The 138037-nt window shown below is 41.3% G+C and overlaps 1 protein-coding gene across 1 annotated transcript; it reads left to right on the top strand.

The window, feature by feature from the left end:
• The first annotated feature begins 19158 nt into the window (after positions 1-19158).
• On the top strand, positions 19159-106631 carry Hormad2 (HORMA domain containing 2). The gene is made up of 10 exons (XM_021652512.2): positions 19159-19209; positions 26187-26328; positions 30073-30136; positions 30594-30630; positions 33725-33745; positions 34596-34622; positions 41858-41925; positions 45058-45209; positions 45372-45625; positions 106527-106631. The coding sequence occupies exons 1-10, from the start codon at positions 19159-19161 to the stop codon at positions 106623-106625; spliced, it is 915 nt and encodes a 304-aa protein (XP_021508187.1). The 3' UTR covers positions 106626-106631.
• The last annotated feature ends 31406 nt before the right edge of the window (positions 106632-138037 follow it).

Below are 138037 nucleotides of genomic sequence, written 5' to 3'. Positions count from 1 at the left end.
AAATGCGGAGTTGTTTGTGACAGAGAGCACTCACCATCGGGAAGGTGGAAGGTGGAAACCAGCTCCATCTTTCAGGCGCGGCATTACGCAGCTCTCTACAGTTCCCCCTTTTTGTTTTGGACGCATCAGGCAAGAGTAGAGGTCTGATCTCTGATATTAGAAATAAATTGGGACTTTGTACTGATGTTCATTTAGGTGTCATCCACCCAAAGAGCATCAGACCCGTCCGATACCTTTTTCTCAGAGGCGGGACCTGGGGCATCAACCCGCATGCCTGTGGTATATATGCAAGATTAGAGTCTCACAACAGCGTAATGCAGTCATGACCATTCAGGCCTTTATAGCCATTGAAGCAGGACAGTCTCCCCAAGCATGGTTGGCTACCATAAAAAGCCAAAATGTTACGCTCAGGATGCGAGGCTAAGCACTGCACTCAGGGTCAGCCGCTTTGGACCCAGAGAAGAGCATAAAGACAGATTTGACAGAACTGCACAGAGGCCAAAAGCGACTCACACTTTCAGAGGCAATTAGTTTTCTACAAAGGTGCCATATATACTAGTGGGAGGAAGGAAACTCTTGAATAGATGGTGCTAGAAAACAGGACATCCATTTGTAGAAGCTACATCAGGCTCTGGCCTTGGAACAATGTGACCAAAATGAGACCTGGCAGTGTAAACTGTTCTTACTCAAAACTATAAGTTGTTCAGCAGAAGGCACTGTCAGAAAAATGAAAACAAGCCACAAACTGGGAAGAAGCAACTGTGAGGAGCAGGGCAAGGTGGCCCTGTGATCCTAGAATGTGACAGGCTAAGTCAGGCAAGAGGACTGCTGGGAATTTGAGTCTGGGCTACACATAGTGAGTCCCAAGACATGCTGGGCTATAGAGTTAAGACCCTGTCTCAGAAGGCTAAGCATGTTTAGGATAAAGGGCTTGTGTTCAGACAAGGTAACAGCCAGCAAGCAAGTGGTGTGCACCTCTAATCCCTCCACTAATGAGGCAAAGCAGGAGAACTGCCATCAGTTTGAAGTACCCCAAGACCCTCTTCAAAACACCACTACACCTACAGGCATGCATGTGTGTACATAAGGAGCTCGTATAATTTTGTAAGAAGATGAACTGCTCAAATTAAAATAGATAACAATTTGAACACAGACTTCACCAAGGAAAACATAAGAATGACAAAACAACACAAAATTTGCTCAGAGGGTCAGTGAGGTGGTGCTTGCTGCCAGGCCTGAGGACCTGAGTTCAATCCCTGGAACCTACATGGTTGGAGGAGAGAACCAGTACCCAAAACCCTCCGATCTCCACAGAATGCTGCGGTGCACCTCTGCTTCCCACGCACACACACAAATAAATAAATGTAATCTTTAAGTTATTTATTTTATGATGTGTATGAGTAAATTTGTGTAAATTTGTGTACCACATGTGTGCCTGCTGCCTGCAGAGGCCAGAAATGGGTGTCAGATCCATTGAAACTGGAGTTAAAAACAGTTGTGACCCATCAATTGAACCTGGATCCTCATAAACTTGGAATCATTTCTCCAGCCCCCAAATAAATGTTATTTATTTATTTACTCATTTGGTTTTTTGAAACAAGGTTTCTCTGTGTAGCCTTGGCTGTCCTGGACTCTGTAGACCAGGCTGGCCTTGAACTCACAGAGATCCATCTGCCTCTGCCTCCCTGAGTGCTGGGATTACAGGCCTGTGCCACGGCTCCCAGCCAAATGCAACTTTAAAAGAAGCTTAGCATGATTAGTCACCAGACGAATGTCAGTTAGAACCATGTTAGCACTATATGCTCAGTAAGCAGCTAAAGTCAGAAAAGCATCACCTGGTGGTGAAGCTGTGAGGCTCTTTTCCGTATTAGTTAGAATGCAGAATCAGAACGCCATTTGAACAACACGAGGCACTTCTTTTAAACACTCATCCATATGACGCAAAAATCATCTTTTTCAGTGTTTACTCAAAAGGAATACAATATATACACATACACACACAAAATACGCACGTGTTCACAGTAGCCCCAAACCGGAAATGGCTACAACAAACTGTGACACGTCCATTCAACAGAATACTTCTCAGCAATGAGAGGGACAGATTAACACAGGTAACACAGATGAACCTCACAAAAAGCAACAGTAGCTACAAGGACACTGAGTTAAGCTAAAGAAACAATGCAGACACAAAAGCGCTTGCACTGTATAATTCCAAAACCACAGTGGCTGACACAAGACAGTGGTGTCCAGGGCTACTGATTCTGTTGAGAAGGGTCTGGAGAGAGAAGCTGAGGGACAGAAATTGAGAAAGAGAGAGAGGAAAAGTGGTGTGTGTGTGTGTGTGTGTGTAAACAACTTCCTAAAGGTGAAAGGTGAAGGCTTTTCAGGTAGTAAGTAAAAAAAAAAAAAAAAAAAAAAAAAAAATCATATGCTCAATAGGGAGAAGCTGCTAAAACTTATGGTGAGAGCAGATTTCCTTGTGAAATTGCAAAGAAGTGAAAAGAAGCCCGTGCTAGTTTTGCTGTTCTGCTTCCAAATGCAAAAGTAATGAGCGCAGCCTGTGTGGCATTTAGTTGTCACAAAAATTGTTGGTGCAATTTCAGCACTGGCCTCTCTGCCTCAGGTATCCCCTGGTGGCCTTGGAGTATACCCCCCCAAGTAAAGGGGGCTATAGTAAAATGATGTGCTGAGTGAGAAAAACTGGAAGCGACAAGAAGGCTAAGAATACAGAATACGACAGATTTGGAGAGCTGCGAAGGTCGATACCAAATGTCCGAACCTATTCACCTTGGAATCCTTGGACTTCTGTAGTGCACGGACAGTAACATTCCGTTGGAATCAACTTATAGATGCTGAGTGACACGAGGGTTACACACTGCAGTGAGCCTGGCAGGTTGGCCGCCTCAGCATATATGGTTTAGAGGGTAAATGGTCCCCAAGATAAGGCGATTTGCTAATGGGGCTCAGAAGATGTTGTTATGCTCACAGTTGAAGTCTATTACAATGGAAGGATAGAGATTAGGATCACAAAGGAGAAAAGCACATGGGGAAGAAGAAACCAGACACAGCATCCAGATGTCCTTGGCTGGTCCCAGAGAGAATATTTAATTCTCTCAGCAATGAGGTGCGGTGTCACTAAGTAGGAAGCTGTCTTGAGCTCAGAATCCAGGGCTTTTATTGTAGTTCACAGTCAGGCAGACTGTATTAGATGGCCACTGTAGGTCTCAACGCCTGCCACGATCCCTGGGGCCAAATGCATATCATGGCGCTCCAGGCAGAAAAAGGGCCTGGGAGGATGTTCACGGCGCCAGGGCCAGCTCTCAACTCCTCACTGCACAACCTATGGAGGCTTTAAAATTAGGGTTCATGCATGGCAATATATTCATGTATATACACTATCAAAATGTCTGTCTGCCTGCCTCCTCTCTCTTTCTCTGTCTCTAACTCCCTCAGTCCCTTCCCTCTGTCTCTCTCTCTTCTATATCCCAAGCTGACCTCCACTATGTAGTTGAGGCTAGCCTTGCAATCCTGACCCTCCTGCCTGTATCTTCTAAGTGCTAGGGAGGAATCAGCATGTGCCACCATGCCTGGCTTAGATCTCACATTTTATGTAGGTGTACTTTTATTCTAGGTAGGATTTGCACAGCTTGCATCATATTATCAGTATAGCACAATTCCGAGAGTGAGAGTGGCAAGAATGTGGAATTGAAAACCACAGACCAGACACACTGACTTTATCACAATACATGATCCATAAAACTTTAACAAAGACTCCACAACCTAACTGAATGTCACCAAACCCCGCAAGGTACATAGGCAAGAAGGGCTGCACTGAGACAGGTAAATCTCCATTGTTCCCATGAGCCAGACAGTTCTGTGCGACCAGGAAAGGTGCCCAGTTCTTGTTCCTTCTTTTGGAAGGAGAGAATGGAACATATGCCCAACGTTCTGGCTTTCTGGGAGCCTTTCCAAGGACTGATTTTTACCTTGTCTGAGCCCCTGAAAACAAGACTCTGGTGGCTTTGTGCTCATCAGGGAACTACACAGCTAGCTGTAGCACTGCGCACAGACGCCAGGGGGAGCAAGAAGCTTGGATTTGGAGAACCTTCAATAATAGGGATGCTTAAGCAAAGAGGGATGCAGGCAGCTTCCTGGGAGTTGACAGGCGCTAAGAGTCTCTAGCTGGGCCGACTGTGGAGGTCTGTAAAGACATGGCAAGACGTTTCTTCAAATGCTCATGCTCCAGCAAAATAACGTATACAGAAAAGCAGGGACACATGGCCCAAAGGACCAAGACAAATCTTCAGAGAGCTATTTTACCTGACAAACCATTGAAAAGACATGTTTGAAAAGCCCTGGATGAGCTGTAGGAGAACTGAGGCAACTAAAGGAAATAAGGATAACAACGGAGAATATCAAAAGGTAGAGACCACAGAAAGGAATCGAACAGACATCCCAGAGCTGAAGAATGCAATAACTGAAGTGAGGACTCCTCTAGAGGGATTCAACAGCAGAGGCCAGCAGGCTGGGATCTCCAGGCAAGTCACTGGAGATGGTCAAGGAGAGAAGCGTATCACTTCTCACTGCTGTGACCAAAGCACCCAACTTGCAGAAGACCTAGTCTATCGTGGCTGGGGAAGGCATGGTAGACCACAGCAGTTCAGATGGAGAGAAAGGACTCCAGAAAGAGAACCCTGGCACTTCACTAACTCTCTCATCTTCCCTGAGGGATGGCATCTCCTACTTTGAGGGCGTTCTCGATCAGTTAATCTTCTCTGGAAATTCCCTCAGACACACCCATTAATGTGCTGCACTATCTTCTAGGCTTTTTTTTTTTTTAAGTTTTACCTTGCAGCCCTGGCTAGCCTAAAACTTGCTATATAGACTAGCCAGGCCTTAGAGTGGGAATCTAACTCCCACCTCCTCTGAGCGCTGGGATTACAAGCATGTATCCCCACACCCTGGTTTTCTTGGTGATTCTAAATCTAGGCAAGTAGATAGTGCAGACTAACCATCAAAGGAGCAAAGAGAAAAGTGAACCAAAGCAAAGACAGCTTAGGAGGATTACAGAGCATGAGCAAATAAAGCAATAGATGCATCTTGGAAACTCTAGACGAGAGAGAAAGGGCCAGACAAGTCATCTAGCATATAAGGCTTATGACCTGTAACGTTTCATCTGAGAAGGGAACTTATTCAAATTCAAGAAAATTCACAGGGTTCTGGCTAGGACAAACCTACATGGTTCATATAAGGCTGGACACAGTAAAACTATCCGAAGTCAAAGACAACTAGAGAATCTTGAAAGCAGCAAGAGAAAAGCAGCTCATTAGACTTACAGAGGATCCCATACGGATGTCAGTGGCATTCTGAGCACACACCACAAGTATCAGAAGAGGGGGGAGGATATGAAGGCCTCATCAGAAGAGCACCCTTTCAGACTAGGGGTGCACTCAGTCCTAGAGTTCTGGCCTCAGGTGGGAGCCCCAGGCTCGGTTAGTGCAGAAAAAGTAAAGCTTTTTGAACATCAAAGGATGCCATAAAGATAGTAAAGACAGGCCAAAGAGTGGACTATTTAAAAAGCATATGATAATAGGCTTGCACCCAGAAGACATAAGTAACTCTTACAATGCAGCAATTAAAAAAATAACTCAATTTAGAAGTGGGCACAGGACTTCAATACCCTTTTTTTTTTCAAAGATATACACATAGACAATAAACAAATTAAAAGACACTTGACATCATGTCCCACGAGAAAAGCACATCAGAACCACCACAGAGCATCGTTTTGTAACAAAGAAGAAGCAATAGAGAAACCCACAGGTCAGTATGCATAAGTGGAGTTTCTAGTGTCAGTGTGCAAAAAGCTGGTGCTTTCCGGGGTGGCAGCTCCTCAGAAAGTTAGAAAGTTCCCATGGCACCCAGGGCTCCGCTCTTAGGAAGTACCTGCCTACACAAAAAACCACACATTTCTGTTCACAGCAGGATTATTCTGGATTACAAAAAGATGATGCCAACCAAAATGACCATCAATTAGATACACAAACAGAATGTTGCATGTACCTGAATATTAGTTACAAAAGGAACATATGTTAACAAGGATAAATATTTTAATTATTGTGCTACATGGAAGAAGCCAAACGCAAGAAACCATGTTGTGATTCCTTCCTAACAAGGGTACAGAGGAGGCCTCTCTGAGGACGAGGGAGTAAGTGCTCATGAGCTGGTTTTTCTCTGGCAGACAATGAGATTAATACAGAATTGCACAGTGGTGATGGTTGCAGTTTTGTGACTAAACATCATTGATTTGTACACCTCAAAGCAATGAATTTTATAAATGTGTTGCTTAAAATAACCAGCCCTTGGGAGGCAGAGGTAGGTGGATCTCTATGAGTTTGAGGCCAGCCTGGTGTACAGAGTGAGTTCCAGGACAGCCAGAGTTACATAGAAAAACCCTGTCTCAAAAAAACAAAAACCAAAAAATAAAAAAAATTTAAAAGATGGGTTTATGTATGTATACTGTACTTAAATAAAAAACTTACACACAAAAAGATAATGGTTTTCATTTAGTATGAATGAAAAAAATAACAAAACTGTTTTATTAGTTTACCACTAAGCCTGGTGGTACAAGCCTGTAATCCTACCTACTGGGGAGGCTGAGCCAGGACAAGGGCAGGTTCAAAGCCTGCCTGGGCTGCAGAGTGAGTTCAAGGACAGCTTAAGTACCTCAGTGAAACTCAGTCTCAAAATTAACAGTCAGAGCTGGAAAATGGCTTAGTTGGTAAAACATTTCTGCACAAGCATGAGGCCCTGAGTTCAGATCCCCAACATCACATAAAAAGCTGGGTATGGTGGTATGTGCCCTTAATCCCAGTACAACAGCTGGAGGCAGAAGGACCCGTCCCAGCAGCCTACTAGCAAGCCAATCTGCATCAAAAAAATAAGGGGAGGAACAGCTGAGAAAGGCATATGACTTCAACCTCTGGTTCCACATGCATGCACAGACATGCACACACACAGGTACGCACAAACACACACACGAAAAACGAAAAGAAAAGTATAAAAGGCCGGGGGGTGGAACTGTGAAAAACTAGTTGCCTTGAATGTGCAAGGCAGTAGGTTTACGCTTCAGAGCTGTAAAAACAAACAACTACCTACAAAATGATAACAAACAGCCAAAATAGGACATTTACAATATTTCTAGGGTTTATTTCTTTTTATTTTATGTGCACTGGTGTTTTGACTGCATGCATGTCTGTGTGAGGGTGTGAGGGCGTCAGAGCCCCTGGAACTGGAGCTACAGACAGGTGTGAGCTGCCATGTGGAGGCTGGAAATTGAACTTGGGTACTCTGGAAGAGCAACTGGTGCTCCTAACCACTGAGCCATCTCTCCGGCCCTACATTATTTCCTTTTAAAGATAAATCTTATTATGCCTAATTTGAATATGTCCCTGAAAATCACTCGGATTTAGGTTCTCCCAACAACAGAATGTGTCAGTTCAACGTGTCTCATGTCTAGGCACTCTTCCATAAAAAGGGTGGTATCAACAAGTTATTAGAGAGTAGAGGTCTACTCCCCATTCACCCCTTCTTGCCACAGCACAGCCTCCCATGCTAGGTACTCATGTAACTGAAGTTAACACAGTCCTTGGCACATTTGAAAGCATGGCTCCTGGAGGTGGGAAGGTAGCTCAGTCAGGAAGGTGACTGTCACACAAGCACTTGAGTTCCATTTCCAGAAGCCACATAAAAAATTCGAGTGTGATGGTGCCTGTAACCCCAATGCTGGAGAGGCAGAGACAGGTAGGTCCCTGGGGCTTGCTGGTCAACCAGTCTGGCCTAACCAGAGAGTCCCAGACCAATGAGAGACCTTGTCTTAAAAACAAAACAAACAAACAAACAAACAAACAAAACAACAAATAGATGGCTCCTGAGGAGCGAATGACACCCGAGACAGACCACTGGTCTCCGTACACATAGGCGCATAAGTGCACCGCCATGATCACATGCATGTACACATTCATGCAGCAAACAGGGCACCCGTGGAACTCTGCCATTCCAGGAAGAAGATGGTCTATCTAGAAAACACTGAATAATGTCTTTGTCACTGTCTTTTTGTCCCACTCTGAAGTGATGTAGGTAATTTTCCTGTGGTGGCTCCATTTCTAACTGTTTAGCCATTTTCTTGTCAGGAAAGAACTGATGCTTGTTTCTTTCATCAGAAAGGATCTTTAAAGAGCCTGCTCCGTGTTCCTTACACTATTACGATCATTCTGTGCTAAGATCTTAAGAATTCTAAGTCTTAAATTACAGACCCTCTCAATCAGAGACTACAAATGTAATCATCACTTGTTAAGTGAGAATTCAAGACAGAAAAAAATCTCCCAGGGCTGAGGCTGCAATACAGCCTCACTGGAGTTCTAAATCCCTTTTTGCTAACTGTCATTTTCTATCACCAGTGCAGACATTCTCAGCACCAATCATGGAAAGCCAGTTTCAAAACTTTTTTTTTAATTTGAAACTTTCCATATTAACTGATGATAATCATTAAGAAGAATAATGCTGTTCTACATGTCACCAAGAGTTGATAATCAGTAGAAAGCAGAACCAAGTAGCCAAACATATCTATGATGCTGGAGGATTGGGTCTTCCTTGACACCATCTCTTAGTCTGGGCACTCAAGCAGACAGGAAGCAGCCTGTCACTCACAGCCCCTGTCACTCCCTGTTCTAGCTCATTAAACCCTGGCTTTCCTAGAAGCCTTCGATCCACATGGAGATTCTTTGCCAGTCAGAAACTCAGCCCCGAGGGGGTCGGGTTGATTACACAACTCTAAGTGGGCGTGAAGGCTGCAATGAATTCCACTTACACAGGAAGCCGTATTTTGTAGGTTGACAGGGTGGGGGCAGAAGAAGCCCGGGTTTGTGTTTAGACCTTAGAGTTGGGAGTTTGTTTCATAGCGATTGGCTTCTCTTTAGCTGCCAAAGGATGTAGAAAGTTCAGAAATTCAGCCAAGCTGGCAATCATAAAAATATATATGTAAACACACACACACATTTTTCTCTCTCTAAAGAAAAAAAAAAATCAATGTTAACAATGTAAACAATGTGGTCAGTTTACACACAGGCTTCATTCAGAACTTTAGTTCTCTCAATGCTTTGGCTTTTCTTTTCTATGATGTTAAAACTCCTACGACTCCAGAACTGCTTCATAATACACCCTGAGCACCAAGAATTCTTGCCCCTTATAGAGGACATGGCCACTTACTTTAGTTTTCCATTGCCATGGCTACAGCACTGAAAAGAAACAACTTAGAAATATATTTTGGCTCATGCTTCAGTTGTTGGTTGAAACAACATTGTGTCTGGGCCCTAGGAGAGGAAGCACACCACAGCCAGGACCTCTGTCACTGTTACTGGGAAGGGAAGAGAAGCTGAAGAGGAGCTAAGGCCCAGTCTACCCCACAGTGACCTTCTTTCTCTCCACCTGCCCTTGCCTGCTAAAAGTTTTACCACCTCCTAACGGTATGATAGGCTGGTGACCAAGCCTTTAGTATATGAAGAACATTTAAGACCCAAAATGTAACACTAGTGAGTGCTTCCATGGAAACCAAAATAAAATAGCATCCTAACACAGAAATGAGAGAGCTTGAAGTAATTTGGCTGGCACAAAAGGGCCATGTTCAATGTAACCTTATTGAGGAAGAAAACAAAGATGAAAGCAGACTTGGTCCACTCAGCTCTGCTCTTAATGGTGAGGGCCACAGGCAACATTTAGCGGTTAGGAGTATGCTGCTCTCGGCACTGGTAAGGAAGGAACTCACACCATCTTCTCCCTCCTGGTTCTAACTTGGTGGGTAGGATGTCAGCTGTTATTGATCTGAAGTGATCTAGTCACTGCCAAAGAGCAGATAAAGGGAACTGCATACACACTCTTTCCTTCTAAAATGCACTTTCTTTGCAAAGCCATTTCGATTGGCTAGCTGGGACATTTTTTTCTTCTTTACCCTCTGCTACAAGCTTCTGCCTCATCACTATTCGCAAACTATTTTCTGTGTTTCTAATGGGGTCGCAGCTCCCCTTTTCTCAGGAAACTTTCAACTTCCCCAGCCCAGGGTCTGAGTCACTCTCTCCCAGATCCCCACAGATAAGCAGAGTGCTGCGGAGGAAGGCCAGCAGCAGGACTGGAGGCCGTGGGGATTTCAGTGTTCTGATGAAGGCTGGAGGCAAGTGTGGCAAAGCACTCACCCCTCCCACCTGGCGGCTGACCTTTGCCCTCTGTATTTGTTATCATTTGCGTACACGGAAGAGGGAGGCATGCTTTATTTTCAGTGTGACGCCTATTCTGATGCCCCTCCAATCATGTCCAAGATTAAACTAGATGTAATGTGTGAGCTCCGGTCAGTCTAGGTAGCTACTTCTTGGTAGCTAGCTGCTCCTCTTGTGGCGCCGTTTGCCATCCTGTGCCTCGGAGAAAGATTCTAAGACTCCATGCGATTCTGCTAACCAGACACTGCTGTGGACAAAAAGACAAAGATGAACAGCGATACATCAAATTCCTTTTATGAGGGAAGGAAAAACCCTCCTCAGCACACAAGGGGCCAGGCTCTAAGGAGAGGCTGACAGACAGCCATGCCAACGCCTCAAAATAAAGGTTGAGCCTGTGAACTCCTCTCAAGCAGGAGTCCTCCCCATTCCTCTTCTCATTCGTTCCACGTGCCATTTCACAACTGCCCATTTCTGACAGAGATCAAAATTCCGAGAATGTGGATGTTTCCAAAGGATGGTCAACCGCTAAAGCAATGTACGCTACCCTCCCAAAACGAACAAGAAACTTGGCTTTGCTAAAGACAACTTGCAGCTTTTCTTACTGAAAGGAAATAAAAAGGAAGAGGAAGAAGCAGAACAGGAAAAAGAGGAGGAAGAGGAAGAAGAGGAGAAAGAGGAAGAAGAGGAAGAGGAGGAGGAGAAGGAAGGGCAGGTGGCAGCGGTGGCCACAAAATAATGGCTCTCATACTGTCCCTTTGCATGCCCTGGGTCATTATCCAGTGTGGACTTGATCTAAGAGCATGAGCTCAAGCCTTTAGGAGACAAAAAGCAAGTCTTTGGTGGGGATTTCTGTGTTTGAGCTGTAAGTTGGGCTCACAGAAAAGTAATTAGAAACCAGCTCAGCTAGGGACCAAAAAAGCCTTGAAATGAGAGATGCCAAGTCTAAGGATTGTCCTTTCAATTTGCTCTCCTGACAAGCTCAGAAGCCATAAGCAAATACTTAAACTCTCATCTGTGAAGCAAAGGAGGAGACTGATGATTTCTGAGGCTTCCTCAAGCGCCATCAATTTTAATTGGCTTAACATTCTCCCTTAAGTTGGTGATCAGTTCATTCAATTATCTACTTGTATACATTCAGTGAACATAAAACAAGAACTAGAATTAACCTCTCATCTCCTACCCTCAAGACGTTGATAAGCCAGTGGGAAAGAGGTAGCCTTTACTCATGGCTCTAGGGACAGGTGCTTAGTCATCCATTCACGTTCTAAACAAGAAGTGCAAGGAGCCAGCAATGGGAGAGATGAGAAACATTGAAAATACAATTAGGAGGAAGAGAGGGCAAGCTGCTGCTTCGTCTCGATGATGTTTAGTATTTATTTTTGATATCGAGGATTTACCTGAGGACTGCATGCTGAGTAGGTAGGTGGTCTACTGAGCTATATACCCTTGACACCTCTCCTCACTTTTTCTTCTATCTATCTATCTATCTATCTATCTATCTATCTATCTATCTATCTTATTGACAGGGTCTTCCTAACCTACTCAGAATGGTCCTCCTGTCTCAACCTTCCAAATGGCTGAGAATTACAGGCACTTACCACCACATCTGACCCACCAATGTTTGCCAAGTGCCTACCATTTGCCAGGTACTATACCAAATAGAGGAAGATCCTCTAACGAATCTTGTTTAGCTCATGTACGTTCTAGATAGAAAGAAGAAAGAAATGAACCTGTATTAAGTACTGTGAAGAAAATAGCATAATAAAAAGTAAGAGAAAGTAACTGTGAACGCAATAGATGGCCATTAGTGTAAAGGCAAGGAAGAAGGCCTTTGAACATGGTGGTGATTGGCAGAGCTCAGACTGGAAGGCAGGGGTGTGGTTTTATACACACACACACAGGCATGAAAGTACTCACTGATCAAACTGACAGAAGCCAGGGTCATCTGGGAAGAGGTAACTTAAGTTAGAGATGGCCTCCAGTAGACTGGCATGGGGGAGGGCTTATACGGGAGGGCTCAGCCCACTGTGGGTGGTGTCACTCCTGGATATGCTGACCTGGGCTGTGTAAGAAAGCAAGCTGAGCAGGCCTGAGGGAGCAAGCCAGTGAGCAGCACCCCTCTGTGGTCACCACCGCAGATCCTACCTCTAGCTAGGTTTCTGCTTGAGTTCCTTTTCAAGATGGAGTATAAACTGTATGGTAGAATACACCCTTTCTTCCTCTAGGTTGCTTTCAGTTATGGTGTTTTTATTATAGCAACAGAGAACAAAGTCAGACAGACAGCACAGAGGGGAGTCTATCAGTCCAACCAGGAAGCAAGTTAATTTTGAGACTGGAAAAAAAATTAAAAACAAAATAAAAAGTTATTTCTGAAAAGTATGGGACACAACCTGTACTGCTTGGGTTGAAGGTGATTTTGCTTCCGAGAGGGCCGCTGGCAGTCTAGAAACCATTTTGGTTGTCAAGATTGGAACAAGAGGTATGGACCTTATTACTGTGGAAGCTGAGGGAATCCAGACTATTTTAACCTGGATTGTGGTTTATGTTAGGTCTCAACCCCCCACACAAATGGCTGAGGTGCCTGTATAATACAGCAAATTGGTCCTGGCCACCAGGTTCTCCCAGCACCCCTCAGTCCAATGGGGCCTCTCCTAGCTGTCCTATCCTGTCCCCTACCCTGAACTCCCCAGCCCGGGGGTCTGGGCTGCTCTTCTCTATATAATCTAACCATTTTGGTTAGGCCCTCTTCTCTGAGCCTCTGGGCTGTTGCACTGGTTCCCCTTTCTCCCTTCTCTCTCTTACCCTTCCCCATCTCCTCACATGGCCACTCTGGACCACTCTGGACTCTCCCAGATGTCTCTCTGCCTCTGGCTATGTCTTCCTTTTATCTATAATAAGCTTTCTCCATCATAACCAGGACCAGTCATACGCTTTTCTTTTTTTCTGATTTTCATTGTTTGTTCATGATGTTTTAAACTCATGTTCTCAATAACCTAACTTCCCCCTCTTTTTTCCTTTCCCATGGAGATAAAATATCAAGTATTTCACTGTTTTAGGGCCTTTGGAAATCCCACTGCAGAGGCTTAAGGAACTTTGGATAGCTCTGGAAAGCTCCATAGCAGATACACAGGAAAGGATCTGGGGAGTTGCAGGCTAAGATAAGGGCAAAGTAAGGTTAATATAGCCATGTTGTGAAGAAGTGGGGTCCGAGCCTGGAAAAGAGGTACAAAGTGGCCCTCAGGACCGCAAAGCTCCCCTCTCTGGTTGAGTCTAGGCTCTAGGCAGGGCACCAGCTCTGCCTCAGGCCTCAGGGAACTTCCACTAGGGGTCCTGAGCCCCGTCAGCACCACTCCGGCTCACCTCAGTCAGCTCTGGGCCCCGGGCAGAGGACGCTCTTCTCACATAGTCCCTCGAAGGCTCTGGGAGCTCTGCACGTGTTTTTCAGGTCAAGAGCCTACAGGCCCCGCCCAGAAGGCGTGTTTGTCTGTTATGCCCCGCCCACAGCCCGGGCGGGTTGGCTGCCTCTCGCTCTATTTTGCATATTCATGAGGTGGAGCGAGGCTGGCTAAGAGGCAAACCTTGGAGAGTCAGGGTTACTCATGAGGAGACGCCGCTGGCCCTGGCCGGAAGTGGCCTTGCTTATTCTCAAGCCCAAGGGGCGGGCTCTTGCCAGGAGAAGCCGTTGGCCTCGGTGAGGTGAAGGCTGAGGCCGAAGCCTCCCCTGTCCGCCCCCGGGTTCTCAGGAGGAAGGCGTTCGGGTGGGGTTCTGTGGTCTTCGCGTCCAAACTTCTCTGTTCTTTTTGCTTGGGAGGTTTGATTTGGAAGTTTGGAAGTCGAAAGCCCTCTGAGGAGCAGTGTAATCGCGGCGGAGAGCCGAGGAGGGCCCGAGGCTTCAGGTAACGTGGTTTCCTACCCTGCTTGATGAAACATTTCACACATTAGAAAAAAAGAGGTGGTGGTGTGGTGGCGAGAAATGCGCTGGTAGGCCCTGAGTTTCCACCGTCTTAGTAGCCGTCAGAGTTCGGTCTTTTTTGAACCGGAACTGGAGATCACTCTGTTAAGTGAAATAAGCCAGACGCAAGCGACAAATACCACGTTTTTTCTCATCTGTGAAATCTACACATACATGACACGAGCGTTAAATGGGCCGTCCAGTATGTCCTCTGCTCACCTGCTAAAATTAAAGTGCGAGTGTAATTAGATTTCGTTAGAATGATGGCCTAATTTCTCCTTCATTAAACTATGAATTTTTGGAGGCAAGGACTGTATTTTACTTTTCGTAATCCAGTGTTTTGCTTGGAACATTGCAATTACACAGTAAATGTTGAATGAATGGATTAATGGAAGTAGAATGAAAAATATATTTAAAAAAAAGCAAAGAACATGAACAAATACCCAATTAATATACTGGGAGCCACTTATTCTGAGTAAGCAAGAAGTAGCAGAATTATCAGGGACAAATGGAATTTGCTAAAATGGTGGCTAACAATTTATTGAAGTAAGCTCAGCAAAATGTTTAACAGGAAGAACTTTGACAAACCAAATTCTCCTGCTGATCTTAAATGTCCTTTATTATTTTATGCTTTTACTTTTTTCTTCTCTCTCTCTTTTTTTTTTTTTTTGGCTTTTGACTCAGACTTTTGTATAGCCCTGGCTGTTCTAGAACTTGTTCTGTAGAGTAGGCTGGCCTTGAACTCACTGAGATCTGCCTTGCCTCTGCCTCCCAAGTGCTGGGTTTAAAGTGTGTGCCACTATAGCTCAGCACATTTTACTGTCTCCTTGTGCACATATGTGCTTTCACCCGGAAAGGCATGTGCAGTGGAGGTCAAATGTTCTTGTCTGCTGTCTTCCTCACTTGCTCTCCACCTTTTTAAAAAGTATCTTTATTTGTATTATTATTATTTTTGACTTGTGTAGGTGTTTTACTTTCATGTATATATGCGGGTGCCTAGTACCTAACAGAGGCCAGACGAGAGCATTATTCCCTGGGTCTGGAGTTACAGATGTTTGTGAGCTGCCATGTTGGAGCTGGGAACTATTCCCGGGTCTTCTGGAAAAACAGTCAGTGTGGTGATACACACTAGCAATCCCAGCACTTGAGAAGTGGAGGCAGGAGAATCACCTCAAGCTTAAGGCTGCCTGGGTTATATATAGCAAGGTCCAAGAAGTTGGGGCCATGTAGTGAGACCCTGTCAGACAACAGTAGCAACATCAACAGTAGCAAAAAGAAGACCACCTCCAAATAAAAGTAGACAGCAATGTAGGGAAAGTGAGCAGTTGACACATTTGAGAAACACAAAGTTGACAGAGAAATAAGAGGGCAGAGTTGAGTCAGACATTTTCAGATTGAGTGATTTACGCATTCGATGATGTCCTTCGCTACGAAACAAAGTTTGAGGAAAAAGAATTCATATTTGGACGTGCTAAGAACATCAAAGTGGGAATTGACTAATGGAATTATAGGTCAGTAACTCCTGATAGTGACCGGAGCTGGGAATATACATATAAAAATCATTAGACTAGGAATAGTAATTGAAATAATGGGAGTATATTTATTTGTTCAGAGAGTATGTTTAGAAGTTTGAAAAAAGCTGGGAAGTGGTGGTACAGGCCTTTAATCCCAGCACTCAAAAGGCAGAGGCAGGCAGATCGCTGTGAGTTCGAGGCCAGCTGGTCAACAGAGTGAGTACAGGACAGCCAGAGCTACACAGAGAAACCCTGTCTCAAAAAACCAAAAACTAAAACAAACAAACAAAAAACAGAAAAAGAAGACTGCTGGGACAGAAACTTGAGGAATACCAAAATGGCAGGAGGAAAATAGGTGAGAAGATTGGAGTGGCAGAAAACTGCTGAGTCTGGGAAACACCGGGAGAAGGAAGACTAACATACAGCAAAGCAAACATGCCTTCTTACATCTAATAAGATGCACATCAAAAAGTGTTCCAAGTACCTTATTTAATAAATTTAATCTTGAAATAACTATGAAGTAGCCACTGTTACATTTTTTAATTGTACAGATGGAGAAATTGAGGCACACATTTTGTCCAAGGTTATGCAGTGAATTGCACACTGACATGCACTCATGGGCAGTTTTGTTTCAGAAAGGCCACATGTGTAAGCCGTGTCCTATGTTACTGCTCCAGATGTACACCAAGACCTGAAAGCTGTATGTGTACTTACATTTACAAAACAAAACCAAATCTCAGTGGAATTCATTTTGCCAGTTACACATCTGCTAGGTAGTAGACCCCAAATTTGATTCCAAAGTCTATTTTTGCTAGAATCTATTGTTTGTTACTTCTTCTTACATATCCATTTGTGTTGCATAAAACTTAATTTTACTTGCTTATAAATATTTTAATCATTTCTCAGATGCAACAGCACTGGAGATACTGGTTTTTAGTAATTTTAATTTAATCTGCGTCATCCATATATTCTAAAAAATACAGGTGCCTAACAATACATGGTGGTCTAATTGGCTGATGCTGTTTTCAGGTCTTTTTTTTTTTTTTTTTTTTTTTAAGACAGAGTTTCTCTGTGTAGCTTTGACTGTTGCTTTGCAGACCAGGCTGGCCTCGAACCCGCAGCTATCCACCTGCCTCTGCCTCTCCAAGTGCTAGGATTACAGACGTGTGCCACCACACCCAGCTTGTTTTTAGGTCTTGATTCTCTAGACATGCCATCAGAAGTATCTTATGATTAGAGAGAAATTGTTTAAAATCCTATGAACATAGAAGGTGATTTTAAAACCATTATTCCTTATATTTATTGCGTCCCCTGTAGGAGGTTAGGTTCTAATGGGTTAGAGCTAGAACTTAAACCCTTATACCTACCTTTCTCTTTCTTTTTTAAAATGTAAGGGAGACAGCAGATGTTCTGAGTCAGATTTGATGGTTATATTCTGAAGACAACAAAAGAAAACAGTGTTTAAGGACTATTCAACGACCTTTATGTAGATTTCAATGTCTCATATAGAAATATTCTGATAGTGTCCCCTAGTGCTGCTTTGAAGAAATAAGAGAAATTAAATAGTATCTGTTTATAGTCTCTATCACCACCTTGTGGTACTGTCTCCAAATAATTCTAACCTTTTATTTGCAAAAATCTCCAGAATCTTGCCTTAATTGCTAATATAATAGGTAACATTGCCCTGAGTGAGCCAGAATGGACTTTCTTTAAGTGGGTTATTGCAAGTAAGGCCCCAAGATTAAGGCCTTTGGAAAGAAAATGGAAGATTTACTTTTAAAAAATTTCACTGAGGCAAAAAGGGTGAAAAGTTTACTTTTCATTCCTACCTTTTAAAACTTTTTAAAATAGCGACTTAGTCTTTGAGTATAAATTTGGGTTTTTAACCCCCACCTCCATTACACTTTTTAATTGTGATCTACTGTGTGTAATTGAAACTAGTCATGGCAGCCATTCTCAGTGTCTGATCTAGTACTGCTCAGGGCCATGTGACAGTTGCCAGCCATTTACCATTTCCAAACATTTCACCACCATGAATAAAAACACTCCTATTAAACCGCCATTTCTTCTGTCCCCACCCTCATAACCTCTACTTTTTGTCCATATATGCTTGCTTAATTTATTGTAGGTACTCATATTTGAGAACATATATTTGTCTTTCTGTAGCTGGCTTTGTCTTATTTTAACGTAGCATTGCTTACAAGGTTCATTTACGTTGTGCATATTACCACAATTTCATCCTTTTTTAAGATTGAGTAGTCCTTATATATACTATAAATCTCATTTTGTTTATTCATTCATCTGCTCTGTTTGTGTGCTTGTTTGTTTTGGAGACATGATTTCTCTGTGTTACCTTGGCTGTTCTGGACTCACTTTGTAGACCAGGCTGCCTCTGCCTCCCTGAGTGCTGGGATTACAGGCATGCCCCAGCTCCTTTTTTTTTTTTTTTTATGAGCTATGGTTTTTGCTCTGTGGCCCAGGCTGGGTCTACCTCAGTTCCCAGTACAGGTGGGCCTCCAGATGCACCCGGAGTGTTGTCCGTTTGTCTACTGATAGACAGTGGGATTGTTTCCACCTTTTGACTGTGAGGAAGAAGGCTGCTCTGGGAGTGGATGTACAAGTATGTGATGTGTTGATGATGCTCCTTCCTTCCCTTGTTTATTTCTCTTGGCTATGTACTTAGAAGTGGAAATGCTGGGTAATTTTGTTTTTAATATGAGGAACTGTATACTGTTTTCCACAGTGGCTGGGCTATTTTACATTCTAGCCAGCAGTGAGTGAGGGTTTTAATTCTCTACCTCTTCACTGACACTTATTATTTTTTGAGTAGGTTTTGAGTTTGTAAAAAACCCAGAAGTTAATCTAAGAAATGTTTTGATCCCTGCTATACACAGGAAGACAGTTACTCTCTGAGGGAGCAACAAAGATGAATGAGATACATTGTTGAGTCTTTAGGTGACTTATAACTTATTTTTCCTCTGAGAATGTGTTTATGAATGAGTACATTTTTATTGGGTCATTGAAAAATTAACTAAGAGACTTCATGCCAGATTTAGAAAAGACTTTTAGTAAAGCTTTAAGTGGTTATTAAAATTGCTTGATAGAATTACTACAGTTAACTTATATAACTTTCATTTGAAAAATTCAAAATAAGAATTTTTTCTAATTAAGATTCATTTTTATAATTTTTGATAAGGCCCTGTAGAACTGTTTTAGCTTCATTCTCCTTTTTGGGCTTGGTAAATTTCTCTTGAAACAGGATAGTCTGGGAAGTAGTCTATACTTAACTGTACTTGATTTTAAGTTTTGGTTTTAGAATTCAGTTCCATCTTTGGAAAGACAAGATAGTAAGTATTTATGTTAGCCCAAATCTCTAATTTTGTTTTACAGGTTAGAATTGTTGAAAGAGTCCTGATTCACCCTCACAATGACTACTGCTCAGCTCTCTCACAAGACCAGAACACTGCAGGAATCTAAGGTATTTGTTAAGAATTAAAAGAAAATCAGTGGCTGTTTAGTGTATTACTTAATTTAAAATCTCCTTAGCAACAGTTTTATCAGCTAATTGGCACGTAATACTCTGGGAAAGTGCGTCTACATTCTAATGTCTAATGGACTGAGATTCTTCAGGAGACGAAGACCAATTATAGGGTTACTTTCTGGGCACTTGTTTCGTGTTTACCAGAGTTAAAGACATCAGAAACAAAAAGATGTTTAAAGAAAAGGTTCTTTGTCAGACATCTACTTCCTACAGCAATTAGGAAACTTGTGCTGCAATTTTCAGAAACAAATAGGAGTTCACTGAAAGGAGCGTTGATGCTGACAATCTGGGGGAGAATGTATTAGTCACTTCCTGTGGTGGTGACAGAGCATGTGAGATAATAAACTTAAAAGAAGAAGGATTTATTTTGGCTCACAGTTTCAGAAGTTGATTCTATTGTTTTTGACTCAGTGTCAAGGCAGAACATCATAGAGATGTGCAGGGAAAATAGAGAAAGTGGCACACCCACAATATCCAGGAACTGAAGTGGGGGTGGGGAGGAGGCACCCTTGATAATCACGTCATTCCAGTAGATTCTGTCTCATAAAGGTTCTACCATCTCCCAGTAGCACAACAGGTTGATGACCATGCCTTCAACTTTGGGGAACATTTAAGATTCAAACATAACAAGCTACAGTCTGTGAGGCCAGGAAACCTTGCTGGATTTACCCAGGCTAGTTCAGTATATCCCAGAATAGTCATTAATGCATCACTTACTTATTTATTTAGGTTCAATGTATAATACAAATGTAATGTGTTGATTTGTGAGAAAATACAAAAAATGATCTTTATTTTCTTTGTAATCAGATTAAGAAAAATAAGATTTATAGTAACTAAATCAACAGACTTCTATTTACATATATATGAAAAAGATCAGGGCCAGAATTATTACAGGCTTGAGATGAGCTGGGCTCCATAGTGAGTCTCAGGTCCCCCTAAACTACACTGAGAAACTGTCTCTACCTTTCCACCCACAAAAGAATATAGTAGCTCAAACTGTAGCAATTTAGGAATCTTTGTATACTCCGAAATAATGAAAAGGCTCATAGAGGAGAGAGAATTTCATAAGGATACCCAGCCTATGCCTTGGTTCAGAATAAGAAATAAGCATGGTATGTTTTAGGAAAAGTTGCTTTTTCTATAGCAATGCCCTCATGTTGGCCAGGAGGAGGGGACAAAATGGAATAGGAAATTGGGGAACAGGTCAATTTGGATCTTAGAAGCTAATGCTAAAGAATTGATGCTTTATTTTGTAGCCAGTGCCAGGTCAGAAAGTTTATTTGTTTAGAAAAGTGAGAACAGTACTTGTTTTAGGAATATTAGATTGTAGCAGAGAGACAAACGTTTGAAGTTGAAGGAGAAGTTGGGCATAAAGCAAGCAGTCATCTTTCTGGCTTTGTTTCAGTGAACTCTGAAAGCCAACACTTAATCATCTAGTTTCCCAAGGGTGTGCTCCTTCCCGGGGGAAACGTTGAGCTAGGTGTGTGACCTGCAATCTGCATGGCAGGCATTTTTCTCCCTCTAAATGAACAAATTGACTTTTTGGCTCAACTAAAGCTTTGTTGTTTGGGTTACGTGAACTGCTTTTCCCAGTAAATTTCAAGTGACAGTGCAGTTGTGTTATCTAATAGTGAAAATAATGATGAGAACTATAGAAGTCAATATTTATTCACCACTGAACTGTGTGCCAGGCATTGTGCCAAGGGCATTATGTTACTGTTTCAGTTAAACCTCTCAGTAAGGAAGAAACTGAGCAGGGTGGTGGGGCACACCTTTAATCCTAGTACTCGGGAGGAAGAGGCAGGCAGGTCTCTGACTTTGAGGCCAGCCTGGTCTACTGAGAGAGTTCCAGGTCAGCCAGGAAACTCACAGAGAAACCCTGTCTCAAAAAACAAAAATAAAAAAAGAAAGTAAAGTTTGGAGATGTATCCATCTCAAGGCTACACAATAGCTAACTTCCGAGCAGCAGCATGCTTTACTACCAAAACATGACAATGCCTTTTCAAGCTATGAAATTTTCATATACTAGCTATTTACAAAACATCACCAGTAACACTTAAGCTATTAGACTAGCCTAGCTAAGGAGAAAGCCCCTGGAGTAACAAAACTGCAGAGCCTTTCCAGCCAATGATTTTTGTTACTACAAATGGCTGTTTAGTGCCTGGACTTAATGTCTTTATACTTCCAGTTTCTTTAGCTTTAAAAATAAGTATTCATGTATTACCTCATCATTTTGCAATGTTTTAGTGAGTCATTTCATGCATTCCATGTCAGCCATTACCCAAAGTTATTCAAACCGTAACTTCTCAGGAGCTGTAGGTTCAAAACCCCAAATTTCCAGTTTACTTATTAGATGTACACTGCATAGCCCAAGCTCACTGTGTAGTTCAGGCTGGCTATGAGCCTGAACTTCTGCTTCCACCCCTCTGAGCCAATAGTAGGATCACAGGCGTAAGTAACCATGCCAGGCCTCAAAAAGAAAAATTTAATACCTTTGAAATAACTGGATATAATGTAATTTTACAAAGACACAGTGGTAACTCATAGTCATTATATAGAATACTGAAGAACATACATTCTTACATAGAATGACCAGAAGATGTTCTAGGACTATGTGTATGTGCGTGCGTGCGTGCGTGCGTGCGTGCGTGTGTGTGTGTCTGTCTGTCTGTCTCTGTGTGCACTTTTTCGAAGTTCTTTTTTATCTGAACATGTGTGTGTGGCTGGTAGCTACCCCTATGTAACTTTATAAGATTTGTTAGAGGTCCAGCAGTTGAACACTATATTTTAATAAAAGGACACTTGTCAGTTGCTAGCTTTATGATCTGGCAAATAACTTATATTTCTGAAGTTCCCTTTAGTACCTATGACGTGAGTACATTGAATTAAATTAGTTCTAAAGTCTTTCCAATTTAGAATTAGTGTGCAAAGCATTCAAATTGGATTAGACTTAATTAATTTTAATTTAATGAATGTCTTGGTTATTTTTCTATTGCCATGATAAGACATCGCAACCAAGGCAGCCTAAAGAAGAAAGAGCTTATTGGGGGCTTTAGAGGACACATGTCAGCAGGTAGACAGGCATGGCACTGGAGCAGTCACTCAGAACTTCCATCTTCGTGCATAAGCATGAGAGAGAAGAGAGCGTAGGAGAAATATGTATGCACAGCAACTGGGAACGGTCGTAGAACGGCTCTTGAAACCTCACAGCTCACCCTCAATGATACTCCTCCTTGAACAAAGTCACAAGTCAGTGTTTCCCAAACAATTCAACCAAGTAGGACAAAGCATCCAAACATACGCGCCTATGGGGGCACTTCTCATTCAAACCACGACACTGAGGAAGGAGAAACTTTAAAAAAAAGTTTTACCGCGTGAATTTATTTGCTAATTTATATATTGCGTATGTGTGTACATGCTTATTTATGTGTGTAACTAGTGTGGTGCCAGTTTTATGTTGATTTGACACAGGCTGGAGTCATCAGAGGAGGGATCCTCAATGACGAAAATGCCTCTATAAGACTGGGTTATAGGCAAGCCTGTACAGCATTTTCTTAATTAGTGATTGATGTAGGAGGGCCCAACCCATTGTGGATGGTGCCATCCCTGGCTGGGGGTATTTTATTTCTGCAATCGAAACCCTAAAAAACTGAGTATGGGGGTGATCAGTGTGCCATGGTGAATTTGCAGCAAGCAGTGCCACTTTGTGGATCTTGGGGATGGAACTAAAGCCATCAGTCTTGATGACGTTACACAAGGAACCATCACACTGGCCTGGAAAGAGAAACTCTTTAGCCTCTTGATAATTAAGGCTCTGACTGTATTAGTGTAGTCTCATTCCAGTAAGACAGGGAAAGCCTATTCTGTCACTAAGTGTTGAAATTTCCCTAACTTGACCAAATACATTTTATCATTTGGAGATTTGGTGACAATAGAAAGTTCTAAGAATGACTTGATCTTAAAGAGATTTTTTCAGCTTTTTAGGATTGTCAGCTTTGACATTTATAATCTTGGCAGGGCTCAGCAGTCCTCTAAACTATTTCCGGTGGTCCCAGAGCCAGAATTAAAACAAACCAGCCAACCTCAAGTATTTAATTAAAGAGGAGAGTCATTATTCAACTTGCATGTATTTCTTGTTGCTTAACTCACAGGATCCATTATACTGATCTGACAGTCATCTCCCTGATACTTCACAGCACTCCTGCCCTCTTGCCTGTACTAGTAACATTCCTCTTCTTTGCCACTTATCTTTGGGGCTCAATTTAATTTCTCTTTCCCCTCAGCTTTCCTACTCAGGTAAGTAACTGCTGCCTCTTGTGTGTGCAGCCTCTAGTGTCTCTCCATTCATTGTGCACCTAGTCTCTGTGCTCGTAGCCCAAGTCTCTCTCCACCTGGGCTGTAAACTCCATTAGAGTACTCAAGCTCTTTTTATCTCACTTTCATCTGTCTGTCTCTCTTTCTTTTTTCTCTCTTCCTTTCTTTCTCTTTCTCTCTTTTTCTCCTCTTCCTTTCTCTTTCTCTTTTTTCTTTCTTTCCTTTCTCTCTTTCTTTCTCTTTCCTTCCTTTCTGTCTCTTTCTCTTTCCTTCTTTCTCTCTCTCTCTCTTTCTCTCTCTTTTTCTATCTCTTTCTTTCTTTTCTTCTTTTTCCAGATAGGGTTTCTCTGTGTAGTCCTGGCTGTCCCAGAACTTGATTTGTAATTGATGTTTTAGATATTAATAGTTTACATAACAAGTGAAACCACATACACACACACACACACACACACATACACACACCAAAACACAATAAATGATTGAACTAGGGACCACATGAAGCATTTTATAGACTTTAGCTTATTTAATTCTCAGTAAAGTAGGTCTTACTATTACCCCTATTTACAGATGAAGGGATTAAATGAGATACAAGATGAATTTATGCAGGATCAGGTACCTGCAACAATTTATTGTCAATAGTGTTTTATTGTAACAGCTTTACTTATTTACAGTGTCTGTGCTTTCTTTCATGTTGCAATGGCAGAATTAACTGCAAAACGTAAAGTACTCATTATCTGGGCATCAACTAGAAAAGGTTGCTGACCTCTGCCCAAATCATAAATTATAGTAGAAACAGAATAATGGTTTGAACGTGGTTGTTCAGATGCAGAGTCTGTGCCCTTCACCTCTTCTTCATGCTGCCTCCCTCTCTACCCTCAAGCCACTCTCAAGTAACTAGTGCCTGTAACTTTCCATTCTGCAAGCATGGGGACATGCATTTGAGCCCAGACATTGTGCATACTTGTAATCACAGCAGCTGGTGAGCTGGAGACAGGTGATGCCTGGTGCTCGCTGACCTAACTGTGAATCCCAGGGCAGTGAAAGGCCCTGTCTCAAAAAGCAAAGTGATAGCACCTGAGGTTGGCCTTTGGTTTCCACAGGCATCTGTACACACATAGTTGTATACCCACACATATGTATACCTGTGCACACAGGCGCATACACATAGCACACAGAGAACTTTCCTTGCTTCTTTTCATGCGTTTTTAACTTGTTTATAAAAAGGGACAGTTGGGAGGCTAGATCCAGCATATGACAGAGGGAGAAAAGCCAGAGAGGAAGGAAATTGCTTCTAGCCTGGAAACTGGAACATAGATGCCGATTCACCTGTCAGGGAATGGAACTGGGGACCATGCTTTAAGCAGGTTAGCAGAGACACTGAATTTCAGGTCTACACAGTAGCATAGGAGCAGATGCCCAAATAGTAGATATATACACAGGGAACTTACGTTGGAAATTGAAGTCTTCTCTATAGATTATACCTGATGCTGTGAAAATAGACAAGGTTACCATAGAGAACTGTGTAGAGAGAAGAGGATTGAAGACAGAGTCCTGAGGACAACTGTTTTTGTTTGTTTGTTTTTGTTGTTGTTTTGTTTTTTAAGGTGAATTTTCTTTCTTTTTTTTTTTTTAAGATTTATTTAGTTATATAGTATACTGCCTGCATGTATGCCTGCAGGTCAGAAGAGGGCACCAGATCTCATTTTAGATGGTAATAAGCCACCATGTGGTTGCTGGGAATTGAATTCAGGACCTCTGGAAGAACAGCCAGTGTTTTTAACCTCTGTGCCATCTCTCCAGCCCGAGGAGGACGACAGTTAAACAAAGAGAAATCGGTCAGGTGTGGTGATATATCTTTTAATCTCAGGACTTGGGAGGAAGCGACAGGCTGATCTCTGTGAGTTGGAGGTCAGCCTGGTCTACAAAGGAGTTCTAGTCCAGCCAGTGAGACTTTTTTCAGAAAAATGAGGCTCAGGGAATGGGGTGGGTGGGGAGGGATGCCCCATGTAGGGATGGATGAAAGCTGAAATAGTGTTAGTAGGTAGGAGTTTAGCTTAGTACCTGGTGCAACAAGGTCCTAGGTTTGAGTCCCAGATTGGCCAAAACAATAAGACAAAATACCGCTAAGGCAGTTTGAGGAAGAAATATGCACACAGTGTCAAATACTCCAGAGAAGAAGGCACATATTCATAAGGGTTAGAAGAAGCGCTGATGAGTTGTACAGGGTAGTTTTGGAGAGAGCAGTATAAAGTAGACAAGAGTAAAAATTCAGATTACAGTGAGGTCTAAAAAGTGTGTAAAGAGAGCAATGAGGTTATATAATTCTAGCTGAACTCCCAATTTTGCTTCAGATCAATAGGTCATTGAAAGAGATTGTTTTAGTCCTGAATTACTCCAGTAATTGCCTGCCTTTTTGTTCTGCCTTGCTTGTGTGAAGATCTATTTTAACTCAGTATTCAGAGCCCTGTTTTCTTTTGATTATCTATAAATGCATCGGATTTGAAGTCTTAAAAAGTTTTTATATGCTATCTGTGGTAATGGTTTGATGGGCTGAATATATTCATGAATACTGATTTTTATCATCTTTGTTTTTCTTCCAGAGAACAATTTTCCCATCCCAAATCACTAATGAGCATGAGTCACTGGTAATGGTGAAGAAACTTTTTGCTACGTCTATCTCATGTATAACATACCTGAGGGGCTTGTTTCCAGAGAGCTCCTACAGAGATCGTCATTTGGATGGTAAAGTTGGATTAAGTGATTGCTTTGGCTAGTAACCCTTTTTCTACTTGGCAGGAGCAAGGCTTCCCTCTCTCACAGAGTGCATTAATTTTAATTCGTAGACATGTTCTTCAAGATCAGCTTACTAATTCACACTACATGTTAATTTTGCTGTGTGTATTGGTTTTACTTCTAGGAGTCATTAACTTCTAGCTAGCTGTCAAATGAAAAAAAGAAACTTGTAGAGTTATGTCTAGTAATTCTAAGCCATCCCTGTAAAAATGAAAACAAAAAATCTATCCTAATCTGAAGATTTATATTATTTTGTGCATCAGTTGAATTTGTTCTTTGAGGTACACATTTTGACCCTGAGGAAGTTCAAAGGAATCAGGTGAGAAACTTCTCCCTATTAACATACATAAATATGCAAAGGAGAGGCAAATTCATTTGCTGATTAGCATGATTATTCAGATAATTATTTTAATCAAGTCTTTTTACAGTAGCCAGCCCTACCTCTTCGTTTTACTGTTGTTAGCGTGTGCACATGCAGACATGTGCTGTGGACCTCAGAGGACCAGTTTAGTCAGTTCTGTCATTGTGGTTTTCCCAGGAATGAACTCAGGCCTGGGTAGCAAGCACTTTTACCCATCTCAATGGCCCCAAATTATTCAACTCTTACTTCTTCTGTCTCTGTGACCTTAAATTTTCCTTATTATGACTCTATATGACAAGCTGTATCTGGCTCCTTAAAAGAAATTGTACCATAACCTTTTCAGTTTTTCAAAATCTTATGATTTGTTTGAAAAGCTAAGTCATGGGCCATATGTGTTAGTGTATATCTTTAATCCCAGCACTCAGGAAGAGGTAGCAGAAAAGAGATGTATGAGTTAAGGCCAGACTGGTCTATGCAGAGAATTCTAAGCCAGGGCTACATAGTATGACCCTGTCTTAAAAACAAACAAAAAACAGAAACAAACAAAGCAAAACCAGCAAGATGGCTCAGCCAGTAAAGGTGTTTGCTATCAAGCCTGCCACCATAAGTTCAGACCCCAGAACCCACATAATGGAAGGAGAAAAGCAGCTCTCCAAGTTATTCTCTGACCTATACACACATTCTGGAGCACAACTACATTAAAAACCAAACAGAAAACTGGTAGGCTTGAGAAATGGCTCCATAGTTAAGAGCACTGGCTGCTCTGCCAGAGGGCCAGGGTCAGTTCCTAGCTCCCCCTGGCTCACAACCATCTGTAACTGTAGTTCTGGAGGACGCAACATTCTCTTCTAGCTTCCCTAGGTACCAGACACACACATGGTGCACAGATATACCTGCAAGCAAGATACCCATACCCATAATAAAAATAAAATAAAGTTTTAAAAAGGTTTGTTGTGAGTCACTAAAATGGGAACTATCGTTTGAGAAATATAGAGAACCACAAATTTCCTTGTAAGATGCTATTTTTCCAAATCTAATTTGAAATGTTTATATATAATAATATACTACGGCTTCATTCCAATTTAATTTTCTTAAACAATATTTATTCTCCAAATGAACATCCATCAAGTGCATGTTAACTATAAACACACCAGCATGGTTCTTGTAATCATGGCACCTTTTTTGTATTAGTGGCTTTTTTTAACTTCTGGGATAAATCTGTAACATTTAATGTGTTTGCAGGTAGAATATAGTAAGTTTCTTCTCCTTTTTGGAACGTAGAATTATAAAGGAGGCATGCTTTGGGAAGTTAAGCACTTTCTATATGTTAGTCACTATTGCTGACATAAAAACCAAAACCTGAAAAACACAGCTTCTACCTCTAGAGGTAAACAAGATAGTTTATTCTAGGGCCAGCTGAGAGTGACGTGGTCCAGGGACACAGATTTAGCTTGCTACCAAACCCAAATGTTATGTTCCAGTGTGGAAGTAGAACAAAGAAAGTCATAAAGGAGGCTTTTCAAGCACGTTGGTGGGTACATCAGGTAGGGCACAGCAGAGTGGAGAAGTCTCTGCTATGGGCCTCGGGTGTTGTCTGCTGACAGCTTCAGCTTTTGTGTTGCTCTGAGGAGTCTGTTGGTACACTCACCTAATATCCACAAGGATGCTGGCTCATAAACAGAGGTAGGCAATAAATGGCTATGAAGGGAACTTGTGGACTTAGGCCCTGGACTTGCAACATTCCAACTTTCCACAACCACTGAAGCATTTTGGTTTGGCTTTTTTGTTTGTTTGGTTTTCGTTTTTGAGACAGTGTTTTCTCTGTGTAGCCTTGGTTGTCCTTTGTAGACCAGGCTGGCCTCAGACTCACAGAGATCCACCTGCCTCTGCCTCCTGGAGTGCTGGGATCACAGGTGCACCACCGTGCTGGCTAGTCACTGAAGTTTTAATCAGTCAGTCAGCCTCAGAAAGTATAGCTTCTCTCCAGGAACATTGTCTCACACTACCTGGGCATGGAGGGAGGACCTTGCTCATAGTTTCATTTGTGTGTGTGTGACTATAACAGAAGAAGTTAGTCTCCCTCATTATATTTGTATTTAAAGTGACATGTCGCAAAAATGCTCAGTGTTTATATGCAGTCTTCTTTTTAGTAGTCTCTAAGTATTTTGTCAAAATAGAATAATTTTTATAACCCCCAACAGTGGTGAAGGTGATGTTAATTTTAGCGTAGGAAAAGATGGAAGACTGAGAGTTTGTGAGATGGCTCAGCAGGTGTAAAGGTAGTCACAGACAAAACTAATGATCTGAGGTCACTCCCTGAGACCCACGTAAGGGGAGGAGAGAGCCCTGTAAGCTGCCATCTAGCTTCTTTCTACACATGCTGTGTGGCGCACCTTTGCACTTGTGCTTACAAGTGCACAAATTCACAGTTTATAAAAACTTCAAAATTCAAGAGGCTGCTGTTAAATCAAACATGAATCAGTGCTTTTATACTGATTTCAACCCAAACTTAGAGTGTCTTTGTTTTCTTCCCTAGAATGAAAAAAATGGCAGATTTCATATGGAAATATATAAGAATAATTTGTTTGTGTTTAATTTTTTTTCATTGAGAGGGAAAAATAGTAAAGAATGAAATTGGGAGTATGTTTAAATTGTTGGGATAGTCTCAGTGACAACTTAGATTATTTAGGAAGGAAACAAAGAAACTAACTCTGTAAGAAACCCACCAGCTGTGCTAACTGTGGAGTGGGAGTCTGCGCAGCTGCCTTCACAGTTGGGACTGAGATCATTGTCAACAAAGAACTTATTTTTTTTAATAATTTATTTTTATTTTATTTGATGTGCATTAGTGTGAAGTTGTCAGATCCCTTGGAATTGGTGGTATAGACAGTTGTGAGCTGCCATGTGGGTGCTGAGAATTGAACCCGGATCCCTTGGAAGAGCAGACAGTGCTCTTAACCACTGAGCCATCTCTCCAGCGCGCAGGGAACTTATTTTTAAAGTAGGTATTTAGAAATTAAAAATGTGCCAGGCAGTGGTGGTGCATGCCTTTAATCCCAGCACTTGGGAGACAGAGGCAGGCAGATTTCTGAGTTTGAGGTCAGCCTGGTCCTGCAGAGTTTCCAGACAGCCAGGGCTACACAGAGAAACCCTGTTTGAAAAAACAAAACAAACAAACAAAAAATTCCAAAACACCAGCTAACCACAAAAAAGAAGAATGAAAAAGAAAGAAATATAAGTCATAAAACTAAATTTTACAAATGAAAATATAAAGGAAATGCCCTATTTAACATGAATTTTTCAGTTTAATAGTGGTGTTTCTATTTCTTTAGACCTCAATTTAAAAATTCTCCGGGAAGACAAAAAGTGTCCTGGGTCATTACATATTATTAAATGGTAAGTAAATTCTGTAAAAATTGAACAACATTTTAGTCATAGCTGAAATTAGCCAAGCAACTTTATTTTGTAAAATCATTTCCTTAAACCACTTTTCATAGTCATTATTCCTGGAAACTGTAGCAACTATTCACTCTTCTTTCAACCTGTTGATTTAGTTTTAGAAGAAAAGACTTGTGTAAAGAAAAAAGTGCTAAATTTGATTATTCATCATATGCATATCTGTGCACTAACATTGTGGTGGCAGAAGAAAGCATTCTGTGCTTCAGAACTGCTTGTCTGTTATTTAGAATATTCTATAAATATATGGAAAGGTGTTGAATTTTAAAAGGTGATTAACAGAAAAGAAACAATGATAATACACTTCAAAATAGAAGTGCAAACAATTATGTACTTGTGTTTATTTTTTTGATTGTTCATGTGGGCCAAAGTGACTTTGGATTTTATTTCTTGACAGGATTCAAGGTTGTTTTGATGCTTTGGAAAAGAGATACGTAAGAAAGTTTTAAAAATTACATGAGGATTAAAGACTCATCTTTATAAAATTTAAACTTTTTATTTTGTAGTGTTTAACAGTGCTACACTGTTGATTTTCACAGTTGATTTTCTTTCCTTTTGTCTTTGTTGTCTCCCATACATCAACTAGAAACGAAAGCTTCATTCTCCTTTTTATATCCTCATATCTCTTTTAACCACAGAGTTTCCTTTGAAGTCACTGGACAAGATAAGATGCACAGGATGTGGGTTAGGGAAGACAAGAATCTGGTTGTTAGCACATTGAATGTGTTCAAAAAACTGCTAATTCAGTTTGCAGATGGGAAAGAAAAAAATAGTTCAATAATGAATTTTTACCCTATTTTATTTTGTTAATTATAGCTCATGTATAACTTTGATTTTTTTAGAAACACAACTCAAATTTTAAGTGCATATGATCTCTCGTGCTTCTCTAGACAGTCACAGAAAGTGTGACAAGCAGAGGCACAGGCTGAAAGTAGGCCTGGCTGAACAGATGAGATGCATATACATGAAACTGCTGCCACCATGCCCCTCCACTTTTCCCTATTTAAGGAATGTTGAGGTTAATAAGCTTCAGATTGAATTATTTGATGTAGCCATACATTCCCTTGTTCACTTCTGCTCTCAGTTACTGTGAACAGTTATTCATAATTCATTCCATGTTGATCCAGGGGATGGCGGGATACAAAGATAAAACAGGTAAGGAAAGGGCTTATAGACCATGTCCGAAGGTGAGTGGTGCTCATACGAGGGCTGATAATTTGCAGTTATATGCTGGTCCAGCTGTACCTGTGTATTAACATTGTGGTGGGGGAAGACAGCATACACTTCTATGCTTCAGAGCTGCTTATCTATTATTCAGAATATTCTGGAATATATATGGAATATATATTATATATATGTTATATGATATTAAACATATCATATATTTATAGAATGTATTCTATATTTTAAGCATATATTATAGATTTTATATTATATAAATATTATAAATTTATATACAAATATATGTTTATATATTATATATAATGTTATATATTTTTATATATTCTACAAATATATAGCATATATGTTTATATATATGCTAAACTATTGGTTGTCTTTGTTCTGGGCTGTGTTGATCAACTGGAAAAAGACACTGCAGAATGAATTTTTGCTTCTCAGCAGCAGGGGATCAGTCTCTGGGTGACTGAAAACCTAGGAGCTTTTCAGAAGCTCTTAGACTGTTACACAAAAGGCACTTTTAGCAAGTCAATTTCCGCATACCAAAACCTCCTATCTGATCTAGGAGTTGTCTGAAGGGACCAATACCTAAGCAGTCCTCAGCCGTAGGAGACTTCCTGGTTTGCCAGGTATGTCTGGGGACTGAGTTACGAAAAGGCTCTGAGAATCCTTTAGAAGAGCAACTCTATAAACCATGACAGTCACGATCAAGGCCATCCACACTTTGTGACAAGACCCTGTCTCTTTAAAAAACAAACAAACAAAACAAAACCCCAGGGGTGGGCAGGAAGGAGAGATGGCTCAGCCATTAAGAACACTGGTTGTTGTGTCTTCTAGAGGTCCTAAGTTCCCCAGCAACCACATGGTGGCTCCCAACCATCTGTAATGGGGTCCAATGCCGCCTTCTGGTGTGGAGATGTACATGAAGGAGAGGACCCATATACATAAAATACCTAAATAAATATTAAAAAAGAAAAAAGAAAAAATAGGTTGGTGGTGCATGTCTTTAATCCCAGCTCTTGGGAGGCAGAGGCAGGTGGATCTCTGTGAGTTCAAGGCCAACCTGGTCTACAGAGTGAATTCTAGGACAGCCAGGGCTACACAGGGGAACCCTGTGTCAAAAAAATAAATAAATAAAATAAACAACAATCAACCAAACAAACAAAAAATAGTTTAAGTAAAACCAAGTTTTGAGTAGCAAGTACCCTTGGAAGATGTTCTGTTGAACAGGATCTCACTAATTATGAAATTGTGTGTATTTTATATTTATGGTGAAATTGAATTCTTTAAAATAAGCACATATATTTAAAAAATTCTTGTAAAAAGGAACTATAAACTTTCCTCCTTATTCCCACTCTCATATGCCCACTTTCCACACTACAATTCCACAAAGATTTTCCAGGAATTTAAAAATAAAGTTTAAAGGCCTTCTCATGATCGAGAAGTCCTACATGGTCCCTATTTGACTTTCCAAGACACCCGTCACTCCATGTCAGCTACATACTCTAGAGGGTGTTGGTCCCTGCTATCTTCGCCCATAATGTCCCTAGCCTAGAGATTCTGTCCCGGGCCCCATGTGCGCGGCTTGCCTAGCTCCAGTTTGTTCTGCAGAACAGCTTGCCCCACACTTTAGTGGGGCACCCTGTGCTGTTCTTCACAGCCCACTGTAATGGTGTGCCATGTGACTCTCTTCATGTTACTCTCCCTCTCTGGTTGGCATGCTTCTTACCATCAGTGGCCACATTTCTCTCTCTCTTTTTTTAAGTGTATCAATATACTATTAACAATTTTACTGTGTGGTCATAAAAATCAGTTATATGCCAAAATGGCCACATGGTGGCACTAAAGTTTTAGTCAATTGCTATAGAATTATGGTCCTCAAATTTAATATTTTTGGTTTAAAAGTTTGTCATAGGCTTGATTGTATATATGTTTATATATTCAACATTTCTTTAAAACTGGGAAAATGTCTTTGTAGTTTTGTAGTATATAAAGAGGCAAGAAATTTTAATTTTTACCTTGCTAGATCAATTTAAAATGGAGTACTTTTTAGAGATTTTTGTGGCATATTTAATTTTGAGCAGTAATGAATTGTTTTGCATATCTTTTGGTTCCCAATTTAGAGAATAACTTTTTTTTTTATAACCTTCTTATGTCCTGGTGAAGCCAGTGTTTGTAATAGACATTGTTTGGATGAGTGAATAATTAGTTCCTTTTTCTGACTTTCTGAATCTTTTCCTATCCAAGTATTTCGAATCTGTCTGAAGTAATACTTGAATTAGTCTTTATCAGAAATGATAGTATTATAGTACAAGCATATAATCAGAGTGTTTTTCTTTTCTCTTGAAGCTACAGATGGCAGTGTTAACAGTAAGTACACACCTAAAGACCAAGTCTGTCTCTGCATTGGCTTTTGGCAAGTGAAGCATTTAAATAGTAATCTTTCTCTTTCTCCCTTGTTGAGATTTATGACATTTTAGCATTTAAACATTGGTATCAGAGCTTTCTAAGACAAATGTTTAGTATATTTCTTTATCACGCATGTTATATGTGAGAGAACATACGGAATATGCCATATTAACTCTTAGGATTTCAGTATGTTTTTAGTTATGTTACAGAGTCAAAGTTTTTTGTCTTGAAAGTTTTATGGACTTTTTTTGAAGTTTTATATACACATAGATATAAAATGATGGTAGAAATTTGAGATACATTGATAATATATACTAGTTTTTTTTAAATATTTTACCTATTCTGAGACCACTCTGTAACCACACTTTTAAATATATTACTTAATAACATTAAGAATTTCTTTGTAGCTGGGTGCCTGGCCCAGGCCTGTGATCCCAGCACTCAGGGAGGCAGAGGCTGGTGGCTCTATATGAGTTTGAGGCCAGCCTGGGTTACAGTGCAAGTCCAGGATAGCCAAGGCTACAAAGAAAAACCCTGTCTCAAAAAAAAAAAAAAAGAATTAGTTGTAGCTTAGTCATAGTAATTATAGTACTTTTCGTCAGTTATAAACTTCCTCATATTTAGTGTTCCTAGAAAGTTCTAAAGATTCTGAGTTTTTAATAAAATACAGGCTCATCCTATCTCTGGTTTGAAATGTGTCCAGGTAGTACTCAGTTAACAGAGCACAAATTGGACCTTTCAGAGTTGTATTCAGTGAGCAGTCATTTAGTAACTTTTGGAAATTAAGTGCTGTATATTTTCCCTTCAACAGCTTTACACAAATCCCAAGGATCCTGAGGTAAGATAGTAGTGTGTAGATGGTAGTGTGTATACCATATTTAATTATGTTTATCTGAATTGAGGCCATAAATCATGTTACTAGACTACTGTGTGAACAGATCGACTCACTGGGAACATTATATCTTATTATAAACGGGACTGGTATTTTATTACAAGATTTTTGTTAGAAACACTCTTACATAGAGTGTTAGAAAAAAGATAAACAACATTAATTAGAACTGAGACTATTCTGTAACAGTCAATATTAAGATTCTTTTAATCATAAATATGTAAAATTCACACTTTATTGTTAATTTTAACTATGTCTCTTACGATCTTTCAGAAAAAATAAAAGATACAGTCTATTCTGTACTCTTTATCACCTGAGTGCTCTTTGTTGATGTTTTCACAGACTTGGACAGCATTAGTTGTTTCCTCCTGTCTTAGATTCCTGGGCGTAGTGAGCCCTGCACCTCACTGATGTTCAGATCTTCTGAGAAAGCCCCCTGGGTCTCTATGTGTACTAACTTGTACCTTTCCTAAAGTTCTTTCCCAGCAGAGCCCCACAGTTTAACATTCTCAGTTGATTCATCTATTTCCTAAGAAGGTTAGTAGTTCTTGAGGAAAAGGCTGTTGTTTTCTATCTTGCAGAGTGACTAGTATAGCCTTAAACATGGAATAGTTACTTGTGCCACTTTAATGGTTTTTATACCTGTGACATAGATGTGAAGTAAGGAGACCTTTCTTTTATCAGCCTGTTTTGTCTCTCTCTTCTAGCTTTCTTATTTTTTTTCTCTTGCTTTGAATTTTTCTTCTCTAAGCCAGTGGATTTAGTCTAACTGGTGATATTCAAGACTAAATTGTTTTTAAGCCCTTAACATTTTCTCTTTGCAAGATTACAAATGACTATGTAAGCGAGGAAGACTGCTGCATACAAGTGTGCAGCAATTCCTTAATTACGTTCTGTTCCCCAACTCTCTCCCCCAACCTTCTGTTTTGAGAACTTACTATATATCCGAGGATCACCTTGAACTTGGGATCCTCCTGCCTCCACCAGATGTCCCCGTTGTGTGTGACAGTGTTGAGGTCACACAGCACCACCATGCCTGGTTTGCAGGGTCCTAGGGTTTGAACCTAGTCTTTGTGCATGCTAGATTAGTAACCCACCAACTAAGCTACATCCCACCCCAATTTTTTTCTCCCGTTTAGTTTCAAGATAATTTTTTCTTTTTATTAGGATTGAGGAGTTTCCCAAATGAAAACTCCTGACAAACCATTAGTAGATTGTTTTGTTCTTCCAGTGCTCATTATGTTTCCTAGGCATGCACATCTCCTGCTTTGAAATCTGGTTAATTTTGGAGCTTGATGTTTATTTGCATGTTTTTAAATAATAAAACTTTATTTAAAAAAAAGGAATCAGTAGGTTTAAAGGTAATAAACTTGAGCTTACCTCTAGAAAAATCTGGCAGAATGAGAATAAAACTGTAAATTGGTTCTGATGCTAGCATATAGAATAATGAGGTTTTTGAAAGAGAGCTGTTTATATAAGTTCTGAGCTGTCTATGAGCCCACAAAAGTATTTTGAACATTTAACAGTTATTCTCTGTGGTAATAATCCCTAAGTGCTGGGTTTATTCATGGCACACTTCTGGTTACTAAAAAACGGTAGAATATTTGAATCCTTAAAACAAAATAACTCAAAACACTACAGTTTTTTTAAACACAACTTGAAAGGAAGTTGACAGTTGTATTAGTTACCTTCTTGCCCTTGTGATAATATACCATCACCAGGGGCTGGAGCAATGGCTCAGCGGTTAAGAGCACTGACTGCTCTTCCAGGGGTCCTGAGTTCAATTCCCAGCAATCACATGGTGGCTTACGACCATCTGTAATGGACTCTGATTCCCTCTTCTGGTGTGTGTGAAAAACAGAGTACTCATATACATGAAATAATTTTTAATATTTATTTATTTATTTTTATTATTAGTTACATTTTATTAACTCTGTATCCCAGCTGTATCCTGCTCCCTCATTCCCTCCCAATCACACCCTCCCTCCCTCATCTCCTCCCTGCCTCTTTCCAAATCCACTGATTGGGGAGGACCTCCTTCCCTTTCAACTGACCCTGTTTAAATAAATCATAAAAAAAAAAAAAAACCAAAAAACATCATCACCAAGAGCAACTTACAGTTGCAGAGAGGTGAGTTCATCAAAGCAAGGAGGCATAGCAAGTAGCAAGCATGGCAGGAGCAGCAGGAAGCTGAGAGCTTACATCTTCAACCACAAACACAAAGCAGTGGGAATGAGGCTATAAACTACCAAAGTCCACCTTCAGTGATACACTTCCTTCAGCAAGGTGCCTCAGAAAGGTCCCACAACATCCCTAAACAATGCCACCTACTGGGGACCAAGGATTCAAACACTTGAGCTTATGAGGGACATTTTTCATTCAGATCACCATAGTACTGATGACGAGAGCACCACACTATGATAGTTCTGCAGTGTCAATCGTACCTAAAAGCATGCACAAGGTCTCACTGTTTTATGGCTTGGCTACTGCCTACCATCAGGTCACTGAGAAAACTGTGTAGCTCTCTGATCTCATTTTCTTAAATAATCATGACACGACATTTTCAGATAAACCCAGTCTCCAGCATTTATTGATATTGTGCCAAAGGTTTGAGTCATATCACTGAAAAGATAACCTTCCCTAAACAAAATGGCACAAAAAATAACTTGGAATAAAAATAGATTTTACACAGGCGGTTAAAATGAAGACTGTATCATAGTTCAATAGTTGAACCATAACTTAAATCCAAATGCATTTTTCTCATTCAGAAGCTAACAGAATTAGGAGACATGCCCACAATTGTGGTACATTTGCACTTACAGTTTTGTTCTGATTGCTGTCTTGAAAGAGATAACTTGAGAGCTAAAGTAACGAAAAGTGACAAAGAGCTTTTCTTCAAGCACAAACTGTGACAAAGGCTTGAGTCAAATCATGACATGTGAGAGGCATGTAAGGCAAATATATCTTAATTTACAATAAAGCATTAAGAATTCCATGTATAAGCTGGGCAGTGGTGGCGCTTGCCTTTAATCCTAGCACTCAGGAGGCAGAGGTAGGCAAATCTCTCTGAGTTTGAGGCTGGCTTGGTCTACAGAGCAAGTTCCAGGACATCCAGGATTACACAGTGAAACCCTGTTTTGAAAAAACAAACAACAACAAAAGAATTACATGTATGAGTTTTGTGAGTAGCAATCTTACTGTTCACTGTCTAGTCCTTTGTACCTATTGGAGGTGATCAACGCAAAGTTTTAACTGTCTGTTTCAGGAACTGAACAGTATGTGTTTAGAGACTGTTTTTTAAAAGCTCCTTCATGTGTCTGGTGGCACATACCTCTAATTGCAGCACTGGGAGACTGAGGCAGGAGGATCATGAGTTTCAGGCTGGTTGCACAACATAGAAAGACCCCGTGTCAAGAGTAAATCCTTCTAAGATGAAACTCTACTTGCAGATGAACTCCAATTGTGTTCCTTTTTTCTTCTTCTTCTTTTGGTACTTAGCACTGTTCACAGACATAAATGGGACAGACCAAATCTCTACCCAGAAGCTTGTATCCACCTGAGGAAGGATAAACAATAAGCAAATAGAAATTAGTAAAAGTAGTTTAAGGTAGTAATGCCATGAGGAAAGTTTACAGAGATGTTGTGCTGGTCAGTGCTGAGGTAAAAATCACAGAAGGAGGTCTTAGATAGCTGCTTTAGATTGACAAAGCCATTAGGACATCCCTGCTGTACTACTGTTGGAGCTGAGATGGAATAGTCAAGAGCCAGCTTTTCCAGATCTGTGAAAAGCACCAGTATGTGTCAGGCAGAACAGCAGTGGAGTTAAGATGCCAGGTTCGAGAATCAGATCAGAGCTCTACAACATCCTAGCTTCATCAGTAATGAGGACAGTAACACCTACATGAGAGTGTTGACAGCACGAGCCAGAATGTAGACTCACTGAGACCCTAAGACGGGAAGTGTTCATAGAGAGAAAAGATATTCTGAGACTGGCTCTTAAGTGAAAAGAAAAAAAAGGGAGTGGGGTGGAGGAATGGCAGAGAGGTAAGTAAAGGACAAATGAGAAGGGTATCCTAGATTTTATTGTAAGGACAGTGAGAAGCCAGTGGAGAGAGGTTTGGAGAAAGGAGTGACACAGCCTGGTTCGTATTTGAAATGTTTATTATAGTCCTAGGAACTGAACTCAGATCTTGCCTAGTTCCTCCCCTGACCCTTGCCTTTCTTTCACATTACTTTGAGATGGGCATCTCAGTATGATACTCAGGCTAGCTTTAAACTGTGATTTCCTGTCTCCACTTACTGAGTAGCTGGGAATGCTAGCATGTGTAATCTGAACCTGCTGATTTGTATTTTGATAAACCCTTGGTTAGAGAACAGAGAGTAAAGACCAGACATATTTGTGATTCACTCTGGAGACAGACCTGAGAAGTCTGCAGTGGATTGGAATGAGGAGTGAGACAAAATCTGAACATTGAACATGTGTGGCGTTATCAAGGATTAACACTTTTAAATAATGATTCTTTAAATTTGTGTGATTTGTGTCCACTGACTATGTGCATCACATGTGAGCAGTGCCCTTAGAATCCAGAAGTGGGGGTAAGATCCCCGCCATTGCACTTCCAGGCAGCTTTAAGCCTCCTGATACAGGTGCTGGGAATTTGAACCCAACCCCCCTGTAAGAGTAATAAGTGGTCTTAACCTGAGCCATCTTGTCCACTCCCAGCATTAACATCTTTTGTAAAACAGTTACATATCTCAACAGTAAAACAATAGGTTTAGGAATCAAATAATAAAACATTACCAACCAATTAAAGATCTCTTTTATTTACAAAACACTTTCTCATAGGATTAAGAGGCTAGAGTTAACTACAAACACAGGCAGGCAAGAAGAATAGGCATTGTTTGCTTGACAGGACAATCATACTTAGCACTGGCTAAGAGAGGACACTGTGTATCTAGCCCATCTGGAGTGAACCTGTTGCTTTTAGGCACCTGCAGCCACCTCTAATCTGACCCATCTCTTCTATTGTATTCACAAAGCAGCCTTCTGGGCTTGGTTTGATTTTTCAAATAGGCAATTCTCTTTTAAAATTAACTCATTACAATCAGTCTCCTTAGGGTGAGGCAGTATTAGCTAATTTCCCAGGACCCGATCACCTGTGATTAAGTTGTATGCTAAAGTATAGGCTCAGCAGAGCTTTGAGATGAGAACAGGAACACCAGAACTATTTTGGGTCAGTCTAACATCATCGTTTCCATACTGTCAGATGAATGAGGATCCTATTCTGTGTTCTGATTTCAACTCGCACTGTAGCTGCCTTTAGCACCTTCAGCTCTGTCTACAAACTGTATAACCTAACTGGGCAAAACATTTATTTTTAATCAGAAGTATTTTTAATTACCTTTTATTATATTTATGTGTGCGCACTAGTGCATGTACATGTGTGCATGCTTGTGTGTGTGTGTGCAGGTGTGTATGGAGATCAGAGGGCAACTTTCAGGAGTCAGTTGTTCTTGTATTGTGGGTCCCTGGGATAAAACCTGGGTCATCACGCTTGCAATGTAAGCACTTTTACCCCTCTGAGCCATGTCACCATCCTGAAGAGAACTATTTTGAGTATGCTTTTTATGAGAAATTCCCCCCCCATATTCTATCACATTCTTAACAGTGATGAGAACAGATAGCAGTAATAGTTTATAGTGCAGGAAACAAGACTTGATGCCATAGACCCTAGTTCCTTTTCCAATTTGAAGATTTCTGTTGCCATTCACATACTTCTTCCCTAAATTACCACAGTGGCTTTCTAGCTGTTCTTACGGCTTCCCTGTCTGTCTGTATTCATCCTTTTTTTTGTTGTTGTTGTTTTTTTGTTTTTTTGTTTTTGAGACAAGGTTTCTCTACATAGCCCTGGATGTCCTGGAACAGACTGCTGTGTTGACCATGTGATTTCCAAACACACGGAAATCTCTCTTCTTTTGCCTCTGAGGTGCTAGGATTAAAGGCATGCACTACCATACCTGGGCCTTCCCTGTCTGTCTTAGTCACTGTTCTTTTGCTGTGAAGAGACACCATGACCAACGCAACTCTAATAAGAAATAGCATCCAATTGGGGCTTGCTTACAGTTTGAGAGTTTTACTCTGTCATAATAACGATGAGCATGCCAGCACACAGGCAGGCACTGGATCAGTATCTAATAGCTACATTCTGACCTGTAGGCCAAGAGGGGATTGGGTAGACAGACAAGTCACTGGGCTTGGTATCATTACTGCCACACTTCCTCCAACGAAGCTACAACTCCTGATCCTTCTAATCCTTTCAAATAGTTCTGCTCCCTTCCTGGTGACTAAGCACTCAAATAAATGAACCTGTGAGGGTCATTCTTATTCAAACCAATACACTATATTCTTAAAGTATACAAAGAGAACTTTAAAGTCCGCATAGCACTGATCTGTTTAAGCCTTCAATAGGTTTGATGAGCTTAGAATAAAATCCAGAATCCTTATTACCATCAACAAGGTTCCCCATCTCTTATTTCCAGCTAGTTAATTTTTATTTTATTCTGAAAAATGCATCCATTCTCAATTCAGAGCTTTTTCATTACTGTTCTGTCTGAGTCAATGTCTCATAGGTCTGTATAAGACTGACCCTTCTTGAGGCTCATGTCAAAATGCCACATCTTCAGGCAAGTCTTTCCTGACCCTCTAAATCTAACTAGCTCTTCTTTCTCTTCATTATGTACTCTGTTCCACATCACCTCCTTTATATTGTTCATGCCACCAATTCTGTCTGAAATTATTTTATTTTCTTCGTTTACTATCTAGTGCTGTAGAGTCTATGTTAAAAAAAAAAGAAAAGAAAAAAGTCCTTTTTTGCCTTGTTCACCAATGTGACTCCAGTTTCTAGCCCAAAGTAGATATTTGATAGGACATTCATTACATGAATGAGTGACTCCTCAACTAGTAACACTTAAGCAAAATATTTGCTGCCTAACTTTTTTTTATCTGAGAGGAGAGAAATTAAGTTATGATGCCTGGAAGCATTGCTCCTTGGTAAAGTAATGCTCTGAGACAAACATACAGAGGAAGCATAGGATATAGTCAATAAAATGTTCCTTTTTATGAGGTGAAAATCTGGTTCTGTTTAAAAATTAACTTCTTTCTCTGTTCTCTTTGGTTTTTCTAGAAAGTGACTGAGATATACCAATTCAAATTCAAATATACAAGAAAGGGCACCACTATGGACTTTGACAGGTAGAATATAATTGTTTAATGGACATGAGAAATGTATAGGAGTGAAGTAAATATAAGCTTCTATATGGCCAGCAGAAAGTCTGATATCTTTTTCTCATTTTCTCTCTCTCTCTCTCTCTCTCTCTCTCTCTCTCTGGTTTGGTTTTTTGAGACAGGGTTTTTCTATGTAGCTAGCCTGGAACTCACAGCGATCCAGCCCCTGCCTCCTTGAGTGCTGGGATTAAAGGCCTGTGCCACCATACCCAGTTTAAAAATTCACTATTATGAGTAGAAATTACAATAATTGTTTTAAGGTCTGAAGTCCATAGATTAAACTGGTGAAAGTAGAGGCAATGGTGGATGTCATGGCACTTAAAATAATACTAATAAAGGGTCTGGAGAGATGGCTTAGTGGTTAAGAAAGCACTCTTCCAGAGGACTTGAGTTCAATTTCAAGTGCCTACATCAGGTGGCTTACAGCTCTAACTTCATTTCCAGGGGAATGGTGCTCCTGAGGATACCTGTACTCATGTGCACAGATCCACATGCAGACACACACCTACAGATAACCAAGAGTAATAATAAGTCTTGAAAAAATTGATTTTATTAAAAAATATTAATAAGGCTAACAACATGATGGTAGATAAAGAACCCATATGACTGTCCCTAGCTATTAATCCAGTGGCTCTGCTGGCATTCAAAGATGTTGGTCCTTTCCATCATCAACACAGGCAGACTGAGCCTCAGAGAAATGAAACCCCTGTTATCTGTTTATCCCTACATGTAGACATATCATTTTCTATGTGTGTCATTATATGGGAAAACTCATATGCACTGTATTTTCCTATTAAGTCTTTTGTTGTTGTTGTTTTGTTTTGTTTTTTTGAGACAGGGTTTCTCTGGGTAGCCCTGGCTGTCCTGGAACTTTGCTCTGTTGACTAGGCTAGCCTCAAACTCAGAGATCTACCTACCTCTACCTTTGAGTGCTGGCTTAAAGGTGTGTGCCACCACCTCCTAACCCTGTCAAGTCTTAGAATCCATGTTTTTAGATACAGTAATGGGTCAAAGAGCCAAAGGAGACCCTAGTGCATATGAGGATTTTTGTTAACGAGCAACATTCTTCTCTCAGAAGCTTTTGGTTTCAGATTAGCCAACAAACAGGTCTAGAGAACCCAGGAGTGCTGATGAAATGGAATAGAAGTAGATGACACAGATGTTATAAAAAAGACTGTTAATAAAAGTCTTCAAATAGGGGAGATAGATATCCTGAAGGGAACAATTCTGAAAAGAAATTTGGCAAAATGCTGCCTTTTCTGTAGTTCCCCTGAGAAACTTGAGGATTTCTTTCCAGAGCTCATTTCCTTAATTATACTTTTGCAAAAGCTACTCGGATATAAGAAGAAAAGCTAGGTTCAAAAAGAAAATTTAAAATATTAGCCACAATTAATTAGTTAGTTACATACTATTTTACAGGGTGTACAGCCTTTCTCTTGGAGGCAGTATCTCATATGGCTCAGGCTGACCGTGAATTTAAAGTATAGGCAAGGTTGTGCTCTACAAAGCCCAGCTGATATGACATGTTGCACACATTTTCCCCACATAAACAGTTGCCCTTACTCCCCCAAACTTCAGATACATATTCTTGACAACCAGATTGATCTTTTGTTTTGTTTTAGAGACACATATGCCAAAAAGTAAACAGTAAAGCACATGGGTGAATTTTTAAAGTATTAAGAAGATAACATGCAGTATAAATTTCTAGAAAGATGGTTTAAATGAGGGTCCTAGATATTATTGCCTGATGTTTCCTGGGACCCCATGAGCTACATGTCTACACTCCTTTATCTTGGCTGTTTAAAAGTCCTGGTAGACAACCTTTAAGTTGTTGGAATTTGATAGAGAGGCTAAAATATCCACTTAATATATGTTTGTTTACTTTGTGATTTCTAACTTCCTCCAAAAGTCAGAGAAAGGCCTAATAGTTTAATTAGTTGGGATTATTATTTTTCAGTGCTGAGTGACACTGTTCAAGGTACTGCAAATATATTGCTATTGTAGCTTGTCACTGAAGACACTCAAATGTGAGACTAATTGCTAGTTGGAAAGAAAATTTGGGAGAGAAATAAGGAAGATTTTGAATTAGAAGATAATTAGCCCAACTCTTTCATTCATTTATTAATGCAGCAAATATTTATTGGGTAGCTAGAGACTAAACCCTAGCTGTGGAGATGAAGGATTTAGCCATTTGTAGTCTATATGGGGACAAATAATTCTTCTGAGGGGGAAGGTGCAGAGTACAGTAGGAAGACTTCCTTGAAGAAATGGCACGTGAGCAAGGTAGGCACTACAGGAGCATCAGGAAGAGACAGAAAGCACAGAACAGCTTCAAATGCATGTGGTTGAAAGAAATTGGGTAGTAGCTGCAGGGGAGAGGAGGGGTGAGAAAACACTCGTATGTACACCATTCCTCATATTTTATTTAAAGGTGATATAATACAAGAGTGATGTAAAGATACAGATATCATAGAAGATAGATGTAATAGAAGAGTGTTATGCAAGAAGGTGACATAAACAGGCACTCCTATTGGGAGTATTAATTTGGCTATAGCATGTCTTTCAGTGTAGACAAAAAAAAAAGAAAGCCAGAAGAATAGATGCTTTAGTGATCCATGTAAGAGTGAGGAGGTGATTTCTTTGAGAGACAATCAGATGGTAGATAAGCATAGAGCTAGTGACTGATTTCATGCTTGGAGAGCTGCTGAAATATCCATAAGCTTATCTCACAAATGGGCTAACTGACCTAGAATGCGTGCAAATGACTTGACCGAGGTCATTCAGCTGGCTAACAGTACAGCTGATATTAGATGCCATGTCACCTAATTACAAATCCGTTGTTCTCAGTAATATGATGTGGTTATTTGAAAGCCAAAATTTAAAACTGATATTTAAAATGTTTTAGGGGTGTTTGATATTCAGAAATCCTTTGCATATGCATTGAAGAAAGTATTATCATTCCTTTAAGTTACCTCCTAAAAATTATCTACAAAATGTTCTGATGTTTAATTTATTAGATGATGAAGCCAAAAGTTGTATTGTTTTGGAGTGTATTGTGACTAATATATGATTGAGAAGTGCCATTTTTTATGACTGTAGCAGTAGTGCAAGCTTTGAAAGCGGGACAAACAGTGAAAATGTTAAGAAAGCCTGTTCCCTACTGATCCGTCAATTGTATACACTGATGCAGAGCCTTGAACCCCTTCCTGATGATGTTATACTTACTATGAAGCTCCATTATTATAACTCAGGTAGGTAGAGACCTTTGGTCAAATTCCTTCTTAAGTGCTCAAGTGATGTTGTGTGTAAGAAGGATTTATAGGCATCTGAAAGATGTTTGTTACTAGATATGAAGTGTCAATGTCACTTACTCCATTGAAACATAATTTGTAATATTTTTGTCCCTTCTGCAGTGACGCCACAAGATTACCAACCCCCTGGTTTTAGAGAGGGGATGAACTCACAGTTACTGCTGTTTGATGGGGAGCCTCTGAGCCTTCGAGTGGGTTCAGTTTCCTCTGGCTTTCACAGCATGAAAGTAAAAGTCACCACCGATGCCACCAGATTGCTTGATGGGGAGAACAGTGCTGTTCAGGAGAACAGCACTACTGAGATAGCCCATCAGGGCCTAGACTGTGATGAGGAAGAAGAGGCCTGTGGCAGTCAAGTAAGGCCAAGTTTTAGTGACCCTTCATTGCTTCACTTAAACATGGGTGACATTTTCAGTTTGTGTTCAGGTCATGTCACAGTAACAGAGTGCAGTGGAGCATGCCAGGTGTGAAAACTGAAACAAGCCCGCCTCTGACATCTAAAAGTACAGTCTCCTAGAAGGAAATATATGTTGTTGTAAGAGATTGTCTAGCAATAAGAAAAAAAAAACAGTCTGTTTTATTTTATTAAAGATAGCTATATATTTATAGTTTTTCATATGCAAGTAACATTTTTAGTATTTAAAAAATTCTAAGTATCTTACATGTTCATACTCCATAGAAGTATTCATAATTCTGATTACTATAATAACTGGTCATGAGGGGGTTAGGGAAGAAAAATTTAACAGATTAACCTGAATCAGAAAAAAAAAAATGATACCAACATCCATGACAAGCATTGTGGTTTGATCACTGGGGAGGGCTGAGCTTAGAGCCCTTGACTTTGCTTGTTTCTGCAGAGACTTAAAGCTGAGGACTTGCTAAGGCCCTCTTTTGCTATAGGAAGGCCCATTCCATGACCTGGCAGTTATCTGGATAATAATATTTGCTGTGTGTGCTGACATTGTAGGTAAAGGATTGTGAAACAAAAACATTTTCAGGCTGTGTATTGGGAAGGGATTCTATTTAAAAATTCCCTAAAACTCCTACTTTGGGGGCTGTAGAGTCAGCTCTGCACCTGTACTCATATGCACACACCCACATATGTGCATACCCTTTATATTATAATTATAATTAGTTTATTAATAAAAAAGGCAGGCATGCTTGTACATGTCTCCAGCCTTAAGGGCAACTGCAGGAATAACAGAAGTTCATGATCAGCCTCTGTTACATAATATTTTTGAGGTTAACCTGGACTATCTGGGACCATGTTCAGAAAACCAAAAGGAAAAGAAAAATAGATTGTCTTTCTCTTTTGTCAAATAAACATAAGCAGGCCAGCCTGACAGAGGAAACTGTATTTATAAGGATCTGAACTTTGTGATAAAATTGATGCTATTCTCTTGTGATCCAATTATTTGAGAGAAGTGAATAAGTTAAGTCCTACTGACGTTTTCCCACTAAATATTTCTATTGTTTCTCTTCATAGAAAGTATTCATATTCATATGCACATTCACACACATATAGATACATGGAACCTTTACCTCTATTGCTTAAAACAAAAAAAGAGAGAGAGAGAGAAGTTTTCTGAAAAGCTCTGAAAGTTCTTCATTGTAATCTCCCATCTCTAGAATCTTAGTCTGTGTAAACATGTGTAGATGAATCATTCTCAAGTGCTCTGTGATTTCTGTACTTTGTTTGATTGTCAAAATGTGATATCGTTGTTGTGTATACCTGCATTTCCACTGCTGTGTCCTGCTCTATTTGTTTGTTTTTGTTGTTGTTGTTTATTCTGCTGTTACTGAGACAGTCTGTACAGCCCTGATTGGTCCGAGCCTGCTCTGTAGATCAGGCTGGCCTAGAGCTTAGGGAAATCTTCCTGCTTCTGCCTCTCTAGTGCTGGAACCTAAGTGTGTTAAACTCAGATTGGCCCCTGTTTTTTTTTTTTTTTTTTTTTTGAGACAATCTGTGTTGCCCAAACACAGGTTCCTGATCAAGTGTCCCAGGGTCTACGGGGACATGCTTCAGCCTCTCATGTACTAGAGCAAGGTATCTCTTGCCGAGATGTGGCAGTCTGGCTGGCCTAGAATTGAGAAAGCTCCACTTGCCTCTGCCTCTGTATCCTGAGTGCTGGGATTAAGCTATGTGCCACATTTCTATGCACACATATTTTTTAAATTTAATTTAACTTTTATTAATTATAGCTTATTCACTTTGTATCCCATCTATGCACACTTATTAGTACACTTGCAAAGGAGTGTCTATAGGGAATATACTAGTCTTAGGCTTTGTCTTAGTCACTGTTCTATTGCTGTGAAGAGACACCATGACATGCCTCTGAAGAGACAGCTTATAAAAGAAAGTATTTAGGTGGGGCTTGCTTAACCTTTCTAGAAGGTTAGTCCATTATCATCATGTCGGGGAACATGGTGGCAGGCAGGCAGGCAGGCAAACACTGAACAGTAGCTGACAGCTACATTCTTATCTGTAGGTAGAGAGGACTCTGGGCTTGGCATGAGCTTTTGAAACCTCAAAGGCCACCCTCATAATGCACTTCTTCCAACAGAGCCACACTTCCTAATTCTTCTTCTGAAATAGTGCCATTCCCTGATGATGAAGCATCAAATATGTGAGCCTATGGGGCCATTTTTATTTAAACCACCACAGGTTTGCACATTTTCAATTTTGTTAGAAAATACAAAATAGTAATCCAAAATGTTATATCCAACAGTGGAAGAGAGATCCTGTATTACTGTAAACTTATTTTGCCAGAGTTTGTTTTCTGTGGTCTGCTTGATATGCTAACACCTCATAATTTTAGCAATTTTTTTATTGCTGATGCTTGAACATCTTTTCATTAGTCATTCTAGTTTTCTGCTGCATTGAGTTACATTTCTTCATTGATAGAAAAATATTCTGGGGACTGGAGAAATAGTTCAGTGCCTAGCAGTGTATACTGTTCTTCCTGAGTACCTGAATTCAGATCCCAGCTCTCACGTCAGATGGCTCACAACTGCCTGTAACTCTAGCTTCAGAGAGACCAATTGCCTGGCCTCTGAGTGCACCTGTACTCATGTGCGCATACACACAAGCACACACACACACACACACACACACACACACACACACACGCACACGCACACACATGCACATAATTAAAAGAAATATATTCTAATAATCATTCTTTACTTAATTTATATTTATGGCTTGTCTTCTTCTTCTTTTTTTTTTTTTTTTTTTTTTTTTTGAGACAGGGTTTCTCTGTGTTCTGTGTGTAGCCCTGGCTGTCCTGGAACTTGCTCTGTAAACCAGGCTGACCTTGAACTCATAGAGATCTGCCTAGCTCTGCCTCCCAAGTGCTGCACTGCTACCTCCCGTCTTCTTACTTTAAGAGGCCTTCTGGTAAACAAAAGCTGTTCATTTAATACAGTCTGATCTTTTCTTCTTGTGTTCTTAAGAAATCCTCTACTTAAGGTGATTAATAGTAATCCCACATATCTAGGTTTTAATGTTTATTTCATTTATGGTATGAGGTAGATCAGACCCCCTAATGGATTTATGTCTAAGTATTATATACATGCAGAAAAATATATGGCTCAGAAAATACACACTAACTGAACAGTAGGGTTGGGACATGGGTGAGGCAAGCAAGACGCCTATGAAGGCAGGTATGCTCACCAACATGAGCAAGATGCCCAGGGAAGACGAAAGACTTCAAGCGTCAAGAGTGAGCACCTCCTTAAGTTGTGCTTCCTGGATTCTTGTCTCAACATGTGCTGGCCTTCCTGACTAATCTGACAAAAGCATCAATTCAGATCAAGAAGTGGGATAGGACCAGCTGCTTGGAAACACTGTTTTAACCTGAGTTTTTATATCAGCTAACAGGAACATTGCCATCCTTTCTTCTGTTAGCATGCATTTGTTCATTCTATTGCTGGGATATATTTGGATATGCTGCAACTTGGGGTTAGTAGGACTAGTCCTTCTGATACTGTAGAACATAGAGCTCAGTCAAATACACAGTAGTAGTCAGAATCAGATTGATAGGAGTGGAACTGCTATGTCAAAGGGTATGTGTTTGTTTTTAATAAAAATCTCAAATGTTCAATTTACCATTAAAGACTCAGGAGCCCGGTGCTGGGGTAAAAGCCTTGCAGAGAGGCAGAAAAAGCACCTACCTGACCTTCCTCCTCAGCTGACATCCCAAAAGGAAAAACCAGCCTTCTTCCCCATACAGTCTCAAAAAACCCCAAACTGAATGTCTTTCCCTTCTAATTCCTATGCATCTCTCATTTGTCCTCCTGCCTTCATCTTATTCTCTATGTTTTTTTTTTTTCTTTCTTATGTTCATTCCCTGTTAGCTGGTTGCTAGTTACGCCTCTTGACCTGTGGTTGACTTTATTTAGCCATGTCTTGGATTAAAGTCGTGTGCAAGGGCTGAGCCACACCACAACTATTGTTTTTCCAGTAAACAACACAATCTGGGGATTCACAGTGTGATCAAATATCCTGCAACAGGTATGTGCTTTGATAGCTACTACAAAACAGTTTCCAGAGCACTTTGCCAAGTTGAATTCTTTCATACAGCTGCAGCTGCTTCATGTCTTCATCCACTCTGGCAATTTCTGTCATTTTTTTCAGGTATATATTATATGCTGAGCGTATTTCACCTTGTTTAGTGATAAGCGTTCTGGTGAGTGTGCCATGGTATGTTATGGCTTTAGTTTTCATTTTCCCACTGAATAGTAGGAAGCACAGTTGTCTGACTTGCTAATGTGTGGGAACTCTACAGATACAGATACAGATACAGATACAGATACAGATACAGATACAGATACATAGAAGTAATTTGCCAAAACACATGTGTAGTACTATCTTTTTAACTTCATACATTTCCTTTTCACTGCTTTGTGGAGATGTTTTATGAACAGATCTTTTTTAAAAGATAAAAACTATTTCTTGACCACTGTTCTCCATTAATTACAATAAAGTGCACAAGATACAATTGAATGACATTTGGTGCTATGAAATTACGTTCTTGGCTTCTGTTGAATCAGTAATCCAAGTAAAGTAAAGAAATGAGTCAGGGTAAAGGAAAGTGTGCAGGTCAGTAATCTATATTACCAAATTTTGAACAGACGTTCTTAATTTGAAAAGAATCCAGTTTTGTTAGCCTTTAAGCTACATTCAGCAGTTTAGAATACTGCTTAAGAAATGTTTGTTTAGAGGGTTGGGGATTTAGCTTAGTGGTAGAGCACTTGCCTAGTAAATGCAAGGCTCTGGGTTCGGTCGTCAGTTCTGGAAAAGGTAAAAAAAAAAGAAAAGAAAGAAAAAAGAAAAAGAAAAAAAAGTTTGTTTAGGACATTTAGAGATCCAGCACCCTCTTTTGGGCTTTTTGGGCACTATACACACACACACACACACACACACACACACACACACACACACACACACGGTGGGGGAGGAGGGAGTAAATGCTTTTAAAAAATACTTGTTTACTCCAGAGTTTACAGAGACACCCTCTATATTTTTCTATAGAAGGGAGGGAGCAGGAACTACAGAGAAAGAAGTTTTCTTTTCTTTTTTTGTTTTTTTTTTTTATTGGGTTAGGGTGTCATTCGTGCTGAGCACACATAAGGCACCGGCCTCAGTTTGCTCCAGTACTGGCATAGGAGTGGAGGGGGACAAAAACCAAAGCCACCGCAAATGTTTATATACAAATATTATATATCTACACCTATGTGCATGAACATACGAATACCTGGCCTTTTTCTCAGTCACTTTCAGCTAGACTTATATTTTGATGTGGAATTATTTATGAAGTTTACAATTTCGAAATCTATTATGTTTTTGTAGTTGTGTTGGCATGCTTTTAAAATCTATTTTGTTTATGCTTTCTAATATCTCTTTCTCTCTTTTCCACTTGGTCCCTTCCAACACCCTAACACTGGGTAGGAGAGAGAAAGCTAATGGGAAGAGGGGTCATAGGTCTCTATAGCTACTTCCTGCTGGTTCGGGTCCTAGGCTTCCTTGTAGCAAGTCCAGTCCTAGCTTCAGGGTATCTCCAGCTTCTTCTCATCCAGCTGTATCAACAGCAACCATTAGCAGTGGGGGTGGGGGGAGAATAAGCAACCTTCTTTCTTGAAGCTCCCTTTCTCTCTTTCTAGGCTCTGGCCTTTATCCTCTCCCCAGAGTCCTCAGATTTAAACTATCTGCTGCTGGCAAAGAGCCCCTCTCAGAGCTTGCATGAGGCAAATACATCGCTGCTGTGGACCATCTGCGTCAGTCCCACATCCCACACCTTGTTTTGGGTAAAACACGCTTACATCTACAACATAGTTGTCTCTCTCTCTTTTCTTTTTTTAAAGATGTTTTAAATAGCCATATCTCCTTCTGTTTCTATCTGGTGCTGTTTATTTGAGTCTCATTGTTATTATTATTATTAGTGCCCCAAACCGGTATTTTTATCAGTCTTTTCAAAAAGTTAGGTTTTGAGTGTACTGCTCACATCTATTGCTTCTGTTTTTTATTTAGCTCATGGTTTATTTTATCTTTGTCTTCTCCCTGACTTCACATTGATCTTTTCATCACCATACAGACGTGCTCACCTACAGGTCCCTCATAGTCCCGTCAGTACATAGCCCTGCACGCCTACAGGTTCCTCATAGTCCTTTCAGTATAGAGATAGCCTTGTGTACGTACAGGTTCCTCATAGTCCCATCAATGTACAGACCTGCACACCTGTCTTAGTCACTGTGAAGAGACACCATGACCATTTAATTGGAGACTTGCTTGTAGTTTCGGAGGTGAAGTCCATTATCATCTTGACAGGTGGTATGGAGGCAAGCAGGCAGGCACTGGAACAGTTGCTGAGAGCTACATCCTGATATATAGGCACCGAGCTTGGACTGTGGCCTTGGCATGGGCTTTTGAAGCTTCAAAGCCAACCTGCAGTGGCTTTGAACAACTTTTTCAACAAGGCAATACCTCCTACTTCTTCTAATCCTTTCAAATACTGCCACTCCCTGATGACTAAGCATTCAAATATATGAACCCATGGGAGCCATTCTGATTCAAACCAGCACAGTACCTACAGGGTCCTCATAGTCTTGTCAATTAATTCCCTATAGGTTCCTCATCTTACTCTTTAAATGGAATTTCAACTTCATACCAAACAACATTTTCCTCTCATGCTCATTATCTGTGGCACTATCACTCTTCCAAACTACCTGCCCAAGATGTTCAACCTCTGTTCTCTCCTTGTCACTCACATCCGTTTGAATAGTGCTTCAGTGGGCCTTGCTTTGAAATCCTTCTCAGGCTTGGCCCCATCAAGACTGCTGACTCAGGCTGTGTGAGGCTTTCTTGTTGAGCGACACCTACAGATCCCGACTGAGTCTCTCTACTATCCACTCTGTCTTTCAGAGTGCCACAGAGTGAAGGTACTAAGATGGTAATTATCATTCTCAGATACTTCAGATAGTAATGTTTATGTAGTTTCGAGGGGCATAAAGATACAGTATATGAAAATAGCAGCTGTGAGCAGAGATAGGGAAGAAAAGGAAGTATCTACAGAAACAGTAGTTTTCTAAATTGTAATTTGATTTTGGCTGAATAGAACTCTTTGGTTAGTTTTGGTGGTAAGAATTGACTCCAGGCCTTGTGCATGCTAGGCTTATGTTCTATCACAACTATATTCACAACCTGAAAGGATTTTTTTAAAAATATTTTTTTTAAAATTCAGTTTGTATCCTTGTTGTACCCCATCCCTCCTCCCCTCCCAGTTCTACCTTCCCTTCCTCCCCTCTCACCTTTCCCTTTTTCCTCAGGAAAGGGGAGTTCCCTTTCCCATCCATCCCAGCTCATCAGTTTGCACCAGGACTGAGTATGTCCTCTTTCTGTGTGGCCAGGAAAGGCGTCCCACCAGGGGGAAGTGATCAAAAAGGCAGCAAGTGAGATCGTGTCTGATTCAGCTCCCACTTCCCTTTCTAGCGGACCCACATGAAGCCTAAGCTGCCTGTCTGCTACATCTTTGTAGGGGACCTAGGCCCAGTTTGTGCCTGGGCCTTGGAAGATGCTTCAGTCTCAGCCAGCCCCTCTGGGTCCTGGTTTGTTGGCTCTGTTGGTCTTTGTGTGGAGCTCCTGTCATCTCTAGAGCCTTTTCTCTTTTCTCCCACTTTTCCACAAGACTCCCTCCACATCACCCAATGTGTGTGGTTTTGAGTCTCAGCATCTGTTTGGAGGTGCTGCTGGGTAGAGCCTTGCAGAGGACTACTGTCAGCAATCGTAGCGGAGTATCGTTCATAGGTCAGAGGTTGGCACTCTCCGATAGGCTAGGTCTTTGGTTGGGCCAGACATTGATTGGGCATTCTTTCAATCTCTACTCTATTTGCTCTATCTTTATCCCTGTACATTTTATAGGCAGGGAAATTTAGGGTCAAAGTTTTTGGGGGTAGGTTGGTGTTCCCCCTCCCTCTGGTTGGAGACTAGGCTAGTTAGAGGGTGTCCTCTTCAGTCTGTATGGCCTCTGCTGCTAGGAGTCTCTGCTTGAATCCTCCTCATATTCTCCCAGGAGCCTACGCTGGCTTAGCCATATAGTAGAGGATAAGAATTCTACAAGGCACAGACCCAAAGAGGATAAGTAACATGGAGGATCTAAGAGAAGGTGCAATAGAATAGACAAAGGTAATGGCTGAAGAGAGGGAACAAGGTAGGAGAGGGGACACAAAGAGTTAAAGAGGGTGGAGATCAGACCTGGGGAAATTGAGGGCAAGAGGGCAGAAGGCCTGTAGAGAAGAGAAACTGGGGATGGGTGGTCTCTCTGTGACAAGCTAAAAGAACTTTTTCCCCCAGCATTTTTTTTTATTTATTACAATTTATTCACTTTGTATCCCAGCTGTAGCCCCCTCTGTCATCCCCTCCCAATCCTGCCTTCCTCCCTCTTCTCCTCCCCTGACCCTCCCTGAGTCCACTGGTAGGAGAGGTCCTCCTCCCCTTTCATCTGACTATCAGGTCTCATCAGGACTGGCTGCATTGTCTTCCTCTGTGGCCTGGTAAGGCAGCCCCCACCCCTCAGGGGGAGGTTCAGCCAGCCACTTAGTTCATGTCAGAGACAGTCCCTGTTCCCATTACTAGGGAACCCACTTGGAAACTGAGCTGCCATGGGCTACATCTGAGCAGGGGTCTAGGTTATTTCCATACATGGTCCTTGATTGGAGTATCAGTGTAAGAAAAGACCCCTGAGCCCAGATTTTTTGGTTCTCTGTTGCTCTCCTTGTGGAGCTCCTGTCCCCTCCAGATCTTTCTATCTCCCCCTTCTTTCATAAGATTCTCTGCACTCTGTCCAAAGTTTGGCTCTGAGTGTCAGCATCTGCCTCAAGACCCTTCTGGGTAGAGTCTTTCAGAGGACCTCTGTGCTAGGCTCCTGCCTGTAACCTGTTTTCACCCTCTTCTGATGTCTAGCCCATTTGCCTTTCTAAATGAGGATTAAGCATCTTACCTAGGGTACTCCTTCTTGCTTAGCCTGAAAGAACTTTTTAAAACAATACAATTAACAACATTAAAGTAATTTAAAAATTCAAATCTTTCAACTGTTCTTCTGTCCTATCAATACAAATTTTACTTTTGTATGCCCCATCCTTTTCAGCATTTTCCAGTGGATAGACTACTGTGTATATTATTTCAATCATAGCATATATACTTTTATTTTTATTTAGTACTAATTTTGTAAACATGTCCTACTCTAGCCTTTATATGTGAAGTTTAATGACTTTTGGTTTGTTTGGGTTGCTGCTGTTTCTCTATTTTTAAATATTTAGGTTGTCATACTTGAATGTTGACTTTCTCCAGTACTGTGCATTTTAAAGGCTTGGTTCCCAGGCACTGAGAACTGATGAAACTTTTTAAGAAGTAGAGCCAACTAGGAGGTCTGTGGGTCAGTGAAGCATGTCTTTGAAAGCTAGCTTCTTCATTCGCCCTTTTGCTTCCTGGTGATGAAGCAAGCAGTTTGTCGTGACACATGCTCCCACTATGATGTACTGCCTTGTTACAGGCCCAAAGCAGTGGCAACAATTGGTCAGAGACTGGAGCCGCCAAAGCAGCAAATCAGAGTCTACTATTTCTTAGTGACAGATTGCTGACTGACACCTGTTCATTCCTGAGAATGCTGATATAAGTAGCAGTGCAATAAATGTCTTTCAGCTCCTTTCCTTACTTTCTATTGGATACACAGTAGCAGGAGTGAATTTTACATAGTTTTGAAATTTTATAGCTCTTGAATGAATATTATCAGATAATTTTCCAGAAATTTCTAGTTTTCCCACCTCCTGAGGATGACTTTTTTGATAATGACACCTACTTGATAAATCTGGCTGCCTTGTGAAGGGGTAATCTCCCATTGCCAGCTCTGCCTGTATCCATTACACGCATACATAGATCAGTCGATCTATCTATCTATCTATCTATCTATCTATCTATCTATCTAACTATCTATCTGCACATATATATTTACTTTTGCTCACCATAGAGTGTAGGTGATTGTTTTTAGAATGTTACAAAAGAAAATAATGATTCAAGGGAATGATTGAGCTACATTGATCTCTGAGATCTCTGTCTGCTAAGATTTACAGGGATGTGTTTTGAATGGTACTTTAAAAACCAAACCAAAACAAAAAAGAATGGTGCCTTGGCTCATGCCTTTAATCCCAGTAGTTTGAAGGCATAGGTAAATGGATCTCTGTGAGTTAGCAGCTAGCCTGGTCTACAGAGTGAGTTCCAGGACAGCCAGAGCCATATAGACAGATCTTGTCTCACAAGTCAAAAACAAAAACAAATAAACAAAAAGATACATTGCTGTAAGGAAAATAAAGATACAGAAAATGTGTTTTTTGCTCTGAAAACTAACTGAAGAGCTAGTACTGATATGTTATAAGAAAACTGGAGGCTTACATGAATGTCAGAAACAATCTTATTTTTATTTATTTATTTATTTATTTTTTAGAGTCTCAGCATATAGCCGAGGCTAACCTGGAACTCAGTAGATCAGACTAGTCACATATCACAAGATCTATCGCCTCTGCCTCCCAAGTGCTGGAACGAAATCATATCTCAGCATGTTTGGCCCTTTTTTTCAATATCTTAAGGTGGCAAGTTCAGCTGAAATTTTTGGTATTTTGAGACATGGTCTCACTGTATAGCTCAGGCTTGCCTGGAACTAACTTGCTGTGTAGTCCAGTCTGGCCTTAAACTGAAAATCCTTCTACCTTAGTTTATCCTAGTACTGGGATTATAGCCATGCACTATCAGGCCTCTTCTTTCTTTCCTTCCTTCCTTCCTTCCTTCCTTCCTTCCTTCCTTCCTTCCTTCCTTCCTTCTTTCTTTCTTTCTTTCTTTCTTTCTTTCTTTTCTTTTTCTTACTGGGAACTAAACTCAGGATCTTGTATATGCTAAATATGCACCTTATTACTAAGAGTCCCAATCTGTTTTTTTTTTCTTTTTTAAAAAGACTTACCTATTTTTATTTTGTATATATGGATTTTTTGCCTGCATGTACATTTGTGGACCACCTACATGCAGTGCATGCAGAGGCCAGCAGAGGGCATCAGATCTCCTGGAACTGGATTTACAGACACTTGTGAGCCACCATGTGAGTGCTGGAAACCAAACCCAGGTTCTCTCAGCCAGTGCTCTTAACCACTAAGCCAACTCTTTCAGCACCCTTTTTTCGTAATGTATGTATTTGTGGTATCCATGATTATAAAAAATGAGATGTAGAGACCACATTTTCAGGCAATTTTTTTGGCTAGAGGGAGAAAGGGGTCTATGAAAAAGAGAGCAATGCTAATTATAGGATATTCAGCTGCAGCGCAACAGAAAAGACAGGCATTGTATTTGAGTTGTTGGAATGATCTGGAGTCATTAAATATGAGGACAGATTTTTCAGGAAATCTCTTTTTAGGACTTGAGATATGATAGAGCACCTGCCTAAATACACAGGGGCCTGAGTTTGATCTCTAAGCAACACACACAATCTCTACACGATCTCTTTCTTTGGTTTAAAGAATTTCCTATGTAAAATAGATTGGTGATCACTTTTGTCACTGGAGATATCCTGGCATCTTATTGATATATCCCTGATATATATATCTTACTGAGACATCCCTGAATCTTACTACGTTTGTTGCTGTTTTTCCTTCTATGACAAAGAACAGATATATATTGTTAGCAAGAGAGGAAAGAGACTCTTGGTGGGTCGCAGGTTGATGGGTCATAGATTAGGGCTGTGTTAATCTGTGTCTGTTGTCCCCAAGAGGACCCCTATTTCCACCTATTTTTCCCTTGAGAATTTCTTTCTCTATAATCCTAACGGAGTCCTGAAGGGTGTAGGTTTGTCTTCTAGAATTGCTTTAGAACTTATTTGGAACTGTTTCCCTTATCTATCAGAGGAATGGAATGTCTGTTCCAATGTAGCATAGGATTTCCATCAGGCATCTAGAATGGGTTGAAAACCACAGAGAAAAATACCAGCTTGACTTGGAATTGACAGAAAATGTAGACTACAGTTTATCAAATACATATAGACTAAAAATTAGCAATAAAGTAATAGTGACTAATGGCTCCCAAACTAGCATTTGGTATAATCCTTTCATAGACCTTTTGGTTCTCTTTGTCAGCCCACATAGGATCCAGTAAGGCTTTGTTTTTATTCTCTAAAAGAGCCTGTTGAGTTTTTCTAGATTACTAGTATATTGTAGAGTATGACAAGCATGGTTTGTCTTCAGACAAAAAGTGTGGTTAAGAAGGGCATTCTGCATAATATCTCAAAAGGGCTTAGTTTTAGGCAGCTGTTTGTGGTGGCTCATAGTCTCAAGAAGGCAAGGTGATAGCTTAATTCAGGGCCCTGGGTCTCCTGAAATAGTGTGTCTAAAGTCTGTTTTAAGTTATGGTTGACCTTTTCACTTTTCCCAAGGGCTGGAGATGCCAGGCAGAATGCAGTTTATAATGAATCCCAAGAGTTGTAGGAAAGTGACTTTGTCAACGAAAGAAGGCTCCTTCTCACTTAGGAAAGACATTGATAACCTAAGTAAAAGAATAATGTAAGGGGCATTTGATATCTCTACAGCCTTTTTATTCTAGTAGGGAAAAAACTTATATCCATCTTCCAGAAATACCTATAGAGACTACTATAGTGTCACACACCTGTAATCCCAGCACTCAGGAGGCAGAAGCAGGCAGATCTCTATGAGTTCCAGGCCAGCCTGGTGGTCTACAAAGCAAGTCCAGGACATCCAGGGCTCTGTTACACAGAGAAACCCTGTCTTGAAAAAAACAAAAGAAAAAGAAAAGAAATACCTGTAAACACTAATAAATGTTCAGATCCAGCTTTAGGAAGTATTTGAGTGAAATCTAATAGCCAGTTTCCCTTAGGTACCCAGGTATTGGACTGGCTTTACAAGTTGTGGAGGCCCTAAGTGGGTTTGAGGCTGATATCGTATGTAAATTTGATAGATATAAACACTGCTTTAATAGTTTCATAAGTATTTTCCTCTATAAGTAACTTTTTATTAGGTTCCTGGAGGCATGCCTTCTCTGAGGAGCGGCTTTATTCAAGTGTTTAGTAATGTATTGATCAGCCTCTACAGCCCATTTTTTGTCCATCTTTGAAACAGCTTATCTCATTGACACAGAAGCCCCACTTATTCCACTTCTGTACACCTGATTAAGAGGCATTTGGCATTTTGATTAGTCAGGAGAATCTGGGACTAAGATTATTAGTTTATGTAATTGTGTGGGATCCTATGTGAGAGCTTGGGTTTTAGCTACATGCTCTGCAATCTTATCTGACATATTATTACTTTGGCTTGCTAAGAATCCATCTATTCATGTTCCTTGTAGTAAGTTATTTCTTGTGTAGAGAACTGTACTGATGGAGAATTCTCAACCATTAACATTTTCTTCAAGAAATCATGAACATGCAGTATTAGGAATCCTTACATCAAGTCTGTGTAGCTGCTTAAGCTCTTTCTTGGCCTGATTGTAGAACCCAAGCAAGGGCAACAGAGCTCTGCTTTGGGGGTCATGGCATGAAGAGGAAGGGCACTTGCTTCTGTGGTATCATGGCAGCCAACTACTGCATCAGCCCACCCTAACGGCTTCTGTAGAGCTTCCAGCCCTGGAGCTCTCCATTTTTAAGTATGGTTGGCTGGAAAGGTTTATTCAATGATCTCTGTCTATTGCTAATCTAAGGAGTGAAACTGGGGTTGGGGGTTGAATTTCAGCTTTTAACACTTACTGCAGGGCTCGATATGTTGTTGGCTTTCTGTTGAGTTGGTGACGCCCCTTGAGTTCTGAAATTCGCTGAACCTGCAAGTTCTTAACTTCATGTGTTATCCCAAAGTTAATTTGTAAGCTTTTTAGACTAGTAGAGTAGTTGTAGCTACTGTTCTTCAATAGCTTGAACATCACTGGGACACTGTTAGTTGTTTAGAGAGAAAAGACCATTGGTCTTGGGGTGTGTCATTATTTATAGGCCAAAATCCCTGAAGCCAAACATGCCATTCCATATAGAGAGAGCATAAAAGTTTTTAGGAATTAGGGAGACCTAAAGTGATGGTGTACAACTTGGTTTGCTCCTCAGCTGGTCAAATGCCCTTTGATGGTCTTTATCCAGCAGAGAGGCTTTCTTTATTCTCTCTTTAGTGCTCCTCAGTAGTAGGATATAATCCAGGGACCATAGTTAGCAAAAACCTTTCATGTCTAGAAACCCTCAAAGGTGTCTTGTAGCCTTGGGGTTAGACAACAAAATGTTAGCCTGCTTTCCATTGGGGTCCAATGTGCAGGCTTCTAGGGTGAGAATCCTACAAAGTACAACATCCTGCATGTTGAACTTTTTGAAAGGTGATCAGCGAGGAAGTTAAAAGTGATTATGGTGTCCTAGTATAGTGATTTATACCCATAACCTCAGCACTTAGGAGGCAGAAACAGATTTGAGGCCATCCTGATCTATATAACAAATACCAGGCCAGCCATTGTTACAGAATGACTCTGTTTTTGTTTACATCTCTCTCTGTCTGTCTATCTGTCTATTTGGCCCTCCTCTCCCTTACACACAAGTATATGCACACAGAGTCACAGACACATGAAGAAGAAAGAAAAAGTAGCTATGATGTAGTAATCTAATCTGTTTTAGTGGTAATAACAATAACTCCAGTGTATTTAAAGAGGATTGCATTTTTAAAGTTGTAATGTTATTAGGTCTTGGCCTAAAGCACTACCAAACAGGTGGACTGTCCCTAAATCCCTAAGGCAGCAAACACCATTCAAGTAAACAGGATAGCTGCTTGAGTTTTGGAGTTCCTCCACTTAAAAATAAAGATAAGCCAAGTATCTGGGTAAGATGGTATGTAAAGTAAGATGTACTTTAAAATTAAAACAGTGAAATATTTAGCTATATTTGAATAGAGTCTAGAATCTCAGGACTATAAAATATATGGCAACAACAGCCTCATTTGCATCCCTAGGGTCCTGTGCATAGTGGTATTTTCCAGAGGGCTCCTCAGTGGAATTGTTGAGTGTTAGGTTGGAGGTTGGCATGCTTGAATAAGCTAGTGGCCAAGAATGTTTGTAGTAAGGTCTGTATTCCACAAAGACATTTGGATGTAAGGGGAATTTTACCTTTTCTAAGAATATTGGGCTCAAAGATTTAATTTGATTTGACCTGGGGGACAGCTAATAGCCTGCCCTGGGATTATGGTATCTTAGAACATGAGTTTTACTAAATCAAGTATTCCTTGAAAGATATTAAGAAGAGAAGTTTTCCTATTTAAAAAGCAAATGAATACCCTGTTCTGGGGGCACCTCCAAATTTGGCTTCTAATTAATGAACTGTGTCTTCCTCATTTAGTCAGTAGATCCCTTCCTAACAGAAGGGTGGTGTGTATTCCAGGACATAAAAACATACATAAAGAAATTGACTTGGGAGCCACACGCAGTGACTCATGCCTATAATCCAAGCACTCAGGGAGGCCGAGACAGGTGGATCTCGGTGAGTTCGAGGCCAGCCTGGTCTACAAATAGAGTCCAGAATAGCCAAGCCTGTCTCAAAGGAAAAAAAGAAAAAGAAAAGAAACTGACTTAGAATCTAGTAAGGTGGCACACACCTGTAATCTCAGCTGTGAGGTTTAATCAGGAGGATCAAGAGTTCAAGGCCAGTCTCAGCTCTGTAATATGGTAGTGTGGTAGGGTATTATCTGAATACCAATTTCACAAGCAAGAGAAAAAGTGACTTACTTAGGCTTACTTATAATCTAGTACTACAGAACACTCTGGTTTGATAAAAGTCCCAGTGGATCAATCAGAGCAGAATAAACAGATCCAGTTCAATAAAAAGTCAAGTCAATAAGGATTTTGCCTACATGGAGAATGACACAATAAATAAATGTGAGGGTTTTTTTGTTTTGTTTTGTTTTTAAGAAAAATAGCTGAGTATAGTGGCACATGCCTTTAATTCCAGCTCTTGGGAGGCAGAGGCAGGCGAATCTCTGAGTTCGAGGCCAGCCTGGTCTGTAGAGTAAGTTCCAGGACAGCCAGGGCTACACAGAAAAACCCTGTCTTGAAAAACCAGAAGAAAGAATAGAACTACGTTTTCATCCCTTTTCTGATTAATCTTGTAATAAGTTAGTTTCATTATATACTTATTTATAACTTGGCAAGACAGGTAAGGAAATGGTTCCATTTGTTCCCTGTGAGTATCACAACTGTAGTCCCATTTAGGGTTTTGTTTTTGTTTTTTGCTGTTGTTGGTTTTGGTTTGGTTTGGTTCGGTTGATGTTTTTGTCTGTGCCTTAGTCATTGTTCCATTGCTGTGAAGAAACACGGCAGTTTATGAAAGAAAACATTGAACTGTGGTCTTGCTTACACTTTGATGTCTGAAATCTGAAATGGGGAAGAAGACACATATTCTAATTAAAGCCCTCCCACCTCTCTAATTAGATAGACCCCTTCATGGGAAATATCAATAACTGATTTCAGCTTTGTGAGGAGTTCCATAGCAGAAGTGAGGGTTAGCTTCTCCAGGAGTACAGCAAGGCAGGAGGGGACTGGTGCCACATGAAGGTGGAGGTAGAGAAAGCACTAAGGAGACAGGGTGTCAGGAGGCCCTAATCCAGCCATGGGGGGATCACAGTGTGTCATATAGAATACAGTATCTATCTCTTCTGAAAGAAGTTTAATGACAATTGTAAGCTATGTTGCTGCTATCGGATGTTTTTAATTTTTGGATCTTGGATAACTGAACATAAGTCTGTATGTATCAATTTCCTACTTTCCTTGTCTCTTGCAGCAGCAGTTCAGATGTAAGATGGCATTAGAATTTAGAAAGCTGGGGCTGGAGAGATGGCTCAGTGGTTAAGAGCACTGTCTGCTCTTCCAAAGGTCATGAGTTCAATTCCTGGCAACCACATGGTGGCTCACAACCATCTATAATGTGAACTGATTCCCTCTTCTGGCAGGTATAAATGCAGATAGAACACTCATATACATAATATAAATAAATCTTTTAAAAAAAAGAATTTAGAAAGCCATTAAAAGGCTCTTTTCTGGCTATGAATAGCATTTTGAGGCAAATGTGATGACATATACCATCACATGCAATCACAATCTCAACATTTGGGAGACAGGGACAGAAGGATCTCTGAGTTTGAGGCCAGCCTGGTTTGCATATTAAATTCCAGGTTAGCCAGGGCTACATACATCTCAAAAACAAAAAACAAAACAAAACAAAAATAATCAAACAAAAGAACCATATTGAAGCTAAAGACAATTATTTTCTTTTTCTTTAGAGAAAGAATTCGTTGGCACACTTTTACAGCCTCCATACGTAGTATTCCTATAAATCTAATGCCTAACCATAAGTTGCTCTGGGATGTAAAACTCAGGAATGATGCTCTCTTGCCCATCCCCCACCTCCCACCCTACACACACTTTGTTCATGGATCTGTGACAATAGGGCATGGGTGGCCTGAGACAGTCCAGGCCAGATCTGTAAAGAAATCCATCCTGGCTCTATAGTTTTAAGGAAATCTAACAGGTAATGAATGAGGGGATGTATATGTTTGTTCACATATGTGTGGGATTCTTAGGGTTTCAACTGTTATGAAACACTATGACTAAAAGCAACCTGGGGAGGAAAGGGTTTATTTCACTTCATATCACAGTTCATCTTCAAAGACAGTCAGGGAGAGAACTCAAACAGGGCTGGAACACGGAGGCAGGAGCCGGTGCAGAGGCCATGGAGGGGTGCTCCTTACTGGCTTCCTCTTCGTAGCTTGTTCTGCCTGCTTTCTTACAGAACCCAGGATCACCAGCTCAGCCACAGAACCACCCATAATAGGCTGGGCCCTCCTTCATCTGTCTCTAATTAAGAAAGTGCTCTATAGGCTTGCTTACAGCCTGACTGTATGAAGGTGCTGAGGTTCTCCCCAGATGACTCTAGGCTGCATCAAGCTGTCCTAAAATCTAGCCAGCACAGTGAGTGCTTGTGTATATTGCTGTGCATGTGCCCAGACTTGATGTATATCTCTTCAGTTGTTCTCCATTTTATTAACAGAGGCGGGAGTTCTCAGTTGTACTCAAAGATGCCCATCAGCTAGTCTAGCTACCTAGTTGGCTCAGGGGATTCCCCGTCTGCCTCCCAGGAACTAGTATTACAAATGGACCACCATGCCTGCCTAGCTTTTATAAGGGTTTTGAGGATCAGAACCTCAGTCTGAATGCTTGTGCAGAAAGCAGTTTATTTGCTGAGCCATCTTCTCAGTCAATAGATAATTTTGCTTGTGAGTTTAGCCTTTAATGACTGAGCCATCTCTTCCGCCCCACAGATACTAATTTTCATGCTAGTTCTAACCAAAACCCAAATCACAATCCAACTTATGTACAAGGTTAGATCGGCAAGCAAGGTGTTTGGGGTAGTAGGTGGCTTTATGGAGAGAACATGCACGTGTGGCTGAGTTGGGAGTACCATGTACAATAAGAATGGCCTAGTTCTGAAAGGACTCATTTGGACCATCAGCATAGAATCAAAGCATTCTTTTCCCCAAAAGAAAGAACAGAGGGTAGGGCCACAGACAGGTTTGTCAAATGGGTTCCAAGACAGATGGAAGCAGTGCAGAAATAAGGGAAAGGGAAGAAGGGAAAAGGGAAAATAAACCACACTAAATAAACAACTAAACACATGACCGAAGACTTGAACCTGTCAGTTGATTAGGATGACTGGCCCTGTGGGGGTCTTCTTAAGTGACCAGAGTCTTAAATGAGGGATAAGAAAAGAAGATGAGAGGAACTTAGACCCTGGAGCTCTGACATGTTTGAAGTCAGAACCTTCACCAGGTCCCAGTGATGGAATAGTCCACTGCCCAACTACTACATACAAGTGTAGGAAAAGGTAAAGGAGAGGGGATTTCTCCTGCAGGGATGGAAGAACTGACAGACTCCATGACATCCAGAGACAGCTTACTGGTTACAGTCACTCTGGAGAAGGGAAGACCCAGGCAGCTGCTCAGTTGTTGGTAGAGATCATGATTTGGGGTTCCACTTCCCTGCAGAGTGACTAGGATCGTATTGGACACAAGGGAACTTGGATCCAGCAATTACAGAAACAGCTGAGATACAGACAACAAACCTTCAGGAAAACGTTTTAATAGGAAGAAAGGGGATGAGGGACTAGAAGACAGTGTTGTGTGAGATTCAGGTTGTCTGCTGGCAAAGGAAAACATAGACTTTGTCAGGTGGTCTCAGGTTTGATCACTTTGATTCATCATGAGCATGGTGTTTTTAGGGAATCTCATCTTCATGCTTTAAGATTTTCATATAGAAGTGGCCCAGAGAGATGGTTTAGTGGTTAACAGCACTGTTTAGTTGTTCTTCCTTAGAGGTCCTGAGTTCAATTCCCAGAAGCCACATGGTAGCTCATCAACCATCTAATGCCATCTTCTGCCATGCAGATATACATTCAGATAGAACACTCACGTACATTAAATAAACAGATAGATAGATAGATAGATAGATAGATAGATAGATAGATAGATAAGTAAATAAAATGTTTTCATATAGAAGAGTGTGTCACTGCGTTAACCTTACCCTGCACCTGGTTTTTGTTTGCCTTTTTGTTTGTTAGGTCTCTTATAAAAGATGAAATGACAGGCATGGCTTGGTGGGTCACACTTTATACATTAGAGGGATGAGGTTTCTGTTTTGTTTGCAGCTGTAAATTTCGGGGAGAGACATGTGTGAGCTGTGTGTGCTTTGTTGTGTTTCCTTTTACCTTGCTTGTGTGTTTTCTGCTTTCTCGAAGATATATTTGAATATTTAAGAGTGTGTTGATTGCAGATTTGGGCAACACAGCTAGTCTTTGATAGGGAGAAAAGACACACACTTGGGTGGGAAGGGAAGAGGGGTAGGTAAATCTGGGAAAAGCTTAAGAAAAATTAATCAAATTCACTGTAAGGAGTACATTGATTACTTATTTGGTTTTCTTTCTTGTTGTTTGTTTGTTTGTTTGTTTGTTTTTCCAGTACCGGGAATTGAATCCAGGGACCTCTGCATGCTGGGCAAGTATTCTACTATTAAGCTATATCTCCAGCCTTGTTTGTGTATATTTTAAATTTTACTTCTGTTTGGGGGGGTGGTGGTGTTTGTGTTAAAAGGTCAGAGGACAACTTGCAGGAGTAATTCTCTCCTACCTGTGTTCTAAGAATGAAACTTAAGTCACCAGGCTTGAAGGCAAGCATTTTTATCTGCTGAGCCATCTCTCCAACCTGATTGATTGTTTGTTTGTTTGTTTGTTGAGGGAGGGTTTCTCTGTATGGCCCTGTCTTTTCTTGGAACTCACATGGCAGACCAGAATGGCCTGTAACTCACAGAAATCCACCTGCCTCTCCTGGGATTAAAGGTGTGAGCCTCCACTGTCTGGCTTGATTTATTAGAATTTACAATGCAGTCCAAAAGAAAAGCTCATAATCCCTTTTCCTGAGCCTCTCAGGTGCTGGGATTCCAGGCACATGCTGCCATGCCCTCAATCAAATTACTGTCTACATATTCTTTAGTGTCTCAACTTTTATTCTTTATTGGCTTCTTATTTTATTCCATTGCAGTTAGAGAACTGCTTTTTATTTTTATTTTTTAAAAAGTTATCAAAGTTTGTTTTAAAAAATTAACAAATTTACAGTGTATGCTGGAAGATGTCTTGTTGGGTTATGATACTGAGTTTTTTCTCTTCAGTTGCTTAGTCACTCTGCTCATCACTGAAATGGGAGTATTGAGGTCTGTTCAATTGCCTGTTTTCACCTTGATTTGTATAAGCTTTTGTTCCTTTGCAATTCTGTGTTCTTTTTGGGGGACCTGTGTATTTGTTTAATGGATTGACCCTTTTATCATCATAAAATGTCCTTCACTGTCTCCATTAACAGCCTTTGCTTATTGACAGTTTAATACAGTTGCATTTAATGCATCGTTACAGTTGTAGTTATCATTGCTGTTTTAATATCTTTTGTTCATTTATTTCTTTTTTACTTTTTTGCATAAAGTGAATGAAGCATTTAAATTCATTTAATGATTATCACCATAGTTGGGTTATTTTTAATGGATGCTTTAGGGTTATATATACTAACCTGTACAGAAAATATGTAAAGTACACATACATATATGTGTGTATATACCAATTTATCAGTGTCAACATCAACTTCATACTAGTTTAATTCCAGTTTGACATTTCAGTGTTATCCATGTATAGACCCAGCACTCCTCCTCTTTTTATAATATTGTTTTCTATATATTATACTGGTTAATGTTAAAAGTACAACCATTATTACAGTTATTACTGTACTATCTGTAGCCGTAACCATTTTCCTAGCTAAGGGCAACTTTTTTCACAGTGCCTCCTTTGTCTTTAATGTTGGTGTCTGTGTGTATGTAATATGTATAGTACATGTGTATTTCTGTGTGTGTGAAGGTGCACATGTGCCATGACACTTTTGTGGAGGTCAAGGACAATATTGGATATCAGTTTGCTCTTCTGCCTTGTTTGGGGTGGGGTCTCTCGTATGATGCTATGTACACCAGACCAGTGGTTCACAAACTTCTGGCAATTCTCACAAACGCTGGAGGAGGTCTGGGCTAACAGGTGTGGGCCTCTGTGGGCTCTGGGCTAACCGATGTGAGCTTTGCATGGTTTCTGGGGATTAGAATGCATGTTCTCATACATGCATTTTGCCTGCTGAGCTATTGTCCTAGTCCCCATTGCTTCTTTTGCTCATTAATTAATTAATTGTAACTAGCATATAAAAGAACAGGTTTCACTGTGGCATTTTATACACGTATGTCATTGTGTTTTGCTCATTTTCACTCCTATTACCCTCCTTTGCATTCCCGCCCTGCCTTAGTCTTCCTGCTGGCCTCTCCTCCAGATAGCTTCCCTTCTGCTTTCCTGTCATACATATTTTGCATTTGAGAGAAATAAAATGACATTTAACCTTTCTGAGCTCAGCTTATTTAACATGATGATTACCTTCACTAACTGATACCTATTTGCGTCATAAATAAAACTGTATCATATGCATATTAGTTTATACAATTTAATTTTGATCCATTTAATAAAAGAAACAATATGTATTTATACTGCTTCTGAAAATTGAATTCAAGAGCAGTTAGCAGTACTCTGTTTTCTTTGGGTTATTTGAAATAACTGAGGCCCTTCTCTCTCTCTCTTTTAAGTATAGCCATATACATTGCTGGAAGATGGGCATACATTTATTAGGTGATCTCACTGTTGTGTAAATATCACAAAATGCACTTCAACCTAGGTTATAGCCTATAACCTACATAAACAATATGGTATAAGCTATTATCACAGGCTGCAGACCTAGAAGGGATACCGCTGTACCGACTGCTGCAGGCAGTTATAGCACAGTAGTGTATGTATACATACTTATGTATTAAGCATAGGAAAGGTACAGTAGAAACAAGGTGTGGCACAGTTGAGAATGGCTTACTTCCTTTCCACAAAGAAGCGTTCAGGCTGCAGATTGCTCTCAGCGAGTCAGTACCTGAGTGGTGAGTGACTTCCCCCTACTTCAGACTGTTGATTGACACTCTATACTTCAACTACCCTAAATTTGTTAAAAATTGTTTTCTTCTTTGATGATTAGTTAGTTTACTTTAACATTTTATTTAGCATTATAAACATTAAAAATACATTTTGACTTACAATAACATTCAGCTTAATATACACATTCATATGGCTGTACATAGTATATATTCTAGAACTTTTTCTATTAAAATTTATTTTTATTTTATTTTTAAAACTTGTTTATAAAAACAAAAATACACTGGATGTGGTGGCACACATCTGAGAGGGAGACATAGGCAGATCTCTGGGAGTTCAAGGCCAGCCTGGTCGACAAAGTGAGTCTAGGACACCCAGGCTTACAGAGAGAAATCCAGTCTTGAAAAACAAACAGACAAACAAAACCTCACAAATTTATACAATGAGCCTGGAGACTACACAAGATCAGAGTAATCAGTATCAATATTTTTTTTTTCCAAGACAGGGTTTTTCTGTGTATACCTGGCTGTTCTGGAACTCACTCTGTAGACTAGGCTGGCCTCGAACCCACAGAGATCCACCTGCCTCTGCTTCCTGAGTGCTGGGATTAAAGGTGTGCACCACCACCTCCCAGCTGAGGATGTAACATTTTTAAAATTATGGCCACTTTTCTTTCTTTCTTTCTTTCTTTCTTTCTTTCTTTCTTTCTTTCTTTCTCTCTCTCTCTCTCTCTCTCTCTCTCTCTTCCTCCCTCCCTCCCTCCCTCCCTCCCTCCCTCCCTTCCTTCCTTCCTTCCTTCCTTCCTTCCTTCTTCCTTTCTTCTTTTTCCTGTAGATTTGCTTGTAAGCACCACAAATATTCCTCATTATTGATGAAAAGCTTTCAGTTTTGTTATCTAGGTTTTTAAGTTCTTGTGTTTGTTTCGTTTTGTTTTGCTCTTAAACTTTTTAAGGAACTTTGGCTTAAAAAGTTCCTTTTTAAGGAACTTTTGCAGAAACCTTGGCTAAACTATTCATTATTCATTGTCTGGTGCTTCTTTTTCATCTGCAACTTTTTTTTTTTTTATCTATGCCTTCACTAGGTATGTTACAACTCTACTGTAATCTGACAGATCACCAAAATATTGGATATTTGTTTTTTCAGACTATAAATTTCATAATTTATATTGATCTATCTACAGGTTTACTAATTGTTTTCTTCACTAGTTCAGACCTGCTGCTGAACCTCTCTAGTAATTTTTTATTTCCATTATCTCCAGAATTACCATTTGTTGAGTTTTTTTTAAGCCGTATTATCTATTTACCGTGATGCTGTTGTATTTTACTTATTTATATTCTTATGGTTTCCTTTAGTTTCTTGGATACATTTATAATGGGCATCTTGAAATCTACATTTTATTTGACATCTGGTCACTTTGGCACCTTGCCAATTCAGGTCATGGTTTCTTTGAATGTCTTACAGCTTTCTGTTAGAAATTTGGCCTTTTAGATAAAGTAGCAGCCCAAGTTCTGGTCTTTTCCCTGCTCCTTAGGACTGATTATTGCTGTTTATTTGGCTATCTATCTGGCTAGATTTGTAGTCAAATTGACTTTCACCTGCAGGACTGTCTCTGATGTTGTTCCTCGGGGATTCTGCCCTGGAGGAACATCCTAGTCATTCTGGTATGATAGTGGGTTGTTCTGTGTCGTCAGTGCTTGCGGTAGTTTTGTTTGTTTTCAGATATAGTCTCACTATACCATTGGCTGGTCCGGAACTTGCTGTGAAAACCAGGCTCGTCTCAAATTCAGATACCCACCTGTCTTTGCCTTCTAAGCACTAGGATTAAAGGTGTAGTGGGATGAGAGTGGTTTAACATGGCTTTCCTCTGCCTTTTTACAGGATTTAAATTTACTCAGCTAACTGCCTGTGATTGGTTTGCTGTTTTCAACAGTACCCCTCACCCTCCCACCCCTGCAGTCAAAAATTGCTAGTTTAGGTCAGTCGTGGTTGAACTCATTTGAGGAGTGTTTCTGGGGCTTTATATTTGAAAATTGCTCTGACCCCAGCGGGGGAAAATGACCTGTTTCCTGATTTTTTCCCATGAAAGAATCATCTTACATTATCTTCTACCTGCATCTCCAACGAGCTGAGCAGTCTCTTTTCAGCTATTATTTAACTTCCTGAGGATAGTCTCTGATTCGCAGATTTAGGGATATGAGTGGGGATCATAGCATGTTTCTCTCAGTAGCAATGATACTTCAGATTTCTCACCACTGTGGCAAAGTTTCTAATGGAGACAGCTTAAGGGAAGTGAGGGTTATTTTGGCTTGAGGTGTCCAGGGATGTTGTCTGTGATGGCATGGGATACTTTGCAGCTCCTCACATCTTGATGGATCAAGAAACAGAAAGAAAGACTAGAAGGAGGCCCAGGCTATAACTCTTAGTGACCCGTTCCTAATGACTCAACTCTGCCAGCCAGACCCCAGAACCTCCCAAAACAAGACCACCAGCTGGAAAACAGCTGTTCAAACACATGAGCCTGTGACGGCATTTCACATTTAATCCAGAACAGTGCTCGGTGCAGTGGGGACAGTAGGCTTCAGATCTTCCTGACTTGCCTCTCATGGAGGCAGTTGCTCCCTTACAAGCCAGAGCAAGAGAAGGACTTCAGAATCTCAGTGATGCTTTCTAAACACAGTGCTCATCCATGTGGGCTGAGTGAAAAGAGGAAGATGTTGCCACAAGGCTGTGTTCTCTTGGAACTTACAACCAGTGATACTTATTTGAAGGCAGGATAAATGTTGATGTCCTCTGGCTCTGACAATAGCCCTCAGTGTTAAAGCTAATGGGGGAGAGCCTGTGTTTTGGGTTGCACCAGTCGGTGATGGGATGGAGTGGAATAAAGTCTTCTTCAACTGAGAGGGTAGAGTAAATGGTCTTGGCTCAAATTACCTTTGATTTTTTTTCTCTTATTCTTAGCAATTTCTAGTAGCTAGTCTTGAATAAAGGTGTTTTCATTTGCTGTATGCCTTATGGTGCTTTAGAGACTATTTATTTTTATTTATAGAGGGTCTCTCTATGAAACCTAAACTAGCATCAAATATGTGATTCACCTGCCTTAGCCTCTGAGAGCTAGGATTACAAGCATGTGCCACCAAGTATGCCTGAGACTTACTTTCTTTTCTTTCTTTCTTCCTTTTTTTTCTCCCCCCCACCCCCAGGCAGGGTTTCTTTGTGTTTCCCTGGCTGTCCTGGAACTCAATATGTAGTCTATCATTCAACAGAGATCTACCTGCTTCTTCCTCCTGAGTGCTGGGATTAAAGGTGTGTGCCATCACTGCTGGGCTCAGGCTTTAATTTCTTTTTTGGGAGGGTGCGCTTGTTTCAAAACAGGGTTTCTCTGTGTAGCCTTGGCTGTCCTAGACTCGATTTGTAGACCACACTCGAACTCACAGTGATCTGCCTGCCTCTGCCTCCCTGAGTACTGAGACTGAAGGCACGTGCCACCACTTCCAGCTTGTTTGTTTTTAAGACAGGGTCTCAGTGTGTAGCTCTGGCTGGTCTGGAAGTCTCTGTACACTAGGCTAGGCTTGAACTCACAGAGCTCCATCTGCTTACAGTTTAATGTTAAAAAGCAATGAGTCACTGGGCACACACCTTTAATCCCAGAACTCAGGAGGCAAAGGCAGGCGAAGCTCTGTGAGTTTGAGGCCAGCCTGGTCTACAGAGTCCAGGACAGACAAGGCTAAAAGCAAACAAACAAAGAAATCTTGTCTTGAAAAGTAGTGAGTCATAGTATTTTTTATTTTAAAAACCTGATTTATTGTTTGTGTGTGTGTGTGTGTGTGTGTGTGTGTGTGTGTGTGTGTTGAGTGCATGTGCACATGTGTGTAGTTCCTGCAGAGGCAGGAAGAGATCATCTGACCCTCTGGAACTGGAGTAACTGGCAGTTGTAAGTCGACTGATACGTGTGCTGGGAATTGAGCCTGGGTCCTCCAGAAGAGCAAGAAATGATCTTAACCCTTAATTCATTGTATTATGATTATAAAGTTCTATTTACAGTTGTTACAAATTTGGAATAACCTAAGTGTCCCCCAGGGAAGGATTGGTTCAATACATTTTTGCTAGAGCAATACAATAATGACTTCTGCTTCCTGATGGTTGTTTCTACACGTCTGAAGCATTCCAGCTTGTGGTTACCATGTTAGACAATGTGAATATAAAAACTTCCATCGTCATAGAACGTTCTGGTATACAGTGTTGATCAAATTATCCCTTGGCTATTCAAAAACACTGGTTTTCCTGCCTAGTGCTGCTTTCATCCTAGAATCATGCTTTGCCAGCTTCCACAGGATTCTTTGCCAGTATTGGGTTTGGAAGTATAATTTTTGAGATCTTATATGTCCTAAAAATATCATTTTGGCCCTATGTTTGATTGAGAATTTGGTTAGAAATAAAAATCTAGCACGATAATTATTTGTTATGGTAAATTTGGGGGACATTGTTCCTATGTTGCTTTTTGAGATGTTTCAGATCTTTCTGATTCAAAGACTTTGTTCATTATTTGATTGTTCCTATCTGGAAGATTTGTTTCTTGAGGTTTTGAAATTTCATAGCAGCTTCCCTTGCTGTAACTGTTTTTATACATTATTTGTTCTGGATATATAGTGACCCGTTTCAGTCTGGTGAGTCAGGCACTCACTTAGTTCTGGGAAACTTTTTGAATTACTTCCTCAAGGAAAATAATGTCCCATCAAATTATTTCATGTATCTCTGTGGGACAAAAGATATGTATTTTCTGTATGTATTCTACTTGTTAAAAAATCTGTAGTCAGTTTTCTATTTTTGCACTTTTGTCTTGTTCTGGGCACAGAGAACCTTCAACACAGTCCTAATCATCTATTGGTTCTTTTTTCATTTGTGTGATTATATTTTCATTTCTAAGATCTTTGTTGTTGTTCTATGAATATAGCTTTGTGCTGGCACCCTGTTCTTGTTTGTGGTTAAGTCCCTATCTTTGGAAATATTAATTACATGTAATCTATGTTAATTACATTAATTACATAGATTTGAGGGTTTTTTTTTTCAGGTGTGTGTCTCTGTCTGTTCCTCTTCAGGCTTTTGCATCTATCTATTTATTTATTTTTGCATTGTTTTATCTATTTGGACAGCATCTAGATACACAGCCCAGGCTGGCCTCCCAAATTCTGGGATTAAAGGCACATGCCTCTATGTCTAGCCTAAGAGATTTTATTCCTTCCATCCCTCTCTCTGCGTGTTCATGTTTGTTTCTTCTGCTCTTTATCCCATTGATCTAGCAATCCTTAATGTCTTTGGAGGCTGGTGGTCCTATGTGCTCACATTTAAGAGTTTAGGGACTCTAAAGCTCTGAAGCTTGCTGTGGCCTTCAGAATAGAATGACTTGTTCAACCAAGTCTTTGAGAGAATTCCCAACATCTGTATTTTAAATTCTTGTTTTTCTTCATCAGTGTCCACAAAAATAAGGTATTCAGCCTAACAGACAGACATGAAGAGGTAGGTCCTTCCGTGCTCTGTACGAGTGTGTTTATCTGCACATGTGCCACCTTTACGTGGAGGCATTGGATCCCTTGGAGCTGGAGTTAGGAGGCATTTGAAGTAGGTTCTGGGAATAGAACTGAGGTCCCCTGGAAGGGCCAGTGCGCTTAGCTGCCGAACCATCTCTCCAACCCAGCTCTTGTTGTGCTTTCTGTCCTTTTGAGTTTCTGCCTTCCAGATTTAGCACTCTCATTCTAGTGAGGTTTGTAAAGGAAATGTCAATTTACCATTTCTGTCCAGAATACAGTAAATACGTTTCTAAAAAATACTTCAAGAAATATTGAGAGGCCCTCATAGTGAAGAATTTTTTATGCATTTTTATCTGAAGACTGGATAAATATATGAATATGTTTCATACTCATATGACTATGAATTGAGTTGAGAAATGTCAAAGGTAACAAAATTTTAACATGAAAAATACTTCAAAATACTGTAAAAATACTGCAAATATATTTAAATAATAAGTCTGAATGACCTAAAGAAGGATACATTAATACATTGTGTTCTATTTGGAAATAAGTATCTTGGCTGTGTATGAGGCCACTGGATATCATAAACTACATTATCTGAAAAAACTTTGAACTAGAAAATTTGCTCAGTCCTATAGAATTATTTTGGAGCTTGTCAGAACAACTCTAAACTCAATTTTAGAAAAAAAAAAAAGTAAAAAGGGTAATTGATTTATAAGGACAAACAGAGAAGTCAGATTCCTCCCCTTGTGTTTGTATCATAACCCTGAAGTTATTAAAAAATTAGACTTGGAAATTCTCAGCGAAGAGGGAAGTAAGGGAAATTTAAAGAAGTTGGTCTCTCTGGGGCGGTGGTGGCACACGCCTTTAATCCCAGAACTCAGGAGGCGGAGGCAGGTGGCTCTCTGTGAGTTTGAGTCCAGCCAGGTCTACAGAGTGAGTTCCAGGGCAGCCAAGGCTACACAGAGAAACCCTGTCCTGAAATAAACAAACAAACAAACAAACAAAATGTTCAGTGGGGAGAACAAGAGGTGTACTCTTCAAGTGGTCCCAGTTACCTGAATTCTAGTTGCAATCCTGTTTCTTTCCTTCCCTTACAGATCTCTCCTGAGATGCCCCTCCTTATCAGTTCTTCCATGCAGGTTTCCTCACGCATCTTCACTTTTGTAGCCATTCTCTTCAAACTTAACAATTTTGTAATTAAAAGGTTTCATAATCTTTGTTCCTGTTTTATTCATCAGATCTATTCTATGCTGGTGACTATGTGTTCTTTTTGACATCCTTCTTTCTGGTATTTTTCTCCTCATTTCCTTTTCATTTGTTTGACCTTCTGTCCATTTCTCTCTTTTGCTTCTGTTTCTCTTTCTAGTTCTACATGCTTTTCTTTGGCGGGCCCATTCATTCTTAGAGCTTCAGACACTGTCTGTATGCTCTCAGCCCTTACATGTCCTATCCTGAGCCCTGACTGTCCCAACTTCCATTCTTTAAACTGCTAATCAACATTGCTCCCTTTATGTCCCACTATCATGTCAAATTCAGTATGCACATCCCTTTTTTCACTACCGCCCTTCCCTTCCACACCCAGAACACATTTCCCTACCCAATTTCTCTGCCTCTCAGTATCACCTTTATCTCAGTGCCTCAGATTTACCCCAAGCTTTCCCTTTCCAGTGTGATCTTCCTGACAAAACACAAGTCCAGACCTTCATGCGCTCCTATGTGAATTACTGCCATTGCCTCCAGACCCTGTGTGGATCACTCTCACGGAGACACCACCACATCACCGTCTCCTCTGCTTGAACTTAACTATTGCTTTCATCATATCACTTCCCTAATCAGCAAGATCTCATGACTTCCATTTCCTACTACATCAAGTCTAAACACCTCTGCCCAGCTTTCATCAGCTCCTCATCTGCTTCCACCCCACCTGTTTTCTCTCTCACTATTGCCCAACATGTTCTCCTTCCTGGAGTTGGGTTAGTTTCTCACTGCCCTGAGAAAATAGACAAGTCCACTTATGCTTCCCTGTCTCAACAAATATATTTTATCTTTTCCAAAGTGCCCTTTCTACCACATATACACACTGTGTTCATCTTGCATGATAATTTTCTAAATTCTTGTGTCTACTTCTCTGCTTTCTGTTGTCTTGGGCCCAGTTTAATCAGACTTTCATCTTCACAGCTCCGTTGTCTAGTCCACAATTCTTTTCATTTTGCAACAGTATTCACTTCTCCTCCTGGTTTCACTTCTGTTACTGTGATAAATACCCTGGTAGAAAACAGCTGAGGGAAGAAACTAATTACAGGTTACAGTCCATCACTGTGGGGAGGTCACTGGAGCAGGGGCTTGGAACAGCCGATCCAATCACACCCACAGTCTTGAGCAGAAAGAATGAATGCGTGTGTGTTCACTTGCTGGGTGCTGAACTTGGTTTCTCCACTCTTAATGCAGTCTAGAAACCTCTGCCTAGGAAACAGTGCTACCCACAGTGGGCTGGTCATACCAATTATAGACTTGCACCCTGCCCAGCTCGATGTTGACAGCCCCTGAGACTGTCTTCCTAAGTGGTTCTTGGTTGTATCAGGCTGACTCTTAAAGCTAACCTTACACTTCTTCATCTTTCCTTTTTCAGTAACACCATCTTTTATCTAGTTGTATCAGTCAAAACCAAGGACGGCCTGGTCTACAGACTGAGTTCCAGGACAGCCAGGTCTACAGAAAAACCCTGGCACAACAACAAAAAAAAAAAAAAAAAAAAAAAAAAAAAAAGCCCACAACAAAAACCCTGGAAGCCATCCTTGGCTCTTCACATTCCTAACCCACATCTAGTTCATCAGGAAATCCTCTGAGCTTTCCAGGCAATATATATTTCATATTAAACCACCAACTCAACTCAAACTCACTAACTGCTACCACTCAAGCAGATAGATAGTGCATAGCACTCTGTAGTGACCTCTCTGCTCTTATTTTTCCCTTGCATGATTTAGTTCACCTAAAACATTCACAGTCATCTTTTAAAGATAGGCTCCAGTCCAGACTGTGATTTTTGTATTCTTTCAGTTTCTTCTCATTCTGTTGTTGTCTCTAGTTTCTCTGGCATTGTGCTCTCTGACATCTCACTTATATATGTACTCATCACAGATCATTCAGCAGACAGGTTAGAAAAAAAGCCTTCATTTTTTCAAAATATTTGTCAAAAATATGTATATAAGCCAGGCTCAGGGGCACACACCTAGGTTCCCACCACTCTGGAAGGCAGAAGCAAGCAGATCTCTCTGACTTCAAAGCCAGCCTGGTCTACAAAGTAAGTCTAGGACAGCCAAGGCTACATAGAGAAGCCCTATCTTGAAGAGAGAGACAGAGACAGAAGAAAATATGTATAAGCAAGTCTTTTTCCTAAAAATCAACATTTTTATGTGTTTACTTTCATTTTGAAGTAATACCAGGCTTATAAAGAAGCTTCAAGTTCAGCACAAGTCAGGTTTTTTGTTTTTCTTTTTCCTGAACAGTTTACTTCATTACCCCTGAAAACTCAAGCAATTCCTAGAAATAGGACCATTTTTCTCCATAGTCACAACATAACCACCAAAGCTAGGATAAACTAATGACTGTAATGTGGACCTCAGACTCTGCCCAAGTTTTCCAAGTTATTCTAATAATGTTCTTTATTGCAGAAGGATCCAGGTCAGACTCATGCGGTTTATTTAGATGTCAAATTTCTTAAGCCTCCTTTAGTTTGGAACTGGTCCTCAGTCTTTTCTTGACTGTCCTGGTATTGGCATGTTTTACTAGGACAGACTCACTGTTCACTCATATGCATTTGTCTGATGTTTCCTCAGGATTCCAGGGCATGTGTGTTTTTTAAGTACTCCAGAAGTGCTGTTGAATAATCACCGCTTTCTTAAAGTGGCAGATGATTTTGATTTGTTCCATTGTTAATTGTTTAGTTGGTAATTTGATTCAGGTGGTATCTGCCAGGATTCTCTATAATAAAGTCAGTCTTTTGCAACTAATCAGTATAGGGAAGTACTCTGAAAGTCTGTACATTATTTCTATCTCATAAAACTTCTCATTTATTCACTTATATCAGTAAGAATCCATGAGTCTTTATTTTATTTATTGCTGTCTATTTTGATGCCATATCCTCTGAGATTTTCCTAGTGACTATCCCATCAGGGAGGCTTTAGTGTCCCTGTAATTTGTCAGTACTTCCTTGCATTCTCGCTTGACAAACTGTCCCAGATTTATAGTTTCCCTGTTCCCATCTGGAATCAGCTGGGTTTTGTTTTGTTTTGTTTTTTGAAAGTCCTTGGTTTGTAGTGGTTTCTTTTAGTGACCAAGATGTGGGCTCTCTCAGTGGACAGAGAGAATAAATGTCAGTGCACAGTGCATGAACACAATCACACACACTATATTTATGTATACATGTGAAAGTCCATGACTTATTTCACACTTCTAGTCTGATACTTACAAAGTTCATTCTTGCTTTTTCACTTTCCATATTTGTAATTTTTCCATCAGTGAAGACTTGAGCTCCTATCATCCGTAACATATTTAGTTACTTCCCTGGAATGTAGCTAAATTCCTATCCTCATTTTTTCCATAGACACTCACAGATACCTATCGCCCTCTCTCCCACCCCAGGACTCCACCCAGATTGTCTCCCCACCATGCTTCATCTTTGGTGCTCTACGCTAAGCCTTTTCTTTATGTAGCTGCCCTCCTAACCCTGCTTATGTTCTGACTCCCAACTGTTGATCACCCATGCTTGTGACACCCTTCTTACCCTGCTCAAGCTCACTCCTCACACCAGTCCTGTCTTCCATGAGGATCCTTCTATGTTCTCTTCTGTGAAGTTGCCTAGCTTGCCTAGACACAATGTACTCCAGCTTCAGGGTTGAGCCGATAACAGTTGGAAAGGGGAAGAAGAGGGAAAATCAATTTCTTTCTTTCTTTCTTTCTTTCTTTCTTTCTTTCTTTCTTTCTTTCTTTCTTTCTTTCTTTCTTTTGTTTGCTTGTTTGTTTTCAAGGTAGGGTTTCTCTATGTAGCCTTGGCTGTCCTAGACTCACTTTTTGTACATCAAGCTGGCCTCAAACTCACAGCTATCCATTTGCCTCTGCCTCACTGACTGCTGGTATTACAGGTGTCCGCCATACCCAGCAAGGTCAATATTTTATATAGAAATTGTATCTTTAATGTGTTGAGAAGAAGGCTATACCGTTTCTGCTTCTTTTCCTTAAATTGTTTTTGTGTATTTACCAATATTAATCTGTCTGAAATACCATAGCAGTCAGTGAAAAGTCAAGCCACTGAAAGAACAGCCAACTGAAATAAATGTAGAAACAAAACAACCAAAAAAAAAAAAGCTTTTTTTGTATTTTTTTTCTTCTGTTCAAATATTGCTCGATAGCAACAATCTCAGAATTATTATTGAGCAGTTAATGATTAGTTATGTTTATGAGCCTTACAGCTTTCCAAGACAGGGTTTCTCTGCAACCTTGACTGTCCTGAACTATGCTCTGTAGAACAGGGTGGCTTTGAACTCAGAGATCCACCTGCCTCTACCTCCCCAAGGCTGGGATTACAGGCATGAGCCACCGCACCTGGCTGAGCCTTATATCTTGAAGATGGTATTTTCTAATGCCTGAAGCCTTTGTAATACAGTTCACCTTATCTTTTAAGACTGAGAAATGTAAATATTTTACATAATAACATTACTGTCATTTAGTTATACCACAAGATTTTGCAAAGCAATGTCTATGTTATTGAATTGATTGTCCCTTGGAACTATGTTTGCAAGATAGCCCTGATAACCCCCACCCCCCGACCCGAGACAGGGTTTCACTGTGTAGCCTTGGCTGTCCTGGACTCACTTTGTAGACCAGGCTGGGTTCACAGTGATCTGCCTGCCTCTTCCTCCCCGAGTGCTGAGTTTATAGGCGTGAGCCACCACACCTGGCTCCCTGATAACCTTTTTATAGAGAGAAATGAGGAGTTTGTGTAGTGTAGTCAAAGACATTAAATTCTTAGAGTTAGCTCAGGAAAGAGCTAATGTTCTTAAGTTTGCCTCCAAATATTGTCAATATATAAGCCAAGCATTCCAAGAAGCTGTCTTGTTCATATACTTACTACAAGTTATTCTTGTGTGAATCACAAATTAGTCATTCTTCTAAATCAGGATATGATATGGATTTTGTTTACCTCTGAGCCACAATATACCCAGACTCCTATAGCACTCCCTAGAAACCGAAAGTCAATGGTTCTCAACCTGTGGGTCACCACCCCTTTGAGAACTTGAAGAACCCTTTCACCGTGTTTGCATATCAGATATTCACATTTATAATTCATAGCAGTAGCAAACTTATAGTTATAAAGTAATTGTATGGTTGGAGGTCACCAAACATGAAGAACTATGTTAAAGGGTCGAAGCATTAGGAAGGTTGAGAACCATGGCCCAAAATGCCGTGGAAGTGCTGTCTTGGCTATGCCTTTCTCCTTTATGGAATCAGCATTCCCCAGGAAAGCTGGCTGTGTGATTTTTTTCTAACCAGGTGGCTCTTATTAGCTGGGCAGTCCACTTATGAGGACCTTAAAAGGTTGCTTGGTGTACTTGAGCACATTCTACAAAACTGCTGATGACCTCATGAGCCAAAGAAACCAGGTCTCACATTGTGGACTAAGCCTAAATATTATAACTTTATATTTATGTAGAGTCTGTTTTCCAAGGAACTCCAACCTCTTTACAGACATTATGTCATTAATCCTCAAAGCATCCCTGTTAGCTGCATGGCAAATATGAGTCTCCCCTACAACCCCCCCCTTTTTTCCTTCAATGTGGAACTTTGCAAGTCAGTTATGGAACCCAGCTCCCTGCTCTTACTCTATATACTATACCATGAAAAGGGCCAGAAGGCTGGCGTTTCCTGCCCCGCTTCTTGGTGGGATTTAAAGGGATGTCTCAGTTTGTATGCAGTCGGTAGTCAATGTCTCCAGATTCAGTTCTCCTCTTAGAATTTTCTTCATTGTGGCTTCATCGTGTTCAGGCATGGGACCTCCACTGTTATATCTATGGGAAGAGTAGAAGTTTGCAGTTGGAATTTGAAGTGAGAGACTTTGTAATAGGATATAGATTTTCACTTGTTACTCAGAGATCCCTTACACTTCTCACACCTCAAAATAAAGTTGATTCTAAGTCACCATACCAACTCAAAACACACTTCATCTTATAGTCATCTCATGTTCAACAGAATCAAATAATGTTCAACTAGATACAACCAATCTGTATTGAGTAATCAACATATACTAATCTTTATGTCAAACATTTGCCAACATAAGATTTCATTTTACATGTGTACTATTGCATGAGAACCCTTTGAGTTTTAAATCCTGCATGTGTGAGAATACCTAGAGCAAAGGAGTCAAAACCGAGAGCTATCGAGATGGCTCCGCAAGCAAAGGTGCTTGCTGTGAAGGTAATTGAGTCCCTGGAGCCCACATGGTGGAAGAATAGAACTGACTCCTGTAAGTTGTCCTCTGATCGCCACATGTATAGCATGTGCGCGCGCGTGCATGCACGCGCACACACACACACACACACACACACACACACATTATTAAAGGAGGTGCAACACTTGGATAGATGACTTCTGAGCTGGCTCAGAATTGTGAACTGTAGTGGCATAAAAACCCATTTCACGTCCCATATCACATTCTTTCCCAGTTTGATAGATGTTGGTACTTGGTTATGTTGGTCATCACAGTGAATTGAGAGATACTAGGTAAAAATTAGAGAAGCTCTTTTAAAACAAGGTAGAAATTTCCAGTCTGAATCAGTAAATCCTGAAAGCCTCAGAGGCAAAATGTGTCACGTGCCCTGCAACAGTGCTGTTCCACTCAGCTCTCCAGCTCCGATAGATGTGAAACGGCCCTACATCTAAATTGTGCTTAACTGGAAACTGAGCAGTCGCGCCACATCATGGAAAATCTTTATAGGGCTGGAAAACATACGTCATACTGAGGAATATAATGTAGCTGTGTTCTGAAGCACTGCATTGCATTGCATATTCAACAGCCGTGGGTTTTAAAGTTTTCAAAACATTGCAAACAGTGTTTCTTATTACAGCAAATACTAGCCAATGGGATGTTCTTTGTATGCCATGTAAAAACTTAGTGATGAGGTTAGAAACTTAAAAACTGGCGTTCCAGGCCAGAAGTGTGGCTCAGTACGTGTAGAGTGCTTGTGTACTGTGTCAGGCAAAATAATGCTTGTGTTTACTGCAGGGTTCTATGCACGCTGTGCCAACTCAGCCAGCACAGTTGGGGGGGGGTACCTAAACCACGCAGTAATGTAACTGTGGACCCCTCGAGTTGAGCCAGGTCATCAGCTCTAGTTTTAACTTAACAGTAAAGGTTTTAAAAGTGCTCCGGACTGTTCTCTGATGTGTAGCCCAGGACCAGCTATGACAGCAGTGACTCTCTCGTTGTTAGTTCTACATTTGGTGTTTGCAATTTTCCTAGACTTTTCCCCACTCCATATTGATTCCAGAAGTTCCTTTCCAGTCTCTACACACTGCTCTGGCATAGTCTCAGCTCAGTTTTCATGAGTCAGGGAAAACTTGGGCACTCTGAGGAGAAGCTCGTTAGACGTGTTCAGCCAGCTCCAGGCTAGTTTATAAAGTCCTTCCCTCCATTCCCTGCCCTTCTGCATTCCTAAGCACCCTGCTGGTTCTTCACTTTATCTGTGTTAGACATTGCTTAGAGTTTGTGGCTTCTGTGTCATATGCCCTACTACCCTGAAATGCTTTAGCGCCAATTCCTGCCCTCTTGCTGCCACCATGCTCTTCTCCCTTTACCACCGCAGCACGTAGCTCGGAAGTTTGAATCTCCTGCCTTTCTGACCGTCCTTTAACCTTCTACTCTTTGTCTCTCTTTCGTCTCCTTTAGTGAGGAGGAAAGCTTGTGGTTGCTACATGTGGAAAGGAACTTGAGGCAGTGAAAAAGAAGCTCCCCACCTTGGGGACCAAGAGTGGCTCTGTTGACTCAGCCCTCAGCCTTGAGTGTTCCCACTATAATAGTTCTGCTACAGTTTTACAGCAACAATTTGGAGAGAATAAGATGAATTTTATAATAATTTCAGTTTTTAGTTGCACCGATGACTTCAAAGTGAGAACAGGTATTTTCTACAAAGAGTCAAGAAACTAAAATTTTAAGCGATGATGGTCACTTAGCTGGGGAATTGGGTGACTTCAGGATCCAGCCCCACTGTAGACTTTTCCATTACCTTTTGTGTTGCATGCTACATGGATGTACTTGAATGTGCATGAATGTAACTTGGAATTATTAGGTAATAAAATGTAAACAGGAAATTAAGTAGACTCCAACTAAAGTAATGGCAGAAAATCCATTGTTTATATGAAGAAATTCAAATGTATTAATAAATTTGATCAAGAAGAAGGTATAATTGTTTTAATTTTTGTATTAGGAACTTTTTTTTTAAATTTTTCCAGTGATTTTTCCAGTTTGAGGTGGTTTTTTATTTGTTTTGATTTTGAGACAGGATCTCAGTAGATAACCCCAGCTAGCCTGGAACTAGCCTGGAACTCAGAGATGTGCCTGCCTCTGCTTCCTGAGTGCTGTGATTAAAGAAGTACACCACTACACCAGCTGTTTTTGTTTTTTGAGTGAGGATCTCACTGTGTATCCTGTCTGGCCTGGAACTCAGGGTCCTCCTGCCTGTTTTCTGAGAGCTGCAACCACAGGGTGAGCACCCATGCGCAGCTTTCATTTTGTGTCAGAAACTATGATATGAATGTTGAGTATGAGCTCTGAAGAGGTGGCTCAGCAGTTAAGACACTGACTACTGTTACACAAGACCCGGGTTCGTTTCCAGCGCTGACACGGTGGCTTTGTTCCAGGAAATCCAGCGTCCTCTTCTGACCTGTAAAGGCACCAGTGCACATACAGGCAGGCAGAGCACTCAGACACATAAAAAAGGGCTAGTGAGATGGCTCATCAGGCAAAGGTGTCTGTTGCTGAGCCTGAGGCCATATAGTAGATGGAGAAAAGCTACTCCTGCATGTTGTCGTCTGACCTCCACAGGAGCACTTTGGCATGCCCCCAGTCAATAAATGTAATTTAGTAGTTTTAAAAGAATAATGTTTAGGTTCCTGCTCCTCTTTCAGCGCTTGTCTTGTCTTCTCTCTCTCTCTCTCTCTCTCTCTCTCTCTCTCTCTCTCTCTCTCTCTCAGAAATGGGGTCTTGCTGTGTAGTGCTGGGTGTCCTGGAACTCAGTGCAGACCAGATTGGCCTCACACTCACAGTTATCTGGGTGCCTTCTCCTTCTAAGTGCTTCGATCAAAGGTGTGTGCTGCCACACCAGCCTTCCTCTCCTTAGAAGAATCAGCACACACCTCAGATGTATCATGTCTAATAATGTCAGCATGTCATTCATTGCCTGTGGTTTCTTCTACTCATGCCACAGCCCGTAAGTATGTGTGTGAGTGAGTTATATGCTTTTTGTATCCATCTTTATCGCTAGAATTCAAAATTAATTACCTAGGTACTTGAAAGTAGGAAAGTAACTGACTTTTTTGAAAAGCATTTAGAAATATTTCAGAATAACTTATGACCTTTTAAAAGTAAGCCAAATATCCAGGCATCCCAGCACTTGGGAGGCAGTGCCCATGAAGGCCAGAAATGGGGATCAGCTCTACCAGAACTGGGGTTACAGGTGGTTCTAAGACATCAAGTTAGATGCTTTGAATCAAATCTGGGTTCTCTGGATGAGCCTCCAGCCAGTATTCTTAACCACTAAGCCAGTGCTCTAGCCCCAGGCTTCAATCTATTCTTACAGACAGTCCAAAAACTGCCATAGATATTTCTTTCCTTTTCATTCATTCATTCATTCATTCATTCATTCATTCATTCGTTTTGGGGGGTTTTTGAGACAGGGATTCTCTGAGTAGCCCTGGTTGTCCTGAAACTCACTCTGTAGAGGAAGCTGGCCTCAAACTCAAAGGTCTGCCTACCTCTGCCTTTCTAGTGCTGGGATTAAAGGTGTGGGTCCCCACTGCCCAACATCCTTTCCTTTTATATCACACACACACTATCGAGTGAGCACTTGAAATATGGCTAGTTTGGGCACTGGAGAGGTGGTTCACTCAGAAAAGTACTTGCTGTACAACATTAGGGCTTAAGTTCAAATCCCCAGTACCCATGTAAAAATTCTCCAGCTAGTTTTGATGCATTAGTGAACTCAAAGTTCAGAGAGAGATGCTGTCTCAAAAAGTGTGGGAACCATTGGAGACACCCAAATTCAACCTCAACCCTCCATGTACGTGCACCCTCATATACAAATGTGGCTAGTGTTGAGTTGGGATCCGTTTTATGTATAAAATATACATTGGATTGTGAAAAGGGACTATAAAAAGGAATGTAAGATATCTCAGTAATTTTTTAAGATTTGTTTATTGTCTGTACAGCATTCTGCCTGCATATGTGACTGTAGGCAAGAAGGAGGCACCAGATCTCATTATAGATGGTTATGAGCCACCATGTGGTTGCTGGAAATTGAACTCAGGACCTTTAGAAGAACAGCTATCTTAACCTCTGAGCCATCTCTCCAGCCCCGATATCTCAGTAATTTTTATTTTGGTCATATGTTGGAATGTTGGAATGATAGTATTTTGATATGTTGAATTAAGTAAAGTATTACTGGGCTGGGACTGTAGCTTGGCGGTAGAGTGCATATTTTCCATGCGTGAAGCGCTGAACTCTAGCCCTCAAAACACTGTGTGTGTGTAATCTGTTTTTATTTTTAAATATGGCTGAAATCTGAACTTAGATATATGGCTTATAATTACATCTTACAGTCTATTTCTATCGGGTGTAATTATGTATATACACATTTAAAATATACTAGGTAATACATTTAACTTCTGGACATAATGAAAATAATAATGTCTTCGGAAGCTTTTTTTTTTCACTTAACATGCATCTTGGAATTTTATTTTTCTTCATCGTATATTTAGATGAACATCATTTTTTTTTTAACTGTAGCATGGTATTCCTTAAATGTCTGCTGTTGAGAACGTATTTAAGCCTCAGAGCTGTTCTCTGGCCTCAACATACACACCAAGGCATGCCTGTATATGCACCACACACTCAGAGTTAGTGAAATAGTCAACACATCAACTAAAACTTTTAATTTAAAAGTTTACTACTTTAGAAAGTCTTTGAACATGACTGTGCACATATGGAATAATTTCTTTAAAACTGACCTCATGAAGTTTCTGTAGCTCATATAGACTGTCCTGCTCTAATTGCTACTACAGGAGATGTGTTTTCCCTTCTGGCCCTGTCTTTAAAAATACATCATGGACATTTGTTGTTGTTTGTTTGAGTTGAGGATAATCAAATATCCTATCTGTTAAATGGCAAATATAACCCCCATAACTAGGGACTGGCTGAAGGATTCGTGTATGCTAGGAAGGTACCACTATGTTATATCACTAGGCCTTTTAAAAAAAAAATATTTTTTTTTGAGACAGTCTCAAGGCTACCCAAGCTAGCCCCAAACTCACTCTGTTGTCCAGGCAGACTTTGAACTTGTGATCCTTAGGCTTCAGTCTTCCAAGTAGCTTGGCGTGAAGGCCTACACTGTCAGCCTTAAATGCTATTTTAACCATTTTTATGTGTATAGTTTAGTAATATAAAGTATATTCACATTGTCATGTAACCATGATTGCCACCCATCTTTGATGCCTTTGTTTACCAAAACTATTTTCCATCAAACAGTAGTTCCCCCATCCTCATCATCATCCCTCAGCCCCTGGACACCATTGATTTACTGCCAGTCTCTATCAATTATGCTATCCCAGAGACCTCATAAAAGTGAACTCAAGACATATTTGCCCTTTTGTGACTGACTTAGTTCTTAAACATTTGTGTGCACACACACATGCATAATATGTGTATACATACATATGTCATGTGTATATAACATATCAGAAATGCCTTTCTTGTAAAGCTCAGTAACACTACATTTTATGTATATAACATCTCTCCATCTGTAGACGTCCTGGCTAGTTTTGTGTCAACTTGACACAAGCTAGAGTTATCTAAAAGGAAGGACTCTCAATTGAGAAAATGCCTCCTTAAGATCCAGATGTAAGTCATTTTCTTTATTAGTGATTGATGGGGAAACACTCAGCCCATTGTAGGTGGTGCCATCCCTGGCCTGGTGTTCCTAGGTTCCATAAGAAAGCAGATTGAGTGGATGGAGAAATGGCTCGGCAGTTAAGAGCACTGGCTGCTCTTCCAGTATGACCTGAATTCAATTTCCAGCACTCACATGACAGCTCACAACTCCTGTTCCAGTGGATCTGACACCCTCATACAGACATACATGCAGGCAAAACACCAATGCACGTGAAATAAAAATTAATAAATTTAAGAAAAAGAAAGCAGGCTGAACAAGCCATGAGGAATGAACCTAGTCTTCATAGTCTCTGCAATCAGCTCCTGCCTCCAGGTTTCTACCCTGTTTAAGTTCCTGACCTGTCTTCCTTTGATGATGATTTGGTTTGGAAGGGTTAGGATTAGCCAAATGAACCCTTTCTTCCCAGGTTGTATGTGGTTGCTTTTGGGCATGGTGTTTGAGCCCAGCAATAGGAACTCTGACTAGGACAGACCTGTAGGTTGCTTCCACCTCAGCTGTTGTGAATTATAAAAGTTGGTGTGCACACAACATGTGGTGGACAGATGCTTCGGTGCTAAGCTGTGCCACTATACTTTCTGAAAAATTTTAGAATAGCCTTTATTTTTATTTATGTGAGAAATGTTACTGGGATTCTTGTTCATTGATTTGTTAGGGAGAATTGGTGCATTTGTCTCATCACACACAGGTAGAAGTTAGAGGACAGCTACACTAGTCCTTTGATTCCACAATATTAGTTCCGGGGATTGGACCAAGGTCATCAGGTTTTGCCATAACTGCCTTTACCTGCTGAGCCATCTTACTGGCCCGTTATTGGGATTTTGAAAGATGTTGCTTTGAATCTATAGTATCAACATTGATAATATTCAGTCTTACAGCCCATGAATGTGGATGTGTTTCTGTGGTTTCACTGTTTCACATACTGTTTAAGAATCTCAAGCCAGGCGAGGTGGCACACACCTGCAATCTCAGCACTCAGAGAGGCAGAGGAGGATGGATCTCTGTGAATTTGAGGCCAGCCTGGTCTACACAGTGAGTTTCAGGCCAGTCAGGGCTACATAGAGAGACCATGTCTTTGAAGAAGAAAAAAAAAATTAAAAACCACCTCTTTTCAGCGGTAAAGTTATAATCAAAATGTTTCATATTTTCTTCTAATATTTTTTAAGATTTGCTTTTGTAAATATTTGACTCCTTAAGTAAACTGAATTTTTTGTAGTATGAAGACTTTTCTCACTGTATTGATAACACTCAGTCTGCTCTGCCTTGCTAAAACTGAAATGTCATGTTCTTAGATATGAGTAGATGTTTTACAGTTGGTCTATGTCACTGATAAATCTACTCTGATAGCATTGTTATCCTGCTCCAATTATTCAAATTTTGTGGTATGTTTTAGTATTTGGAAGTTTAACTCTTTCCTTTTCATAATTCTCCTTAAATGTCTTTATGGTAAGCCAAACATGCTGGTACACACCTGTAATCCCAGCACTATGGAGGCAGAGGCAGGTGGAGCTCTGTGAGTTTGAAGCCAACCTGGTCTACAAAGCACATCCAGGACAGCCAAGGCTACATAGAGAAACCCTGTCTCAAAAAAAAAAAAAAAAAAAAAGTCTTTATGGCGATTTTCTCTTCTGTATGACTGTTAGAATCCATGTAACAAGTTCCAGCATGCATATTGTTGGAATTTTGGTCAGGACTGGGGGAACGATTGTTTTTGCAATAATGTTGGTGTCTTAAGGAAACATTATTCCGTAGTGTCTATGTCTCTGCTGTCGCTGTGTCCCTGGGAAGCTCCGTGCATATGTTGTACGTGGACGGCTTTGTAGAGAGCTCTTCCCAGAACTGTAGCCCCATAGCACTGCAGTCTGCCTGTGTGCTCACTGACGCCTTCTGTGTTCAATGTCTCTTCATGTCTCCTTGTTTAAAGCACACACATGATCATTTGTGCTCAGCTGGGTCATGAAGACTAATCTCCCAGTCTCAAGATTGTTAATCCCATCAGCAAGTGTCTCCTCTTGTAAGGGAACATTCACATGTTTCAGGAGTTAGGGCATAGACATCTCTTGGGACCCAGCTTTTAGGCTGCCATGGGGATACAGGATAGCTGGGGAGTCTTGAGGCAGCGAGAGCAATTGCAGCTGTCAGTCACCGAATGACTTGCACGTGTGAGGTACCATGCTCTATACCATTCCATTTACTCATTACCAGAATGCTGTGTAGGCCACTTTTGATGATAGGGAAATAATGATGAATAGAAATTTTAAGAGTCATGAGGAAAAATGGGTTCAAAAGAAGAGCAATAATTCCATTTTAGCTGTGTTTAGGTCACAGTAGACTATGCTCAAGAAAGGGCCACTCCCAGGTAGAAGCCCGGGAGCCCTACAAAGAGTTGTGATGACCTTTCCTAAAATTTCGTACCTTTGTTTTCCTCCTTCTGGACTGAAGAAGAAAATTATAAGAAACAATGAATTTGATAGCAGGAGACCTGAATTCTATTTATTGAATGTATGAACTGGATATGCCATGTCATCCCTCTGAGCTTCAGTTTCCACATCTGTAAAAGGTGAATGTTCTGGTTTTCTTTTTGCTGTGGTAAACGCCATAACCAAAGGCAACTTAGGGAGGAAAGGGTTGATTTCAGAGCACAGTTTACACTCAGTGGCTGAATGAAGCCCGCGGCCAGAGCTGGAGGCAAAAACGAGTCAGAGCCCATGGAGGAAGGCTGCTGACTGGCATGCTTCTTCTGGCCCACACAGCCACTTTTTCCTCTTTATAGTTATAGATTTGTATTAATTGTGTATGGAGGTTTTGCTTGTGTTATGCCTGTGCCTCGTGTGTGTACAGTACCCAGGGAATTCAGAGGAGGGCATCCAGTCCCCTAAAACTGGAATTACAGATGGTGGTGAGCCATGTGGACGCTTGGAATCAAACCCAGGTCCTCTAGAAGAGCAGCCAAAGCTCTTAACCTCTGAGCCCACAGCTAATTTTCTTTTATGCTGAAGCTCCCCTTCCGACCCATAGTACTGACCACAGAAGGCTGGGCATTCCTACCTCAGTTAGCAGTTCAGAAGGTGCCCCCACAGACATGCACACACACCAGTCTAAAAGAAATAATCGAGGTTGAGGTTCGCCTTTCAGAGGAGACTCATTTGTGTTAAGTAGAAAGAGAGAGAAAAAAGAACTAACCAGCACAAGGAGTAAGGATTTGAGGAAAGGGGAATACTTACTCACTGCTGGTATGAATGCAAACTATGGAAATGAGTGTGGAGGTACATATATGTACATATATGTGTGTATATATATATATATATATATATATATATATATATTTTTTTTTTTTTTTTTAGTTTTTTTGAGACAGAGTTTTTCTGTGTAGCTTTGACTGTCCTGGACTCACTTTGTAGACCAGGCCGGCCTTGAACTCACAGTATCCACCTGCCTCTGCCTCCCTGAATGCTTGAATGCTGGGATTACAGGTATGTGCCACCACACCCAACATACATGAAAATTTGTACAATATATTTTATCATAGTATTTTTCCTTCTCCAACTCCTCTGAGATCCTCCCACCCAACTTCATGTTCTCATTCTTTTGATTATCTCAGAAAAAAATCCAAACCAGGAAAAAAAAAAAACCAAAACAGTAAGACACTAAATAGCAAAACAAAAAGTGCACACACACACACACAAAACAAAACAAAACAAAACAAAACAAAAAACATAGAATCTGGCAGGATGTGGTGGTGCCATTGGAGAAATCTAATTTTCCCTTTCTCTACAAGTAGCTTCTTGATTAGATTGGTACTTGTGTCCATTCTCCTCCTTAGTGCTGGGATTTTACATAATGGAATATTATTTGGCTGTTAAAAATGAAATTACAAAATTTACAAGTGGGGGATAGGAGAAAGGAATATGGATAAAGATTAACACTAAAGACTTTTGAAAAATAATAAGAAAACCTACTGTTACAGGTATTTCCTAAAATATATACACACATGCATATAAAAATAATTAAAACAGTGTTACTTTGTAGTCGGGCAATAATGCCCCTAATAGACAGCACAGACTAGCAAAAAGCCCAGCGCCAGAAGTAAGCTTCCTCCTCTAAAGTTGTTAAAGAGCGTTCCTTTTTTGTAGTTGTTGGCCAGCGAGGGCCCATAGATTCCTAAACATTACAGGTTATTGCCAGTGCATTTGGCTACCTTCCAGAACTTGATGGTAAAGCCCTTTTGCTAAAGACACCATGTACTTGAGTCATAGATCATAGAGAAATCAACTGGTACTGACTTGGGATCTTCATCTGTATTGGCTAGCTTTCATAATACTGGAAGATGCTGTGCGTGCTACAGGAGGAGAAAAGTGATCACCAGGTTTACCCAGCTTTTATAGCCTAACAAGGCATGCCCACTGGTACAATAAATATGGGAGTAACCACTTTCTCTTTGGATTTAAGGCTTATTTTCACAAGATGAAATCCATACTGGCACCATTATGAAAGCCAAGATCTTGTGGCTAGACAGGTCATAGGCCCTAAAGGAAAACCTCCCACTATTATGCTGCTAAATAGACATAGTATTACACCAGCTCCTAGTGACCTATCCTTCTACACATAGATTTGTGCATATCTCAGCCCTCATCAGAGAAACCCTCCTGCAGCAGATGAGAAAAGAAGCCCACCAGCTCAGCACAGGATAAGACATTATATCACATCGCCAACTCCCCATGCTCAAGGATCATTAGAAAAGAGGGAGCTGGACAGATGAGTGGTGGTTTAAATAAGAATAGCCCCTGTAGGCGCATATACTTGAATGCTTAGTCAGCAGGGAGTGGAACCCCGGTAGAATTAGAAGGATTAGGCAATGTGGCCTTGTTGGAGGAAGTGTGTCACTAGGGGTGGGCTTTGAGGTTTCAGACACCTGTGTCAGGCAGGCTCAGGCCCTCTCCCTGCTGCCTTTCGATCAGGATGTAGAACTCCCAGCTACTTCCCCAATGCCGTGTCTGCCTGTGTGCTGCCATGCTCCCGCCATGATGATAATGGACTAAGCCTCTGGAACTGTAAGCAAGCCCCAGTTACATGCTTTCTTTTATAAAAGTTACCTTCCTCATGGTGTCTCTTCACAGCAGCATAACAGTGACTAAGACAGGTTGTCAGAGTCAGAGGCTGTGGGTGACTGCCAGCATGTTTCCTGGATAAGACAGAGCATTTGCACATATGAACCCAAACTGTTTGCGGCAGGGTGTGTAAGCCCTGAACAAGCTCAAGCTGGATAAAATCCCAGCACTGAGAGGAGTGAGAGCATGAAGTCTGAAGCTCTAAGCTGTTGACAGTAGATAGCTCCTAGGAGAGAAGTCAGTTTCTTTAGGGTGCGTCCTGGTGGACTGACCACACTCCAGTGAATGGCCACACATCCAGGAGTGTATGGACAGCAGGCATTGGACTCAATGGATTAAAAACAAAAACGGACACAGATTTGTGTACAAAGGGAGGGAGAATTGGTCGGGAGAAATGGGAAGGAGGGAAAGATTGTCAAAACACACTGCATCAAATTCCCAAAGAACTAACAGTTTTTAAAGCCTAATTAAGAGTTTAAAAATGGTCTCATGAACAGTTCACAAAGATGATATACAAATATGCGGTGTAAAATGTCTAGTTGGGGCAGTCTCTCTCATTTGTAGGGTGAGTCCATTTAAATTTATATTGTATATAGGAAGCTTCTACAGTAGTGGGTCACCATATGGCTTTTGGGTTACTTATCTCTCCCCATATTCCCTTTACCCTGCCTTCCATTCCTTCCCCATTTAATCCTAATTTCCCCCTTTATTTCCTTATAACACTATATTCTGTTTTTTCTTTACTTGAAAGATCCCCTCCTCTTCCCTGGTCCCTTATTAGCTACCTAACCTCCAGGACTATTCTAACTAAAAACACATATCTGAAGCTGAAAAGCTAATATACACATATAAGAGAAAATAACATTTGTTTTCAGGAGTCTGGGTTACTTTACTCAGGATGAGTGATTCAAACCCCATTCACTTACCTCAAAATTTCATTTTTGTTATCAGCTAAATAATATTCCTTTGTGTTGATGTAACAGTTTTATTATCCATTCATCAGTTGATGGATATACAGTAGGCTGTTTATAACTTCTAGCAATTACAAATAGAGCAACAATAAACATGAAAGAGCAAGTATCACTGCAGTGAGAGGAAAAGTCCGTTGGAAATGTGCTCAAAAAGTGTCATAGTTTAATCTTGTGGTAGGTTATTGTTATTATTATTATTATTATTATTTTGGTAAAGCTTCCCCCCCCCCATTCTGTAGACTGTTGCTTTGAATGACAGTGCCCTTTGCTATACAGAAGCATTTTGGTTTCATGAGACACCATTGATTAATTGTTGGTCTTTTCTTTAACATTTATTTATTTAGGCATTTTATGTATATGAGTGCTCTGTCTTCGTGTACATCTGCATACCAGAAGAGGGCATCGGATCCCATTGTAGATAGCTGTGAGCCACTATGTGGTTGCTGGGAATTGAACTCAGGACCTTTGGAAGAGCAGCCAGTGCTATTAACCACTGAGCCATCTTGCCAGAACTAATTATTGGTCGTAATGCCTGTGCTATTTGTGTCCTGTTCAGAAAGTTCTCCCTGTCCCAGTGAGTTCAATCAAGCCTATTCCCTGTTTTCTTTTCTATCAGATTCAGGATATCTGATCATAAGTTGAAGTCCTTGATTCACTTCAAGTTTTTGTAGGGTGTTAGATATAGGTCTATTTTTATTCTTCTACATGAAGCCATCCAGTTTGACTAGCACCCTTTGCTGAAAGTGCTGTCTTTTCTTCAGTGTGTGCTTTTTGGATTTTTTTTTTTCTTTTCTTTTCTTTCAAGAATAATGTGTCCATAAGTTGCAGAATTTTCAGTTGTATTCCAGTGATCATTGTGTCTGTTCTTATACCAATGCCATGCTGTTTTATTACCATAGTTCTATAGTACAACTTGAAATCTGGGTGGGTGATAACTCTAGCAGGTCTTTTGTTACTCAGGATTGTTTTAACTATCCTAGGGTTTTTGTTTGTTTTGTTTTTTGTTTCAATATGACATTGACAATTGTTTTTTCAATTTCTGTGAAGAATTATGTTGGGATTTTTATGGGGATTGTGTTGAATCTGTTGGTTGATTTTGGTAGGATGGCCAGTTTCACAATGTTAATCCTGCTGATGCATGAACATGGGAGGTCTATCTTCTTCAGTATTTTAAGGTTTTTATTATACAAGTCTTTCAGATGCTTTGTTAGAGTTATCCCAAGATATTTTTGAGGCTATTGTGGAAGATACTGTTTCCATGATTTCTTTCTCTGTTAATCATTTGTATATCAGAAGGCTGTTGATTTTTCTGTATTAATTTTGTATCCTGATGCTTTTGCTGAAAATGTTTAACAGTGGTAAAAGTTTCCTGGTGGAGTCTTTGGGTCTTTTAAGTATAAAATTACATGATCTGCAAATAAAAATACTTTAAAAATTTTCCCCTATTTGTATCCTCTTGACCTCCTTCAGTTGACTTATTCCTCTAGCTAAGTACTTATTGAATAGTTATGAAGAGAGTGAACATCCTTATCTTGTTCCTGATTTTAATAAAAAATGCTTAGAGTTTCTATCTATTTCAGGTGACATCAGCTGTGGGCCTGTAAGTTGCCTTTATTATGTTGAGGTATGGCCCTTGTATCCCTATTCTCTTCGGGGCCTTTATCATGAAGGATATTGGATTTTGTCAAGGGCCTTTTCTAATGAGATGACCCTGTGGTTTTTGTCTTTTAGTCTTTTTTAAGTAATGCAGAAGTTCTCAACCTGTGAGTTAAAATAAAATTACAGTTGTGAAGTAATAATTATAGGGTTGGAGGTCCCCCCTACATAAGGAACTGTACTAAAGTGTTACACACTGATGTAGTAGATTACATTTATCAATTTACTTTATGTTGAACCTTCTCTGCATCTCTGGATGAAACCTACTTGATAATGGTGGATGATCTTTTTGACGTGATCCTAAATTCAGTTTGGATTATATTATTGAAATTTTTTTGCATCTGTGTTATAAAGGATATTGGTTTGTAATTTAATTTTTGGTTGGGTCTTTTCATGGTTTTAATATGAGGGTAATAGTGGCTTTATAAAAAGAATTTTTAAATGTTCCTTCAGTTTCTATTTTGCAGAATTTGAGGAGGATTGGCATTAGTTCTTCTTTGAGGGTCTGTTAGTATTAGTCACCGAATCTCTCTGGCCCTGGGCTTTTGGGGATTGATTATTTTCTCTATTTCACTCGGGGTTATGGGTATGCTTAAATTGTTTATTTTATTTTGATTTAACTTTCTTATATGTCAAGAAATCCATCCATTTATTTTATGTTTTCCAGTTTAGTGGAAAACAGATTTTTTAAAAGTATATTTTGATGATTCTTAAAACTTACTTAGCAGCTGTTGTAATCTGCCTTTACATTTTTAATTATACTAATTTGGATCTTCTATATGTGTCTTTTGGTTAATTTGGCTAAAAGTTTATCAGTCTTTTTTATTTTCTCCAACAAACAACTCTTCATTAATTGTTTGTATTTTGTTTGTTTCTATTTGATTGATTTCAGCCCTGAGTTTTATTTATTTTTTTCTTCCCATCTATTCTCTTTGGATATTATGTCTTCCTGTTTTCTATAGGGCTTCAATTGTGCCCTTAAGTTATTAATATGGGATCTCTACAGGTTTTTTGTTTTGTTTTAATGTAGGCACTTTAATGTGCTAAGAACTTGCCTCTTAGAACTCTCTTTGTTGTGTCCTGTAAGTTTGGGTATGTTTTCATGTGCATTCAATTCTAAAAACTTTTAAATTTCCTTCTTGTTTTCTGTCTTGATCCAGTATTCATTTAGTAGTGAGTTAGCTTCCCTGAGTTTGTATACTCTGCTCTTTCTATTGCTGTTGATACCCATGGTAATCTGATAATAGGCAAGATGTTATTTCAGTTTTCTGTATCTGTTGAGACTTGGTTTGTGTGCTTATATGTGGTCATTCTTGGAGAAAGCTCCATGAGCTTCTCAGAAGAGAGTATATTTAGTGTTTGATTGGAATATTCTGTAGATGTCTGTTAGGTGCATTTGATTTAGACATTGCTTAACTCCACCATTTCTGTGTTTAGTTTTTGTCTGGATGACCTGTCTACTAGGGAGAGTCAGGTGTTGAAATCATCCACTATCACTGTGTGAAAGTCAATATATAGTTTTAGCTGTAGTAGTGTTTCTTTTATGAAATTAGGTGTCCTTGTGGTCGGTACATAAAGGTTTAGAATTATACTCTGGTGGATTTTTCCTTTTATGTGTATGAAGTATCTCTCTCTATCTGTCTATCTATATTTCTTTCTTGGAGACAGGAGACAGGGTTTCTCTGGGTAGCCTTGGCTGTCCTGGACTCACTTTGTAGACCAGGCTGGTCTTGAATTCACAGAAATTGGCCTGCCTCTACCTCATAGAGTGCTGGGATTACAGACAAATGTCACTGAGCCTGACTCTCTGTTTTTTCAGATTAGTGGTGGTTTGAAGTCTATTTTTTCAAATATTAAAGTATCTATGCCTACTTGCTTCTTGGTCCTATTTATTTGTATCTTTTCCCATTATTTTACTCTAAGGCAATATCTGTCTTTGATAATTAAGTGTGTTTCTTGGATAGAGTAGAGTTGGATTCTATGTCTTTTAATTAAGGAATTGAGAGCATTTTTATTGAGAGTTATTATTGAGCAGTGTTTATTAATTTCTGTTGTTTTGTTGTAGTGGTGTGTTCACCTCCCCCTCCTCGCTCTCTTTTTTTTTTTTTTTTAATTAACTGTTCTGTGTTTGCTTATTGTTTGTGCCCTCTTTGGTGTTGTTAACATTTTCCTTGGGCTGACATTTTTTTTCTAGTACCTTGTGTAGACTTTGATTGTGAACAGAAATTGCTTAAATTTGTTTTTTTGGGTTTTTTGTTTGTTTGTTTTTGTCTTTTTGTTTTGTTTTGTTTTTGGTTGGTTGGTTTTTTTGAGACAGGGTTTCTCTGTGTAGCCTTGGCTGTTCTGGACTTGCTTTGTAGGCCTTGAACTCACAGAGATCTACCTGCCTCTTGCCTCCCTGAGTGCTGGGATTACAGGCTTGCATCACCACACCCAGCTGACCTTAAATTTGTTTTTTTATCATGACAATTTTCTTCTTTCTTCATCAATTGTGATGGGAAGTTTAGCTGGGTATAGTAGTCTGGGCTGTCATCTGTGAATTTTCAGAACTCATAAAACATCTGTATAGACCCTTTTGGTGTTCAAAGTCTCCATTGAAAATTCAAATGTTATTCTAATGGACCTGCCTTTATATGTGACTTGGTCTTTTTCCCTCATAGCTATTAAAATCCTTTTGTTGTTGTTTTTCTATACATTTAGTGTTTCAGTTACTAACTTTCTCTAGGTTGGGGAAACTTTATTCTATGCTTTTATTATTTAAGGTATTTTTGTGCCTTTGACCTGGGTTTCTTCTTCCTCTAATCTACGGGTTTAGTCTTTTCATAGTGTTCCATATTTCCTGAATGTTTTTGTACCTGGATTTTTTTTTAGATTTAACATTTTCCTTGACTGAGATATCCATTTCTTCTACTTTGTTTTTAAGATCTGGAATTCTTTCGTCCATGTCTTTTAATTTATTGGTGAGTCATTTGCTGAGGTATTTGCTTGGCTTCCTGAGTTTTCCATTTTGAATTTCTAGTTTGTCCTTTAGTAATTCTGTTTCTTTACTGAATTCTACTTTCATGTACTAAATTGTTTTCATCATTTCATTTTCATGGTCTTCATTAACGTATCTAGTCATAATATTGTTAAGGTCCTTGAAAACATTCATAATTGCTATTTTGAAGTCCTTGTCTTGTGATTCAGCTAAATTGCTTTTATTGGGGCCTGTTACAATAGGATTGCTGTCTTCTGAAGGAAACATAGTGTTTTGGTTGTTCATGTTTGTGGTTTTGTGCTGGGATCTAGACATCTGGAGTTGATGTTTGAGGTGTTTCTTGGTGTAGATACCTGGTCTTGCCTTCAGTGGGTCGGCGGCCTTTGATGGGTGGTTTCGTTTCTTTGGTTGCTGTTTCCCTAATCTGGATCTTAGGCAAGTGTCAGAACTATAGGGGTGCCTGAGTTCCAGCCAAGTATGGCAGCTGTGGGCCTCTGTTAGACAAAGCAGTTCCACAGGTTCACAGGAAGTCACAAAGGAATGGAGATAGGCTAGAAAGAAAGACTTAAAAGGGTGCAGCAGAGAAGAACTAGGGAGACCTTGTGACCATGCCAAGAGGCTGAGTCCTAGGGAGATGGAGGTAGGCTGAAAGTGAGATATCTTAAAATGGTCTGAATCCTAAGTAACCTGATCATTGTTTTTACCCATCTTCTATTGGCTCCTTTTCCTGTGTTCTCCTGGGATGCTGGACAGGGCCATAAGCTGCAGCTTTCAGAAGACCATGCAGTCAGATGATACTCCACTGTGTACTGTGCTGCTAAACTGAGACATTCATTCACTTAGGTGTTTTAAGTGCATTTTTACCTTAGTATATTTTCAGCATCGAAGCAGGTTTGTCATACTGTAACTCCACTACCAACCAAGAAATACAAGCAAGGTGAGCAGAGGCAAGCATATCTTTCTGAGTTAGAAGCCAGCCTGATAGCAAGTTCTAGTTAAGGCTATATGTTAAGAGGAAAAAGAGGAAGAGGAGAAGGAAATATCTAAATCCACTTTATCTCTTTGCTTCCAAATATCAGAAAAGCAATATCCCTTCCTTTGTCTAGAATACTTCTTTGAGTATGTCCTGCTGGTGCAGCTTCCTGTAGCCCCTACTTCACTTGCAGACTTAGCACTTTCATGGGCATCTCTCTTTTGGGTATTTCACCTCCCACTTAGAATCTTGAAAACACATTCTTTTTCTCTCCAATCATCCTAGTCACCCTGTTCCCAGCTCTCACACCCTTCCCTTCCTTTGTCTCTCATCTTGGTCAGTAGCATTACCAGGCACTGCTACCTTGTCCTTTTTTATTCTTTGCTTTTCCGTTTTGTGCTGGCTGTGGGGAACAGGTAGGTTAGAGTACAGCTGGAGTTCAGGCTTTTGTTCTCTCACCTTGGCCTTCTAGCCCATCAGTGCTCCCTCTGGCTCTGCTGCTACGCTTGCTCTTTCCCAGATCATTTCCCCTTTGAAGTGGTATCATTGCTCCTGAGCCCAGCCTCTCCTCTCACCACAGATGTCTGTCTAAAACACACCAGCTTTTGGGACTCTTTGGCCACACACAATTTCAGAGCAATGTCCAAACTTCAGAGACTGGTGTTCTCAGCCCATTGCCCCCACCCCTTCACGTCAGTCTCATTGAACAAAGCCTCAGAATTCCCAGGGGTGCTGCCCTAATCTGTGCACTTGTGCTCCTTCTGTCTAGAATGTCTTCTCTGACCCTTTTTCCTGTGTCATTTGCCCTGTGATTGTCTGCTTGGAATTCTTGGTTCAAGCTTCATATCTTTGAAGTCTTGCCGTGTCTCCTGAAGAAGAATGGTTAAGATCTTATTGGAATTCTTACTGAGCCTTAAACGTGGCTGTCATCTCACCTGTTCTCTGTCTGTTTGCCCTCCCCAGGCCCTCTTTAAGGGCATGGAGGACATTCTGGTCAGTTTGGGGTCTAGTGCTGAGTGCAGTATCTGTAACAGAAATGGTGCTCAAAAGCCTTTATCGACTTCAGTCTTTAGAAAGCTTTATTTCTTTACACAGGGGCTCTCTATGCAACCCTGGCTGGCCTGGAACTAGTTATATAGGCCCTGGATCTGAACTCACAGATATCTGCCACCTTCAGCCTCAGGAGTGCTGGAATTAGAGGCATACACTACCACGCTTGACTTCATTGTAAGACTTTCACCTTAGGGAACATGGAAGGATAATTGATATACTAGCATCTTGAGGTAGATGGAATTACCTAGTTATAACCCTATGAAAATACACATTCATCTCATAAATAAAAATAGTCATGGCTCAGAAGCCTGTTTATAATAGAAAATAAAGAAATCAAACATGAACAAACCTTTCATAAGGCCCAGTAACACATAGGCCATTTCCGTAGCTCCCCTGAAGTTGGAGATAGGTGTTCTCTGTAAGCATTTGCCTTGTTACTGTCCATCATTATCATATTAACATGACTTACATTCATGTTAATATCATTTATTTTTAAATTACTATTAATCCTTTTATGATGCCAGAGAAGCTAAATGAAAGAAAAATCAAACCAATGTTAATGCTACACTTCCTTGAGGGGCACATACTCTCTGGGCCATAGAATTTCTTGACTTGGGAAATGGCAAGTCCAGAGAATCTAGAGTTAAAGCTTGATTATGAATTCACACCAGAGAAGACACATTTTATAGAAAAAACATATGGCCAAATATGACCTGAAAAATAAGTTTGAAGTAAACAAAATTCATTACACTCTCATCCAAGGCATGTAGAGTACTCAGTGTATTTCCTGGATGCCTGGGGCAGCCCATCCCATAGTTCCCCACGCAGGTCTATCTCCTGATGCAAGATAATTACTGTGGCCTGAACTGCTCACTCTTGCTATATGGAAATATATCTGATTTCTTTCCAAAGCCTGAGAGACCTGGCTTCCAGCTGGCTGACACCTGGAGATCATTTGATAAGTTAATTTATACTAACATCATATTGAGTAATAATTGGAGGATATATAAAACCTAGCCCTGAGAGCTGCTCTAATAGAGGGACATTTCTCACTGTCCCATATACTTTTCTTGTCTCTTTTTTTCTCCTTGTCTTTTCACAACTCAGCAACTCTTAATCTGCTGAACTCTGCCTCAAGTGACCTCCTCCCTTCTGTCCCCCTCTGTCCCTCTACCACCTTCAGTTTAGAAAACTACTACTAACTCTTCAAGATGCAAATCAATATTCCACTTCTAAGTTCTCTATATTCCCGAGGCTCTTGACTTTCATAAGGTTTTGTGTTCTTTTTTTACTTTTTCAGTGGTTATTCACTTTTCAGGTGACTTTTATTTCCACCAATTCAGTGTACCCAGTAGTCTCCAGGTGGCTAAATTAAATAAACATACATCAGTACCATCAACCTGTGCCTATCAGCAACACTGACAATACTGCTGACCACCACCGTTTTATTTTTTCTATTCCCTTTTCTTAACATTGTTTTCCCCTGGATTTTTTGACATAACAGTCTGCTAGTATTTTATCTGTCATTTTTTTTCTTCCTCGGCCTTGTTTGTTGGCTCCTCTTCCAGCTAATCTCTCAGTGTTGGAATTCCTTAAGGCTGTGTCCTGGCTCCTTTCCCTTCTCACGCTCTGCTCTCCCAATAAACAAAACACTTCCACACCCAGGGCCTTAATTATTCAGGCAGCTGACTCTCAGATTACATCTCCAGCCCAAAGTTCTCTCCCAATACTCACACTGCATTTCTACATTGCAAACATAGTACTGTTTGAAGATTCATTCACTCATTCATTCATTTGTCCATTATTCATCCTTAAGCCTCTTCTACATGCAAGGCGCTTCCTAGATATTGCTGATACAGATGTGACTAAAACTGCCTGTGTCCAATCTTCTAGAAGTCTATAGACTGTAATGATTGGGTAACCTAACTTAACTGAGATTGTGTTTGTATAAATAAAGCAAACTATTTTTCTTTTGCTCTCATACCTCAGTCAACACAGAAAACCTTTGCTGCCTCCCTCTGTGTGTGCATGGATGTGTATGTGTGTACGTTAATATGGACATATGTGTGTATATTATATGTGTGTATGTGTCCATGTATGTGGCAATACAAATGTATAGAGGGTCTTTAGGTCATGGAACTCACCAATTCAGCCAGACTACCACACCAGTGAACTGCAGGGATCCCTGTCTTGAACCCTCACCTAGAACTGGGATTATAGATGTTACTCCTATACCCAGCTTTTACACGAGTTCTGGGGACCTGAGGGCCTCATGCCTGAACAGCAGGCACTTTGCCCACTGATCCATCTCACATCTCCAACACAGAAGACTTCTATGACACTGAAAGATCTAAGGGTTTCTCTTCACCAAAAGCAACCACTTCTACCAACAGGAAACACTAATTTGGTGCCCTCCAACTCAATTGACACTATCTATTTAAAGTGGCCCCCAGCTCCTCCTCTGCACCCCCACTTTAGATGCCAATTGCAAGCTATAGATTGTTTCTTTCTCCTGTGCACCTGAGCTATTGGCACAATTTATGATTTCTGCAACCCCCTCAAGTTCAACTAATTTGTTTGAATGGCTCATAGAATTCAGGGCACACAGTACGTTTATAAAGGATGTTAGAAGGTGCATAGAGCTTCTGTGTTCACTCTGAGCCAAGAACCTCAAAAGTTTCATTTGTCCTTTGGGGATTGTAATGCTGACAGACTAGATGAAGGAAGCCGTTATGGCCTGTCTCGTTGTTCAGTCTTGATCTCTCTGTGTAGCATTCCTTCTAGTTATAGGACAGGTCGCTTTCTGAAATGAGGATAATATCTGCTATTATTCATCTACTATCATAAAAAGTAGGTCAGAGAAAGACAGAAGATTTGAGATTCTATAACATGCCTTGAGGCAGGAATTAGGAGTTAGAAACTGAAAAAACTAAATATATGTCTATAGTAATATCACAGGGATTGGCAAAATTTCTTTGGTGAAATAATTTTTTGCCAGAGTCAGAATCTACAAGTGAAGATATAAGAAAGGAAGAGTATTTTAGGCAGAAGTATTGCATGCAAAGAACTAGAATAAAAAAGGGACAGGGTATGAGATCAGAGCATGAGGTAGTATCCCGGTGTGACCTGAGAAGTCATAACGAGTTAAGATGCGCAAACGGTCCAGTAAGTTCCCCTTCAGCCTGCCAACAGGGGTGAGTCGTAAGGAGCATTGTGAGCATTTTCCCGAAGAAACAGGAGATGTACAGAAGCATCACGGCCAAGCAAGCAGCCAAGACTGTAGTGATGCCTTTGGGAATTTTTAAGCCAAGAAGTAATGTAACCAGATTGTACAATCCATGGGAGGTGGATTTTTAGGGCTTTTTATCTCTTTTTTTCACTTAGATTTGTCTCATGCACAATAACTGTTGAAAGAATGGATGTCTGTGGACGATATAGGGTTGCGTTATAGTGTAATCATTGCTTCATGACTCTTCATGAGGTTCAGTCCTGAAACACTGACCTTGACAATTTTTTTATATTACTATATATCTTTTTCATAAATATATAACTACAACCTGCTCAGTGCATATGTTATTTGTATGTGTGTTGGAATTGAATAACCAATTGGTGTGTTCTTGCCTAGGAAGGCTCTTTCTCCCACTCAGCATTTCTTAATGGTCTGTAGCTCTTTGCCCAGGATTGAGGCTTCGTGAGTGTCTGCCAGTGCAGACTTATCTGGAGCACCTTAGGTGAGAACAGTGACTGGCGACAGGCTTAGGCGGAGCAGGTGATGAATTCCGATCTCGGACAGTGCAGTTGAGTTTTCTTTGAAATGACCACGTAGAGACTATAGTGGGCTGTGGATACACATGCAAATGTGTGCTTCAGAAGAGATCTAAATTGAACACATGACTGTGGAGCTCTTGGCTTATGAAATGTAATAGATTCCTAGGAGAAGATAAAAACCTAAATGGGGGGAGACACAATAAGAAGCAGAAAAGATGGCCAAAGACAAAATTCAGGGACAATATTCAAATAATAAACATTTAAGGTGATGACTATAAAGGAAATAATAAGTCATTTACAAAGGAAGGACCTCTCATAATACCATCCAAATACTGCCAGATCAGGTGGCTCTCTATCTATGTATGCAGCAAAATCCTGTCTTGGGCTTCTTAAGTAGAGAACAATACTAAAATCAACATAGAAACTAGTTTAGCACCATGCAGTAAATAAAAGTGTATTTCTGGGCTTTTCGGGCCCATATGAATTCTGTATTCTTTGGGCTCCACTGGTAACTAATCTGGCAGCCTCTTAGTAATCTGAATATTGGTAATTTTTAGGTTCTGCTCTCTGAGACAGTGAAGTGCAAAGCAGGCACTTTGCCCACTGAGCCATCTCGCATCTCCAATACAGAAGACTTCTATGACACTGAAAGATCTACGGGTTTCTCTTCACCAAAAGCAACCATTTCTACCAACAGGAAACACTAATTTGGTGCCCTCCAACTCAATTGACACTATCTATTTAAAGTGGCCTCCAGCTCTTGTCCTTAAACTTACAACAGTCCTGCAACAGTCTTCTAAGTACCACACTTAGAGACATGAGCCCTGTGCTTGGCTAAGAAACACCTTAAGAACCAAATGTTTAAAATATGACAGGGCTAGGAGTACAGTTCAGGTGCACTGCATCAGCTAACGGTAGTGATATGCACCTAGAATTCCAAAACTTGGGAGGTGGAGGCAGGAGGATGCATGCTTCAAGCCTAGCCTAGGATATACATGAGATACTGCATCAAAAAAATAAAAATAAAAAAAATAAAAGAATCACACATAAGGGCTCTCCAGAGAGCTGTCTCCGTGGATAAAGGGACTGACTGCTCTTGCAGAGAACAGAGGTTGGTTCCCAGCTCCCACATGTGACTCACAACTGTCTGTTACTCCAGTTCTAGGGTGTTGGACCCCTTCAGTCTTCTCCAGCACCAGGCACACATGTGGTGTACACACATACATTCAGGCAAACACTCATACACATAAAAACACATCTTTTCATTTTATACACACACAATATATGCATTAGAAATCATTTTATTCATATCTAATGTGTTTACAGATGATATGTCTAGCCCACCTAATTGCTTGGCCAGTTGACTTTTGGCATCAAAGGTACAAATAGAACCAGTTGTGTAGATGAATATGTTAGCTTATGTAGTTCATATAGATCATCTATCTATGTGGAGGTGTCTCCTGACTGATAACATGCTTGCCTTAAAGCTTATCAGTTTTCTATAAGCTGTTGAGAATCCCCAGACTTCACTGGGGATTACTGAAGGTATTTTGATTAGCTCAATGAAATAAAATTGTAGTCCTGCAGTTTAACATAAAACTGTAGTTATTTGACAATAGAAGAAAAGGGAGTAAAACCTAGTTAAAACATAAGGTGAAGCCGTCACGGAAGTGTTCACCCATTGTTTCTCTTCTCAAGTGTGTCCGGGACTGATGGGAGTAGGGTAGTTCCAGCAGCATTTCCAGGCAAGGTGAACTTCATTAAACGCTTTTTCTATCAACCGAACTATAACAAATTCATCTTGTAGACTAAAAAACTGGCTTTGTGTTTTATTGCTATTTATCTTTCTTTAGAGCAGTTTCAAACTTCTACACATATAAAGTTATTTGATAAGCAGCTCTAATTTTCTCAAACTTTCACTATTTTATTAGTCAGTGTTTTAGTTAAGGTTAAAGAGAGTTTGTGGCTTCTGGGATCAGAAATTCAACCCTCTTCTAAAACTAAAGGATAAATGAATGAAATGAGTGCTTAAATTGCCCATTTTCAGACCCAGTTTCTGTTTCTAAATGGTACTTAAAGGCTTTACTGACATTCTCACTATTTTGTAGTTACATCATATCAATAATAACATTCAACTACTACAAAAGAAAAGAAGGATAATGTTGGAGCCTCTGCTAGATATTCTCACAAGTCTGGCTTTAAAATATACTGCATTACATTTTCCTTCCAAACAACCAGAAGATGGGGGGGGGAAAACATCCTTTCTAGCAGCTGAATAATATACAAACGTCCTTTCTGCTTTTCTTGGAACTCCAGGCATCAGGAGTTGTCTGATAGACCATATATACTTCTAGTTAGTCATTCAGATGAGCAAAAATAAGTCCCAAGTTCTTCACAAAGTTAAGCCTAGTGGGGATGATAATTAGTGATAATTCACTGATCAACTTCCCTGTAGTCAATATTATATACTTTTCTTCAGCACAAGGACTCATTGTCCTCTTTAAGTCGTTGGTCTAAACAACTGCAGAAAAGACAAGGCTCTGCTGGCTGAAATCAGGACTTACATTATGTCTGCCTCTAAAGTAATCAGTGCCCTAGATCTCTCCTGACCCTTACTTGCTCCTTATTGGCCCCACACCTTGATCAACAATCTTCCCTCAAGAGTTGGATGTGCTGAATTCACTAGACAGAGCCAAGAAACTGTCCCAGAAACTGGCTGCCTCCAGGGGACTTGAGCTCCTGAAACTTGGAATGCCAGCTTCTGATACTGGCAGCAGGGTTATGTGCTGGGCCAAAATGAGCCCACAGGAGAGCAGGTTTGGATGGGTTACGCAGGCTTGGTTTTCCTGTGTTATACATGTCTTGTGCAGATTTCACATCTCTGCTGAATTGTACCTCTCTCTGTGGTTCTCACAGATTCAAAGGATGAATTTTGTGCACATTGAACCAAGTTTTGAAAGCTCCAGGAAGAAGGTCAGCGAACCAGTGACAGTCTTCATCCATAACAGAAAATGAAACTTAGGTGCCTTTGCTATGTATGTTTTGCAAAAACATGTATGAAATGTTGTAACAGAAAAGTAAGCTCTTATCGCCAAAACTGTTTCCTAAAGTTTTTGCTCAACTCTTTCCCACTGGTGAGCAGGACATGGGCTCACTTTGCTGGAAGGAAACAACAAGAGCACCAGGGCTGCTTTGGGATGGCATTACCTCACGGCTGAGTTAGAGATGAGACACGCTTTGTATTTGCAAAAGAACCACAGCAGTTATTTTGAAAAGAAGTAAGCTGCTGCTCTTAAAGAAAAGGGCTTTTTTTTTTTTTTTTTACATAATTGAACTCACCTGGTACCTTGACTGCTGTGAAGTATTATGACTTGTTGGAACCTGTGTGTTGGAACCCTTCTGTAGCTGTATTACAACTTGCACGAAGCAGCATAGGATGTGTGTGAAGGTGCTTAGCTGTGACTTACATGTTGACTTCAGTCACGAGTTGATCAGCAGCATGTGCATGAAGATGCCCTCCCTGTAAAATTTCTCGGTTCTGGCCCCAGGCCCTGTTTTGTTGGCCAGTCCCAAACAGCTGACAGACAACTCAGGAGCCTGGTTCCCTTGTAAGACCTATGTTGAATATTTTCCAAAAATACTTGAGTTTATCTGTCTGTAACTTGTCCCCTCCCTATTCTGGAAGAATTTTGATAGGCCTAATGATTGGTGAGATATGAATAATAAATAACTTTAAGGATTGTTTTATGATTTCTGTAACGTTGGATTTAATAATTGAACTTAGGTTGATGGAATAGATGAGTTAAATATCAAATGTGTGTGCTTTCTCTGTGTGTGTTTCACATGCCGTGGTGTGTGTTGGTAATCAGAGGACAGCTTCTGAGAGTTGCTTCTCCCCTTCCTGCATGTGGGTTCTAGGGATTGAACTTAGGTCATCAGGCTTGGTAGCAAGTGCCTTTATCCTCTGAGCCATTCACCAGGACTGCAAGATATTTTTTTACTCATCATATTTTGCACTTGGTAGTTTTTTCACTGAAATTAGTGTTTCTCCAAGGGAAGGTGTAATGCGGATCCCAGCACCTGGAGGGCTCATCACACAGTCTGGCTTAACCGGAACTATTCAAACTATCAGGGTGAGTCCTGTGGAAAAGTCTCACGATTCTACCACAGAAGTTGAGATCCTTTAGCCTTTGACAAAAGAGAACCTGAGGGCCAGATGTACCTTAGTCTGCAGAAGTCTATGTGTTACACAGCAGGGAAGTCAAGGCAGCCTGCCTGTCTAGCGCTGCTCTTTGCTGGACTCTAATCTCTTTCGGGGGACCTACCACTTCTAGTCAACTGAAGCCTTGAACCGGGCTAAAGCACCAGAGACTATCAGGGAAGAGGGGGATTTTCCCTGCCTGCATGTTGAAGTGGATTTATGTAAGCCTGCCCTGCCACTAAAAGGAGCGGGAGGGAAAGGTGATTGGATTTATTAGATCCCTGAAGAAGTGTAGCCTGGGTCACCATGATTTTTCAGAGAGTCACATAAAGAGATCAGGGTTATTTTGTATCTCTCCAAAGGGCAGATCTGAGACCAAACTGGTGAAAGCGTCAAGAAGTTGGTTTGGAAAAAAAAAAAAAGAAGTTGGTTTGGCTGAGAGGAAGGAAAAGCTTTGAGCTCCACAGGCTGTCAGAACTTTGAGATAGGCTCTTAGATGGTGGAGAGGGTCACTGCGAGCTGTGAGCACACAGTAACTTCACTGCATCTCTAGGGACTTTTAATTTACAGAGCAAATGAACTATAGAGGTTAATTAGTCGGTCTGGATTTCAGCAGGAACCATTTTGTTTAAAAGGGGAAATCAGCTCGATGTATATTTACATTTTTCAGAAACTTAGCCTAAAATTGACAGTGATCCTTAAAGTTTAGAACCTAAATTTATCTAGAAACAGTCTGTATTAATCTGACTTTATCTTTTAATACCCCCTTCCTCAACTCGACAGCTTTATCACTGAGCTTGGGTACAGTGTTTTTTTTTGATGCCATGAATGGGTGAGGTAGGAAAGAAGTTGCTGGGCATGTGCCGTTGATAGGCATGCAGGGGAGGAGATCTGTTATCAAGATCTGAGGAACATGAACGTGTGACATAGCTGATTTTATACAACATTGCTAGCTCGTACGTGCAACTAGTAGTAATCAAGGACAGAAGACATTCAATTCCATTCTCTGAAAGATTTTTTTTTAGCCAGGTGTGGTGGCGCACACCTTTAGTCCAAGCATTCGGGAGGCAGAGGCAGGCAGATCGCTGTGAGTTCAATGCCAACATGGTCTACAAAGTGGGCCCGGGACAGCCAAGGCTACAGAGAAACCCTGGCTCAAAAAACTTTTAAAAAAGCAATTATTTAACAGAAGTAAAATTTTCATTTCTGTCCCTAGCTGGCAAAAAAATTAATAAATACAACTGCATAAAAACTCAGAGAAAGGGAAAGGAAGGAGAGGAAAAGTGAGAGAGGTGGGGATGGGAGGAGCTGTCAAGAAAACTTAGCACCAAGGCAGGATGCCTGCCTTGTGTTAAACTAGCCTTCAGTCACCCTCACCCTGCCTGCTTCCTCAGCACAGTTACAAAGATGAGAAGATGATAGCTTGGAAACTGGGGCACTGTTCAATTATGGGGAAGTTTGACTTCGGCTGAGTGGTTTTTCTCTTTTTACAGAAATTAGTCTAGCTAAAAAGAAATAGGTTGGGCTCAGGGTTACCCCAGCCTTTGAAGCCAGGCATCGAAACCACACCTTCGTTTCCCCTCCTGCAGGTCCCTCTGGTGTCTAGGTTCTTTCTCTCTCCAGCTCACATCTGCCAGGAAGAAGCTGGAAATGGTATCAGAGTCAAAACTGCATTGAGATAAGTTCAACCTTTTGTGGTTTTTAAAATTCTAGTAACTTGGGAGTTCATTTTGAATGTAACTCAGAATTACTGATTTATGGTTTCAAAACCAACAGTATGAGATCGTCACTGACTTCCCCAGAATCTTTTTTTTTTCTCTGTGTATGCTGGAACTCTCTCTGTAGACCAAGCTGACCTCAAATTCACAGAAAGCTGCCTGTCTCTGCCTCCCAAGTGCTAGGCACCAACTGCCACCGTGCCCAACTCACAGATTGTTATAGTAAAAACAATGGTCAGTTATAATGAACGTTATTTAAAGGGAAGTCCCAGGTAATAGTCTAGACTCTCCCTATGTCAGAGAATACCTAAGTGTATATTCTTTGGAGCACATTAGTTCCTTTCTGTGATTTATGTATTGAGGTCCTTGCTGAGACATAATATGCAATTTTCAATATCCATAGAAAATAAGAGTATCGCTAAGGGTGTTTTTTTGTTTGTTTGTTTAAAACTTTTTATTTATTTATTTACTTCCTTACATACTTGCTTGGTTATACAATGATAAGGTTAAGTTCCTATCCAGTGAAACATGGGGAGGAAACCTGCTCATACAATATCTACCTGTGTGGATAACATCTCTGAAGGTTTTGCCTTGAGGGAGGCTCACAGGTGCTGGTATTTGGGGTTTTGTTTGTTTGTTTTAGTTTTAGCTAGTTGGTATTTTAGTGTTAGAGTGTTTTTTGTTTTGTTTTTTACATATGGTCTCTCTACATAGCCCTTGCTGTCCTGGAATTCACTGGCTGGCTTGGAACTCAGCTATCTGCTTGTCTCTGCCCCTGGAGTGTTGGGATTAAAGGCGTGTGCCTTCTTGCAGGAGATGGTTGCTTACAGGTTCCCCTGGCTCACTGAGTGCAAAATCAGGGAAACTGCCCTGATAGCCAGGTGGGAGTTTCATGGAAGACCTTCTCAAAAGGTAACACTGGGAAATTTTGGCCAGCAGTTCTGAAAACAGGCTGACCATTCAGGCTCAAAATTTTTCTGTTATAATTCCATGATATCCTTCAGCCTTCAGTGAAGTCTTACTCAGTGTTCTAGTCTGACCTTACTGGTCCCTGGTGTTCAGTACAATCCCTTCTCCCCAAGTGGAAAGGCAAGCTGAATGACAGCCAGAAACGTCTGGAAGGCACTGAAGTACATAAGCATTCATTGGGGGTCTCATACTTCTGGGCAGAAATCTAATGTAAAAAATAGCTTTGAGGGGTTATTTGGTTCTTCAACACTTCCAAAGGCTATATAGAAGCCTGCTTCCATTAGGATAATTACTAACTGCCTCCAAGATAAACAAGTCAATGTCCCATCTTCCTTTTAGCAAAATTCTCACGAAAAAGCTTGGGCTATCTGTGCCTGATGGTACACACCTGTAATCCCAGCACTCAGGAGTCTGATGCTGGAGGAATGCAACTTTAAGGCCAGACTGAGCTATACAGGCAGGGCTTTATCTCAAACACACATACACACACGTTGGGGGGGGGGAAGAGAAGGGAAGGGAGGGAGGAAGGAGGGAGGAAGAAGGGAGGGAGGGAAGGAGGGAGGGAGGGAGGGAGGGGAGGAAGGAAGGAAGGAAGGAAGGAAGGAAGGAAGGAAGGAAGGAAGGAAGGAAGAAAGAAGAAAAGACAGACAGACATGCCTGGGATACTGAATTTAAACCTGACTACTATTTTCTTTTCTTTTTTGTTTATTTTCTTTTTTCTTTTTTTTTCTTTATTAATTACACTCTGACTACTATTTTCTAAACAAGTTATTTTACCTCTTTGACCCTCAGTTTACTTGGTCTAATGAAATATGGATAATAGTGAAGCATGATTCATATCTGTAATGAGGATGAAATGAAGCAAGAAAGTCAAGCAAACTGCCCAGTAAGCATATAGCCAGGGTTCCAGAGATGCTTATGAAATTGTGTGTGTGTGTGTGTGTGTGTGTGTGTGTGTGTGTGTGTGCGCATGCATGTGTGCGTGCGCATGTGTACATATGTACAAACTTGACCATGCTAGAGGTCTCCGTCAGTCTCTTCTCCATCTTAATGTTTTTGTTTTGTTTTGAGATAGGGTCTCTCAAATACCTGAAGCTTGCAAATTTACTTAAGCTGGCTTGCCAACATGCTCCAGGAATCTGCCTCGCTCACCTTCCCCATTCTGGGTTATAGGTGAGGGCCACTTGGCTTTTTATATGGATGCTGGAAATGCAGACTCGGGTCCCATGCTTGTACAGCAAGCACTTTGTCATTAAGCCATCTTCCCAAGCCCTCAAATTGCTACTTTAAACTCTTAGCATGTCTCTAGTCTTCAAGAGCTACCGATCTCCAATTTTTTTTTTTCTACCGTATCATCTTTTTCAAGCCTGGAGTTGACCCTTGACCCTGCATGATCCCATTTGCCTCTGTTGTTAGCATCTCCCTGCCCCTCTCCTTGGAATGGAAACTCCCTTTTCTTCAGGACAGTTGATGGAAGGAAAGCATCAGATTGTACTGGCTGAGCTACCCTCCCACACTTACATCTAAAATATAAGTGTGTTACTAAGAAACATGAATGTTACCTAGAGACCATGATGTGCGTTCTTTATGAATACATAAAGAAGAAGAAGAAAGTTTGAGGAGAGCTTTAGTCCACCTTCCAACATTTAAAGAACTGTTAGAAAATACAGAGAAGCGTAGACACAGTGTGTTCCAAGGAGCAGACATAGAGCAGGTGGAGGAAGTGGAAGAGCACAGGCCTGGTCTCCACCAAGGAAGGGCTTCTCCTCTGTACTTGAGCAGAGTGTGTGGCACATGGAGAGCATGCAGCGCTTTTCTGATTTACTAGCAGTTAGAGTTGCCAGCCTCTGACTCCTTCTGGCAGGAACGTGCTCTCCTCATTAGAAGTGCTCAGCCACTTTATAGCAAGTTGTTAATTTGTAGGAGAGTAAAAGCAGCTCAGAACTGGAATCTCTTCCAGCTGCAAAGTTGTGTGACATTTTGCATTAATGGTAGGATCTCAGCAAGGCTACCTGGGAAAAAGGAATACTTCATAAACCTTTCCTCTAAAAAGACAAGTTTAAAACCAAGGTTCTAGAGTTCAGATGCTGATTGAGCATCCTCTAGTAGCCTAAATTATTGGGGATATTATTTATCTGCTCTCTCTGTGTTTTTACCTCCCGGCCTGTAAAATGAGGAAGGGTAGAGTCTTTCTCACAGTCTTTAAGAGAGCTAGGCAAAGCAGACTGGCTGGCGTGCAGAATACCACTGCCCAGTAAATGTTAGTTACAGTGTACTCTCCAACACTCTGGCTTCTTCTAAGTTTTTTCCCCAACTTTTCAGTATGTTAAGGGACATCCTTTGTAGCACAATTAACCCAGACTTAGGGCTTTTGTTATTGTTGTTGTTTTGTTTTGTTTTGCTTTGTTTTTCTAATCAAGCAACAGCCTTCGCTGTGATTAACCATCTCTTTGAATTGTCTATGAGCAAGTTTTAATGCAAGAAGCAGTGTGCCCTCTGGCACATTGCTGATGAAACACAATCACCCTGCTAATGCCTGGCAAGTAGAAGATACACAATAAACATGTGTTTAATAAGTTGATAAACTTGGCAGAGTTCTTACTATTTCCTACATTTTATTTATTTGTTTATGATTAGGTAATACAGTCACATGACTTCAAATTCAGAAGGAACAAAAAGGTGTATATATATATAAAAACATTACCCTCCTGACCTCTAGCCATCTAGTTCCCTTCCCTAAAGGTAACTAGCATAACCACTTTCTCATATAGCTTTTCAGAGCTATTTTAGGCATAGACAAGCAAACACACTTGCTTACGCACACTCATTTCTCTTTTTAAACAAATAGCATCATGCACTGATCTAGGCGTGATTATTGAAGTGGCTGCAAATGTGTGGGTGAGTGGGAACATGCAAGGAGAAATTAGAATAGAAAGCACTCAGAGACAAAAAAAAAAAATCAACCAGAGATTGATAGTGTTGATACACATGTAGAGTACTGAGGACTCGTGATCAAGGAGAGAATTGTATGAGGACTTTTTTTAACTTATGTTAAGATAACATAAAGATACAAAGCAGTTCTACCATGTTCAAAATGCCCTCATGTCCCTTAGCAAGCTAGTCTACTTTCCCTGTGCTCACATACCCCTCCATCTGCTTTGTCAGAGTACAGGACTGGTGACTGTGGGAGGCCTTGAGAGCAGAGATAATGAATCCCAGCATTGCTCCACATGCTTATTCCTCCAGTCCTCACACAGACCAACTGAGACAGCGCAGACGGAGAGAAACCGTGTAGCACAGCCCTAACTGTGAGACAGAGCAGCTTTGAATCAAGAAGATATGTTTGGGGTCAGAGGAGCCTAGGTTAATACCAGAAGAACTTGTTTACGCTCTTCAAGTGTGCCTCAAGCAGCCAGCTGCCTTTCTATGTAGGTGCTCATCAGTGGATGAAATTTCACTTCATTTGCCTTTGGCATAGCATACCAGCCATGCTGCTTCTAAGAAATTTTATGTTAAAGAACTGATGTGGTCATGTCATTACTAAGAATGACAAGTATCTCTGCCTATCTATGGGTTCCATGACATTCTGAAACCACAAGGAATGTGGTTAAATCCCCTGGTCACATCTCTCAACAAAAATGTATCAGTTGCACTGTCGTCTTTAAAGAGCCTTCCTCATGGACTGTGGTGTTAATTTATAGTGATGTCCAGTGGGCCTTTCCTAAAGACTAGCCTATTTAAAGGAATTAATTGTACTACATGTTAAGAAACTTCCCAACATACTGAAATGCCTCCTCAGCTCTAACAGCATCAGAAGAAATCCATTGAGCTGAATTAAAATGGAGACAAGTTCCTAGCACAGAAATGCTGATTTGTTACAGTCTGTCCCGTGAGAGAAAGGCGTGGCAGGCCATGCCCGTGACCCCAGCATTTGGGAGGCAGAAGCAGAGGATTGCTACAAGTTTGAGAACAGCCTCATCTACAGAGTGCATTTCAGGTCAGCTAGGCCATACAGTGCCACCCTGTCTCAAACAAAAAATTTTTTTTTCTTTGAAAAGATCTTTCAAAGAAAGAACATGGTTAAATGTAAACAGTGGGGCCAATTTTCACTCACAGATACATTTTATTAAATATAGTTCTGATATTTCCAAGCATTTCAAGTCTTTGTACCTTTTGAGACCAAAGTTTGCCATTTATTTGCATTGCCAGTTAACTTTGAGATCTGGCCCAAGAGCTTGGATCCCTCTGCCTGCACTCTAGGATGGCTTAGAGGAGGGCTAGAGACCTTGTGGTAGAGCCCGGATATCCGCCAGGGATTCTAGATAGAGCCTGAGCCACAGGAACCAGGGAAGCTCAAACCAGCTCTCTGTTCCTCCTCCAGAGATCTGGGACTACTGAGCAAAAGTTGAGATTCCTCTAGTCTGTTAACTGAAACAAGCCGCAGACAATCAGCTCAGCTTCTGGGGGAGACTTAGGTATTCATAAAATGCATTCATAAGTATAACATATAAAACAGTCACCATATATTTTAGTTTACCACCACTCTCTTAAGAGGTTGTGGTAAACCGAGGCTTTCTGCCTCACATCTGTAACCCCAGCACTCCAGAGGCTGAGATAGGGGAATCATGAGTTCAAGGTCAGCCTGGTATTTACAATGAAACTTCGTCTCAAATGTAAGTTTTTGTATATATATATATTGTATATATGGGTGGAGTGCTGGGGCAGCCTATGATGATGGCACAATGTGAAAAGTTACTGGAGTAGCAAGATGATAACACACCTTTCCATATCCAACAGTTACTTGAGGGGACAGGCTACATAGATGCTAACACTAACAGCTCTTAATCAGCAGTTCTCAACCTATAGGTTGCAACTCTTTGGGGTCAAACTACCCTTCACAGGGGTTGCTTCTCAGATATTTACATTATATTTTACATATAAAAATAGAAAAATTACAGTTATGAAGCAGCAGTGAAAATATTTTCATGGTTGAGGGTCACCACAACATGAGAAACTGTATTAAAGAGTAGCAACATTAGGAAGGTGGAGAACCACTGCTCTAAATTGTTAGTCTAGCAATTTTGATGGAAACTGTTCAGCCAATTCTGTAGTGAAAAGATGAACAGCTAAAAGCTGCCAGGTATCAGTATTAATATAATATTCCCTTTATCAGAAACCTGTAACTGAAATTTACAGGTAAGAATTTACAGGAAGCAGCAAGTACTTGGAAACTTGTCCGTTAGGTTTCCCCTTACAGAACCTCTGCTGTGAGTTTTTTAACCCTCTACAGTTAAGAAAAAACAAAAACCTTTCATAATTAGTTTCTGAGGAAATCATATAAAGGTCATAATACTAACAGAAGCTTTAAATTATTGTTTCCAATAGGACAGAGACTCTGAAGGAAAAATTTAATTTATTTCTTTAAGAGGAGGGACATATATAAATAACCACCAGCATCTATTTTCTCAACTTATTTCAAAGAGCAAGAGTTAACTGTGTCATTTTATAGTGACTTCATTTCCTGCTGCTCCCTCAAATTTGAGAATACAACAAATATTTGCATAGGTTTATTATTCACATTGAATCATGAATAATTCACTTTGTACAGACAGCTGGGTAAACAAGAGATTTGGAGTTTCCTTTGCTAGATTCCCTTTTCATTGGCTGGAAGGAAACTTCATTAGTATTGATTTTATTTGATTTTCAGTGATATCCTTGTCTTCTTCCCAAACAGAGAAACTCCATCTTTCGTGGAGTTTTGTTTTTGTTTTTTTCCAGTTTACTTCTATCAGTTCTTAAATTAGATTTTGCCAACTATATTTTTATTGCAAAATAAAAATGTATCTCAGTCATTCAGTTCTGTGGTCTACATGACAACAGAAACCATGTGTTTTAGAGCTGGATTTGCCTTTACATGAATATTCTCTTCGTTTAAGAGGGACCCTTCAAACTCAGTGAGCATTGTCACCAGGTCCTTCAGCTCTGGCTGTCAGTCATTAGCAATTTCACAAGTACTTGACTGTCTCCCACCAGCTGGTTCTCATTCCCTCTGCCCCTCCCAGGTCTACGTGAGGAAGGAAAGCAAGTATTACTGCACAAGGCTTACCCAGCTCACTGCAACTTCTGAGCAAGGGGCAGACTGCAGCAAAGGTCAAGGATGTTTCCACGGCTTCGAACGTCACTCTTCAAAAGGCGATAGTAAACCTGTGGTTTAGGAGGGAATTAGGCTTTCTGTAATTCACCCAGGACCAGTTGATGGGAGTTATAGTATATCCTTGGGAAATCTCTGTTCTTTGTCTCAGCCTGGCAAACAGCTAAGACTTTAGCCACCCACCAGAGGCCACACACCCACCCTCCCTCTATTTGTTGAAGACAAACATAAGGCTAAGTAACGCCCATCACAAAATATGAATGTCACAGAAAATATATAATGAGCATGCCTGAAAAATTAATCACAATTTGACTAAGCTAAAAAAATATTTAATACAGTGCTACCATGTGATGGATGTTCCACGTATTAACTCTAATTATTATAAGAACTCTTTGAGATAGGTACAGTCTTTATCCTCACTTTACAGATACAGAGAAGTTGAGTAAGTAAAATCACCACAGAAAATGGTACAGTGAGGATTCAAATTCCGTGCTTTTCTTCATTTTCCTGTGGAATCTGTGTGTGTATTATTTAATTTAAAATCCACTAATATTTAATTTAATGGATCATATCTGTATAGATTTCCTATTTTTTTTTCAGTTCATTCTACCTTGTGAACATTCTCTCAAAGAGATTGATTTTACTGAATATTTAGACCACTTTCTAAACAATTTGTTTTGTTTCTTTGTGTGATAAGTATGTATGCACACCTCTGTGTAGATGTATGTTTGCAGTTGTGGTCACCTGTGCATGCCCATAATGGAGGCCCTGGTTGATGCTAGGTGTCCTCTGTTGCTCTTGGTTTTTTGTTTTGTTTTGTTTCTTCACACAAGGTCTCTCACTGAACCTGAACTTACAGTTTGAAGTGTATTGGCTGGCCAACAAGTCCCTGGGATCTGCCTATTCCCATCACCCCATCAGTGAGGTTATAGGCATGCTCTGCCATGCCCAGGATTACACAGGTGTTGGGGATCTGAACTCAGGTATATGTGCCTACACAGCCAGCACTTTACCCGCGGACTGATCTTCCCAGCTCCAGTTAAACTGCTTTTGTAGTCTCCTTGGTGAACACTTGCCCGGTGGCATCTAGAAGCACTCCAGTCTGGTGGGACAAAGTGGGGCGCTGCTGGTTCAGCAGATGGCTTGTTTCCCCAAGCTCGAGAACCGCCTTGAAAGTGAACATTGAAAAAAAAAACAGTGTGGCCTAGAAACATCGTGACTTTCCTTCGAAGCATTTTGTCTCCTGTCTACTCTTGTGGCTTAGTTTCTTATTTGTGAGGTAGAGGAGAGGTACGTGTGTATGAAGAAAACTGTAGGCTGGTCAGTAGGAAACTCAGTGTCCTTAATACATACAGCACAGTGGCCTTAGCTTGTACCTTAGTGTAACTGTTTCCTTTTTTTTATTTGTTTTCCTTTTTTTTATTTGATTGTTATGTTGTGTAGGCAATTCAACTGGCCTTCCCTCAGGGACCTTTAGGATCCCGACAACTTCCTGTGTCAGTACCTATGTCCTATGACATCATCTGAGCCAGGTACTTAGTGACTGGTCTGCTGCACACCCCCTCCCACTCTTCCTCTCTCCTCTTTCTCTGTCAGGATGGCCCTCTCCCCATCTCTCTCTCTGTCTCTGTCTTTGTCGCTCTCTCTGCCCTTATGGCTCATTCAGGCCCTAACTCTCTTCTGGTTCCCTTTCCTCCAATAAACTGTTTCATATAACATCTGTTGTGTGCATCATTTTTCAAATAATAACACTGATTGCAGTGGTGGTCATGATGAAATGGGGGAAGTCCATTTGCCTAGAAAAATAAAACATGTTGCTGTATTGCTATCGCATCAAGTAGAAGTCTCTAAAGACAAGACAGTTTGGTCATCGCTACCTCAGATTACAGCTTTTGGCCAAGTTACATGCCATCCTGTCAACAGCACAGAGAGGTGCTGGCCTAAGCTCAGAAGCAGCAAAGGGAACCTAACATGAAAGACTTTTCCCTTGTTAATCGAATAGCACGCTCTAATTTATTTATACTTGTTCTGTTGGGTCATGGTTTTTCTGTATGTCCCAGACTTGCTTCAAACAGGCCTCCTGCCTCAGCTCCTTTTGTGCTGGAATTACAGGCACATACTACCACCTGCCTCCATAGGCTGAGAGGGAAAAACAAAACAAACAACATTCAGAAAAAAGGGAAGTCAGTGATGCTTATCTTTGGGGAAAAAGAGGAAAGAAGGAAGCTCTACCTCTGAGCAGTTTCCCTGTTCTCAGGTGGGCACGTGGAGAGGCCAGGCAAGCATTCACAGTGCTGCTCTGGGATTTGCTCTCATATGCACATAAATTTCCACAGTAAGTACCTTCTGGAATTTGCATCCACTGAGTTGCTCTTCCTAACTTCCTGTCCAATGTTTGGACTTGAATTATGCTACCAGAAAATCAGTGCATATTAATTACTAAGCCAAACCTTTTTCTTCTTGGAAACTAACACTCACTAATGGGAGCTGCATAGCTTTCCTTGTCCTATTATTTGTCCCTTTAAAACACTTTTCCCCACTTCACAGTCCCTGATCCAAGGTGCCCTGGGAGTGATGCATGAGGAGCTTTTGGGGATTTAGATGTGGGGCCAGGCAGAGAAATGGATATGGTGAAATTTATCTTTAGCCATAACTAAGGCCGAATATCTCCTGCCATGCAATGTTTTGACACCTGAGCTTACTTCTTTCTGTCTTGTCTTCCCCGACAGTTTGAAGGAATGGCAGAGCACTGGGACTGAGTGCTGTTTAGCCATTCCACCAACCTTCTGCTGTGGAAGGTTTTCAGTACCTGCTGCTGTTGAAGGCCATGACTCCATCCATCTTCAGACTCCAGAGACACTCCCCAAGGCAAGAGTGGATGTCAGGGACAGGCTTTCTGCAGAGAAGATTTAAACAAGAAGTAGCAATGATCTCAGTGAACACATGGCCACATTGCATAGTAACACTTCGTCCGAGGACACACTGCATACACAGTGGTGGTCTCCTAAGATTCTGCACCCTTCTGACATGCTTGCCACCTTAGAGTAAGAACGCTCTGTGTTTGCACAATGATGGAGTTACGTAACCACAAATTTCTCAGATCGCCTCCCTGTTGTTAAGTGACATGAAAATGTACAGCTTACTCCATAGCCTGGAGAGCCTGAGCCAGCTGCCCCAGTCACAATGTATGGAGGAGGCAGGGCTTAGTGTTGCAGTGTGTGTCCTGTGGCTCAGCTCTCTTCTCGCCTTGAATTTCTCTCCACACCTATTCAACTCTGCTACCAACGGGTAGTCAAATGATGTCCAATAGTCAGTCAGTGTTTGGCCTTGGTGTCCCTCTCTCCTCCCCTCTGCTGCCTGCTATCCCTGTGTCCTCACATCCTGCCTTCCATTCCTTCCAGACTCCTGAAGGCTACTCCACCAATCCTGCTATGTTGGAAAGCCACTTATAACACCAACCTAGATATTTTCTCCCACAGTTAAATTAACTTATCCTGCACCTTATCTCTATGTGGAAGCCAGTTCTGCTGGGAGACTTCAAACAGGCAATGACATACTATTCTAATATCCCAAAACCCTACTAAGGGTTACTAATAGCTGTGTAAGCACAGCAAGACATTCAGACCCACAAGAGCCATCTGTGAATGGACAAAATGAGGAGAAAGTGAAAAATCACATTATTCATATATATCATATAATCACTATATATGTTAAATAATTTCCTCTTACCCTCCAAATCCTCCTTTATCTTTTAGTTATTATTGTTTGGGTATGAATGTTCTGCCCACGTGTGTGTATGTACACTATATGTATGCCTGGTGCTCACATAGATCAGAAAAGAGTTCAGGATCCCATAGAACTGGAGTTAAGGATGGTTGTGAACCACAATATAGGTCCTGGGAACTGAACCCAAGTCATCTGCAAGAGCAGCAAGTGCTCTTAAGCACAGAGCCATCTCTCTACACATGCACCCTTTCGTTCTTAAAGCAAACTTGAGGGTATTGTACCCTTCTGCCCAGACTCCTGCCATAATGAATGAGCCAGCCTCCCAGCCTCCAGACATGGGCATCACCACATCTGGTGAGAACAGTCCCAGGTCTGTTCTCTGCCTAAGACCTGCACGGGTCCCAGGTCGGGTGGTGCCAACAGCTTTACACTGCTGAAGCACTGCGCACCCTGGCCTCTGCTCCCGCCTCTTGGCATGTGCCATGCTCCCTCCCTCCTCCGTGCTTTGGGTAGGCTAAGCTCTTTCCTGCAGCATGCTTCTCTGCAGGTGGCCTCTCACCTTCATAGCTCTCAGACCTCAGTGACCATTACTTCTTTCTGGAAGTCTCGCTGATCTGGATCAGAAATCCCCTCCTTACTCCTTTGTGCCCCTCTCCCACCCTTCTCATCTTGTACCCAGAATAGGGTTCTGGCTGGCTGGCTCCTCCTCTTGCCCTGAACTGTAAGCTCCCTGGGAAGAGGCAGAGAAGGAGGCATCCTTGCCCTACCTCCTGCCTCAGGCAAGTGAGGAAGAAGGGGTGAATGAATTCCTGGCACCTCTCCTAGAACATAGACAGTGCTCAATTATTTTTTAAGCATGTTACTCTTGAAAATATTTGCATTTCAAAATCCCCTTGCTCTTTGCATTTCAAAACCCAACCTTCATTGCTTTGCTACATATAAAAGGATAATTGGAATGGTAAGCTTAAACAAGAAATACAATATTTTTAATATGAAGAGGAAAAGGGAAGACTGGTAATGACAGTAATGTTACATGATTAGTGTTAGTCCTTTTGTGGCAGATGTGTAGGCACAGCTGGCTCTTCAGACACTCCTGGAGCTGGAGCTGGACTCACATTTCAGAGTATATTAATTGTATGTCTAAAATTAAAGGCAACAGAAACCTTCATGAATTAGCTTAAGAGGAAAAAAAAAGAAATAGAACATTGTTCAACCATGGAGGGTGTCTCCTGGAACCCAAGCATATAATTGGTTTTTAAAAACCCAACGTTTCTGGGGGTTTTGCTTCTGCTTCTCTCTCCATGTACAATTTATTCTTTTTTACTTTTGTCATTACAATTTTATTTACAGGGTCTCGTTCATACATGCCATAGCATGTGTGGAGATCAGAGGATAACCTGTAGGGGTTACTTCTTCCACCATGTAGGTCCTGAGTATCGATTCAGGTAGTCATGCTTGGCAGCAATGCCTGATCGATTACCTCCTAGAATATGTGTGTGTGTGTGTGTGTACACACACACTTTTTTTTTTCCTTTATAACGACTCTTGCTAGTACACTGTTGTAGTTTCCTTTTGTTGCTGTGATAAAGCAGCCTGAGGAGAAAGGGTTTGTCTGGCTTACACTTCCAGGTTATAATCTATCACTGAAGGAAGACGGGTCAGGAACGTGAAGCAGAAACCATAGAGCTCTGCTTGCTGGCTTGCTCTCTGGCTTGCTGACTTTCTTACACAGGCCAGGACCTCTTGCCTAGGAAAAGGCAGGCCAGGCTAGTGGTGCCCCATTCCATACTTCTTTTTTCTACCTGTTTCCACACATACAAGCCATTCTTTCTCTGCCCAGTAGGCACATTCTACTGATTGCCTACCACACCTCACTATCAAAACACAAACTTCACAACCCCAAAAACAGAAATCCATGTGCAATGAATGGGCAAACAGAGTGAAATATCCATAATCTGGAAAATTCTAATACATACTACAATACTGGTGGAACTTGCAAGCATTCTGCGTAGCGAGATGCACCGGACACAAAGAACAATAAGTACATCGCCCCCACTTCTGTGACTTAGCAAGAAGCAGCAAGTGCAAGGAAGTAGAAGTGTGATCGCCAGGAGCCGAGGACAGGGACAATGGGAGTTCTTGCTTAATGAATGTAAGTTTCAGTTTTATAGCATTTTCAGAAAAAGTTGTGCTGATGGTTGCACAGTGTTGTGGATGTAGTTACCACCACTGGACCTGACTAAAATCTTAAGTTACTATATATAATTACAATTAAGAAAAGTATAATTGCCAGGCCTGGTGGCGTATGCCTGTAATCCCAGCACACAGGGAGACAGAGGCAGGGCTCTATGAATTTGAGGCCAGCCTGGTCTAGAAAGTGAGTTTCAGGACAGCCAAGGCTACAAAGAGAAGCCCTGTCTCAAAAAACAAACAAACAAACAAACAAACAAAAAACACGAAGAAAAAAGAGAAGAAGGGAAAATTAAAAAAAAAAACAATTATACTTGAAGCATATTTCATTTATTATTTTGTAGGTAGGAACACTATAATCCAGACTGGCCTCAAACTTTTATCCTCCTGCCTCAGCTTCCTGAATGCTGGGATTACAAGCATGCTAAGAGGCTGATGGGTAATGTGGTAAGGCTGAAGACCTTGGCTCTTTAGAGGCTCAGCCAAGAGGAAGAAGAGAAGGAAATGGAGAAAGGTGGGTGAAGGCTAGAACGACATTTGGGAAACAGTGAAAATGGATGAGTTCACGTGAAGTGCCAGCCAGCAAAGCTCTCAACACTGGAGGCATTAGTGTGGCCCTCTCCAGAGAGAACAGCTGTAGCAGTGCAATCTCCTACAAGTCTGAGGGACACATTTGAAGGCAGTGGACTGCTGAAGGAGGTAATGGAGAAGAGGCTGCCACCTATCTGGGGTAGAAACCGTAAGAGCAGAGCTAAGGAATGTTCTGTGTATTGTAAATTCAAAGGGCTGGATGGGAACCCAACTTTGATTTTTATTAAAAAGAAGGGGCTGGAGAGATGACTCACTGGTTAAGGGCACTGCTGCTCTTCCGGAGAACCCAGGTTCAATTCCCAGCACCCACAAGGCAGCTAACAACTTGTCTATGTAACTCCAGTTCCAGAGCATCTGACCCCCTCAGACATACAGGCAAGCAAAACACCAGTGCAGGCAAAGTTAAATAAAGACACACACATAGGTAAGAACGTTGGGGAGGGGGTGTTACTAGGGTTAGAGTGCTTCTCCGGAGTGTACAAGGTCCCAGGCTCAGTGCCAAGCAAAACAAAAAGAAAAACCTCATGAACTGCTGTGAATGAGAAAGCAAAAAACAAGGAAAAAGAAACAAGGAAGAAAAGCTAGCCCTGGTGTGGGGCTGTTCCTGCCGTGCTCTGAGTTTGGTGGGTCGTCCTGAGTTCCAGGCACTGGGCAGTTTTCCAGCTTGGGGAAGTTACTCAATAAGAAGAAGCCAGCTCCAGACAGCTCGTCGGGAAATGTGGGGAGTCAGTGCCTGGGTGGTTTCCATGCTAATCCAGGATTTATTAAAGCTCAGAGAGCGAGCAGCAGAGAAGGCTTTTATAATGAGCCGCTTCTACAAGTAGAGTCATCAGCATTTTGATAGAAAAAAAAAAAAGGTTTCTTTCTGAAATTTCCTGAGTGGGACAGCTGGGGAGAAGAAGGGGCTTTCTCTTCAAGTCCAGAGGCTCCAGCAGTGGGATGGGCCCTCATACTTTTCTGAGCTCCCCCCTACAGTTTTTATTTGCTGTTGGGAGGAATTGGACTCTAATAGTTAACTACATTCCCCAACCCCACCACTTCGCCCCATCCCTGCCCCACCCCCACTAAATGTGACTTGACATGGCTTTTGATTCTGCCAGTTACTCGGTGGGTGCTACGACACTAACAGTCTATATGTAAGTTAAATTGTTCTAAATCTAGAAAGGTAGAAGAGGAAGCTCTGCTGGAAGTCATTTGTAAATCTGAACGGTCCAGCCTCTGCATCCACGGGTTCTGCTGCTGTGCTCAAGGGATCAGAGCTGTAGGCATGATATTCCAGAGATGATTTAAAGTATACAGAGGAATGTACGCATGTTTTAGACAAACATTGTGCTATTTTATTCAAGAGACTTAAGCATGTTGATATTAATATCTGAGGGAGGTTGTGGCTTCATTGATCTCTCGTGGACACCAATTATGCTGGTTAATTTTCACTGTCGGCTGGATCAGTGGATACATAGAGAGTTCATAAAGCACACGCCTCTGGGCGCACCTGTGAAAGCTAGGTGGGTGAGTGGATCATCCCGTGGATGGAATGTTACAGAGGTCTAGCTGGAGGAACTAGGTCAGTGGACAGCATCTCCTTGGCTATGTCTTGCCTGTCTCTTCCTGCACATACCTCTCTCTGTCTCCTTCCTACACAGTCCTCTCTGGTTCTTGTTTCCTTCCTGCACATCCCTCTCTCTGGTTCCTGTCTCCTTCCTGCACATCCTTCTCTCTGGTTCCTGTCTCCTTCCTGTATGTTTTTCTCTGGTTCCTGTGTCCATGAGGTAAATTGCTTCTTCTTCCATGTGTTCCCTGTAATGTTCTTGGCAAGTACATGGGCCAGGCAGCCATGCTAAATCCTCAGAATCCATGAGGCCAAACAAATCTTACCTCAGAATTGTTTCTATTGAGTGCTTATAGCTACTCAAAAGCAGCTACCATATCAAGGGACTGTATAGTTCTGAAAAATGACTAGACATTTCTGAAAATATATTGCTTATAGCTCGGGATTTTGGCTTAATGCCTCTTGCTGCTGGAGCATTCAGTATATAACATGTAATGTAATTTAGATTAACCATCTGTCCTTTCCTGTCATTATTCCCTAAAAAAAAAAAAAAATGGTTCTGAGGTTTCCTTAGGATTTCATGAATTTTTACTTTTTCACATAACAATAATTTGTTTTGTTTTGGTTCTTCAGTTTTCAAACATGTTGGAAGATCATCTTACCAGAGCGTGGCTTTGGCAAGATTCTTGATGTGGCTGGTTCTAAAGAATACACTGATTTTCAGTGGTCAGCTCCATGCACATTGTTGGGAGAGGGCAAAGCCTCAGCTGGACAGCATGAGTTGTGCCAGTCAGACAGCCCGTCATAGGCAGCAGCCACAGACTGACAAGGAATTTGGATCATAGATAGGAAGAAAGAAGCAGTCAGCTCCGGAGGTGTGAAAACAGACCAGTGTGGCAGAATTTCCAGAATGAAGGAACTGGAAAAGTTTGAGGACAAAATAGGAATTAAAGATTTGCAAACACTGGGCTAGTAAGATGGCTCAGCCAGAAAGGCATGTGTCATGCATGAGGACAAGAGTTCAATGTCTAAAACACACATAAAGGTGGAAGGAGAGAACCAGCTCCACAGAGTCATCCTCTGACCTTTGCCTCTACACACGACAGTAACAGTAGTAATAGTAATCAAGGTTTTTAAAAAAGATTTGCAAACATTTGTGAAAGTTCCATAATCATTAAGAGTCAAAGCCAGCCGTGGTGGCACACACCTTTGATTCCAGCACTCAGGAGGTAGAGGCAGGCGGATCTCTGAGTTCAAGGCCAGCCTAGTCTACCCAGTGAGTTCCAGGACAGCCAGGGCTACACAAAGCCCATCTCAAGTACTCTGGAGCAGGAGAGGTGGTGAGGTGGCTCAGTGGTTAGGAACCATTGTTGCTCTTGCCGAGGACCTCTCAGTTTCTGGTACCTACATGATGGCTCAAACCACCAGTAACTCCAGTTCTAGGGAATCCAGCACCCTCATGTGACTTCCTTGGGCACCAGGCACACAGGCAGCAGACATATACACATGCAGGCAAAATACTCATGTACATGAGATAAATAGCAAAAAGATGTCAGACATTTCATAGCTTTTAGAGAATGATTTCTCTTTATCAGATGAATCGGGGATGCTTGAGTTTGACCATAAGTTCCTACATTTTAAAATTATATTTGTGTGTGTTTGTGTGTGTCACATTGCACATACGGAAGTCGGAGGGCAACTTGCAGAAGTCAGTTCTCTCCTTCTTCTGCGTGGATCTTGGGAATAAACTTGAGGCCATCAGCTTGGCAGTAAGCACCTTTACATGTTAAACCATCTTTCTGGTCCTGGTCTTTCTACATGAAGTTTCTGTGATTCTGTGCAGGGAGAAGTGGCACATTTGGGTTCTGTCGTGCCTCTTATTTGAGCAGGGCGCCTGACATGGGCTGCCATGTTCCTGGTACAAGTAAACACCCATCCCTGAAGAACTGATGACGGATTGATGGCAGGACAGATGCAGGCCCAGTGCAGTGACAGAACGCTGATTGGCCCATTTTTTTTTCCATGTTCACTGTTGTTTGCCAATGACACAAGGAAACACACACAGCGTGCATACATGCATCAGAGTTTCAGATGATACTAAATAGGGAGGATGGAAGTAAATGCTTTTGTTGATATGTCAAAAGTAGACTTGACTTCCTTTCAGTTTGAACTACCACCTTCCATTAATTTACCAAAAGGTATACAAGAGGGAAGAGGTGAGAAGAGGATGCGAATATGTGTGTGTGTATATATATATAGTTTTTTAACCCATCCAGAAAATGTGTGTGTGTGTGTACTTTAAGCCATCCATAAAACATGGGGTTGCTCCTGTGACTACATATTAGAGCCAAAGTAGACCCCCAAAATGGCAGTGCTGGTGACAGTGTTCTCAACAGAACATTGGCTAGGCAAAGGGTTTATTGGGTAAACAAAAGCCTAAAGATGGGTTTCTTTTTACCAGAAACCTCCCTTAATCTGCCCCCAAAGGTCAACTACCTTTAGCAAGAGCATTTAGTTCCTGGTCAATCAAATTAGCCTATATCAACTCAAAGACCTCTGCAGTCATATAGAATCCTCTTCTCTCTGCCACTCCCAAGATAGCCTTGACAGTTTGGTCCCCAATAACCTGTTGCTTAGGCACCTGTGATGTCATCATTGGTCACAGCTGCCAGGGGCCCAGGATAAAAGGACCCCTCACTTTTTCTCTCTCTCTTGCACTCTACTGTCTCGCCTTCTTTCCTGCCCCTCCATGTCTTTCTCTTTCCCTCTCTCTCCACCTCCATCCAATAATCTCTTTCCGATCTCATGTGTTGTATGTGTGGCATCATTTTTAAAAATCATAACACCTTCCCCAGGGGTTCGGAGATAGCCCCCTCTTCTTCAGCCAGGCTCTGTCTGCCTTTCTATTGAGCTGTCTCCCAGCCACTTAATCCAACGTGTAGATGGCCTCCTACTGTGCAACACCCTGCTGTCACAACCACACGCTGCTCTGCTTAACTGTCCAGGAAACAAAGAATACAGAGTCTCCCAAAGCTCAGCTCTCTGTCCTTCAGGTCAAACATCTAGGCTTCCTGCTGTTCCCTATTAAGCCATGAACTCACTCAATCAGAGAGGGTGCCTGTGGCCCCTCACTCCTCCAACCACCCAGGAAGGGGTTCTCTCCTCCCGTGGCCTGGTGGGTCACCTCAGAATCCGGATTCCCAGCTTTGCTCTTCTTGCTCACCCCTCTTGTGAAGCAGCTAAGGGTCCCCTAACTGAGCTGCTAGGTCCCACTAACCATGTCACACCTTCTCTCTCTCTCTCTCTCTCTCTCTGTCTGTCTCTCTCTCTCACCTCTGAGAGGCACTCTCAAAGCCATTACCCTCACCCATTCCTGCCTAAAGTCACTTGAAACTCAGCTACAAAAATCACAACTTTCTATTTCCCCTGAAACTCATCGCTCAGTCTCCTCTGCCCAGGTCATAGATTCTACCGCTTTACCACCATGCTCTGCTAGCAAAATAGCTCTTGGAAATGCTTTCCCCGAGAGGACTGCTGAGGAGATCAGCCAACACCCCCACTCCCTTTTCTCTGTTCTCCTCTTGGCTCCTCCCTGCTTAACTCCTACCTAATCCCTCCCAGCAGCAGACCCTATCTTCACCAGCCAAGTTAGCAGCCCTGGTTCCAGCAGCCAGCAACAAGCAGGCCTGGCCAAGTCCAGGGAAGCTGCAGCTGCCTGGTCAGTCATTCATAGCTAGAGAGCGCTTTCACCTTAAAAACACTCTGTCTTTACAGTAACTTTAGGTACAAAAGATGGGCATGTTTCTTGCCGGTGCAGCTTCAAAACGGAGGCAGGGCTACCTGCCTGCCTTAATTAGTTTCCAGTATCAGAGTCAGGCCTTGCCTTTTCCTAGAGCGAACAGGCTTCCTGCTGACATTGGTAAACTCACAAACAGGTTTCAATAAAACAGCCAGCTCAAAACCATCATGCTGGTGCTACTGGCTTAAAAATTACTTTTGTGTACATGTGCGTGTTGCAGTGATGATTCTGAAAAGATTTAACTTGCTTTGTCGATGATTACTTATAAAAATCCATCGCCTGTGTCTCAAACTAAATGTTTAGCTATTTCCAGGATAAATAGATTTATGCAAGTTGTGAGGGTCTAAGGAAGTGATTTAATAAGGTATGTGAAAAAAAATAAACTTAAAGATGGATAATATGCTATTAAAATTTCAAAGTTCAAAATTTAATACACCTATGTTATTTATATCAACAGATAAAATTTTTATATCAGCAGAATTGTCAAAGGTGATTAATGTACTTTTGGTAACAGTTATAGGCACTGGCTACTAAAACCTTAAAAACAATTAAAATTATATCACAGGCTCAAAAAATTTAATTTCCTTTTGGTCTTTTCCTGTTCCTGATATGCAGATAACTTTCCAGGCTTCATTTTGCTAGAGCTCAGAGGTGTGTTTCTGCTCAGACTGTTGACTCTTTGCTTTCTCTGCGAAGAGGATTCAGTGCCCGTTACAGGGAGTGGTCCTGCTGGTACATACGAAACCTGTGTCTTTTGGTCAACTTAAAAAATTCATGTAAGGTTAAGGGAGTCAGGTGTGTGCCTGAAACTTCAAGCATGCGCCCAAGATAATGATTCTTTTCTCAACCTCCACCCAAGCGCCTGACTGTTTACATTCTGTCCCTAGTCTATTCTCAGCCGACAGACATCATCCAGAGAGAGCCTTTGCAGCTTGATCCCCAATAAACCTTTCTTTCTACCCAGGGAATGGTCTAGTTGAGTGGTTTCACTGTGCCACTACACACACACATGCACACACACACAGACACAAGAAAGGTGACCTTGCAGATAGCAAAGGAATGATACCAAAGGAACATCCTAGAAATGCTGCCATGGCAAACTGGACGTCCAGACTGCTGCCTCGAGTGCTGTTGGCATTTTAAACGAGGTATGGTTTTTGTCAAGAGGACTGACATGCATATTGAACATATCAATCACCTAAAAGCCAGGACTGCTTCCTGAGGCACATGATGGAGAACAATGAAAAAAAGAAAGACACCTGAGAGAAAGGTCTATGAATCCGCTGAGAGGCCAGCCTGCTCCAGCAGGAAGAGCCTACAGGAAGTAACCTGAGCTGGGAGCCCAGTCCCTGTGAGCTTGTGGCATAATATGTATTAAAATAATAAAAGGCCTCTCAGTGGAAAAATTGGAAGAAAAGATACAATCTTTTAGGGGCTGGAGAGATGGTTCGGCACTGAAGAGCACATACTGCCCCTGCTGAGGGCCCAGGTTTGATTCCTAGTCCTTATGACCATTGGCTTACAGTGGCCTGTAACTCCATCTCCAAGGATCTGCCAACATCTGGCCTCCATGGGCACTTGCACTCAGGTGCACATACCCACACACAGATAAATACAAAAGTAGGGCTGGAGAGAAGACTCAGTGGTTAAGAGTACCGCCTGCTCTTCCAGAGGACCCAGGTTCAATTCCCAGCCTACACGGCAACTCACAAGTCTTGTAACTCCTGTTCTAGGGGATCTAACATCCTCACACAGACATACATGCGGTCAAATTACCAATGTACATACAAATTGTTTTTAAAAATAAATGTTTGGAACAGAGTGATAAATATTACATCTGAAATGTAGAATACTGTATCTAGGATCAGATTCTCAAACAGCAGAACTCGGTCTTTCCAACAGCTGATACAAACAGAGATGGAGAATTTTGGCTGACTACCATTTTGGCTCACACCCAGCAGGGTGAGGGATTTGGCAATAAGACTGTGTTTTATAGACAAATCATGTTACTTGCATCGTTTTGTTTTTGTTTTTGTTTTGAAACTACATAGCTCACTACATAGCTCTGGAAGACCTGGAACTCACTCTGTGGCCCCGGCAGGCCTCAAACTCACAGAGATGACCTGCCTCTGCTTCCTGAGTGCTGGGTTCAAAGATGTGTGCCACCAAACCCAGTCTGTTCTCTGAATTCTTTCATTGAACAAGTCCTCATTTAACCTACAATATGTGCTAGGCACTGTGTTAGGTAGGAGACAGACAGAGTTCCTGCCCTCACACAACCTCTGTTTGGTGAAGGAGAGAAATAACCACAGGGAAAGTCAAGAGGAGCTGGAGAGAGAGCTCAGCAGCTAAGAGCATGTACTGCATTCATGTCCTAGAGCTCACAACCACTTGTATCTCCAGCTCTTGGGAATGTGATGCCCTCTTCTGATTTCCATGCATTCACATGGACACACTCAACACAGACACACAAACACACACACACACACACACATTTAAAAAAATGTTAGGGGGTGCTGGAGAGATGGCTCAGCCATTAGAGCTCTAACTACTCCACCAGAGGACCCAAGGTTCAATTTGCAGCTCCCACATGGCAGCTTACAACTGTCTGTAACTCCAGTTCCAGGGGACCCGGCACCCTCACACAGACATATGTGCAGGGAAAATACCAGTGCACAGGAAATAAAAATAAGTTATTTATAAAATATGTTAGAGGGAGAGGAGAAACACTTAAAGACTATGAAAACTCATGCAGGAGTCTAGGAAGACATAAAAGAGACAGAAAGAATTGCAGTTGCTACCTTTCATGAAGTAGGTAGGCCTCTGAGGAAACGGCATTCCAACCGGGCCAGATGTGGAAGCAGGAGCCTGTGGGGAACGGCACAGCCCAAGCAGGACAGCGAATACGCTGGCCCTGTGTCTCTTCCGTCTGAAAAGGAGAATTCCTAAGAGCAGGGTGAGCAAAACTGAACAGGCAGTGCAGGCCTGTGAACAACGAGGCTGGCCACCACCCTCCATTCTCCCAGACTTCCTTAGCAACTGGGGTTCTCACACAGCTGTTAAGAGCTAAGCTGCGGTTTGCATGCTCCCTTGCCCTTGAACATGGTCACGGGCCTAAGGTGTCCTGAGCGAAATGCTTACAAGAAAACATGCACACTCCCTTTCTTCTGTGCTGGTTTCATTTGGGACCTTGGCACCAACCTAGCTTGGATAAGAGAACCCCATGGAAAGGCAGAGCCCCAACTGGAAGGGGCCCAGGTCACTTAATGACACCAAAGAGCCTAACCTCGGTCACTCACCACAGATGGTTACTTGATGGAGAAAGGCTTTCTGTGTTCTTTAGAACAGAGCCACTGTCTTACCTTTCACTAATCTACAAACAGCAGTAACAGGAAGGGCACCTACCATCACCGAGCACTCCACATTCAGAACAGGGCATTTAGTCCAAAGAATCGTTTGTCTTTAGGAGACATCAACCATTCAGTTTGAAGCTTGTCTAAGAAAAGCTAACAAGGGAACTTAGGAATCTGAAAACCGAGTCTGTTAAAATCTGTTAAAAGATGGTCATTTAGCCTGAAAAAAAGTTACTGAAGGGCAGCCCTGTTCATGTCTTCAGACAGGAAAACGAATGAAATTGTCCTCAGGTAGCTCAGGCCTGTGAACAGCTGGAACTTATGATGAAGCAGATTCTACTCAGTGTAGGGTTGAGGTTTCTGTTGTGAGGACTGACTTTGAAAAGCCACAATAGAGGTAGGTCAGTGAGATGGCTCAGTGGCTAAAGGTACTTGCTGCCAAACCTGGGGCCTTGAGTTCAATCCCTGCTACCCCCTTAGTGGAGGAAAGCACCAACTCCTGTATGCTGTCCTCTGACCTCCATGAGAGCACCATAGCGAGCTCGTGAACATGCATGTGAATATGCATGTGAGTTTGTGTGAGCACACACACACAGTAAGTAAATATGTGATTAAAAAAAATTAAGGCTGGGGCCTAGGGTTATGGTTCAGCAGGTAAGAGCACTTGTGCTGGCAGAGGACCCAGGTTCCATTCCCAGCACCCACATGGAGGCACACAAGCGCCTGCCATTGCAATTCCACGGGACCCCCTCTTGTGGCTTCTGTGGGCACCAAGCATGCAAACGGCGCACGTACATACATGCAGGCCAACACTCACAACTATTTCTCTAAGTCTGGGTTGCTTTGAGCACCAGAAGTTTCTTCTGCTACCACATCTGGAACACCTGCCCCCCCCATTCCCACCCCCCGCCCCCACACACATTGGTGAGCCCTAAGGATGATCCCAGCATTCTTGTTAGGCCCCAGTGGATTCTGGGGTTGAATTCACTGGAATAGTGCAAGTCGAAGTTAGGTTGGCTTGGGTGAAATCCTGAAGAAAGCTGGGAAACACACCGTGCCAGATGGAGGGAGTTGGCTCTGGCTCGTTACGGTCCGTGTTCAGCATTTTGGCACTCACTCTGAACAAGTGGCAACTCAATAAAAGCAAAGAGTTTTTTAAAAATTGATTTTTTTTTCTTTATTCTTGTGATAATCCAAAAAATATTTACGGGCTATCACTTTTTAAAAACTTATCTTCTAAGATGAATGATCCTTTCATTCCAAGGAACTCAAAGTACTGAACACCCCAGCCACAGTGAGGCTCGCCACATATCTGAACCGCTACATCAGGGGCAGAACTGTCCAGTCTCATCCCGCAGATAAGACTGGCTCACAAGCAAGGGAAGTAAGTCCTTCAAGGTCACAGTGAGTCAAGAACAGGGCAGCTCCGAGAGGGAGGCCTCCCACCCCTCAGGCCTGTGTGCACCGTCCTGAGCTCATATTCAGGGTGACCTCAGCCAGACACATCCCCCACCCCCCAACACACACACACACCAAAAAAAACCCTGCAGCTGGGCATGGGGTTCTTGCCTTTAATCCCCCCACTCCTGTGGGTAGGATCCACAGAGGTAGGTGGATCTCTCTGAGTTCAAGGCCAGCTTGGTCTACATAGCAGATTTCAAGTTAGACCCACGTAGTGAGGCAGTATCTAAAAAGAAAAAATAAATAAGTAACCTGAATGTGAACCTTCTTTACAGAGTTGGAAATTAACACAGGCACTTAAGGATCATTTTACAGATAAAGAAAATGGCATCTGATGGGGTCATGTGAGCAAAAGCCCTATCCGTGTAAACCCCTGCTCCTGGGGCTCCTGGCACCAGGTTTTACCATCTTATCTGCCCCCAAAAATTGTAGGCTCAGGAACCCCTCATGTGGTGACCTGGACTCAGGCCCTCACCGTGAGCCCTGCTGTCTGGAAATATAAAGGCTCACACTGTATTGGCTTTGGCCACTGAAGAGAGGGAACACTCTGCAGTCCTTGAAAACTCACAACTGAAGGGGGCAGGGAGACGTGTGTGGAACCTTGTACTTACAAAGTCAAAAGGGGAAAACATGTGTTTCCCATTTGTCTTGGGATGGGAAAGAAAAACTTTTCCTTTCACTTAATCTCGGTTCAAACAAACAGAGAGACTGCCCTTTTTGTAAACTCACCGAATGTCAAATATTGTTCACTGGCATGGCATCGGCTTACTAAGCCACGACACAGCCACTTTCCTCACGTAATCCCCTCGATTAGAAGGCACTTCAGCCTGAAGAGGGGCCACTGAACTAACACACACTTCCTACGAATTGGACGCGAGTCTGCCGGTGGAGTCAGGTTTCCAAATCTATAGCCGCTGATTTCGCCCAGAGCCCTGAGGCAGCGCCGCTACAGTCATGACTCAGGATTTTGTGAGGGAAAGCAAGCACGTCAAGTGATGTAAGAAAATTTCCCCTCTCCCTATCCTCCGGCCGCCTCCTCTCCGGGGAATTCAAGCGGAGAGCCTTGGGTGTGTTGGGGTGGCAGGGCATCTTGTCCCCGGGTGCCCAGTTGCCGAGCTTACAGTGACCAGGGTCGGTGCTTGACAAAGGAAGTACTCAGTGAGCTCTGCTTTCCTGTTGGTCCATGAGCTCAGATAATTGTGTTGTGATGTGCGTGAGAATCTTATGAAGTAAACCAAGAAACAAAGGGGCCGCGGTGGTCTGGGCTGAAGTCAAGGAGCGAGGCATGTGGTGCAGGCCCACCTTTGAAGTCACTTTGTTTGTGAGAAGTCTGCCCGGCTCTCTTAAGGAAGCTGCTCTGGAATGAGCTTCCTGCGCATGTGGGGTTTAGGGCTATTGTCTTTGGCTCCGACTTTCACCTCAAGCCCTAGCTAGGACATGTTTAAATCCCATAACAACAGCCTGACATGAAATTGCTCACCCTCTCATTGCATCAGGGGACTTTTACTCAGGCGGGTTTTGAATGCCTCATTGTTTAATAGGACAGGAAGTTTATTTTCTATGTAAATGAGGAATCTCCCCCTCCCCCTTGATGGCCCACCCCCACACCCCACACCCTTTAGCTGCTTGGGAGATGGGTGCAGAATCTGGACTGCTTTGCTCCAGCCTAGCTCCTTCCAGGAGAAAAGCTGTGCTGCCTTTCTTTCTCAGAGCAAGGCTTTTCTTAGCACCACAGTCCTCAGGCATGCCCCCTGGCGATGGGTTAAGAGCCACTTGGTGACAGGTCAGAGTCACATCTGACAGGGGCCGGACTTTCTCAGCTGGGTGCCATGGCCCACGGCTTTTAGCCCAGCCCTTGGGAGACAGGGGCCGGTTAGTTCTAGGTCCACCAGGGCTACACAGTGAAAGCCTGTCTCATAAAGTTCTTCATTTTAATCTGAATTGAAATTAATACACACACCCAACCCATCCCCAAACCTGGAGATGCCCCTTCCTTTCCAGGGGAATTACTGAATAATGACCAGCTCACATTCAAAGCATCAGGCCGAGGCCTCTGAAGTTGAGAAAGAAAGGGCGGGGGGGGGGGTGCCAAAGAAACAGTAGGATGAAGCCAATGACAGAACCGGATCAACCTCCGTCAGAGCTAATGTCTGACAGGGATAGAAGCTGCTCGAAAAGAAAAACCTATGGGCTCCCTGTCTCCGTACCATGCAGACAACTCTTAAAAAGGCACCTTGTAACGATCCCCCTGCCGAGAAACGGGCTGAGAGAGACGCTCAACAAGAACAAAGTTCCAAATATTTCTACCGTGGGACTGGAGAGGTAGCCCCGCAGTAAAGAGCTGTTCTCCGAGAGAACCCGGCTTCAGTTCCCAGCACCACGTGGAGGATCCCTGTGGAAAGCATCTTCTAATCCAGCTCCAGGGGACCCAACACCCTCCTCTGGCCTCCTGGGGCACTGCACACATGTGGTGCATAGACACGGGTTTAGGCAAACCATCATCTCATAGGAATAGTTCTAAAATTAAAAAGATATGTCCAGCATATCCAGGAAAGCCAGGGCGGAGCAGCAGAGAGGAAGATGAGGGGGTAGGGAAGCCTGGTTTGTTTGGTGTGTTTCTCCAGGGCGTTTTTGTTTGGTTGGCTTTTGGTTTTTGTTTTTGTTTCCTTTTTCAATACATCCAAAAAAGAAAGAAGTCATGTTTTGGGTGTTTGTTTGGTTGGTTTGTTTTGCTTTAAAAAATAGCCAAGACCTGAGGGCTAGCCTGAGCCTTCTGCACATTCCCAAGAGGCCGCATACTCCCCAGCAGCACGTTTACATTATTTCTTTAAAATCACAATCTTGCAGGCTAAAGGTGTGGTTCCCAGCACACATGAAACCCTGGGTTTAATCCTGAGGCCTTCACTCGTTGAGAATGCTGCATTTCTGTATCCCAGGATAGGAGGCGGTAGCTAGAGACTTGAAGGTCAGGAGTTCAAAGTCATCCTCAGCCTGTAGTAAGTTTGACAACAGCTCAGGCTACAGGAGATTCTTCAAAACAATGAAATCACCACAACAGAACAAGAATTTTACAGATCTGTGCATGTGTGTATATGTGTGCCAATGTGTGTGCTTTTTTATGTGTACCAACCCAGGTACAATTAAGAAAAGACCTGAGGAGGCTGGAGAGATGGCTCGGAGGTTAAGAGCATTGGTTGCTCTTCCAGAGGTCCTGAATTCAATTCCCAGCAATTACATGGTGGCTCCCAACCATCTATGGTGAGATCTGGTGCCCTCTTCTGGAGGGCAGGTGCACATGCAGACAGAGCACTGTACACATAATAAATAAATCTTTAAGAGAGAGAGAGAGACCAGAGACCTGCTCCCCAACTTTCACTTACACTAGCGTGTAACCTGCTCAAGTATTTGCTGTTGTAGCCAACTTGGGTGCTCAAGTCCCTCCTCTAAGCTTCTGGTTGAACTGAGCTGCCTGGAATCTGTGCCCCGAGCCCTTTAAAGCCCTCCAGGCGGTTGCAGTATGTGTCTGTGTCCTTGTCTATAACCTCTGAGGTAAGCCCGTCCTGTGATGTAGGCCCACAGTGCAAGCCACACGAGCCAGTTCTTTCCACGATCTTTATTTTATTTACATATGTGGGTGTTTTGCCTGCATATTTGTCTGTGCACCACAGTCATGCATACTGACTTAGGAGCCTAGCAGAGAGCTTCAGATCCCCGGGGACTGGAGTTATAGGCAGTTGTGAGCCACCACATGGGCACTGAGAATCATCGAACCTGGATTCTCCGAGAGAGCAGCCAGTGCGCTTAACTGCTGAGCCATCTCTGCAGCTCTTCTTTCCAGAACTGTAAGCCGAAGTGTTTCATCTTCCTGTTCCTGACCCTGGTTCCACTCTAGACTTCAGCATCTGGGATGCCCAACATCTGGGATGCGGCCTCTGTACCCACACTGTGTCAAAACCAACCTCTGCAAAATGCTTTCAGGTTAACAGCATTTCAGTTGCTTCTTCGGTCTCAATGGATTTTTTTGTATTTGTCTCAAATCTAATCATTCTCACACAGTGAAGTGAGAAAAGGCAAGTTGGTTCAGTGGCTCATGACTGCTCGGCTGGGTGCTTCCTCGGCAAATCTGTGAGCTGGTTCCCAAGTATCAGGTGCAAATCCATCTTGTAGGAGCAACTACATTATTCCTACACACGTTACTAACCTTCAGGATCATCCCGGGCCCAGCACAGGGCTTTGCATACTTTAGATGTTCAGCAAACTCTCAGGAAAACTGAGAATATAAAGTCTGGAAGTCCAGGGTACTTCCCTAAGCTCATATGGTTCCAGAAATTTAAATGGCTGAGCCGAGAAAAAGTTGTCCTGCTGTTTTGATTATGAAACACCGCTCAGAGCATGCGGCAAGTGGCAGAGCTGGCCCCAGTCGTGCAGGAGTGGTCAGCAGATACCAATCAGTCACTGTCTGTCCTTCCTGCCTCTCCCTTTCTTCACCCTCGGGAACAGTATTTCATGTTGTTGCAGATGAAGGGCACAGAAGCTGCCTTTCTACCGGGAAAGCAGTTTAGTTGGTCCAGTTATAAACACAGGTCCCTTCTGGGTGGAGACATAGTCTATCAGGCATGCCGGGGGGGGGGGGGGAGGGGGAGGGGAGGAGGATTTTCTTTAATCTGCATAAGCACTCAACTGGTCTCAGTCCTTACCACTCTCCATCCCACTCAGGTC

Source organism: Meriones unguiculatus, chromosome 12, assembly GCF_030254825.1.
Source record: "Meriones unguiculatus strain TT.TT164.6M chromosome 12, Bangor_MerUng_6.1, whole genome shotgun sequence".
Classification (NCBI taxonomy): domain Eukaryota; kingdom Metazoa; phylum Chordata; class Mammalia; order Rodentia; family Muridae; genus Meriones; species Meriones unguiculatus.
This window is presented reverse-complemented; position numbering and strand designations above follow the sequence as displayed.

Excerpts from the sequence above, each read along its gene's own strand:
- Hormad2 (XM_021652512.2), top strand. The coding sequence starts at position 19,159 with ATGACTACTGCTCAGCTCTCTCACAAGACCAGAACACTGCAGGAATCT. Across the intron at positions 34,623-41,857 it reads CAAATCCCAAGGATCCTGAG|AAAGTGACTGAGATATACCA; the intron begins GTAAGATAGTAG and ends TGGTTTTTCTAG. Across the intron at positions 45,626-106,526 it reads AAGAGGCCTGTGGCAGTCAA|ATTCAAAGGATGAATTTTGT; the intron begins GTAAGGCCAAGT and ends TGGTTCTCACAG.